General features: G+C 42.2%; 3 protein-coding genes and 1 long non-coding RNA gene across 7 annotated transcripts; 2 read left to right on the top strand and 2 right to left on the bottom strand.

Moving 5' to 3' along the window:
• Window positions 1–1,689: 1,689 nt before the first annotated feature.
• Tifa (TRAF interacting protein with forkhead associated domain) lies at window positions 1,690–10,698 on the top strand. The gene is made up of 3 exons (XM_059265006.1): window positions 1,690–1,877; window positions 2,735–2,788; window positions 8,714–10,698. Exon 3 carries the CDS (start codon window positions 8,727–8,729, stop codon window positions 9,282–9,284), a length of 558 nt encoding a protein of 185 aa, XP_059120989.1. The 5' UTR covers window positions 1,690–1,877; window positions 2,735–2,788; window positions 8,714–8,726; the 3' UTR covers window positions 9,285–10,698.
• Window positions 10,699–23,044: 12,346 nt separating this feature from the next.
• Ap1ar (adaptor related protein complex 1 associated regulatory protein) lies at window positions 23,045–55,752 on the bottom strand. 4 transcript variants are annotated; one of them, XM_059266218.1, is made up of 12 exons: window positions 55,454–55,535; window positions 53,023–53,047; window positions 46,739–46,744; window positions 41,983–42,031; window positions 41,047–41,073; window positions 38,109–38,134; window positions 33,336–33,432; window positions 31,988–32,086; window positions 29,919–29,974; window positions 28,798–28,871; window positions 28,479–28,607; window positions 23,045–24,770 (listed from the first exon to the last, which is right to left on the bottom strand). In XM_059266218.1, exons 1-12 carry the CDS (start codon window positions 55,533–55,535, stop codon window positions 24,508–24,510), a joined length of 933 nt encoding a protein of 310 aa, XP_059122201.1. In that variant the 3' UTR covers window positions 23,045–24,507. The 4 variants fall into 4 exon arrangements, with proteins under 4 accessions (XP_059122201.1, XP_059122203.1, XP_059122199.1 ...); XM_059266220.1 differs by lacking the exon at window positions 31,988–32,086; XM_059266216.1 differs by lacking the exons at window positions 46,739–46,744; window positions 53,023–53,047 and having other exon boundaries at window positions 55,454–55,741.
• Window positions 55,753–55,929: 177 nt separating this feature from the next.
• LOC131912699 (uncharacterized) lies at window positions 55,930–62,339 on the top strand. The gene is made up of 2 exons (XR_009379685.1): window positions 55,930–56,165; window positions 60,458–62,339. It is a non-coding gene; the product is annotated as an uncharacterized LOC131912699 (long non-coding RNA).
• A 20,547-nt stretch (window positions 62,340–82,886) lies between these two features.
• Fam241a (family with sequence similarity 241 member A) lies at window positions 82,887–110,121 on the bottom strand. Its single transcript, XM_059266221.1, has 2 exons — window positions 109,829–110,121; window positions 82,887–84,540 (listed from the first exon to the last, which is right to left on the bottom strand). The coding sequence occupies exons 1-2, from the start codon at window positions 109,970–109,972 to the stop codon at window positions 84,295–84,297; spliced, it is 390 nt and encodes a 129-aa protein (XP_059122204.1). The 5' UTR covers window positions 109,973–110,121; the 3' UTR covers window positions 82,887–84,294.
• Window positions 110,122–144,179: the final 34,058 nt, after the last annotated feature.

Here is a 144,179-nt window from a genome sequence, read left to right on the forward strand (position 1 = left end):
CTGAGTTATATGACAAAGCCTCGTCTAAAAATAAAACCAGTAACAACAAAAAGATTTAGAGATCAGAAATGCCGATTTTTACATTCGTTTATTGTGTGAGTTTACTGGGTACAATGAAATTGGCAATGTCTTATCTTCCACCTGCCTTGATATTGCTGAACTGGAAGAAGATACTGTGGTTGTCTCTCCAAGAAGAAATAATAAATGTTGATCATTAACAAACGAAATTACAGCCCTTACCGGAATCTGCCTCACTTAAATGCAGACTTCCTTGCCCACCCTTGGTTTCGAAACTGAATTTGGAAAAAAAAAAAAAAAAAGCCCTCCGGGAGACTGCCAACAGAGCGGAAGCCACAAGAGTCCACATCATTCTTAAGTGCCAGAGAAAAAGACTCACAAATAATGTACCTCCCCTGAAATTAAGGACAGAGTCCAGACAAATAAATGGCTTCCGCAGGATGACTGTGAGAATTGGCATGCGGGTTCCCAAGCCTGGAGGACGGCTAGAACATCCTCCGCTACATCTTCAGTCGCTCAGTGATCTCCCTCTCTTTTCCATCTCCTTTCCATCTCCACACCCGCCTTCTGTTTTTCCCACCCCACCCTCCTTGAACTTTGGAAATCAGAGTGTTCACTCTGCTATGAAGGACCCCCGCGAGGCTGCTCCCCCTCTCACCACCCAGGACTAGGTGTTGGGCGAAGAAAGGATGATCAGCCAGAAATGACAGGTGAGGAAGCTTCTGGACTGCTTGCGTGCGGGGGTGGCAACATCCCGAGACAGGTGTCAGTCCTGTTTGCTATGGCTGGACTCTTACCCACTCCCCTCGCCTCGGGTTCAGCATCCTCAGAGCGTAACCACGGCCCCCTGAGGCCGGAGAGCAGGCACACATCCTTACTCCCCGCGGGTCCTCCACCACCACCCCTCGGTCACCCTCAACCTGGAAGGGACCCAGTTCCCTTCTGCAAAGCCTAGCTCCCGGGTCACGTGTCGTCTAGGGCAGCCTCTTGTTGGAGAAGGTGCGGTCGCCTGGGGTGCCTTGCTCCTCAAACCCGGTCAGGAGACCTTAGAAAGGCGTCAGGGGGCAGGGCTTCCTGTGGAAAGGGCCGGGAGGACGCCGGTGGCCTCCTGGCTGCCTCTGCCGGCTTCCTGCCCGCCGAGGGCTTTGCCGAGGTCACCCGCTCAGGGTGCGCGCGTGGGAGGCTCCGCGGCGCGGGAGGATCGGCCACCGGCGGGTGCGGCGAGCTCGCCCGGCCGTGGCAGGGACGGTCCCCCCACGAGTCCGCGTCCTGCCACTTTCACCAGAGGCTCTTCAAGGCTCAGGGACCCTCATGTCCTCAGGTATCTGTTGGTTAGCAGTCTGGGGGTGAGGGTGAGATCTCTTGCTTTCTTTTTTTAAATCTCCTCCAAGAGGGCAGCTTTGTCCAAAAGTTTTCAGGGTGTTGTCGTCATCTACGGCCCCTCCACGGTTTGGTTTACAGGCAGACGTGCACTATATAATAAGGAAAAGTTTGAAAAATTATAGACAGCTCGATCCCAGCTTTATAAAATATGTGATCTTTATAAAGGGAGGAATCGAACGATACTGGGAGCGCTCGGGGGGTGTGTCTTTGTTTTTTCCTGTTCTTTGTAAACTTTTCATCTAGTCGGAAACCAGAAAAAAAAGAATGTCCTTTGTTCTTTCTAGCTCTCGAGCCGCCGTCCGGGTTCCCCGCCACCTTGCGCTGTCATTGAACTAGGGAGACTTTCCCGCCTACTCGAGGCTCCCCGGAGAGCCGGTCCCGGGTGCACCAGCTTCGTCCAGACCCACTTCCCGGCTGCAGCCGGGTCACAGGAAAGCCCTTCGTCGTCGTGGTCCGGGACTTTCCGAGGCTTTCGGGTCAGAAAGAACTTCCGGGTACTGGGGGAGGCTCCGCAGGGGGTCCGCAGCCACGGAGGTGGGTGGGTGGGGATTAGAACTGGCGGGTGAGCAGAAGGAGACCGAGGATCCGGGTCACTGGAAAGCGCTGAGCTTGCCCTTCCGCTCTCCACTCCTGGTGCTTGCTCCCCCTCACTCCCTCTGCAAGACTGGGAACTTACAAGATTGCTGCTGACTCTGCAGAGCAGGTCAGCTTTGGGGGAGAATTCGCGGACAGACGTCTTCTAAGCAGGGGGCCACGGCAACTGAGGGAATTGGGCAAGAGGATCGTTTTGCCTTTTGTTTCTTCCAAGTTTCTCTTCCCCCTTCTTCTACTATCTCAGTTTCTGGTGTTTGTCAGGGAGAAAAGCTTTTGTTAAAAATAGAAACGTCCTTCTTGCAATCATATTCTCTCCCAGAGACTAAACCGGAGCAGAGGGCAGTGATGGTAAACGTTTTAGAGGGTACCCTTCCTTAGCTCACCATTCAGAGGAACGTCTGTTTACAGCCAGCGTTGTTTCAAACAAAACAAATTCTCAACACGTGAGGAATCTCAATGGCACGCGTGACCACCCTCCCGGGGGAGCCGTGCAAACTTCCTGTTAAACTGTTGGTGCACCTGGTTCATTTTAGTAAAAACATTGCTCTGCATCTTCTCATCGGTGGCATTGGAAACCAATCAGCCTTCAGCGAAAGCAGAGCCTGGCAGTCCTTCACTGGTTTCTCAAGACATAGGGGTCAGAGAGCAGCAGCTTGCTTGGCCTGTGTGTGTGTGTGTAGTTGGGATGTTGAAGCGGCTTTGTACCTAACACATCTACTCATATCGCTCTTTTTCTCAGGAGAAGAGACAAGGCTCCAGATCTAGGGAGCTGTGGCCACTGGAAGGCTCTCAGGTGAGTGTGTGCCTCTTGGGATCCAGCATGAGAAAGGTTAGCACTGAGTCTGGGGTGCGGGTGGTGCCTTTGGCTCATGCCTGTTATCAGAACTTGTTTTTCATTCCACTTATCTCCTTACTGTTAGAAGGAACTTGTTTTTCATTCCACTTATCTCCTTACTGTGTAACAGTTTCTTTGTTAACATATGACCGTTGGCAGGACGTTAGTGTTTTACAGCTTTGTGATGACAGATAACAGTAATATACAGGGTAATGCACACATTACTGATGATACTTTACTATCGATAATTCTATTTCATTCCACAAAAAGCTGATGACCTGTGGTTTTTGTAAAGAAAAAAACTGCTAAATGTTTGATTAGGTCTTAGTGTACGTGGTGTCAAATTCCAAAGGTGCAGGGTGTGAGGTGAAAAGTCTCTCTCCTGCCCCCTGGCCTTTGGTTTCCCTTTCCTGAGACAAATGCTGCTACCACTGTACACCCTGTTGACCTTCTATGCTATTTGATAATTTAAAACTAGCAGAGTTCAAAAGCATTTTTGAGCCGCCTCCTCCTCCTCTTAAATTTGTTATTTTAATTGTTCATGTCTGTCTTTCTACTGAATACTGAACTGCTAAGGATTCAAGCCACCTTGTAGAGGGACCTTGTGCCCCTGGAAACTAACAAATAGATTAGTTTGTTCGTTGGCCTTTGTGACGCCCCTACCACAGCTGCACAGCTGCCAGTGAACGGCAGGCCTGTGCTCATATCCTCACATGCAGGCTCAAAGATGATTGACATTTGTGGAAAGCGATGTTTTGGACCACATCCTCTTATGAGGCAGAGCCAGCAGCAGCGCTTCCCTCCTGGATAGTGGTGTCTAGGTTGGTATCCCGCTGGTCTCAGCACACACGCTTCTGAGCCCCCCTTCTCTTAACTTCTACAGTTTGTGAAGTACAACGGTTAGCCCCAGCAGGGAGGCAGTTTGTGGCATGATAAGAGACAGTGCGCTGGAGTTTGGATCCCGGCTTTGACTCCTTGTTTTATACCTGCGCCCATTCTTTAAATTGCATGAAACTCCATCTCCCTCACCTGTAAAGGGCGATTCATAGGACTATTTTGAAGATAAGCCAAGATGGTCCAGGTGCAGGACACAGCATCCCGTCCCTAGCCTGTGAAAGGCATATCATAAGCAGAAGAAGCCTTTAACTGTCAGCTTGTCATCATTTCATCTTCCTGAGACAGGTGAATGCATCTGTCCTCTTAGGCTACCTTAGGGTGCAGTAACAGCCTCGAGAATCTCAGGGAAGAAGAATGGATTTCTTTTTTTTTTTTTTTTTTTGGTTTTTCGAGACAGGGTTTCTCTGTGTAGCTTTGCGCCTTTTCCTTGAACTCACTTGGTAGCCCAGGCTGGCCTCGAACTCACAGAGATCCACCTGGCTCTGCCTCCCGAGTGCAAGAATGGATTTCTTGCTCATATGACACATGCCTTATGTGTCCGTCTTTGGTCCTTCTCTCTGGCACTCAGCCTGAACTACTTCTTTAGGGGGCTGTGATGTTGTGGCAGGGGCATGAAGGAAGGTGAGACTACACGGTGGTGGCTTTTAAAACATCTTGGTGGTGGCACACACCTTTAATCCCGGCACTCGGGCGGCAGAAGCAGGGGTACCTCTGAGTTCGAAGACAGCCTGTTCTACAAAGCGAGTTCCAGGACAGCCAGGGCTACACAGAGAAACTTTGACTCGGGGGCACGGGGTGGGGGTTGGCGGGGGAGGGAGATCTGCTAGGAAGTAAGCTTCTGCATAGTTTCCATGCGGCGTGATGCGTGTTTCTATTTGTGTTGATGTCATTATCAGTCTAAAGCAGGGGAGCCTTCTCCAAAGGGCCCGCTGGGGAACAGCAGAGAGTGAGATGCAGCAAACACTTGACCTCTGTGTGTGCTGGAAGGATTCACAGTTGTGGACTCAGAGGTCCATCAAACCCTAAGAATGAATTCACACCAGGACTACCATGGGCCCCAGGTGCCAGCTTTCCCCTTACAGTGAGAGTCCCAGGTCTGAGAGCCTGTTTGCAGCAGACACTTTTGGCAAATGGATGCACTCAAAAGACAGAACTGCAAACTCACGGGTTATACAAAGCATCCAAAACAATATTTAGCTGTCATCAAAAACATTGTATTTGGGAAAACACCGGTTTTTGTTTTGTTTTTGTTTGTTTTTCGAGACAGGGTTTCTCTGTGTAACTTTTGGAGCCTGTCCTGGACCTTGCTCTGTAGACCAGGCTGGCCTGGAACTCACAGAGATCCGCCTGGCTCTGCCTCCCGAGTGCTGGGATTAAAGGCGTGCACCACCACTGCCTGGTGAAAAGACCGTTTTTTTAACATAGTTCTTTTGTGACTGTGAAAGCCCAGGGATGGGCTGGAGTTGAAGCACTCCCTGGACAAAAATGGAGATGGTTTCTGCTTTTCTTTTTTCTCAAGGTCTTTGCTTCTTATCAGAAAACCCTGCGTGCACACGTGTGTGTGTGTGTGTGTGTGTGTGTGTGTGTGTAAGATGTGTTGTGCGCACAGGTATGTGCATGCATGCAGAGGCCAGAGGCTACAGTCAGTGTTAGTCGTCAGTCATCTACTACCTTCTTTGAGACAAGGCCTCTCACTGGCCTACACTTTGCGAAATAGGCAATCCTAGCTGGCCAGGGAGCTGCAGGCACCTGCCTGTCACTGCCCCCTCTCTTACCAACACAGGGATTACAAGTAGGTGTGACATGCTCCTCAGTTTTTTATGTGAGTCCTGGAGATCTAGGCACACTCCTCACACTGGCAAGGCAAGTGCTTTATCAACCCTGGCAGCTTCCAAGTCCATTGTTTTCTTTGGTGTTTTTGACTTGCGGGTGTAATGCAGTTTTACTGTAGAAAACTTTTAAGCAAACAGGGAATACAGGTGGAAAGTGGATGTCACCCGAGAGTCACAGCAGTGAATTCTTTTTATCAATGCATACATTATTACATCACTGCATAACTCAGTGTAATTATTCTCATTCATGTTGTCTGCTTCTTAAATAATGAGACTTCATTATCATGAAGTATTTTGAAATGCTATCGTGAAGCAGTTTGATCAGTTCCACCCATTGATTGCATGTTAGCCACTTCTTGCTGGCTTCAGTTTCAATCATTTTTACATCCTTGGCCCAAGATTTTGAGGAGTCCTCTCACTGCTTTCCTTTTTTAACCTACACAGGATCTCTTACCTTGCTACGAAGTTGAGAATGCTGCAACAATGTCTAAGAGATAAGAATATGACATTAAGATTAAAGATTAATTTCTAAGTTAACAAAAGACATACTGCTCAGCTGTCATCTATGGAGTAAATGAGCAAAGCTTGATTGTAGCAGCATGACTTTGTAAAACAGAGAAAAATGATGCCTTAAAAGTAGACGGCACTGGGTATGATGGGAAGATTGGGAGGGGCTGTGTACTGAGACCCTGTCTTAGTTACGATGTTTCTGTTGCTGTGATACAGGACCATGACCAAGGCTTTCTTTTAGAAGAAAGAGTTTATTTGGGGATTACAGTATCAGAGGGCTAGAGTCCATGACCTTCATCGTGAGGACCATGGCAGCTGGGAAGCAGGCATGGTACAGCAACAGTAGCTGAGAACTCACATGGAAACACAAACGCCAGGCAGGGAGAATTAACTGGGAATGGTGTGAATTTTTGAAACCTCAAAGGCCACCGTCTCTATGCCTCCTCTAACAAGGCACACCTCCTAATCAGTCCTGAACAATTCTACCAACTGTGGACTAAATATTGAAATATATGAGTCTATGGGGCCATTCTCTTTCAAACCACCACAGATCCACTTAAGAAAAACAACACAGGAAAAGGCAAAGATAAAAGGGTAGTGAAAATAGTTTTCAAACAAGCATAGTTTTGATTCCAACATCTAAGATAGTAGTTTGGTACTAACCGATTTTTGCTTTGTTATAAACAAAATCGGGGCAACTATAAATTTCACTTAATTATAAAGTCTCATCGATGGGGCTGGAGAGATGGCTCAGGGGTTAAGATCACTGGCTGCTCTTTCAGAGGACCCAGGTTTAATTCCGAGTACCCAATGGCAGCTCACAACTGTCTGTAACTCTAGTTCTAGGGACTCTGACACCCTCACACAGACATATGCAGGCAAAACACCAATGCACACAAAATATAAATAAATAAATTTAAAAAACCTCATTGAAGACTACTGCTTCAAAAGCCCTAAATCAGCATAAGTAGATAAAAAACCCAACCACACAGACAAGCGAGAGTCATTCAGAGGCCACGGTGACCCCTCAGCAGCTGTTGGTAGCGGTGCCCTCAGTTCATTTGGTGGAAAGAGTGGTGTGGCTGTGGCAAAAAGTCACCCATATGCATGGCGCGACCAAACTCCAGAATTAAACATAATGGTTTCTATTTGTAGGAGAGAAATCATTCTCTGTGGAAAAACGTGCTTGCACGCATTTGTGTGTGTGTGTGTGTGTGTGTGTGTGAGAGAGAGAGAGAGAGAGAGAGAGCGCACACATATGTACATGCTCACATAATTATGCTTGTGTGAGAGCCTGTTTGTAAAGTTAAAGGCAACTTTTTAGTGGTTGGCTGTAGAACAGAAACTAAAAGATTGAGATTGAGTGAGAGCCTTGTTTCTAAGTGCTTTTTATTCTTTGAACTTTTAAGTCACATGTGTATGTAGTTTTAAAACTGTTAGGGTTTTTTTTAATGGTAGTTCTGTATCAAAATAGCTTCAGAAAATTTTAAGAAATGAATTTTCCTTTCCTGTTGTAAATATCCTGTAAATAACACCCCATCCCACCGGCACTGTAGTAGACCCGTGTACAGTGAGGTCTAGGTGGGGCACCTCAGGCCTTGGGCTCCAAGGATTCCAACAGTAGCTAGATGGAACTGCTGTGATTGATGACTGCTTTTCAAGACATTTACAAAAAAACATGGACACAAAGAACTCCAGTACCAGTGAAGGCTGTGGTATTGAGGCAGCCTCATGCCAAAAATGTAATGTCTAAATGATAGAATATAGGAATCATGTGAAGTATTTACTTTTTAATCATTAAACTATTAGAAATTTAAGATTTAATTTACTATAAATTGATTTAATTTAATTATATAAGGTGATAATATCGCAACTATTTATAATTTTAATGAAAATTTTTTTTACCTTATTTTTTGTGTATATGGGTGTTTTGCTTATATGTACATATGTGCACCAGGTACATGCAGTGCCTGAGGAGGCCAGAAGAGGGTATTGGATTCCCTGGAACTGAAGTAGCAGGAGGTTGTGAGCCACCATATAGGTGCTGGGTGTCTCACCAGGCTCCTTTGGAAGAGCAACCAGTGCCCTTAGCAGCTGCTGCATCTCTCCAGCCCCGTTTATAATCTTTAAGTTTTTTATTTAAAAAAGGTTTCACAATTTGTAGTAATCACGTAGAATTAATAGACTGTAGGTTTTCTTTGTGTATAGATTGTTGGAGGACATTAAAACACAAACCAATCGTTTTTGAGACAGCCTCAAAAATTAGGTAGCCCAGGCTGGGCTTGAACTCGTGATCTTTCTGCCTTAACGTCTCAGGAATTACAAGGGTGTGCCACCACGACACACCTGACTTTATTCTTAAAGTCCACCCGTCATATTTCTTCTAGGCGTGCCATTACTTAACGAAAAAGGAATTGAGGCTTCCCTCTGCTCCCCCTGAATCATGGCACTGTTAGTAGTCATCGTCATTATGAAAGTGGTCAAAGCAGAAATGAAACAAATTGGGAAAGGAGGGTTAGTATAGGAGTCACCTGTGTGTTGTTTTCTTCGTTTAGAATCCCCTACCACGCTTTGAGCACACTCTTAGGGAGGGCAGAACTAACTTAGTGTGGGCTGAACTAACCTGACGCTTTGACTGTTGCAGGCCAGGGGACGTCATGTCCTCCTTTGAAGATGCTGACACAGAAGAGACCGTGACGTGTCTCCAGATGACTGTTTATCATCCCGGGCAGCTGCAGAGTGGAATATTTAAGTCAATAAGGTTTTGCAACAAAGAGAAATTTCCTTCTATTGAAGTGGTGAAGTTCGGACGGAATTCCAACGTCTGCCGGTATACTTTTCAGGACAAACAGGTTTCCCGAGTTCAGTTTGCTTTACAGCCATTTAAACAGTTCAACAGCTCGGTTCTCTCGTTTGAGATTAAAAACATGAGTAAGAAGACCAGTTTGATGGTGGACAATCAGGAGCTCGGCTACCTCAATAAAATGGACCTGCCTTACAAGTGCATGCTCAGGTTTGGAGAGTATCAGTTCCTGTTGGAGAAGGAAGATGGAGAGTCGGTGGAATCTTTTGAGACTCAGTTTATCTTGTCTCCAAGACCACTCTTGCAAGAAAACAACTGGCCAGCACAGAGTCCTGTACCTGAGGATTCCGGGTACTCATCCTACTTCACCCACAGGACTTCTCCTACAGAAATGGATGAAAATGAATTGTGAAGAGAGCCCACGTAGAGAAACGTGAAGGATGGATGAGGACACATGGGTAGACCCTCGCGAGGCATCCTACTGCTTAAGAGTTGACGAGTGTAGTGTAGTACAGATATCTGCATGCTGACTTTGGATTTAGTAATAGCATCCGGAAGTCCATATATAGACTGTGTCTGTTGTCAGCTCAGTCAGCTGTTTGCATTCCGGATCTACAAAGAATTAAGTGTCCGTCTGTAAGGGTTAGTGTATGAAACATACCTGCTGTGTCATGCTATTCTTGGTCCTTTTTCTGCTTGATGACACTCCCATGCTTTGTTTTGGTAACAGCCAAGCTGGGTCACATCATTTCGTAGCAGCCTTTGGTTTTCAAGTTCAAAGCTCAGGCGGATTGTTCACTGGTGTCTGTGGCATGTTAATACTTGTAGAGCTGGAGTCCTGGAATGAGTTCTTGAGTCTCATCTGAGTCACTGTGGTTTCATGATGGAAAGATTTGAGAAAGAACACCTTGGTTTTCTTTCTATGAAATTACAATATTTATTCCTAAAATGGCAGTTTTGCTTTTTTGTATGTAGGACCTACAATTAACATTTAAAGAACATGGAGATTAAATTTTTTTTTTTTTACAAAATTGAAAATTGCCGGGTGGTGGTGACACACGCCTTTAATCCCAGCACTCAGGAGGCAGAGGCAGGGGGATCTCTGTGAGTTCAAGGCCAGCCTGGTCTACAGAGTGAGTTCCAGGACAGCCAGAGATACACAGAGAAGTACTGTCTCAAACAAAGTAACACAAAACCACCACCAAAAAACCCCCCCAGAAACTGAAAATGAATTTTATGTATCTTACACAATTTAAAAATTGCAGAAATCAAAACTTGTAACAGCCTCTTCTCTGAGACTTCCTAAAGAAGGAAAACGTTCATGCTCAGACTGCTCTAGAGAAGTAAATATATGTGAATATTTATAATAAGTGCTTTCATATTTCTAAACGTTCACTTTCACAACTTTTAGAAGTTGTATTTAAGAGATTCTCATTCAATTCCTTTTGGCTAGATGAAGATGAACGTTTGTGAGTGTTATGTGAAAGAGAATGACAACCATCAAGTTACGATAAATTCTAGCACTACCAGGAAGCAAGGCTCCCTGTGTAATTACCTTGGTAAATGAAATTCTGTGCTGTAACAGATGAGGTGGGGGGAACTACCCACACACACACACACACACACACACGTTTTTGAAACAACATCTTGCTTTGAAGCTCAGGCTGGCCTTGAACTCATGATCTTCCTGCATCAGCCACCTGAATGCTGTGCTTATAGGTGTGCACCACCCCCCTCCGTGCTTAGCTTAATGTAACTGTATTTCTGCAACAACCCTTCAAAACTATTTCTAATAAACTTTTCAGGCTAGTGCCATGGGAATGTCATGCGCAGTATGTCTCTTGATGTAGATTGCCAGTCACTCCTCGACTGTGAAACGGGGCCTCAGCTGCTGCCCCAGCCCCAGGCCTGTTGCTATGGAAACTGTTTTCTGTCTCTGTGCTAAGTGCCCAGATGACTGTTTCATTTCTTGGTTTTTCTGCTGACTTCTGTGTTAATATTCTGACCTGCCCCTTGGGGCCACCTTGTGATCTGACATAGAAGCCTGTTCTTAAGGGAAAACTCCACCCCTTCCTTCTCCCCCTTCCGCTTTCCTCCTATGAGGTGTACACCTCTCCAATCCCCTCGCCCTTCTCTCTCTCTCTCTCTCTCTCTCTCTCTCTGTCGTTCTCTTTCTCTCTCTGTCTCTCTGTCTGTCTCCCTCACTCTGTCTTTCTGCCTCTTCATCTCTCTATTATAATAAACTCTCCATGTGGATGCAGCGTCTGGAGTGTGTATCTCTCCACATGGCCTGCATCTCGTTGCATCTGCCCAACATGGCCCCCTGCACGCGCAGTATAACCTCGGGGAACCTTCCACATACAACATCATAACATTGGCGATATCATAACAGATGGGGGAGCAGAGTTACCGTGGGACTTAGAAAACACCTTCAGATGATCTCCATACTTCGGTGGGTGAAGGACGAAGTCTAATGTATCACAACACTGTGGTAAACAAAGAGTGGCATACAGGTGTCCGGGTGTCTCCGTGCTAACTGCCGGAACCTGTGAGTGTGCCATGACAAAGCAGAAACGAATGCTGTGGATAGAATTAAGGTTGCTCACTACCTGATCTCAAATTAAAAGAGGTCAGCCTGGATTATCCCAGATCCAGTTAATAACAGGGTTTTTAAAAGCAGGGGAGTTAGACAAAAGACACCAGAATGATGGAGTGTGACAAGGACGTGGCCTGCTGGGAAGGGTTTTGCACTTGGAGGAAGGGGGCCATGAACCGAGGAATGCAGCAACATCAAGAAGCCAGAGAATGTGCAGAGAGATCCACATGCTGGAAAAGGCAGAGAAACCTCAGCAAGAATTGAAATCCTGGGGACTCTTTAGTCCACAGACACCTGCCTTTGACTTCTGACCCATAGGACTTTAAGATGCTAGGTTTTTGTTGCAAATTACAGCAGCAAAGAGAAAATTACAGCAGCAAAGAGCAAACAGACCTACTCCTTCTGATGTAAGGTTACTGTTTTATTGCTGCTAAGAGACACGTGATCAAGGCTACTTATAAAAGGGGGCATTTAATAGGGGCTTGCTTACAGTTTCAGAGGTGAGTCCATGGCCATCATGGTGGGGAGTGTGGCAGCATGCAGGCAGGCGTGGCACTGGAGCAGCAGGTGAGAGTTTACATCCTGATCCAAAGGTAGAAGGTGGAGAGAGGGAGACGGCCTGGCTTCGGCTTTAGAAACCTCAAATCCAGTGACATCACCTTCTACAAGGCAACACCTCCTAATCCTTCTGAAACAGTCCACTAAATAAGAAGCAGACACTCAAAGAGTCCATGGAGGCCATTCTCATTCAAACCACTACTGGTATTTCTTGCCACTGTCATAATGGCCTTCATTATGCTACCTAGCTTTAGGATTACACCTTCTTGTTTGATGCAAATTTGTGAACTAGACCACCTCGCTCGTTAGAAGTGCTTATGGAGGAGGGGAGGGTGCAAGGGCAGAGGGTGGAAGCAAGGAGACCGGGAGATGAGTGGGATCATGATGTAGGATGTGAAGTCCACAAAGAATCAATAGCTAAGGAATGCAATAGGTGAGTATAATAGTGTTCTGATTGCAAATAACAAAACCTCTTCTGAGCTATTCTAGGACAGAGGGAGTGATTAAAGGGAAACTAAACCTGCTCCCAGAATGAAGGAAGACTGCAGGCTTGTGCTGAGATTGCACCGCCCAGCCTCATTCCTTAGTGTACGGTGGCCCCATTGCCTATGCACATGTCTGCCTATGGCCACCAGGAACTCCCAGGATTTGCCTACATTAATTGCTCAGAGAACCTGACCTCCCTAATTCAGTTCTTGGAAGGGGTAAGCTTGAGTGAGATGTCCAAGCCTCCACAATCAACTCTCTGAAGGTAACACAATCACGTTCTAAAAACAGCTGCCCCAGTGAGTGACCATGTAGAAAGAAAACACACTTTCTAACAACCACCACAACAAAATCACCATCGTTGAGTGGAAATGAGGATAAAAGGAAAGTGATGCACCAAACTGTGTAGCTCCGTGAAAATCTTCCACACAGGTCTGAAGGACTCTGCCTTTGGGAGTTGGTGTGGGGTTTTTAAAGGGGCATGTCGGCTGGTGGCAGTGTTACAGCATTCTTTCTTGGATCTGTAGCTTCATGACATGGCCAAGCAATCCACCGGGGAAGTAAACTCATATGGTATATGACTTTTAATCTATTTTTAAGAATTATGTGTGTAAGTTTGCCTGTGTGGGGGTATGTGCTAGAGTTACAGGCAGTTGTGAGCTGCCCATTGTGAGTGCTTGGAACCAAACTTGGGTCCTCTGCAAAGGCAGTAGTCAAGCCCGTCTTAACTACTGAGTCATCTCTCCAGGCCCTGGAACAGGGTTAAATTCTTTTTTTATTGGATTTATTTATGAGGGTGAAGAGTTACACACATGTATAGGTGGTGGAGGTCAAAGGATGACTTTTGAGAGTCAGTATCTCCTTCCACATACACTTTTTACAACTACTTTCTAGAAAGTTCTATTTCTATACCCAGTACCTTTACTGACAAGCAGAAGCTCTCACATGAATAAAAGTATGTATTTCAGTGGGTGTAGGATGGGGTGTGTATTAGAATTCCTAGCCACTCCCCCACCTACATGACCGTGAGTGTGCTGGCAAGATTCTTAGTCATCCCAGCGCCTGGTGTCCTACGTAATCCATTTGCTGCATGATCATGTAATTTGCGCACAGCGTGATCACATAATCTATGTGCATGCACATAGATTGGCGTAGCTACATAAGCCCATGTGCACATGTGAGGGGGAGGGGACCTATAAAAGCGGTTCCACTTATTCCTCCTCCCTCTTCCTGCACAGTCGTTCCATAGGTCTGCACATCTTTCCTATTCCCTTCCCTTAATAAACTCTTACAGTGGGTTTTGTTGTACCTCATGGCTTCTCTTGCACAGTAAACAGTGCTGCCTAATGAATAACACTGCACCACTTAATAACAGTGTGTTCACTGGAACTTTAAAAAATAATTTTTATATGTAGATAATATCTATGCATTAAGACAATTGGCCACAAGCTCACGGTCAGGAGATACTGTTCATAGTTTGAGTAGCTGTTAGACCCGAGAATCGTGAGGAGGAAAGACCACCTCCACAAATGTCCGATTAAAGCAAGCAGTATTTTGGGGTGCACCCAGGACTGGCCAGCTGGCTGTCCCACCCTAAGTCAGGATTTGAGAGAGCAGCTCCTGCCAGACTCTTGAGGTCCTTTTTATAGGAGAGAGAAGGTATTCACAGGGGCAAGAGAGCTGGCTGTTACACATTGTTAGGAAAATACAGGGAAAGGGAAGGAACAAGGGTCAGGATGCGCATCATGTGAGTGGGGTTGCAGATTTAGTGTAGGCTGAAAAACTCGTTTTACAGTTTACATCAGATCTAAGAAACAAGAACTTTTTTTCTTTTGTTTTTGGAGACAGGGTCCCTCTGTGTAGCCCTGGCTGTCCTGGAACTGGCTTTGTAGACCAGGCTGGCCTCGGACTCAGAGAGATTCACCTGCATTTGCCTCCTCCTCCCAACTGCTGGGATTAAAAGTGTGCGCCACGACGGCCCGGCTGGAATTTATTCTTAATTACAAATAGAAACCTTAACTTGCAAGGACTTTCAGCAGGACAAACAGGAACTTACTCAACTACAAACAGAAACCTTAACCTGCCCAGCGCAAATAGGAAATTAACTCCTAACTGTCTCAGCTGCAAAGGTGTATTGTTCCTGTTTTGGTCTCCTACTAACTTGCACGGTATAGTGTGTCTGCTTTGGTCTCACATAGCAGCTGCTTCTTTCTATGTTACCTAATGGCTCCTTGTTTGTTTTTCACTTGGTAGTCATACAGTTCCTTGATTGTCACTTGTTAATGTAATAGGCGTGGTTACCACTTTGTGGACTGTGACTGAGATGTCTGTCTCCATTGAAGGTGGCAACTAAGGAGAGCCATGGAAAGCATGGTTGGGGTTGAGAGGATGACAGGGTTGCAGCCATCTTAGAGAAGGGTCAGACCCGGGGCAGCAGGCCCTGGGAAACCCACCAGAGGATGTGCTGCCCCTAAACCCACACAATTAAGAGCCACATTAAAAAAAACGAGTTCCAGGCATTTCCTGCCATAACCTAAAGGATATGATAGATTATATACCATAGCTGCTGTGGATGATTGATTGATAAATAAAGTGTTGATTGGCCAGTAACCAGGCAGGAAGTATAGGCAGGACAAGGAGAAAAGAGAATTCTGGGAAGTGGAAGGCTGAGACGCCGCCAGCCACCGCCATAAAAAGCGAGATGTAAAGTACTGTAAGCCACAAGCCACGTGGCAACTTATAGACTAATAGATATGGGTTAATTTAAGATATAAGAACTAGATAGCTAGAAGCCTGAGCCATTAGGTCAAACTGTTTAAATAATATAAGCGTCTGTGTGTTTATTTTATAAGTGGGCTGCGGAACTGCGGGGGCTTGGCGGGACCCGGGGAGAAACTCTCCAGCTACACGTAGCTGTTAGAGGGAGCAAGTTTCCTACAGATAAGAAATGGGATGTCTAATTGAGAAAATGGGTCTGTGATGACATAACCTGCTAGAGGATATGGCAATTTCCTTGCAGCTGCAACTCTCCAATCAGTTCAAACCAAGCATCTCTAACCTGAAGTAAGCACCAATCCTGAGCTTGTGACTATACAGAATTGGAATTCTCCCCACATCTCCTACCCTAACCATTACAAAACCCTGCTTGATTTCTACTCAGGGTCTCTCCTGCTCAGCTGCTGTGTCAGATGGATGGGTTTAAACTCGTCAATAAAAAGACTCTTTGCCTTTGCATTTGGATGGGTCTCTTGGTGGTCTTTGGGGGACTCTGGGTACAACAGGATTCCTGGAGCTTCTAGTTGGTCTGCATTGCTCCGGAATCCAGTTCCTTATCCTTCGGCCACTCTTGTCTATAGGAATCTTTTTCTCTGCCTGAAGCTCACTTGTTAAGTATTGGCTTTAGGGTCAGGAGCTATGGGGAAGCGAATGGGAACAGTGGCTTCAGCTCTGTTGCTGGTTTCATTTTCTTCTAGATGGAAGGCCACCAAGGAACCAGAGGGAGTACTTGGCCTTGTCACCAGCACCAGGGAAGTCATTGCTCCAAAGTCCAAGTCACGGTAAAAACAGAAAACTTGTGGGGATAGACAATTAGAAACTGTGACAATGACCAAAATAGTTTTTGTTTGGTGACATCTGCTGCTCAAATCCCTTTACAGAGGAAGACATAAATAACATTTACCCCTCTTCCCGAAGTCCCAACCACAAAGCAAGGTGTGGTTCCAATGGAGTTCATTCTGGGAGGCTGGGGAGCTTATTGGGCTTACAGACAGGGCAGTGGGTGAGGGGTAATGGGCAGGAGGATGGCTGGCCTCAAAGAAGCCACACGAGGAGGAAGGTTTGCTGCACGTAGGGTGGATGATGACTCCTCCATGACCACGTAGATGGAGCCTCCTCCCCAGTCCTTCCTCATTTATGAAATCTAACTCTCTCCGAAGCCAAGTGCACTGAGGGCAGAATTACGTACAAGAGCTTTTGAAGAAGGGATGGCTATTTGAATTAGGGTCCCAAGACCCTCCTCCGGGGAAGGCAGTCACGAGTCAGCAAGCCCAGCTGTGATGATCTGTTGTAGGTGGGCACAGATGATCCGGAAAGGACAGCAGTTTGGCTCAGAGGTGTGGACACAAAAAACACAAATCTCAACTCAAAGGGGATAAGAAAGAGTTTTATTCTGGAGCCAAATACGAGTGACCATGGCCCAGAAACAGATTTAGGTTACACCACATTCCGTGCATTGACTTGGAAGCAGTTGCATGAAGTTTTTATAGTAATAGAACAAAGGAAGTCATAAATCAAGGTGCTTTTCAAATGCATTGGTGTAACGCTTGAGTGGGTGGTTACGGCACCGTGGAGAAATCTCTGCTGTAAGCCTGGGATGCGGTTTGATGACTCACAACCTTTTGGCTGGTGGGAAATTAAAGCATTGTTAATAGACTCCCAAAGGTTTTATCTATAATTGGGAGGTTAGGTTCTAACATAGAGGAGAGCCAGGAATGGCTATGTGGTGGGCTAAAAATAGCCCAAGATGAATTACAATTAGTCTCTGGACTTGCAACATTCTACAGTTATTGAGGTTCTCACAGATACAGCTTCTGTCCAGGAATTCTCATCCACAGGAGACAGCCCTGTACCAAAGCAATCACTGGGTTATCTTAAAACAGGTTTTAAATCCTCAGCTAAGTAAATAAAACAAAACAAACCCCAAACTTTCCAAGCACCCATAAACAATGTTGACCTAGTTTCTAGAGAAAGAAACATGATGTTCGATATGGGCTATTGTGAGAGCCAAAGTTACATTCTAGGTTTTAATTACTATGCCTAAGAGATCCACGAAACAAAAATGCCTCTGATCTGCAAACCCCTTGCTCAAGGACAGATAGTTCCTGAAAGGCTGGAAGCTATTGTTTATGGGAGATAATAAGCCACATGTTTTCACTCCCCTAAACAAGTTTGTTTGACTCATCTGCACCAATGTGCTTGGTCACATGTGGGCGGGAGGTTCACAGGATGGAGGTACATCAGGAGGTGTGCTTGCCCCTGAGTGGACCTGATGGGAAATGCAATGAGTTATGGGTTTTCTTTTTTAAGCCACTACAAACCGTGATTCTGGGCCTTTTCCCCAGGAAACTGGGTATGGACCTGGCCAGAGCCCATCCACCTGGCTAGTATTTAATTAAAGATTGCCTTAAGTTTGGCTTTAAACTGTGGTAGCGGTCTGATTCTCCATTGGTGGGATTAATACTCTGAATCACAGAGCCAGTGTTTCTCTTCATTTCCTGTGTATCCTGACACTTGTCTCTCTTTTCCTTTTGTGTAACTAAGGGTCAAGACAGTGCCCCCCACACAGGGCCTCTGTGAAGCCCAGCTGAGGTGTAGCACGCAGTCCCTCATCACAGTATGTTAGGAGGAGCACGAGCAACTGGTCCTTTTGTACCTAGTGTTCTCTCAATTAAAAGAGCTCTCAACTCCATGGAACCAAAAGAGGATAAGAGATAGTTTATTCTTGAGTCAAATTTGAGTAACCACATCCCAGGACTGCCCCAAAGGATGTTTCATAAATGTGGTTACATGCAATTTTTTTTTTATTAATCAAAGAATACATTGGTGGGGCTAGTAGACAGGTGGGGTATAGTCATATCTTCTAGACTGGTAAAACTATTCAGCTAAGAATACATTCAAAGGTTTTGATGGTCCTAAGACTGTTAGGTGGGACAGAAGGTGGGCAATGGAAGCTTCGAAGGGACTACAGATAGGTCAACATAATTTAGCTCTGAGTCTGCGACATTCTAACTCTCCCCAATCATTAAGTTTCAATTGGCCAGTCAGCCTTGTAGAATCCTCAACACTGGGCGGCTTGTATTTCCCTGGAGAACTGATTTAGAAAGGGCATTACTATGTCTAGGTGTCAGGGAAACGGTTTCCTTCAAAGACATTTGTGATTTTAACCAAATACTCATAATGATAATTTTCAAATTTCATCTCATTTCTTCTTTAATGTTTTCTAAGGATATTAAGTATCATTTTGGTGAAGCTGTTTCTTTCACAGAATTCCATTTTGCTCTCTACAATCAAAATACTAATAGGAGATACGAAATAAATGGAGATAGGAAAATATTGTGTTCAATATATCTTAGTAGACATCTGTTAATAGACTATGATTGGAGTAACTGTATCTAAAGTAAAATTCAAAGTCTGCCCTCTGCTAGAAAATATTTATACAACTTCTGAAAAAGGCCATGATTTCAAATTACATCATTTTAGAGGTAAACTGTAGACTCTTCAGTAAGACCCCTCACACGGTGCTTCATCCCCTCCAGCACTTCTCTGCCAGAAAAACGTTGCAAAGAAAGTATCTATGCTGACTCTTCCCTTCATTTGTCTACCACACATCATTCCATCAGTCTCGCTGTTCCCTAAGCTGGTCATCTTTTCAAACCATTGGATGCCAGGGACCCCACTCAAATTCCTTATCTGCATCAGATAGGTGCCTTTTTACACCCCCATGCCCCCTAAGAAGCTGGACTTCTCTGCCTACACATCCCTGGAGGAACTCAGCTAATATGACTTAAAATAGCATCCATTTACTGTGATGGTTAATGTCATTTTGACAGGATCTAGAGTCATCTAGGAGACACGCGTCGGGGTGTGCCTGTGAGGGATTATCTAGGAAGAGCCACCTTAACCATGAATGGTCCATTTGAAGGGATGGGGTCTTGGACTACATAGAAAGGAGAAAGCTAGCTGAGGACCCACATCATCACTCTCCGATTCCTGATTGTGGACACAGTGTGTCCATCTGCCTCAAATTTATGGTGCCAAGACTTCCCTGCTATGGATTGCACACCTGCCCTGCTATGGACTGCACACCTGCCCTGCTATGGACTGCACACCTGCCCTGCTATGGACTGCATACCTGACTTGCTGTGGACTGCATACCTGCCCTGCTGTGGACTGCACATCTGCCCTGCTATGGACTGCACACCTGCCCTGCTATGGACTGCAAACTTGACCTTGAGCCAGAACCAACCCTCTGCCCCTTGTGTTGCTTTCTCTTAGGTATTTAATGGCAGAAACCAGACAATTCACATATCTACCAATAATCCTCAAACTTACAGTGGCACTTCTTCCTTGAGCAGCAGACATACACAAACACCTTTTGATCTGCCCCGTGGAAACATCTCATTTAACTTGCCCAACAAAACTTTTCATTTCTCCCACTTCACTAAACCTGTTCTTTCCATTGCTCTGATTAAGTCAAGTCAGAAGCAAGAGGTTATTGTCAGGTAGGGTTGTAACTGCTAGGTTGGCTGTCAAAGATCCATAGATTTATCCAGAAGGGAAGCAATGAACCCAGACACATTATTTCCACAAGCAAACCAAAGGGGCATGGAGTCATCATTCTCAGGGATGCTCTTAAGATGTCACTGAGCCAAGGGGGCCAAATCACAGGTGACATAAGCAGAATCAGAGTAGTCTATGTTTATGTTGTTGAGGAGCCAGCTGTGAACGGGGGCCATCAAGTTTTGTGGATGTCTCTGTATCTGAACAGGTGACATCAGTTCTAGGTTTCACTGGAGTGACAGAGTTGGATGAGCACTGTCTCCTGGCAGAGAGGCAGATGATAATGGCCTGACAGTTCCTCTAAGGACTGACTACTTTCCCACATTCCAGGAGAGATCCCAAGGCTTTCAGCCAAGATCTGCACCAGTGTCGCATCCTTCCTGCCTGTGTGGACTGTACATATGGAACAGATGATCTGATTCAGCCCGTGCTTTTATCCCCATATTCAACCCAATGGGAATCCCTCGTGCTTCTCCCTCTAAAATTGACTCTTATCCTCTATGGCCATTGTGAACTTAAGCCACACTCCAGCTCGCTGGGAGTGCTATGTGTCTGTGCTTGCCTTTCTTGTGACCTATTCCCTATTTACCAACTTTCAGAAAGGCAAATCTGATCACTGTATGTCAGAAACATTCTATCACCCATCAATTTTTTCTCTTAACAATGGCCTGTAAAGCTTCCATGAATTGGCCCTACTCTCCTACCATCTCCTACAACTCTTCCGCTTACTCATGAGACTCACTTAGTCCCTGAGTCTTTTTCTTCTCAAAACATTTCTTTTCCTGCTTCATGAACTTTGCACATACTCTTCTCCTTGCCTACAACATTCTTTACCAGGCTCTCCCTCCTGCTCAGTTAAGACCCAGAACAAATGTCTCCTCCAACAAGAAGTCCCCCAACCTGTGGAAAGATCTCACTAGGCCTTGTTACCTTGCCCTATCACTTTATTTCCTAACTGGTTTGTGATTTTGTTTTTAACACGTTTGTGGTTTGGAGTAAGAATGGTTCACATACTTGGATACCTGGTCCCCAGTTGGTGGAACTGTATGTAGCCTTGGAGGATGTATGTCACTAGGGGTGGGTTTTGAAGTTTCCAAAGCCCATGCAATGTCTCAGCACTGTCTCTGCCTCATGCATGTGGATCAAATGTGAGATCTCAGCCACGGCTTCAGTGCCATGCCATGCCTGCCTGCCTGCCGCCATGCTTCCTGCCATGATGGACACGGACTCTAACCCCCTGGACCTGTGAGCCCCCAATACACTTTAAGTTACCTTAGTCATGGTCTCTTCACAGTAATAGAAAAGTAACTAAGACAGAAGTTGCTACCAGGGAGTAGGGTATTGCTAGGACAAGGTTGACCATGCTGCTTTTTGGAGGAATGTGGAGGGAGGACTTTGTATTAGGAAAGTGGTTGGATGCTGTAAATGAGGCCATCCTAGCAGGAGCTTGAAAAATGTGCTGAGGGCAGCACGGACTACAGAGGTTTCAGAGGGGACGGTATAAGCAACTGGGCTAGAGGCAGTTCTTGGAGTATTTTGGCAAAGAATGGAACTGGTTTTCACCCTTGTCCTGAAGAGTTCTGGACTAATTTTGTGGGCACAGGAGACAAGATAGTCTAATATTGACTGTTGTGTGGTTATCAGCGATCACCCTTACATAGGTCTACAGTGGAAAGGATCCAAGCAGAACAAAAGGACATACAAAATGGAGTTTGAAGAGAAAAAGAGCACCAGGAAGTTTAATGCTGAAGCCATGTCTTGTGATTAAAGAGACAGAAGTTTAAAGAAAGGTCTGGTATGAAATGGAATAATGGGAGTGGTACCCTTGGGGCAAGGCCCTACCCAGCTGTGCTTCCCACTTACAAAAGGAAGGGCCTAATGAATCTTCTAAAACAAAGAAAAGCTTATTCAATAAAGGAAGTACCAATAGACCAAAGCTTATTCAAATGTAATTTAAGGAGGGGGCAGGTTCTATTCCGAGGGGGTAGTCAAATTTGGCAACACTGGCCATGTGGTTCTAGCTTTAGTCGTAAGGATATGGGAGTCAAGGGATTGTGGAATCTCCAGTTGAGGAAAGCCTGAGGCCAGGTGTGGCCGGGGAATCCCTGCATGGAAACCGTTGAGCAAAGATGTGAAAATGAAGCCTAGACTGTGTTGGAGACCCCAGGCTGTTGGATACATCAGAGCCCTGGGATGTCTGCCAAGGAGAGCTGTACACAAGGAGCAGAGCCTGCCCTAGAAAGAGAAGTGTGCTGCAGTCAGCAAAGCTGGAGGGATGGGTCCATGTAAGCCCGCTGGCACTGGACACAGAGCTACAGGAGCTGGGGTTTGTTCTTTGTTTCTGTTTGCTTTGGTCCACTGTTTCCTCACTTTGCCATCATCCCTCCCTTTGGAATGGTAATGTATACTCTGCGCCACTGTATATTGGAAGTATGTAATTCGCTCTGCCACCTTACAAGAGGTTACCATTAAGAGATTGCCTGAGAGCCTCAGATGAGACTTTGGACTGAAACTATGTTGAGACCATGAAAGCCATGAAATTGGACTAAATGCATTGTATATTATGGTATGGCCACGGGCCTATGGGGAAGTAGAATTTGACGGCTTGAATGAGAATGGCTCCCAAAGGCTCAGACATCTGGATGCTCTTTGCACAGCTGGTGTCACGGGGAGTAGATGTGCTTTGAGGTTTTGAGTGCCCATGCCATTTCTCAGTTAGCTCTCCGCCGTGTGCTTGTGGACCAGATGTGAGCTCTCAGCTGCTGCTCCAGCACCAGGCCTCGCTGCCTGCTGCCATGCTCCCGGCCATGATGGTCATAGACTGACTAACCCTTTGGAACCATAAGCTCTCAACAGACCCTTGGTCATAGTGTTTTGTTTTGGCAAGAGGACAGTCACTAAGACAATGTTCATCAACGGCTCTCATCAGAACAGTAAGTCAGAGAGCAGAGACCCTCAGACTCTACCATACCCAATGTTTGCCAAACAGATGTTATTCTTAGCATTTTATAAACATAAAGCAAAAAAAAAAAAAAAAAAAAAAAAAAAAAACAACCCACTAGGATTCTTCTTGGTAATTAAAGCATATTTTTACATGTCGTTTCAGTCTTTTTATCTTCATATCTGGTTTAAGAAAATAAATATATGCCAAGAGTCACACTACCTATTATAAAGCAATACCGGCAATATGCAAATATCATTAAATGTAAAAATGTTTATTCACAATCCTTGAGAAGTTACCATTCCTTCAGAAAATTCTTCATGAACAAAAAGCCAAAAATTACAACAATAGCTTATGCCAAACCCAAAATATACATCTGATGTAATATAAACCTTAAAAAGCATTAACACAGGCAATGTGAATATAGAGTACTTTTAAATTATTTTCATGGCACAGCTACAATTTAAATTTTAAGACAGATATAAACAATAGCATAACCTAATGTATATTTACATATCAAAGTATATTTATTTCTATGAGATTAAAAATGACAAAACCACAGATGTCATTGTATAGCAGTTCAAATATTGAAAGGGCCACATCATTTTTCACGTACAGCGAGAACTTAACTACCTCTACCTGGACCTTCCTGTTCTGTTGAGAGCATGCACCATCACTGCCGACGAGAAGGAAACAGCAAGGGAGACAGAATACAGTGTGCTTGCCAAAGTGACTCAGTCCTCAGCCCAACCAAGGACTGCAGTTCGGGAGCATTTCACAGCCCTGGTCCCTTACGTGGATTCACACAGGTCGTCAATATACCGACACATTAGTTCCATCCCACAAAGCACCTTGTACTACAAGGCAAAGTAAAGGGCAATACAATCAATGGACCTTTCATATCAGAAAGGATTTTATTTACTTTGAAATACCCGTATTTTAATGTTTTCTTAAATCATTCACAGAATACGTTCTGTGTAAAATCTTTCAAAGATCATTCACTGGAAATATAGAATTTAAAAAGTGAAAGTAAAAACTTAAGATCTCAATTTAAAGCCAACATAGTAGCACGTAAAAGGAAGTAAAAAATTCAAATTTACATTGTTAAGTATTATTTTTGAATTTTTACCAACTCCAAGTGCTCAATCTCTGGAAGCTTCTTTAATCCTATTGCCTTTTATTCAGATTGAGTGAACATTGCGTTAGGATATGTGTATGTGATAGGTGTGCAAAGAAACCCACACATCAGCATGCTTTGGGGTCATCTCCGGTTAACTGCTAACTACTAAACAAGACTAAAGGAAATCATCCAAGGAAACGCTGCTGGAAAAGGGACCAGCCTTCCAAATGAATCCAACCATCCCGACTCAGGCTGCCTTTACATCTGCTGAGAATTAACAAAAAATACTTTCAGATTTCATTTCTATAATAAAATAGGCTTAGTAAAGCAAAGTAAAACAGTACAATTTAAGATGCAGAACTTGACGGGGTGAACAAGAATGCCATGAGTGTTTGATAGGTCAGATCACCGAGTCAGTCCTGGGACACAGAAGGCAGACGCTGAGACTCATTGCCAATGTTCAGCTGTCTCTCTACTCCTAAGAAAACAAGCACTTGTCACGTGGTTCCTATGCTGCCTTACAAAAAGGCTCAGCATCCATCTGTACATTCTAGTTAATTTTTAACATTTGGTAAATAAGGTCACACAATTTCATCCTACCGGATCTGTTGATCCGTGTCAGACTGCTTGATGGCAGAATCTGACAGTTCTAACACAGGATTCACAAACCCAGAGTACTCAGAATTGCCGTTATCATCCATCTCAGCACTGACGAAGTCATTCTCCCACTCCAACCCGTTGGAGTCATCCGAGGCGGACGTGGGGTTGCTGCCCTTCTTGCTGCTGTACTTCAGTGCTGCCCGAAGGATGTCTTCTTCTGTCTTTGAGCGCTCTCTCATTGGCAGCATCCTATTCATTCCTAGCATTTCGAGAACATTGAAAGAAATCTCACTAACAAAAGCTGCATTAAAAGACTTGCCAGCTAAGCCAGGGGTCATGTCGCACACCTTTAATCTCAGTACCCAGGAGGCAGAGGCAGGCAGACATGAGTTTGAGGCCAGCCTGGTCTCTAAAGTGAGTTCCGTTACAGAGAAACTCTGTCTCAAAAAACCAACTAACCAACCAACCAACCAACCAACCAACCAACGAACCCAGAATTGTCAGCTGAATAATAGGATTGTTCTTGTTTGACTCTGATTTGTGAATTAACCTATGGAGCCAGGCCTGTGGAAGCTTTCTTAAGAGAAGAATCTGGGGTGTGATATCTACACATCACATGTCTTTGATAAAAACGCCACACTGATCACCTGATAAGATTTCTGAAGGGCCACAAATCAAACACAAGAGAGACAGCGAGTCCATTGCTCTGTGTCTCATAAGGCCACTGAGTATCTTTGCCAAGGCCTTTTCCCACCCAATGACTGCTGCATTTCCTGGAGAAAGGCGAAGATTGCCCTGCCGTGATGACACAGGCTTTTCCTGTACCGCCCAGGTCCCTGCTAATACTGGTGCACTTCCAGCACATTAACCACCCCTGGGAAGTTACGTAGAGCACCAGCATCCACTCCATTTCAGAGTGAAGGAGACTGCAGCAGAGAGGTACATGTCCACAAGGTCACATAGCTATGTGGTGCAGGGATTGAAGTCCGGGGCTCTCTGCATGCTGGCCAGTCTAGCATGCTGTTGAGCTACATCCTAGCCAAGGCTGAATGTTAGTGTACCCAGTCTGGCTCCAAAGCCTGTTCTCATACTTTGATTCTTTACTACAATAGAGTGCAGATGTTTCATAGCTCTAGATTTAATTCTGAATACAAATTGTTAGTAACATGAATCTCAAAAATACTAAAGCAGGTGGAGGCGAGAAAGGACGGACATTTCTAAATCTTAATCAACACTGGGAAAAGAACTAAAACCTAGGGTGGGCAAAGAGTCTACAAGGAACGGGGGAGACACGATCGGCTTTAATTTGCGACCTTAAGGAATCAGACCTCACAGTAAAGAAAGGGAAGGAGTTTTAAATCTCTACCACAGCTGTCTGTTACTCCTGCAAAAAACCACAAAGACTCGACTCAATAGAGCAAGTTGTTACACTAGATGAGCCCATTACAAACAGTGAGCTAGGGTTGGGGAGACTCTCAGTTGGTAAACTGCTTGTCACACAAATAAAGAGAATCTCAGCATCCATGCAGAAGGCCAACCAGCCTAGCAGAATCAGTGAGCCCCAGTCCTAGAGACCATCTCAAAAAGCAAGATAGACAGCTCTCAAGGACACCTGAGGCTGACCCCTGCCTCCACACACATATGCGCGCGCGCGCGCCCATACACATACACACACACACACACACACAATGTGCATATAGACAGACACACATCTACATCCACAAAAAAAACTTTGTGGGCTGACAGCTCCTATGACTACAGATTTGTACCTTGGATTCAAATCTCTCTAAAGGAAGCTGTAATTGTGTACTGACCAAAAAGAAGGTTTTCAGTGGACTCTTTCCTCTGCCTACCCTCACTGAACAATTTTGCTAATAAGCTGAGTAATGACCAGGACAATCTTATCTATGAATACAATTAGCACATGTAGACAACAGAGTAATTATAAACGAACTGGTACCTGGGATCCAAACCTACAGGACTGATGATGGGGGTGGGGTGTGTGTGTGTGTGTGTGTGTGTGTGTGTGTGTGTGTGTGTGTGTGTGTGTGTGTGGTGTGTGTGTGTGTGTGTGTGTGTGTGTGACAATGGAAAGACTTAACAAGCTAATGCAGCCTGTCATAATGCTATTCTAGCTCTGCCTGTTGGTCTTTTAATTAACAAAACAAACTAGCATGATTGAAGGGTATCTAAGATCCATTCCATCTCAATATTCTATGAATTGTGTAAAGCTTACTATTTTTGAGTTCTATATTCTGTAATTCTTTCTTACGTTGCCTATTTTTTAACATGAAGATGAAAAGTTGGATCTTAATGAAGTTGTGTTGAAAACAAGTAAATACTTTAGCTATAATTCTGAGCATGTGTATGCACTATTTCCTATATTAAGTGTTTTACATATTTAATGTCTACATAGTCATTTCCCCCTAATATTTATTTTTTATTGTTTCTTTTTTGTCTTCTGAGGATCAAACCCAGGTCCTTGCACATGCTAGGCAAATACTCTACCTCTGAGCTACATTACCTTCCTTAGACAAATACTTTATTGTTTAGTAATACATTAGCACTTATAGAAAACATGGAAAAGTATCCTTTATTCTTCCTTTTTGAGGATGAACAATCATGGCTTAGAGAGATTAAATAACCTATGTAAGGTACTAGAGCTAAGACTAACTGGATAAAATTCAAATTTATATCTGAACCACAGCTTGTGTTCTACAAAAAAACCCTCAAGAATTAAATTGCTTGCTTACAGTGAATCAGACATTAACTGACTTCTGACTTTGAACTGCTCAGAAAGAGGCAGTAATCCTTCACATGGAAAACTTCCTGAGTTAGGTTAGAAACACTTTTTTTTTTGGTTTTTCGAGACAGGGTTTCTCTGCGCAGTTTTGGTGCATGTCCTAGATCTCACTCTGTAGACCAGGCTGGCCTTGAACTCACAGAGATCTGTCTGGCTCTGCTGGGATTAAAGTGCTGGGATTAAACCCCATGCTGGGATTAAAGGCATGAGCCATTGCCGAAACACTTAAAAAAAAAAAATTAAATCCCAAGAAACATTAAAAGTTAAGTAATTTTCTAAACAATTTATTAGATGATAATTGATGATAAATAATAGTCATGGGTTTGCAAAATGGCTGAGCTGGTAAAGGTGCTTGCTACCAAGCAGAATGGCCTGAGCTCAACCCCTAGGCCCCACCCACACGGTGGAAGGAGAGAACTAACTTCCCCCACAGTTGTTCTCTGACCTCCACACATGTTGTGGGGTGCACATGTGTGCTGTGGAATAATCTTTTTGAACACAGTGAAGATGTGTCACTCTGATTGGTTTAATAAAAAGCTGAATGGCCAATAGCTAGGCAGGATTTCCAGGCAGAGAGGATGCTGGAAAGAAGGGAGACACCGAGGAAGCAGCATGGGCAATACAGAGTAAAGGTAACTGAGCCACATAAAAGAACGTAGATGAAAAGATGTGTTAATTTAAGTTATAAGAGCTAGTTAGAAACAAGCCTAAGCTATCAGCCAAGCTTTCATAATTAATAATAAGTCTCCATGTCATGATTTGGGAGCTGGCTGGCAAGAGAGAGAAAGATTCAGTACACATGTGTATTCAAATACACACACACACACACACACACACACACACACACACACACACACACCCCACATATAATAAACATAAGAAACAAATAACAGTAATTGCCAGCCAGGTATTGTAGCTCCTGCCTTGAAGCCCAGTACCCAGCAGGCAGAGGTAGGTGGATCTCTCTGAGTTCAGGCCAGCTTGGTCTACAGCGACTTTCTAGTCAGCTAATACTACACAGTGAGACTCCATTAAAAAAAAAAAAGTCTGATTATGATTTTTATGGGCTTGAACATACTCATTTAAATACCACGAAACACAAGGTAGAAAACATCTTGCCCGACAAGGACCAGTGTGACTCTGAGGGACACTGAGGTAACAGACCTTCTTCGTCTTCCCACTCCAGGTCCAAGGAGGTGCTGTCGTCATTCCCGCTCGTTGACTTGGTTTTGGTCATTAAGTCACAGCTGCTTTCGGTATTTGGTGTCAACACTGTGGCGTCAGATGAGAGTCCTGGAACACACACCCAATGAACACACCGTCGCCTGTGCCCTGACCACAGCAGCCATCTTTCTTCCTTTCTTTGGTTTTCTTTCTTGGTAACGACTGTCTCTCTAAATCTTACTGTTCCTCCAAACTCCCACAAATACAATGTGGCAAAAAGTAAATTGAAATTGTTCAGAGAATATTTTAAAAGACTTACTACTACTTCGGAAAACTTCGTACTGTGACTTTATGTTTCTCAAACAAGATTCAAAGTCGTCTTCTGGTCCTGCACTGTAATAAAAGTGAATTTAAAAGACGCTTTTGGAATAAATGAAGCAGAATGAATACTTATGTGAATGATGGTATTTCTGGCTTCAAGCCTCTTCCCCAAAGTTGTAACTGCTGTACAATCAGAATACTCTGGTGAAAACAGGTCTGAATTTGTTTAATGCTACATGAAACTGAAAACTGACTGTGAAGGCCTGCTGTGGGATGGTCTGTATGTCAAATGTGTTGCTGATTGGTCAATAAATAAATCAGATTGGCCAGTGACCAGGCAGGAAGTATAGGCGGGACTAACAGAGAGGAGAATTGAGAGAACAGGAAGCTGGGTGAGAGAGACACTGCCAGCCACCACCATGACAAGCCACATATGAAGATCCCGGTAAGCCACGAGCCATGTGGCAAGGTATAGATTAATAGAAATGGATTAATTTAAGCTGTAAGAACAGTTAGCAAGAAGCCTGCCACGGCCATACAGTTTGTAACCAATATAAGTCTCTGTGCTTACTTGGTTGGGTCTGAGCGGCTGTGGGACTGGCGGGTGACAAAGATTTGTCCTGACTGTGGGCAAGGCAGGAAAACTCTAGCAACAAAGGCCAGTCCTCAAAGTAGATTTATAAGTAACTTTACAATAACAACAAGCATGCTCTAAGTGAGGAAAATAAACAACTAAGGTGACTACCAGCTTACTTGAGGAATCCAATTACCACATCCCTTTCTACATGAAGATGTTACTCTTACAAGTGCATTGAAGTCAATTTGAATAAACGATCACTTACAGCTTAAAAAAATGTTCTCAGTATTCACTAAGACAGTATCTTAGAGGAAGGTATATATGAATATATATATAAACAATATTATGTGTGTATGTGTATATCCACATATAAATTTTCGGAGGTGTTTTATACACACACAAGAGGGGGCTAAGGACTGAACCCAGGGCCTTGAGCATGTGACTGTATTTAGAAACATCTGGAGGAGAACAGTGCTCGTCTGTGTGGAAACGGCACTCTGTGCCGCAATCCGAGGAGAAAACACGCGCTGCTCTTTCTTTACCTTTGATAGTCTCCACCGCCGGGATGATAGCGCTGTGTAGCTCTCTGCTTTTCTTGCTTTGGAAACACAATGTAATAAAAAATCATTTTGATGTCAAGTCAACGTTTTTTAAAAAAATACCCATGCAATGCCAACATCGTCTGCCTAGTTTCTAAAAACAAAAGGTTAGTATTCTTCACTGAAGTCTTTTCCTCCATCATTACTTCCCATCCTCTTATTGAAGGACAGAATTATTCTTGGCTCATCAGTATGTGATGGTGCAGTACTGAGAACACTTAGTGTTATGAAGTGCACTGCTGCCTTTGACATTCTCAATACTCTTAAGAGCCTCCATGACTAGAAGGGGAAGGCAGGAAGCCAACTGTCAGGTCATGCTGTGGTCCTCTTTGGCATGGATGAAGGAGCAATGTAAGGGTTTGTAAGGCTGAGCTTACTTGGGTCCCTTAACAGCAGTGGATTAGTTGGGACTAGGCACAGGATTCTGCAGACCTGTCAGAGCTGTGCTTGGATAGTGGCTGCATATTCCTGGCACAGTGTACCTTCTGTTTCTTCATCTGTTAAATACAGATGGTTACTGTCCTGCCTCAGCAGACTCGGTTAATATGAAAAGCAATGGAGCAGCACATGTCTGTACAGTTGGGTCCACGTATGATATGCAGAGGAAGTACTCCCAGAACAAACATTCAGTCATGGAAGCAAGAACACAGAGAACCTACATTACCCAAACTGACACATGCGTCAATGGGATGCTTTAACCCAGTGGTTCTCAACCTTCCTAAGGGTGCGACCCTTTAATACAGTCTCTCATGTTGCGGTGACCCCTAACCATAAAATTATTTCATTGCTACTTCGTAACTATAATTTTGCTATTGTTATGAATCATAATGTAAATATCTGATATGCAACCCCTGTGAAAGGATCCTTTGACCCCTAAAGGGGTTAGGACCTACAGGTTGAGAACTGCTGCTTTAACTAGACCCGATAGACAGCTTATTATTGTAAAAAAAGAATGCCTATATTAAGAGCAACAATTAGTTTGATAGAAAGCGAAGTTAATTTTAATGTTTTCCAGTACTGGATGTACTAAAAAAAAAAAAGCACTTCCCCATAATGAATCTGTTGGAACCCACCCCCTCAAAGACAGAGAAAGAGACAGTTCACACAGAAATCACAACGACAGGATTTCTCAGTTTGTCTAAACTTCCACATGTGATTGGAGTTTGGAACTTCTGAACACCGTACCACAGCACTGCGGCAAATCCACACAGGCATTACGTACGGAGGGAGGCCATAAGCAGTGTACTAGCTAAGCACACTTGCTGGACTCTGGCTCTCCCGTGCCCCAGCCCTAAGACCTGTCCTTCAGCTTCCTGGTCGGTAAAGCAGGGGTTCAAATGCCCCTCTCCTAAGACTGCTGTGAGTTCTCCACTAAGAGCCTTCTTAGTAGTGTTCCTGACACTCCCTTCTATGAAAATCTGTCACTGACAGTTGTCAAGCAGTGTGTGATAATGCCCTATTCCCACGTCATGGTAAGAGATGGTAATCTGTATTTCCTAATATGCCAAAGATGTTCTCAAGACTCTACCTCTTAGTGTCTCAATTACATAAGAAATTGAGAATTAAACAATACCCCTAGTGAGTCATTAATCATACATCTTGTCTTATATTAAGTATAAGAATCTTACCATTTAAGAAATTGTTTTAAAAATCTTCATGAAAATACATTAAAATGCTTGAGAAATTATACTGAAGGCTAGTTTTGAAAGATTTGCCTTCTAAACACATTTTCCCCCCAAAGAATTTGAATTCAGAGCACTAGAATTCATCTTTAGGCTCAACAAGAATTAGCTCCTGCTAAAGCTACACAGCACACAGTATCAAGCTCACGTTTATGTTTCTTCTAGGAGGTAAAGATGGATGTTTGCCTTTGAGACTCCTAAGGACATGTGCGTAAGTACATCCTCTGCTAACCAAGGAGCTGTTGGTTCTAGCAGGACAGTCCCAACTTGGAAGAGTCAGAGTAAAGAAGGAGAGGTAACCCTGGTGTGCGCTGGGGTCGTCCCCCTCACCTCCAGGAGCTTTCGCTGCCTTGCTGCCCTGGCTGCTTCACGCTGGGCAGCGTATAAAGCTTCTTCTTCTAGTCTTAACTTCTCCTCTTGTAAGGCTAACTGTGCATGAACAAAACGGTAAGGATTAACAGAAACCAGAACCTGTCTAGCTGCTCTAAAGACCAGCTACTCCGACTATAAAACAAAACAGAAAGCACTGAAATTAACTGATATCTATGAAGCATATCAAGTTGGTATTTTTGTGGCTGCCCATTTCAAATTCTTTTACAAAATACCCCAGATGACATACAAGACATTATTGAACTCCTTAGAAAATGCTATGATCTTCATTTTCAATCACCATTTGAATACTCGTCACCCTGACTACAATGTTTTGGCCCTAAATCTCAGGCCAATCACACCTACGCGTTTCCCAGATTCCCGTCTTTCCACTTCATTGACATCCATACACATTCCTCAATTTTATTAGTATTCATTACTCAAAAACTACTTTCAAACTAAGTTTTTACCATTCACAATAGCACACAGAACCTTAGTGGTAAGTACTGCATATCAAACCTAAGTTAAAAAACAAGTATTAACCTCTTTTTCCTTTAGATACTATGAGCATCTCTTGTGTAGATTAAATTAATACATTTGTAAATCACCAATGGTACTAAACATACTGTTTTTTATTTTTACTTTAAAGAATTCCTTTCGGTACTGCAGACTGATCCCAGCACTTTGTACTCTATAGCTGGTCTAGATGAACCAAAGGTTAGTTTTGATACAGGGTCTCATTATATACAGTTCAGGCTGTCCTTGAACTTGCTATGTTCCTAAGGCTAGCCTCAAACTCACTCTCCTGCCTGTAACTCTCAAGTGCTGGGATTATAGGTACACACACCATGCCTAGCTCCAAAGACTGCTTTTAAATGTAGAATGGAATACAACTAATTCTCTTTAGTTCAGTGATAATGAAGCTCTGACTAGAGGCCACTTCCATAAATTTATGTAACAATGTGACTGGCAGGGGTACTTGGTTCACTGAGAACAAATAAACCCCAAACAAACAAAAACTTGACCATGGCTCATTAGGTCGACTGAGGCAAAGGTATTTGCTCTTGCTTGGCACTCCTATTAGTGAACTGAGAACTATCTTAAAGAGTGCTCTGCTGTTGACATGTGACATCACATGACCTCTTAACATGCAATCAATCTAGTTACAGTAAGCTGGAATAAGCTTCCACTGTCGAATCATTTTTCTCCGTATTTATGTAGACAGGTCAGTGACTGCCTGCAACACATCAGAAAGCACCCCCCACCAGCAGGCTTCACATGTATTTAAACAACAGGGCACACCACTTACCTCCCTCTGGATTTTCCTATCCACATCTCTCTGTTTTTCAGCAATTGAATCATAATGCCTCTCTTGTAGGTCTACAATTTCCTCCTCAGTAAGCGGCCTAGAGAAGACAGGGAAGCAGGGAAAGGAAAAACAAAACAAAACAAAAGCCCTTCTGATGAACCTGAGTCCAAATAAAACATTCCAAAAGCCAGGGGAATGCTGAAATTTTACTGCCAAAATTTGTATTAAAGCAACTGGCTACAGCTTCAACTGCTATGTGAAACTATAAATAGAAATACATAGTCCCCCATTCAGTTTAAGATGATAGGCTTTCTTTCACTCTATAGCTGCCTGTTAAGAAGTGTGGACTTTGCTGCTCTCTACACAGGCTCTACTTGACAGCTATCCTAGACTACACCCCAAATATCCCACCACAGAGCTTAACTTCAGTATGCTGTACTCCCTTCTCAGGGCTCACACAGTCAGAGCCTAACCCTCCCACCAATCACTCTGGGCTCCCCAGACCCTCATCCTTCCTCACACTGGTCCTTCCAGCCAGTAATCGCCTGGCCTCCACTTAGGACAATGGGGATCCCACAGCAGGTCTGAATTCCCTTTTTACCACACACTGTCCTGTTTCTACAGCCGTGGAACAATCCTCTGTACACTGGGATTGTGTATTACTCTCATTGGTCAATAAAGAAGCTGATTGGCCTACAGCAAGGCAGGATAAAGTTAGGTGGGACAATCAAACTGAGGATGCTGGAGTGAAGAAGGGTGGAGTCAGGGAGACACCGGCCAGCCGCCAAGGAAGCAGGACATGTAGAAAATGAGGCAACAAGCCATGAGCCATGTGGTGAGGCATAGATAAGAAGTATGGGTTAATTTAAGTGCAAGAGTTAGGTAGTAAAAAGCCTGAGCATTTATAAGTAACATCAAGCCTCTGAGTGGTTATCTAGGAACTGGTGGGCGGGAGAGAAACATCTGACTACATCCTATCATTACATCAATTACGCTGCTTACTCACTCTGGGCCCTGGATATTTTCCACTTTAGTCCTTTCTGCTGTGGGTTGCCAGGAAAAAAAATACATCAACAATTTAGCTCTCAGTCTCCAGCAACAGTCCTTTAACTTACTGAAGGTGACTGCCTACATAACTCCGTAACTTCCTTAAGTTTCTTACTCAAATTTTTCTTAAAGGTAACTTAATTTCACTTCTACTCTCGTGCTTAAAATATATCTTATTCTTCCTTCCCTTCCCTAAAGAGGCAGGGTTCTTAACCTACCTGCACTCATTACTATACTCATGATTCATTCAAGTCAATGGTTTGCACCTCCAGGACTTATAATGTGCCAGCTGCTCCCAACAACCACATGGAGTAGAGGCGGAGATTACAGAGAGGGAAATGAGATGGACGTAGATCAAGGATAAGCAGCTGCGGAGCCAGGACTTAAATGCAGGCGGTCTAGCACCTTACTCCTCATACGTCTCCTGTCTTCACATCCTTGCCTCCACTCATTCAGCAGTATACAGTCTTCAGCTTCCATCACTCCAGTAACGCTGGGAACCAATGGCTTCTACGTTGTTAAACAACTTAAGTCCTTCCTACTTAAGTTTCATGAACAGTCTGAGCATCCCCTCTATCCTGCCTGTGTCTGGACCTTCTCACTGATCTTTTGCCTCTCTAGGCTCTGATGGTTCTTTGTTTCTACCACTTCTCATTCATTCTCAAACTCATTCACTGTGTGTCTATTTAATCCTCACACCACTCTCCCTCATACACTAAGAACCCTAGTCCATCATCCTACCACACAGGTATGTGACCCCACCCCTCTGAGGTGGTGGGGAATGACCCCAGACTTGATAAAGGCTAGATAAATGCTCTGCCACTGAGCTGGTTACATCTAGGCATGGTGAAGAAGGCTAATGATACCAGCACTCAGAAGGATCCAAAGTTAAGGACCACTATGAACAACACAGAACTGGAGGCCAGTCTGGGCTGGGTAGAAAATTCCCAACAAACACATCCCAAAACAAAGCAAAGCACTAAGACCTTAGATCTATTTATTTAAAAGCTTATTTAAAAATTTTTCCTACAATGTATTTCAAACATATTCTTTCCCCTCCAGATCTTCCCCACCCCTCTCCTCAATTTCATGTTCTTTCTCTCTTCCCCTGCCTCAAAAAAGAACAATAAACAACATAAAACAAAAATGAAAATGGACAAACTAGAAAGAAAAAAAAAAAAAGATAATCAGTTAAAACCAAAAAAAAAAAAAAAAAAAAAAAAACAAAACAAAAGGCTTACAAAAAATGGAATCTGTTGTTTTGGCCAATCACTCCTGGGCTGAGGCCTGTCGTGGAGTGTGGTTGGTATACACAGTACACTCCACTGGAGAAAACTGATGCTCCTTTTCCCAGCAGGCGTCAACAGCTCCTTGGTTAGGGCTGGGACTCGGTGTGCACTGCTCCTTTTCAGTACTAGGATGCTGTCTGGTTTGAACCCGGGCAGAGACCCTAGACTTTTACTGTTTTCTTCACCACTTTCACTGAAAGCAAGGCACACATTTCCATCACTACATACAGTCCCCCAGTGAGTGCTTCCTTCTAATCAGTTATCTCACTCTGTATGTGCATTTTTTGACTATCCCTGAAGGTCTCCCCTGCCAGGCTAATAATGGCTAACTAAGTCTTTTGAGACCAAGCCAGACGTCATCTATTTAAAAGAAGCCCTTTTGGACACACCTCCCCACACACATTTTGGTAACAGGGATTCTCTAGGTTTACTAGTATGTTCTAGAGCAGCTGTTTTAATTGCTACCTCGTATTGAAGTGTTATCTTTTCTCTCAGTAGGATACACTTTCTTCTAAAGAGACAAACACATGGAGGGGGTGGGGGGGAGAGGGAGAGGGAGAGAGGGAGGGAGAGAGAGAGAGAGAGGGAGGGGGAGAGAGAGAGAGAGAGAGAGAGAGAGAGAGAGAGAGAGAGAGAGAAGAGAGAGAGGGAGAGAGGGAGAGAGAGGGAAAGAGAGAGAGAGGGAGAGAGAGGGAGAGAGAGGGAGAGGGGGAGACAGAGACAGACAGACAGACTGCCTGAGACTAGACTAACCAGGGCTTTGCACACGTGAGGCCCTGTGCATGCTACTCAAGCACTCCACCACCGAGCCCCATTCTCAGCCTTTGTTGTTGGTTTTTTCAGAGGGTCTCCTATCTTCCTGGGTGTGCTATCATAAGCCTGCTTCACCTGATTTTGTTCTCTAGTGTTGCCATCCCAGATCTGCACCGTCACACCAAGTCCACGCTTATCTTTCAATCCCACTGTCTAACATCGTACCTGGCCCAAAAAAGGTTTGCTAAACTAAGAAACGCAAGGACAAAATAACCAAAGTAGGAAACAATTCCCTTGACACTAGGAACTTAGTTTCTTCTTAAATATTTTAGGTGTATGGCTGTTCTGCCTGCATGTATGTATGTGTGTCTATGCACTGCTCACATGCCTGGTGCTCAGGGAGGCCAGAAGAAGGTATTAGAGTCCCTGGAACTGGAGTTATAGATGTGAGCCACGCTGTCGGTGCTGAAAATCAAACCTGAGTCCTGTGGACCAGCAGTCAGTGCTTTTAACCACTGGGCCACCTCTCCAGCTTAGGAACTTTCTTTTGGGTTAAAGACAGATGCTTCTTTTTCAAGCAGTCTATGCAATTTAATAGCAGGTAAAAAGGCTATATAAATGAATTATAGTACAAGGTTCTAGTTACTTCTGAAGTAGCAAAAGGGTTTTTGATTTGTAGAATGTTTTAGAGCTGTGCTTCTCAACCTTCCTAATGCTGCGACCCTTTAATGCAGTTCCTTGTGTTGTGATGACCCCCCCCATCATAAAATTATTTTGTTGCTACTTCATAACTGTAATTTTGCTACTGTTATGAACTGTAATGTAAATATCTAATATGCAACCCTGGAGAACAACTGTTTTAGAATGTCATAATGAAGAACAAGGGTGAAAAAGAATTATCAGTATTAAGTGGCTTTAAGAAAACTAAATGATTTATAATCTAGGCCTAATTAAAAAAAACTGAGAAACTGATATAAATCAATTTTTTTCATTATTCAAAATAGTGTTTGGGGAAATATATTATTTGTCTTACTTTTATGTAAAGAGAACATTTTGTTTCTGAAACAAAGTGTTCAGTGTCTCGAAGGCTATAAGAATCTCTCTGGAATTCGGACTTCAAGAGCTCACATACTGTTGTTTAAAAGTTTCCACTCCATCCTGCAAGGAATTGCTTAAGGTAAGCAACTCAAAATGGCTTCAGGAAGTCCCTAAAACTGATCAGATTCACTAGGCCCCTTCCTGCCAGAATAAGCAATAAAAGCTGTAAGTTCCTCTCAGATAAGCCAAGCTGCAAAGAAAATACAGACAAGCCAAGCTGCAAAGACAACTCTGAGACCAGACCAGTTGCCTACAAGAGGTTTAGACCAACCAAGGCACCTGCAAAGGACACTCCCCAACTCACTGAACTACTTGCAAACTACGCAGTAAGCTCTAGGTGCCCAGCTTTGTGAGCTGTCAATCGTGCTGGGGTGGCCTAGGTGATCCAGCTGTCCTGGAGTCATTTCTGCTCCTATAAGGAACTGCGATAGACTCACTGGTTCACCAAGGTGGACTCTGGTGGTGTCTGTACTTTGGTTTCTCACGGGCTCCCTAACTGGGGTGAGTAGAGACGGGTGTGTTGCATCTCCCCAGGAAAAGTTTTGTCATACAACACTTACACGTTTTGTTGTTTGAAAAGCCTTACCTATGGCTGCTTCCTGGGCTCTCCCCCTGCACAAAAATTAAACACGTAAAACAATTTTCACTAGTTGAACTCACTATTAAGGCAAGCCAAAGCAATTTTCATTTAATCAAAAATAGTTTTTACTTACCTATTTCTGTCACAGTAAGCAAATTTCATTATTAAAAGGATTTAAAACAAACAAACAAAAAAACCTTTACTATTTTTCAAAGGCAAAGCTCAGTTATAGAACAACCATTTGTTGGATAATTCTTAATTTTTCTAATATTTGTTATATAGCAAATGAACTCACAGTTAGACGTGCCAGAAAACACATTCAATATGCCTTCAACATTTGTGGCTGATCTCTGTTATTTAGATTTTAAAGTTTTAAAATTTACATACCTATTAAAAGTTTTTTGTAACCCTCCCCTGGAAGTCAATACCCTTTAGACCAGTTGTTTCCAACTGGTGAGTTGTGACCCCTTTTGGGTGGGTCACATATCATTCCTAACAGTAGCAAAGTTACAGTTATGGAGTAGCAACAAAAGTCACCACAACATGAGGAACTGTATTAAAGGGTCACAGTATTAGGAAGGCTGAGATCCACTACTCTAGACTTTCTGGCCACTTGAAAGCATGCAGAGTAGCACAGAACTAAGAGTTGGCCAAGGTCGTAAAGTACAATGGATGTCACTCTGCCCTCTTGTTACACTTCTCACACGGAAGGAGTGACTTTTGTCACACTGCCTGCATTTTGTGCTTTGTGGTTTCACTATTTAAAATAATTCCTAATAGAGAGATTCTGGCTTAAAATAAAACAAAATCCCCTAAACATGGTATCTAACTGCTACCTGGCATCCTAAGCACAAGAAGGTGTGATGTGTTTTGTACAGAGGATATGTAGGATAGGTAAGTTTCAATAAAGCATGGTGACAGTGAGCTCAAAGTCAGGGTTGGCATCTATGCTAAGGAAAGTATTTTCAATAGAAATACAGGAAATATGCCTACACATTTATCAGGTGATAAAATGCTATGACCAGAGGTTTCAGGAATCTTAGTACCCCTATGAGGAAGGATTTGCTGACAGCGTTCATGGGAACACTGAAACATTTTAACTACCATGTGAATTGGGGCTGGTGAAGTGGTTCAGTGGTTATGAGCAGTGCAGCTCTTGCAGAGTGATCTGAGTTTAGTTCCCAGCACCTACACGTGGTCCACAGCTGCCTGTGATTCCAGCTGCAGAGGAGCTGATCTACTGCCTTCTTTTGCTCTCTGAAAGTACCCGCACACATGGCATATACTCAGCAGAATAGATACATACATGAATAAAACAAAAAATAAATCTAAAAAGAAGAAAAAAACCTGACTGTCTCAGTTTGTTACAAAATAGTAAAATCCAATAGTTGCCCTTTCTTCTGCAAAGCAAGCCATAACTGTTTTGAAGACGAATTTGGGCTTCTGAGTATTTCTTACACATTTAAATTATTCCTATCTGTTAGCTAAGATATATTACTAAGTTGACAGTGGTGATCAACTTCTCAAAGGTCCACATTCATGTAGGAAGTAGCATCACAAACCAGGATGGCACGTAGCCACGGCTATCCCAAGTGGGGCAGAGGAGAGGTTGGTCAGCATCCCAAGAGGGGAAGAAGAGAGGCCAGTCAGCAGAGGAGGAACTAGTGAAAAAAAACCCCAGCCAACTACTCAAGAGTACCTTGGGGAAAGGTGCCAGCTCTTCTGAGAAGCAGGATGCTGCTAAGGTGACCAGGAAGCTGAGAGAAGTCTTATTTGGGAAGGAGGAGGCAGAGGCAACTGCTGGGAAGGGAGGAAGGAGGTTCCATGGAATGTAGATGCTGCTTCTCTAGGACAAGGAAGCTGGACAGTTCCCTGAACTATCTACTAGAGGATGTATATGCCTTGCTTTTGGAGGGTCTTTTTTGTTTTGTTTTGTTTTTCAAGACCGGAACTCACTCTATAGACCAGGCTGGCCTTGAACCCATAGATTTACCTGCTTCTGCCTCCCAAATGCTGGGATTAAAGGCGTGCTCCACCACTGCCTGGATCGAGTGGTCTTTCTATTAGATTACTTTGAAATGTTGAACTGGACAAGTTTAAACAACTTTAATAATTTAAAATTATATTTTAGTGTGTGTGTGTGTGTGTGTGTGTGTGCGCGCGTGCGCGCGCGCACGTGTGCGCTCAACTCCACACGTGTGTCATGGCAGGCATACAGAAGTCAGAGGACTTGTAGGAGTCAGTTCCCTCTTCCACCAGGTGGGTCCTGGGGGCTGAACTCAGGGCTGGTAACAAGTGCCTTTACCTGCTGAGTCATCTCACTGGCCCCAGGATGTAAATCTCAAAGGAAAGTTGGACACATTTTCCTCTCAGAGGACCCTAGGAAGGTGAGTAATCAGCTTATTCAAATTCACAGCTAACGTTGGACATCAGCATACAAACTCACGCTCTCCTAATGATGCCTCTGCATATTAAGATACAGCACAGTTCACTGATTCGAAATTACATCTTTTTCATATTTTAGCATTTCTACTCTTAGGTTCATCTTAAATGTGACTGAGCTTTTAATAAAATGAGATATAAAAAAATCAATATTAAGAACAACTGATGGGAGGTAACGGCTAAAGTGAGGAATTTTATAATCATACATACATTCTACCCTCGAAGATCCACAGAAAACAGGGGTTCTAGGTGGAAGTATTTTACTTATATAAGGGAAAGACATTAGAAATATCTTCTTTTTGAAGTTTCTTGGATTCTATAAATGGCAAAAAAAATCTATGTGCAGCATTAAATTCACGATACAGTAGAAAATTCTGAATTCTTACTAACATAAATTAATCAAAGAAGGAAACGATGAAGAATGAATGAGAAATAAAAGCAAGACAGACAATGGTATAACTTAGCAATTAGTAAGAACAAAAACAGTGAGTTAAATACTTACTTCATCACTCTCTACTAGATTCTCAAACTGAAAGGACAAAAAGGTAACCATTAGGAGGGACATTTGTCTAGTGTACACATCTCACAAGAAACCACCACTTTGTTAAACCTTAAAAATAATACAACTTTATAAGGTACCTAAGAAGTTGAGTGCCTTTTATAATCAGCATATTTGGTATAATCCAGTCCACAAAATGGCCAACCCAAGCTCATATATATATTTGTTTTTCTGTTCATCAGAATCTACAATACCGAGTCAGACCTGGTGGGACAGACTTGTAACCTCAGCTACTCTGAAGGCAAAGGCAGGAAGATGCAATGCTCAAGCCAGGTTTAGTGACAGCATGAGTTTAAGGCCAGCCTGTGCAAGTTAGTGAGACCTTGTCTCAAAACAAAAAGTGGAGTAAGAGGGATGAGGATGTGGCTCAGAGTGGTAACCAAGTACTCGAGACCCGCCTCCTAAATAATTGACATTATTGAAATAAACACTGGGTATATATAATAGACATTATAGTCCATACTAAATGTGCTTCTGATCCTTCTCCATTATCTTAAAGACCCAGGTTTGGTTCCCAGCAACTACAAGGTGCCTCACAAAAGTTTGTTAACTTGGCTGGGTAGTGGTGGCACAGGCCTTTAAATCCCAGTACTTGGAAGGCAGAGGAGGGAGATCTCTGTGAGTTCAAGGACAGCCTGGTCTACAGAGTGAGTTCCAGGACAGCCAGGGCTACACAGAGAAACCCTGTCTCAAAAAAAACCAGGGGGAAAAAAAAGTCTGTAACTCACTAGGAATCGGTTGCCCTCTTCTGGTCTCTGTGGGCACTGCATACACACGGTGCACTTACATGCAGGCAAAATCTCATACACATAAAACAAATCTTAAAATAAAACAAAATCTCTGGGCATTTTGGATCCTATCCAATGCTCAAGGACTCACCTCTATGGTCAAGTGTTCTCCTCTTGAGCATGTTCTAAAATACTTCGATCTGGGAAGAAAAACATAAAAATGTTAAAAATCACAACAAAGTCTAAAGTAGAATTAATATTATGGCATGAAAGTATTCATACAACAAACAACTATAAATTCTCTAATATAGAGCACCTTGTATTTCTAAAAACAAACCAAATTTACCTAAGACTTTATAGTTCAGATTTTTAAGTTTAGTTAACCAATCTTTTTATTGGCACTAATGTATATTAAGGCTGTAATAAGTTAATTTATACAAATATCATATAGAATAGAATATAGTGACATTTTAAATTTTATTTTATTTTACCATATTAAGTAAAATATCTTGTTAAAAATGGAGGTGAGGGGCTGGAGAGATGGCTCAGTGGTTAAGAGCACTGACTGCTCTTCCAAAAGACCTGGGTTCAAATCCCAGTACTCACAGCCATCCATAACTCAATCCTAGAGGATCCAACACCCTCCTCTGTGGGCACTGAACATACATGGTGCACAGTGACACAGACAGGCACAACATCCATGTACATGAAAATAAACTAATAAAATGGAGGTGAATATAATCAAATCACATTATGCATTGTATGAATCTTAATAAAATCTATTATTATGTATAATTAACATGTCAAAAAAACTAGAAAAAGCCCTTTAAAAATACACAAAAGATCATACTAAATCATATACAATGAGTATGCCCTTTACATTTTAGATGCAAAACAGTTCTAGAAGGATAATAATAGGCCAATGTGTGAGGAAAAATGGTTATCCTCAGCTGTGGGAGCTCCTGGCTATACTCCCATTGTTTAAAAGGCTGAGACAGGAGGGTTGCTGTGCGTCTGAATCCAGCTCAGGCTACATAACCAGGCCTCAAAACAAAACAAGCCTTTTAGATAATGGCCATATACTCATAGAAGGCTTTTTGTTCTTCTCTTATGCCTTCACAAAGGAAAAGGAAAAGAACTCATAAATGTCGAGTTACATATAAATAGGTCGGTACATCCACTTTTCGGGGGGTGGCACAAATACTTCCTTTCACTTTGATCATTCATTCTGCTCCTCTTGCTGAAACTTAGACACAACTAAGGAAGCACCATCTTCCCACGTCTGCTGCAGCAATGTCTGCACTCTACTGCGACACCAAGCCCATCTCAGACTCAGCCGACTCAAATTCCCTTGCTACTGCAAGCACCAGGCAACTCTGACTTTCACACACATGCAGTTCCTGCTACAGTTACCAAAATGAATCAAGTGAAGCCCCTGCATGGCGGCCACACTCACTCTTACAGTTCCTAGTTCGTCAGGTTCACTAGACAGAGAAGACCTCTTTCACAATGAGATTCCTGGGGTTAGGTCAGGTCTGATGCTTTGGATGTGTACATATGCATGGAGGGGGTTGGCAGGTAAGAAAATGACATATTATGGCCACTAAAGAATAAAAACAGCAAAGAAATTAGTTGCTATTTTCTCCCATGACAACATTTTGAAGCTGACAGATGTGATAGTTGATCTTCAATGTCAACTGACTGGGTTCCGAAGCACCTGGGATCTGTGACAGCATTTCCCTGAAGAATTAACTGAAGGGGAAACACTGTTTTAGTTTCATTTCCTGATGTTGTGACCAAACATTGTAATGAAAACAAGTTCAAGGAGACAGGGTCCCCGTGCAGGGACTTGACACAGCTGGTCACATCACATCCAGTCAAGGCAGAGAGCAATGAGTTTGCGGATGCAGCCTAGTGCCTTCTCCTCCTCCTGCCCCGGCCCAGCCATGAGACACATTCAGGGTGGGTCTTTCCACCTCAATCAACACAATTAAGAACAGCCCTCACAAGCACATCCACAGACCAACCTAATCTAGACAATTCCGTGGGACTCCCTTCCCAGGTGATTCTGGATTGTGTCAAGCTGACAAGGGAACCTTCACAGGCACCATTCCACAGGCCAGGATCCTGGACAGATAAAAGGGCCAAAGAAGAGCAGCAGAGCCTGGCTGCCATGAAGAATTAAACCCTCTGAAACTGTGAGCCAGGGTCTACCCTTTCTCCTGCTTTAATCTATGTACGCTGGATATTTTGGTCAAACAACCAACAGCAACGTAACACAGTTGTTTTGTGTCTTCCCTTCTCCCAGGTTATTAGTAAAATGTAGAGGATTCTGTCCTGTCTTTAAAAGGAGCTCACCGACTATTCTAGTGAACAAAGTATCTTTTATTCTCTAATTACCCAGGATCTCCACTCTTCAATTTTTCAAGCAAACCCAGAAATGAGCTGAATATTCCAGAAGCACTGTGTTCTAGCAGCAGGACTCCTGCTTCTGGTGTTAAGTTGTCTCTCTACGTGTGACGGTTACCCAGTTGCTTGAACAACCTGTCACAGATTAAACTGGTTAGGAAGTAAGTGGTGACATTAGGTTACATGACTACCACAATGTAAGTTTAGTAGAAGCCAAAGTGTCTCTGGCCTCTCTACCCACAACTGGTTAGAGTGAGAACAATCATATTCTTGCCTGACTGAATAGTCAAACTACACACCCCTAGACCTCATTTGATTGGCTCAGAGTTTTCTAGAAACCAAACATAGATAATATCCTCCTGAGATCTGTATGGCTTCACTTTCTAAAAAAATTATACTGAAACCATATTCACAAAGAACATATATTGACTCCTACAGTAATAAGAGCATATTGATTGGTTAAAGTAAATAAGCAATTTGGCAAACTCAGGCACTGTTTTTCTAAGAGAAGCTTTACTGTAGGGTTTTTCTAAAAACAAGTGGGTATCAGATTATACATATTTTAAAATGAATTATAGATGTCTTTATTTAAACACTGCTGGTGCCTGTACAGACCATCTACAGACATGTGCAGTATTAAACTTGTCAGTGATACTTGGCCAACTTTGAGCCATATTAAAACTTTAGCTGTCCTCAATTTTTCCACGTTTTCTGTATGGCAGATATTTTGAACATGGTTAGAGGGGCAACTGTTTCTAAGGACCACTTCAGTGACGCCGCTTCCTTAGTGCACAGGTAGTGTGTCAGTCCACGAAGGTCCTGCAGTAAACACGCCATCACTTAAGCACATGAAGGACACCAAGACTCAAGTCTCTCATACCACTGACTGCTAAGTCTAACAAATTTGGAACATATATTTTTAGTATCTCCTACAAAAAGCTATCTTGACTTTTTATTTTCTCCCTCCCAGTTCTGCTCCAGAGTGAAGGGTGAGCCTTTTGCCAATCACCCAAGATCCTAACCCATCCATTGTTAATGGACTGTATTAACCTTTTACCATGGTTATCAGCATCCATTAATAATCACTGCTGTTTCACTAGAATATTCAAGTCCATAATTTTTCAAATTCTTTACAGATTTTTTAGAAGCCCTCAGCTCTATTAAGATCTTCCCTAGGGGATTTTAGAGATGATTTGCTGCTGTAGAAGGCCAACGGGAAAGCCACTGAAGCAGCACAGAGAATGACTGGCCAGGATCACAGCGCTAACAGCAGCACTGAGGATGACGGGCCAGGATCACAGCGCTAACAGCAGCACTGAGGATGACCGGCCAGGATCACAGCACTAACAGCAGCACTGAGGATGACGGGCCAGGATCACAGCGCTAACAGCAGCACTGAGGATGACCAGCCAGGATCACAGCGCTAACAGCAGCACTGAGGATGATGGGCCAGGATCCCAGCGCTAACTAACAGCAGCACTGAGGATGACGGGCCAGGATCACAGTGCTAACAGCAGCACTAAGAAGCGCTGTGAGGACAAGACAGGCAGAATGCGCTAACAGAGGTTCGAATATGTACGGGGCAGAAATCAAGATGGAGCTGTCACGGATGAGGATGGTTAGAAATGGAACAAGTGTACAGCCTAGAGAGCAACGTCCATACAAAGCCAAGAGTCTGGGTGTCAACACAGTGAAGAGCGCAAGCTCCCACTTACAAACACACATGTGCCCAGAACTTTTCACATTTGTTCTATAGAAATTTCCTTTCCTCAGTACCCCTATGGCCACAGTTACCGACCCCAGAGCGATCTCCACTGTCCTGTATGACAGCCACTAGAGAGAAGTGCTATCAAGCACTTGAAATGTAACTGGTCTGGATTTGGAGGGCTATGAAATGTCAAATGGAGTGTTTTGACATTTGGATGTTAAAGACAGTGCAAAAGTAACTGAAACATTGACTTCGGTAACTAAGCTCTTCAGCATATTTGCAGGGTTAGATGTGAAAAACGTTCAGATCTTCTTTGATTCATCCTCTCTCAAGTTTAATCCATCAATTCTACAGCCGAAAACATCACCACACATGTTCAAGGACTAAGAGTGCAGCTTTGAGTCTAGCTGTGTTCATTTTACATGTAATGCCACCCACATTAATGCTTTCATACATAAGACACGGTTGCATTTTTCATAAAAAAGATTTTCACCAAACACTGGTAGTAAATAGCTGACAACATTCAAAAAGAGTTTGGTCTAATAATTTAAATCATACTATCTATAAATAAAGGAAAACAGTCATCCTACTTTTTAGAACTACTATTGTTAGCACATAAGTGGGTCAGATTGTACAAAAGTCCCTGAATTTACTTAAAAGAAAAAAAAAAAAAAAAGCAAGCCAGAATGGAAAATCTGATTTTTTTCCTATTGTGCTTAGAAGTGAAAACAGGAAGATAAAAACTTTATTCTTTGCCTTCTTCCTATTTGTACAGGGTGACTGAAGACACTGAAAGCTTTCGGAAGAAGAGCTGGAATATCTCTGATAGAGATTTCAAACACCAGAGTCAAGAGAAGACAAGACACACTTAAGAAAGTAGGTAAGGGCCAAGCTACTCAAGCTCAAACTGATTTCATTTATGGTAATACAACAATGTCACGAGACAACTCCCAAGTTCAGAGATTCCTGGAGGTACGGCTTTTTAGCAAGTAACAAGAGAAGATGGTACTAGTAAGTATGAGGAGGCCTGCTGTGGGATAATCCCTTTGTACACTGTGAAAATCTGTCGCTGTGATTGGTTTAATAAACAAGCTGATTGGCCAATAGCTGGACAGGATTAAGTTAGGTGGGGAAGCCACACTGAGAATGCTGGGAAGGAGAAGGCTGGAGTCAGAAGAGTCGGCAGCCAGACGGAGAACCAGTCAGACATACAAAATGGGATAGAGGTAAAAGCCAGGAGCCTCAGGGCAGCACACAGATTAATAGAAATGGGTTAAGTTGTAAGAGCTGGTTAGTAAGAAGCCTGAGCGACTGGCCGAGCATTTGTAATTAATATAAGCTTCACTGTGTTTGAGAGTAGCTGTGAGACAGGAAAACTCTGCCTACAGAGGCCCCCTAGGTCTACAGCAGAAATCAACAAAACAATGAGTTATTCCTGCCAGGACACTGCTGCCCACCTTGGGTAGTTGAGCTGGGAAAAGAAAAAAAGAGGAGAAGGAACATGAGGAAGAAAGAGTCTCTGAATTGGACAAATACATAAAATAACATTTTCTTTTTTAGTTCCATTGACTCCATTTCAGTGAAGCAGTCACTCTTCCAACTTGACAAGAGGCAGTCACCTTGTTATGAAGATGACTGTGTTTCACCTGCAGGTACTCTATTCTCTTTCCCTGTCTATCTTTGTGCCAATGCTTCCATTTTTTTGTTTGTTTTGTTTCTTCGAGACAGGATTTCCCTATGTAGTCCTGGTTGTCCTGGATCTTGCTCTGTAGACCAGGCTGACCTTGAACTCAGAGATCCACCTGCCTCTGCCTCCGAGTGCTGGGATTAAAGGTGTGTGCCACCACTGCCTGGCTACTGCTGTAGTTTTAAACATTTCCTATTATTTATTCCTAGTTTCTTATATTTATTTCCATTGCCATCATTAAGAGAATTTATGCACGTTCTATTTGCTACAGGCACACAGGGCTATAATGAAGTTCTTGTACAAATACTCGACATTTCACGTTAATGAGCTGGAAAAAAAATACCTTCTCAGTACTAAGAAAGTGGAACAATGGAAATCTCTTATTGGTAAAAGTATAAACTGGAAGATATTTTAATACTGATGAAGATGTGCATAAGCTAAGGACCTGTCCTGTCATTTCACTCCTGGGACTCCCTTGTACCGGTGCAGAAAGGGGTACCATTAGAATATTAATGGATGGTAACAGCAAAAACAAAGGAAAAAAAAACCCAATAGAGTGGATAAATCGTGGTATTTCAATATATAATATAATATAATGCTACACAGGAAGAGAAATGAGTGGGTGATTATGTATGAAAATGAGAGATTTGGACGAGCACTGTTCAAAGTCACTGAGAGCAAAGACAAACATAACTAATATTTACTGTATTTAAAGTAATTACAGAGGAACAAGACTATAATTCTTTCCTTAAATCTAGCTGGGTGAGCCAGCATAAGAAGCTTGCTTCAAGTGCCAGGAACCACAAGAGTCTGAGGGAGCTGAGTGGGGAGGATGCAGAGTGAGCGCATGAATAATACATATCATCAACTTGAGGGCAGGGAAGAAAGCAATGATCACTTGGACTAGGGTGGTGTCAGTGAGAGAAGCAGACAAACAAATACTTAGCAGATAAAAAAACCTGATCTAGGGGAAGGATCAGACAATGAGAGCTGATGGGAAGTAGTGTCGGAACCCTAATGGGTTACAATGGGCAAGCAGCAAAAGGCAAGAATGGGCAGAGCAAACAAGTCAGCAGGGCAAGTCAAAGAAGCAAGACTTCCAGCAGTGAAAGGAGAGAAACAGTGATGTGGGAAGCCAGGAGAGGCCTCAGGAAAAAGGCAGGGTCACACAGAGCTGAGCTGCGAAGAAAACGATAAGTCACACGTGTACACTTAACTTTCATCAACTCAACATACGCTCAGGAGGAAAGGGAGGTAAAAAATAACCCACCAGGGTGGCCGTACAGTGATTAAAGAAAACACGTGTATTTTCTCTTAGTCTGGAGCTCTCCGCAGTTCAGAGTCATCCACGAAAGACTTATAGACAGATACTCTCTATGGCTCCAGAGGTGTCTCAACACGAGACAGCGTCCTGCACAGTCATTCCACTACTGAAACGTGAATGTGGGCTCAGCACGTAAAGAGCAGCAGAGAAGCGAAAGAGGCTGTGGTTGGTACATGGGGTGTTAATAAAAAGAAGTTAGCTAGCTTGGAAGTAAAAAAAACAAAAACAAAAACGGAGATTCCTGCAAACTTACTACCTTATTATCAAGATAGATACTAAGATAAACTGAAATCTTCTTGAAAACAGGCTGAAAATGTAGTTTTTAGTGCTTTTCTGTTATGCTGCATGGTGGGTTAAAAAAAACTCTAAAACTCAAAATTACACATTGGTGGAACAACTTTTCAACTCATTTTATATCCTACCTGGTGGAATACAGTAAGACAATCCTTTGTATTTTGTTGAAGATTATAAATAAATGATGAGCAACCAAGGTAAATGGTTCCAAAGTCTACTAAAAATTAAAAGCCTCCCAAGCCATCCCTCACCCCCAAACAAAAGACTGGGCAGGCTATAAATCATATTCCTGGCAAAACCTATTACAAAGACGATGATGGGCACTGTATTCCAGCTGACATCAAATATTTCAGCCGAGGTTTAACTCCTTGAATCTGAACGGATAAGAATTGACAGATGTCTCAGGGAGGGATATCAACACAAGTATGTCATGCCTACGGTCACAGGTCTAATTCTCTGCCTCACTGCTTGAGCTGACACCCTGGCTGTCTTCTACCCAGGTACTGGGACTCAAATAATTGGCTTTCCTGGGTCACTAGCCTGCACACAGCTGACAGTGACAGTTTGCACTGGAGCCAATTCCTCCTAACAAATGTCATTTTATATCTACAATTGCAGCTACTGGTAGATACATGGTGTTCTTCTAGTGGTTATGTACCTACGGAGGCCCTTACAGAACTGGTAATCGTAAAGTCAAAATAGTCACTATTAATAGTGCCTCCGAATGATGAACTTCAGAACGGATATTCAGAAAATTATCTTTATGCCTTGCAAGGCCAGTGGAGATAGGTCTTCCCTTTGTGCACGGCAATCAGAAAACATAGGCTAAAAACAAACAACCCAAACAGCCACTGCCTCTAGAGAAGAGTGTGCTCTAGAGGAAACTAGTAACAAACAGGGAGCTCAGGCCTCCAGCTTCCATGCTGTCTGCAGCACCTGAAAATCACCCATCATCTGCTTTCGGAAAGCGAGTTATGTGACTTCATATCACGTGTGACACTGAGTCTTCTCTTTTTCTTCCTTCCCAAAGTTACTGACAGGCAAAGCAATGTATTAATATTTAGAACATGAAAATCAATAAAAAGTAATCTTACAAGTCAAATGGGGTATATGTGAAGGTAAATTACAACCCAGGTTGTGTTTTAGTCACCCTGAAGAGGAGGAATCAGCACATTCCCAGATATGGGATAGGGTGTTTCAGAAGTATCAGAGATCAAAAGGTAGGGGTACAGTGACCTATTTAAGAAACTGTATCCACAGAGTCAACAAGTCTTAACATCTACTATGGACTAGGAACTTAACTGGGAGCCAGGTATTTAACAGGAAGCCAAGATCAGCTCGGACACAGCCTGGCCTGAGATGCATGTACTCAGAAGGCTACGTAGGAAAGTGGAGCTCAGACGAACAGACTGTTCAGCAGTGCTGTGAGCTCTTATTTCCAGAGGGCTGGTGATGCTTCGAGAAAACGCTGGAAAAGAATTCTCGAACTGCCAGTGAAAAGATGAGTAAGCAGGTGTTATCCAAGTGAGAAGGGAAGAAATGGATTCAAGGAAGACTGTAACACAGAGACAGGAAAAGAAAAACTAGGCAAGAAATAATGCAGAATCTGGAAAGACACATTAAAGGTTTTCCAGATTTTAGCCTTCATCCTAGAATTAGGGTAAGCACTAAACGAGGAATCTACAAGCCAATGTGATAGAGTAAATTCCTCAACTGAGATTCCCTCTTCTGAGGGAAGGTCTAGGTTTGTGTCATGTTGACAACAAAACAAACCAACAACAAAGCAAACACAACTAACCAGCAGAGACGCAGAGGTTGGAAGACACAGGTGACGCGGAGGGGAAGAAGGGGTCTCACGGTCCTCAGGTTCACGGCTACGGTGACTAGAGTGGTCTTCTACAGAGAAGGTAGGAAACAAGAATGGAAATGACTAGAGTTGTAGAAACTGGAGGAAGAAAGGACTGGAAGGAAGGACGAGTGCAACGCTGCAGGATGGGTTTAAAGTTGTATCTGATAGCAACGGGAAGTGAGCAATTAGAGGATTTCAGAATGCAGAAGGAGCAGACTGACTCAACGGGACACAGGAGTAGATAAAGCCATGGGTTTCACAGTACTACCCAAAAGTACACTGGGAAAAAATGGTGTTTTCTTGTCTGTTTTGTTTTGTTTTTCGAGATAGGGTTTCTCGGTGTAGCTTTGGTGCCTGTCCTGGATCTCGCTCTATAGACCAGGCTGACCTTGAACTCAGAGATCTGCCTGGCCCTGCCTCCCAAGTGTTGGGATTAAAGGCATGCACCACCACCGCCCAGCTTTCTTGTCTATTTTTATTGATGTGTTTTGCTGAGTACAAAGTGAAGTTACAGATACTCAAACACAGAAATGCACACAATAAAATGGATATATGACGAGCATCAGTTCCACAAAACTCATCAGGCTGCCACAGGAGAAAAACAAGACCTAGAAATTTAGCTTTAGGAAACAGAAAGCAGCAGAAGTCATTAGACAAGGAAATAACATGATATAGTGTAGTTTTAGAAAGCCCAACTACTATGACATGCACATAGTACAAGGAGAACAATTACAAGCCACTAGTTGGGTGACGAGAAAGCCAACACTTAAGAAAAACACAGAACAGAGTCCATGTGTGTAAAGGGAGGCTAAAACAAAATCTAGACAAGAGCATGTCTTCTGTATGAAGGTCCATGACGTGTTAGAGGCTGAAGCAACTGGAAAGGCTGAACTTTCCTTGGGATAAGCAGTATACATGTAAAGGTAATTAAGTGAGGTAAAGACACCAGAAGAGTCCATTATGACAGCTAGAAAGAGTAAGACTAGCCAGGAAAAAAAAAAGGAGAAGACGGAGGTGATGGCGCAGAGATGAGTCACAGCTTCAAGAAGCTTATCACACAAGACAGGGTCAAGCTGTTGAGCTATCCCTAAGTTCTTCACCAGCAGCAGCCAGGATAATTCACAGACACACAGGGTAACCAAACGTTATCTGTAGAATAAAAAGTTACAAGCTATTACCAGTTAGAGATAAGGGCTCTGGTTCCAGAGGGACTTTGACTGCAATTACAGCTCTGTTATCTTAGGCAAGTTCAATTCTCTAAGCTTTGGTTTTCAGCCTATAATACAAGTACAAGTTGAGTAGCATTAACCTAAAAGTTCAAAATCCAAAACATTCCAGGCTCTAAAACCTTTTGTGGGCCAACATGAGGCCACAACGTGGAAATTCCACACCTGACTTCACATGACAGGAAGATGGTCAAACTGCAGGAGAGTTTGAGGCCAGCCTGGGTAACACAGTAAGACAATGTGCTGTCTAAAGCACACAGTGCAAAACCACAGGCAGACTAAAAATACCATGAAATCACTTTCAAGTGTAAAAGGTGTGTATGAACTACAACGTGGGTCCCATGTCTAAGAGTGTTGTGTATAGAAATATTCTAAAGTCCTATTAAAAAAGAAGAAATTGGTCTCAAGCATTTTGGATAGAGTACACAATTTTCAATAACACTTACCACTTGACAGGAGTGTGCAAAAGAATGAATGAGATAACATGTAGTATTTAGAATACTGCCTGGCACACACGAAGTAGCTAAATATTGAGAGACACTAAAGTCCTTTTCACTGGGAGAGGAAAAGCAAATCACTGTACAGTACTTCCTCGAAGCAAGTGTGCTGCTGGAATCCAAGGGGCTGACACCTGTTAAACAGAGCACCCCAAACATGATCACGCCTTTGCATAAGTCATACAACTTAAGTGGACCAAGTGTGGGCAATTTCACAGTGACCTAAAGACGAGAATTAAAACACAACACAACAAAGCACGACTAGGCTCCTAAGGACCCATCTAAGAACTAGTAACGTGGAGGCTGGGGATGTAGCTCAGTTGGATTGAAGCCCAGCACTGCATGAACCAGGCATGGGAGCACACACCTCTAATCCCAGAATCTGGGAGTTGGAGGCAGAACAATTAGAAGTTCAAGATCACTTTAGAAAGGGGCATGTTAAAAGACACACACACACACACACACACACACACACACACACACACACACTTCTAACATCATCCAGAGAAACAGAACAGGCCAGCACATGGCGTTCTCCAAATTGTGCTGGTAGGCTAACCCTCAAAATGAAGAAGGCTAACTCCTTAGGATATCAATATTCTGTTTCTTGGCAGTAAGGTCTCCAAATTGCCTTAGTACTTGGTATTTTGACTAGTCAACAGTTATCTTACCATATAAAATATGAAAGCACATTCTAGTATAGTTGGTAATTATAGTGTTGAGATTGCGTAGTGTAGAGTAAGTGATCTCATTTCGAGAGACTCCTGGGAAATCTGCAAAGCTAAGAAATCAGGCCTCAAATGACAAAGCACCCCTGTGGAGTCCAGCCTAAATGAGCCTAACAAAGCCCAGGATGTCCTATTTTTTTCCCTAGCCATGATAAGTACAGTAATATAAAATCAAGGTAAACTTTTGTGATCACCCAAATTTTTTCACCTTTAGAAGTAACCATCAATTATCCAGATGCATGTAAAAAAAAAAAAAAGACTAATATCATAGCAACTAAACTGAAAGGCAGTTTAATCTTACTGTGTTTAAGCAACTGCATGATTCCAGATGCTGCTAAGAATTAATATTAAATAGTAAGTTTACCAGAAGATTCAAGGAAGGGGAATTGTTGAAACCTATGCTTACAGATGAAAAGACACACGATTGGTATGCTCCTATGGTCTTCGATGTCAGCATCCATAGCACATAGACTTACCCAAGGTGTCTACCAAAAGCGAAGAGCAGATTCACGGCCATGTATTATGACCTATCTACAGACAATGTACACATGACTCACTCATTTCCTTCTGTTACTCCTACCCTATGCTGCCAAGCCCGTGCTCAACTAGTAGAATCCACAATTTTAATAAACAGCATATATAAAATGTAGTTTGTAAAATCACTGGGGTGGGTGGGTGGGGGGGGGACAAGGTGCTTACAGAACCCAGGTAACGTACTCCAAAGTCAAATATGTTGTCTACCACAGAATTCAAAACACTCCTTCCCAGAGTTAGAACATTACACCTTCCAAGGCAATAACACTTAATAATAAAGCCAAAGATGATGTACGTCAGTTCTTTGTGAGCCTATTTGCATAGCTTAATGAAAGGGTTCATCCTCATAAAACTTGGAAGTAGCATGATTTTGGATCACAATATTAAACAGCTGTCACTTCCCTGTGACAGTAACAGTATAGAAATCAGGAAAATCAAAATACCAAACTAAGCAGGAATCTTTTAAGTCCATTCACTCCGATTCTAGGGATTGCATAGTGTAAAGACCTAGTCATTTTGTATCATAGGGCATATACTGCCTGGTTAGTGAATCATATTTATAATGTCTCCATGACCCAAAGATTCTATTTACAAATCCCTTGGTTTCAGTATGTATGCCGAAAGCTTCATGAAACAATGCTATCGGCTGAAAACTTGGCAATATGCTTAAGAAAGTACAAAAATAAACTTGTTCTTTCCATGAAGTGGCTGGCTTAAAATTTCAATTCTAGGTTTAACTGCCTGGGGGAATACTCATTAACAATAAAATCAGCATCAATGCTATGTGCTGTGTGCTCCCGCCCCCCAGTACTCTAGGAAATAAAAGGCGTAACAATGAAATAATCATAAACATTTTGCTATTGGGTGGTGTGGAGAGAAAAATCTTAAGCATATCCCACTTCGACACAAGAGAAGCGATGTTCGGTGATACTTGGACTCGATTACCAAGCACGCGAGTAGCAATCACGGCATGCTATCCTTTCCAAATTTCTAAGTACTACTATGAAAAGAATCCCATACTGCCGCACCAATTACTTAAATGCCCAGAGTGCACTGTGATCCGGCAGCTCTTTACCTAACAAGAGTTCATCAGAGAGCCTGTAGCAGAAGTGACTTCTACTTAAAATTCACCTGAGGCATCAAACCTCGGGGCCAGATTTTCACCTGCTCTGTTAAGGCCCAAAGGAAGATCAAAAACAGAAGACAGAAGCGTTGACATTAAACAAACTCAAAAGCAGGGTGTGTCCAGGAGGGAACGCCGGGTGCATACAGGAGACGCAGCCTCCCGAGGCGGGTTCTCGGGGGCGGCAGGCACCATCACCGCCAATCCCCGGCCGGGCCTCCCACGGCCTGCGCTGCCGCTTACCCTCCGCCGGCTCGCTGCAGCCGACCCGCTTCCCGGCGGAGCAGCCCGAAGCACTGCGTCCAGCAGCAGTTCCCCATCGCATGCCGCCCGGCGCCCGCCGCTCCTCCCCCAGCCCCGAGCGCGAGCCCAGGCGGAGCAGCTGCATCCGCGCCGGCCGGAGCGCGGCAGGCGGCGACCCAGGGAACAAAGGCCGCCGCTAGGCACGCGGGCTCCGGGCTACCGCGGCGGCGCGAGGGACGAGCGCAGGGCCGTGGGCTCCCGGGTCGCCAGCCGTCCGCATGGCCTACTCGCCACCCGCCCGCGCCGGTCACCGCCCCGGCAGCCGCGGAACGCCCGTGCCGCCACGCCCCCCTGCCGCTCCTGGGCTCCCATTGGACACGCTTCCTGCGGCCCCGCTTCCGGCGGCCGGCGCGTGCGTCATTTCCTCCAGCTTCCGGGTTGGCTGCGTCAGCCTGGCAGGAGGCGCTTGGGGCTGTGTGTGTGTGTGTGTGTGTACTGTGTGTTGAACCCTGATCCTAGAGGGCGAATTGCCTTCTCTCGGTGGCGTTTCTGGCTTCTTCGTCGCTGTCGAGCGGGGAGGATCCCGCGGGGAGCCTCGAACGCAAGCCCAGCCTTCGAACTTTGTGCCTAAAGCGTGCGAGCCTCCCGCCTGCAGCAGCGGGTCGGATGTCACCCAGCGAGTGGGGGTTCCAGACCTGCACCGTAGCTGGAGGTAGAGGCTATGGATGGACTCATTGCCATTACTTAGACGACCCGAAGAGGGTTTTCTTCAAATATTCCCGTTTGCGTGGCAGTCTTTATACTGCCAGCGTGGTGGAGAGACATTAATGGTGCACTACTAGCCAGTTTTGTTTGTTTGTTTAAAAAACCGAAAAGTTCCAGGCTGGGGATGTAGCTCAGTTAGTTAAAATGTCTTGGAAAATCTGCAGTCTCAGTACTTGGGAGGTGGAAGCAGAATCCTAAGTTCAGGGTTATCCTCAGATAAACGTTAAGTTGGAGGTCATCCTGGGCTGCCTGAGACCCTGCCTTTAAAAAAAAAAAAATTAAAAGTTCAAGTAATTTCAGGTTGGGAAGTTGAGATCAGAGGAAATCAGCGAAAGGGCTTGGGTTTTTCAGGAGCACTACTACATTGCCAATTCAAACATACTGCCCCAAAGTGGAGCAAGGTTAAGGGAAAAATCCATGTCCTCAATTGCTGCTTTAAAACCCAGTTTTCGACACCAGGTCGCCTTAAAAGCAGAAGGCAGGAGTTGGAGGCCAGCCTGGTCTACAGAGCCAGAACCTGGCCAGCTAGGACTGTGTAATGAAAGCCTGTCCTTGCCCCATTGGATATAAGGTATAGTTTCATAAATAGGCATTTATGAAACTTCATTGCTTCAATGCTTCATTGCCAACCAGATCTTACTATCTTAACCTGCTTTATTGAGAGTGAAATAGTTACATTAAAAATAGTACTACTAATAAAACGTTTTTCAACGGGTCATTTTGTTGGTTCTTGTCATCAGGACCAACCAGGATTTCAGTTCTAGCACTTAAACTAATGAACTTGACGCTATGGTATCGAAATACACTAACTGGCTTAGGGAATGCCGATGAAAAGACTTAATGGTTTGAAACCTAAATTGTTACTGCATTTTCCTTCTCTCTTCCAGTACCTGAAATCAATATTAATAAAGTAGTCTTTGAAATTGAGCTATAAATGTTTAAGGAAGCTGGTACGTGAATCCTATGGATATTGCCCATAATGTTGATCAACATACCTTGAGAGAATGAGTCTGCAGAAAATTATGCCAAATTAAAAACTAATTAGCATGTTTACGTATTGCATAATTATACTAACAGGAACTTCTAAAAAAAGACAGAGTGATGCAAAGGCAAACACAGTAAAGGGCTCCTGGGGCAGATAATGAGAAGTGGATCCATGATAGGAAGTCTGCATTTTGGCTCTATGGATGCCAGCACACTCTTGTTTGTGCTGCACTGTACGTTTGTAAGACACTCCTGTTGAGGGGAAGTAGCTTAAGATACGATAGTGACAATAATAAATAATACTGTGTGTTATTTCTTTTTAAGATGTGTGTGTGTGTGTGTGTGTGTGTGTGTGTGTGTGCCACGTGCATACATATGCCCATGGAGACCAGAAATGAACTGCATGGATGCTTTTCAAAGAAAGTAAGCACACGGAAGTGTGTTTAAAGACACAAAGGGTAATTATGTAACTGAATCACTAGCAGCTTGTTGTCTGCCTTTTGGGTGTGTGGTAAATTAGTGTAGTTGCTCAACATCATTCAGTACAAGACACTAGGTGATTTGCTTCCCTCTTTGCTCGCCAAACATTTCCATTTTACAAGAGAGGCATTCACACAAATGATTATGTAAGTGGCATACTGCATTTATTGGGCAGAGTTTGTCTCAAATCTCTTCATGCTAAGCCAGAAACCACATTACTAATGAGAACAGGGAGAATTTAGCACAGGGAATCACTGTGCTAAAGAGGAGGAGTTGAGACCAAACACTGTAAAGCCAGAGCATTCACAAGATTTCATCATCTCCCACCACCAGTGTCCTGTCCTACAATGCAATTTTATCAGTTTTCCCATTGAATGGTACAGTCCATGATCCTTCCCTCCTATCTAATTAAGCTTCGGATAGTGGCAGAAATATCTGTTATCTGGCAGTTATCTCTGAGACTAAAAAAAAAATGACAAAGCTTCTGTGTAGTCTTGGGGCAGGATAGAAAGATGGGGGACTTATGGGAATATGAGAGAAGAGAACCTGTAGCTGGAGAATTTTTCTCCAGCTCCCGCCACCAAGTCCCGCCAGTCCCAGAGCCCACTTATAAAATTCATGCTTCTGAAAATGGTCTGTCAGATGCTTTAGGCCTGTAGCCAATTTGAATGCACCAACAATGCTGAGAAACATTAGGTGATTGTCCAGGCTGCCAGCTGTCTCGGTCTACTCTCGCAAGATTCCCGAAAGTTGCTTGCATCCATCTACCATTTCTCAGGTACCATTATATTCCTTCTCAGGTCTTTGATGGGATTGAAGACTGGCAGTTATAGTTACAACTTAGTAGATAGAACATATTAAGTATTAGATTCAGGTTCTTTAGGGTAGGACACCTTTTGGAATGATCTTTGTAACATGCCATTTATCTATGCTCTATACTTCTCTGGATTTTAATATGTGTTTCTTGCTTGATATTGTTTGCATTGGTTGTAGTTCCATCTTATCTAGGTCATTATCCCTCATTATTCCTGGACAATATTTGATAACCATTCCTTTGTATATAGTCTTGTATTAGGTTAGAACTTTCTTATTTAGACAAAAAGGGGGAGATGTAGTGGGTAGCCATTCCAGCTTTGTTCTGGAAGTTCCAACCCCCATTGAGACTTCGGCAACTGTCACGCCTACAAGGCGGGGCCAAGAGAGGCGCCTGGGGACCCGAGATCCGGATCGGCGAACACTCGCTTGGTTCCAGGACCCTGGATGGTTGAGGTAGACCAAGCAGAGCTCCAGAGAACACCGCTGGACTGTGATACACCTTCCCCAGACCCCGCGACCTACCTATCCCTTAATTTGTAAGTTACGCCATTAAATAAATCTCCTTTTAACTACGTGGAGTGGCCTAAATAAGTTCACCAATAAGAACCCTTCACTCCAAAGTGGAAGTTGGAAGCCTTTTGCCAGCTGAAAACAATTAACACTTGATCTGGAGGTTGACTACCTAAAGACAATATTCCTTTCATATAGAAGTGTTCCAAATAAGAATGTCAAAATAGCAATTAACCACGCTGTCTTAGGGTTTTATTGACACACCATGACCATGGCAACATCTATAAAGGAAAACAGTTCATTGGGGCTGGCTTGCAGTTCAAAGGTTAGTCCCTTATCATGGTGAGAAGCATAGCAGCATGCAGGCAGACATGGTGCTAGAGAAGGAGCTCAGAGTTCTACATTTTGATCTGCAGGCAGCAGAAATGAGCCGCACGGGGCATAGCTCAAGCATATATCACCTCAAAGCCTGCCCCCACAGTGACACACTTCCTCCAACAAGGCCGCACCTACTAATAATGCCACTCCAAGCATGTGAACACATGAGTCTGTGTGCTATTCCTATTCAAACCACCAGACATACCTAAGGCCTGAGCATGTATTACCTTCAAGTATGATCTTGTTCCTTTTCTGGCAATTTTCTGGGAACTCACGAACAGGACCATAAACCTTATTTACAGTAATAATACGTCTTAGCTCCCTTGTGCAATCCTGTGACCTATCAGCTATAATCCTATCCTGAGCACCTCAGGGATACCCTATCTTCTCATTTAAATTCCTTAATAACTCTTTGAAAGTAACTTCAGAAGCCTCCAAAGACGTGTACTTGGCTGCTGTAAAGATAGTTAAGTGCAACTCTGAGAAGCCCAGGCCCACATTTGGGTGTATCTTACCTTTTCCCCAGCACCTCCTTTCCTATTAGCCCTGGAGCTTAAATCCATCTTAGAATCTGGCTTGATTAACTCCAGCTCTGTTTATACTACTGACTCATCCTGAAATTCTTTCCTATGGCAAACGCCAGGATTTCCAGCTTCACCTGCCTCTCAGAGATCTTCAGGTTCCTGTAGGTGGCAGTGTGGCGCAGCCTCCAGCTGGTGCCCCACTCATCACATAACTGGCACTCATGACTTTGCAAACCGGATTTCAGGCCACAGAATGGGGAGCAGTCTTAGGAAAGTGTTTTGGATCACGTCTATCAACAGTGCCAGTCAGCACACCGGTGATCAGAGCTGCTCCTGGCCATGGGGTCATAGCCAGTCTGATTCATGCAATCCCTGGTCATAGTTAAACATTTCTTCTTATTTCAAATACTACTGTTTGATTTCAGTTCAAGTTCTTTTCATTTTCAGATTTAGACCTACAAAATCTGGGGTCATGTGTAATAATGCATGAGGTAAGTAGAATGCTCTGAAGATTTGAAAATAAAACCCTTCTTTTCCCACACACCAGTCCCAGCATCGTCAGGAAAGCAAGAGTGGAAGATTGGTCGGGAAGTAGATGAGACACACGTTCTTCATATCCCCATAGCACTTGGATTCTTGGACCCAGGGACCGAACGTGGCCGTGAGTCAAAACTGTGTGAAACTGTAACCCCCTCCTCTGAGCTGTAAAATCAAAACAAAATGAAAAACACCAAACAAACACTCCAAGGATGCAGCATTTGTTGGAGTATTAGGGAAATTACAGGTGAATTAAAGCTTAAAGAAATGTGGCTTGCGTCTGTTCAACATGAACGTAGTGAGAACTGGAATAATTGCCTTCAGATCAAAGGAGAAAAAAAAAACCTTACTCCTTAGGAACGATAGAGAAAACAAGACAAAATTACACTTCATCACTTTAATGTGGCTTTTTAGACATTGGCAATTGAACTTTTTTAAATGGGCACAATTAAACTTTTTTAAATGGGCACAAGAGTAAGTGGAAAGGAAGAGAAAACATAGACAGTGAAGGTGTCCTTTGAGACATAGACCTTGTTACAAGACTATGGAAGAGGTTGGCAGAGCTGGTCACAGCCCCGTGAACCCACATGGGCAGAGTAGGTTAAGATACATTATATTTGAGGAGAGAAATAGAAACGCCACAAAGCGAGCAAGTTGAGAATTAAGAATTGATTCTGTTTTTCTTCTAAAAATGCAAAGAACATATCAGTTGAGCTTCCCAGCAGATCGAAGAGTGAAAATGTAAAGGCGTAATTAACCTGATAGCAGTTCACTGCAAATGGAGAGAACACAGGAGTAGAGAAATGATGGTATGGACGCAGCCAGGAAGGCTGCGTCAGAGGACGCTGAACCCATGCGTCACCTCCAGAAGAGGAAGAGAGTTGGCGAGGAAAAATGATTTGAAAATCATGGTAAAGAATTTGGGGTTTGTTTTACTTTTGCTTTTGTCTCTTTCCCTAGTCAGGGGCTTGTGGAAGCAGTTGGGTCTTGAGCTCCATCTGCAGAAGAAGCTGCCTTTGAACTCTTGATTCTCCTGCCTTTCCCCCCAAGTGCAGGGACTGCAGGTGTGCACCCCCACATCCAGTGCAAACGAATCATTGATATTTGATAAAACGCCAAGCCACAGATTTAAGAGCCCTCAATGTACTCTAACAGGATAAATGTAAAGTCTATGCACCATGTAACAGTAAATCCGTTTAAAAAAGAGAGAAAGAAAAGTTAACAGCAAAATCAAAACGCCCAAAATAACAAAAAACACATACAGAGACAAAGAAAAACCCACAACACAGGAGGAAAAAAATCCACTGTAGGAGAAACAGCGTTAAGAACGGCATCTGAGGGTGGGCAATTTGACTTCAGAGAAGGGCGCTTGACAGCATGCTTCCTGGCTGGATCCTGACCCAGGACCACAAAACAAAACAAAACAAAACTACTCCCAACCAAGGAAAGCAGTATCTCTAAAGGGCTGCAGTCATTCGAAGGGCGGGAAGAGGAGACCGGTGGACTTCGTCAACTAGACTGATGGACTCTGTCAGCTAGACTGATGGACTCTGTCAGCTAGATGGAGGGGACAGAGCTTTGACAAACGAAGGCAAGCACACTTTCCAGTAAACACACGCTGAGAGTTCAATGCAACAGAGCTTTACTACAACAAAACAAAACCCAAACCAAACCAAATGCTACAGGGAGCACACCAGCCTACAGGAAACAACAGCAGACAGACCCCCAGATTCCAGGAAAGGACGAATGAAGAGCACTGAAAGTGGTGTGTACAAGCCACTGTTGTTCACCTTAAGAGGGGAGTTGACCTGATTATTAGAAAACAACAGTATAATTTAGAAATTGTAGAATGTTGAGCAAAATAGATCAATAAAGGAGGTGCTCACTGGAAACATGAAATTCACGTTGTGAGTTTTTTTTTCTAGTAGTAAAAATGTGGTTTAATGTAATTTCAATGTAATCTGGTAACTTTAGGATGTATATTTTAGTCCCTAGCACAGGGCATCTTGATCTCAGCCTTAGTGTTTGGATCAAATGATCCTTTGTCAGCGGGGCTGTCTTGTACACTGAGGGGTGGTTAGTAGCATCCTTGGTCTCTCTCTACTCAAGAGATGACAGCTACACATACCTTCCCCTGTGAAAACCCAAACTTTCTTCAGATAGTCATTTTGTGTCCCCTGGAGATCAATATTGTCCCTTGTCGAAAAATCATCAAAGACATCTAGTAAAGGAAATACATGCTCATCCTCCCTGCAAATATTCCTAGGAATGAATGGGTTTAACTTAACTAAATATGAAATGCCAGTAAAAGCTAATGGTCTCTATGTAAATAATTTGGCAATAATTTGAGGATTGGAAAAATTTAACAAGGTCAATTTTTTTTTTCTTTTACAGAATTGAAGTTTAACCCAGGGGCTCTCACATACTAGGCAAGTCCTCTGCCACTAAGCCAAATACACCCCTAGGCCACAAGTCACCTGACTACTATTGAATTGATGGGGAATTTATTAACCCTTCCCTGAATCAAATCTTGACTAAGAGAGAAGAATCATTAGAGTAGGGACATCTGTGTCAAACAAAGGATTGCAGTGACAAGATATCAAAGTCTGCAAAGGATTGGAAGTCACTAGAGTGTTGATGAATGATGTCTACATTACAGATTGCATGTCTAGCAAATAGCTTTATAATAACTTATTTAAATCATAATACAAAATGCATTTTAAGTCTTCAAATCTGTACACTGATTTCTATATTAACTTAGATTATCTTATCAATTATAAAATACTTTAATGCCATCTTGGAGACTCTGGAAGTCCAATTAGACTGGTCATGGTGGTGCACACCTTTAACCCCAGCACTCAAGAGGCAGAGGCAGGTGGATCTCTGTGAGTTTGAGGGCAGCCTGGCCTACAGAGTGAGTTCAGAGACAGCCAGGGCTCTGTTACAAAGAAACCCTGTCTCAAAACAACAGCATCAGCAACAACAAACCAAAAACCAACCAAACAAAAAAAGGCCAGTCAGTACTGAAATCTACCTTTACAATACTGATCGGTCTAGTCTGATCTCCGTGGGGAGTTTTGTAAGTTTCCCAGGAGGTGTTAGTGTTCTCAGGTTTGAGAATCACTGTCTGATGACAGAAATCGACAAACTACAGCCACGTCTTCCTGTTTTGTAAATAATGTTGTACTGGAACATAGCCGTGTTCATTAATTAATGTATGCAAGAACTTAAAATATTTTCTGACTAGCACTTTACAGAAAGCGTCTTTCAACCCTTTCTATGTAGCAAGAAGAAGGAATGAAACAGTACTATCATGTTTTAAAACCTCCAATAAAATTCTAGTAAAAAAAAAATCAGTCAGTAGAATGATGTATATGTATCACCCAAACTCTGGTCAGCAGTAGTTACTCCCTAAACAGGAACACTACATCATGTTTATGACATGAACACCCTCCTGGATTGGCGTGGCGTGATATCACCGTGTTGAGTAATAATGGCAATACTGTGTACGGTGCAATATTCTTTATATGAAATTCTATCATTTGCAATACTCTTACACTAGTACTAGGCTGGCAAGATGACTCAGGTGGCAAGGGCGCTTGCTACCTAGCCTGGTGACCTGAATTTGACCCCAGATCCCACATGGTGGAAGGAGAAAGCTGCTTTCTACAAGCTCTCCTTCCGACAAGCTCTCTTCCTTCAAGCTCTCCTTCCGACAAGCTCTCCTTCCGACAAGCTCTCTTCCTTCAAGCTCTCCGTGCAATGCTGTGGTGTGTGTGTGCCTCCTGCACCTCCCCCCATCCCCCCAAAAATTAATTTTACAAAAAGGAATGACTAAGCATTGAGATTTTACTGAGATATAATTGACACAAAATAAGATACTCACTTTTTAAAAGTTTTTGACGGTTTCATACAAGCATATATATGATGCACTATAATCAGTATATGGTATGTGCAAAAAGTATTGCAATCACGTTCACTCCCCATTTCCCTCTCTTATTCCTTTCCCTCTCCTGCTGACCTCCCTTCTTTCCTTACTCACTCATCTCCCTCCCACTTTTCTGTCATTTTCTATTGGACCCGCTAAGTTTAATTAGGGTTGCTCATATGTGCATAAATGGGGCGTTATTCAACTGGAGCATAACAACTTATGAGTGGCTGGATCACTAAAAATGATATCCTCCCCTTTGGCAACTATTAAGTTCCTTAGAGAAGGGTGGGGCCTCATGAGCTCCTCCTCCATCCACAATGATATGCTGATGGGCCCAATCTTGGGTAGGTATCCACAGCTCCTATGCGTTCATGATTGCAATGATCCTGTTATATCCAGAAGGCAGCATTTCATAGCACCCCAGCCTCTAGCTCTTATAGTTTTACCTCTGTCTTCTGCAGTGCTCACTGGGCCCTGGAGAGGGTGGTGTAGATATTCTCTTTCAAGCTGAGCATTCAACAGTAAGTAACTTATTCTCAGCACTTTGACCACTTAGGAATCTCTACATTAATACACTGTGAAAAAAAGCTTCTCGGCCCAAGGCTGAGACCAGCCTTACTCTCTGAGTAGCTACTCATGTTTAAGGCACACAATTTTTTAAGCTTTATACATGTAGACATGTGCAAAAATTTCGCTACAATAAAGCAAAGCTTTATGTAACCTTATTTTCTACAGATCTCAAAGCCTCTAGGAGTATTTTTTCTTCTTGTTGGAGTATTCCAGGAATGTTTCCCAGAGGGTGTGTATGTGGTAGGTGTCATGATGTCCTCATACACTGGGGGTCTATCTTTATTTCTGTCACACACCACATATAGAAATATAACCAACAACTGGGAATATGTAGTTATGAAGCATAGTCTCTTCATACTATGGAGAGGATGCATACTGCTCAGACTAGTGTGGAGAGATCAATGCTTATGCTCCACCCAAGCACCTGCAATCTAGAAAGGCTGTCAGCAACATCTTTCCCTGTAGTGAAGACGGGCCTTAGTTGATAGTTTCAACCTGTGTAAAACTTTACAAAGAAGGGTCTGTCTGTTCTTCGAAGGGATTGCTTCATAATACTTTGCCACACAGTTTTATCTTCTATCTTTATGTGAGAATTGGACTAATACCACAATGCAGTCTGGGAGAAACACAGGCAAGATGTTGAACCCAGGGCCCCGTGCAGCCACAGCAATGTAAACAACGTGCAAACAATGCAGTCTGGTTATTTTTGCTTGTTATTGTGACAGTGTATTCAGAGGAGAGCACAACACTTCCTTAGTGACATTGATGGCATTTAGAATGAGGCGAGACTAGGAACACAGTTGAGATAATGTCTCAATGGCCTTCACCACCAACCAGAAATGTTTGTATCCGTCTGGTAAATAATAGAGTCAGACAAAGCTTTACAGTTTTACAGTGACATATTGGAGGAGCATTTTAGGACTTGTGCTACAAGCCATGCTGGATACATGGAAGAAAGAAACCAAAGGCAGGGCCACGGCAACAGTGCGGGCTGGAAACCAAAGGTCTCAGCTCAGATGCTGGAGATGAGGACTGAAAGCAAAGACATTCTCAGAACAAGGCAGAACTTGATGAAGGTCCCGAGTTAGAGTACCATGAGTTCCGATTGTCAGGCCTGGAGACTGGGAGATGATGTACCATGAACAGAAATAGTGGTTTTCGACAGGAAGACAGATGGCCTGGATGAGACATATGCTAGGAGTTAGTTGTAAAGGGCTTTGGTTTAAGGTGCTTCGGGATCTTCACAGCAGGATGAATTGGAGACTACTGAAAATGTGGCTGGAACTCAGGCTGTATGTCCAAATGGGAGATACAGACTCAAGCAAGCTGGCCAGCTCTGGTCCTTGGCTATCTAGCTCACTACCCACTTTGCATAGCTCAAAAACTAAGGCTCATTTTTGCCCAAAAAGAAATATACTAATTATTAAGATTCAGTAAAATGTAATGGCTTTCAATTTCAATGTTCAGAGATGGTTCTGTTGGAGTGTGACAGTAGTCATCTTTTCCATCTTGGGATGATTTTGTGCTTTATTCGAAGATTTAAGAAGCTACACCAGAGGTCACGGGGTCTGTGAAGCCTGAGATGTTAATTGTCTGGTCCTTCACCGAGAGAGCTCACTCTCCTATGTTTATTGCTGAATTAGCAAGGGCTGCTCTGTCTTCTGAGGCAACTTCCCTAGAATGGAGGGCAGCAAATGGCAGCAGCTACAGAAATCAATCAACAGCTTTCTTCTCCCTCAGACAAATTCTGTCAAGTTGTTTTAACATTTACATATGAAAATTTACATTTTATAGCAAATGTGTTGGGAACTGTGTGATGCTTCAGCTGGTAAACTGTTTATTGTGTAGGCCTAGTGACCCCAGTTTAATCCCCAGAACACACAGGTAAGAGTGGAAGGGGGAAACTGACGTCACAAAGTTGTCCTCTGACTTCCAACACACATACCATAGCAAAAGCCCCACCCCCACCCCGGTGGCATAAACTCCCCACATCAGACTAATAATGAATAATAGTAATAAAAATTTATAATAATAAAGACAATTTTTAACGTTTCAGTTAAAACCCTCTAAATACTTCAGGCAAAACCAAATCATTTGCATTTTAAATGAAGACTAAAATTCTAGGCCTATTATAAAAAATTAGAGCGCATCATTACACAAAGGCTAACAATGGGATGCGGTGGAAGCAAGACCAGCTGCTTTCTGTTCGGCCAAAAGGGGGAGCCATGTCGCCTCGGAGGATCCGAGTTCAGTTTTGCAGTTATCCCGAAATTGACTTTTGGGCACAATTCTTTTTCTTTCTTTCTTTCTTTCTTTCTTTCTTTCTTTCTTTCTTTCTTTCTTTCTTTCTTTCTTTCTTTCTTTTTTTTTTTCATTTTACATACCAACCACAGTCCCCCCCCCCCCTCCTACCTCTCCTCCTGCTCCCCCCTCCGTAGCTCCCCTTGGGCACAATTCTTCCCAACAAGAAGGACTTCTCAGTGTTTTAAAAGATTGCATAGGAAGAGCGAAGAGCGGCAGTACTCAGTGAGGCTGGAGGTGGTGGTGAGTAAACTAGGAAAGCCTTGAGCTGGAGGTGTAGCTGAGAGGCAGAGCACTTGCTGCGCCTGCACAGGGTCCTGGGTTCAGTATCTTGTCTGTGTTCTCCCACAGAAATTTCAGAGTTACAGGTTTTGTATTAAGGTCTTTGGTACACTGTGAATTGATTTTTGCCTCGTGTAGGGTAAGAGAGGGATAAAGCTTCTTTCTGTTCAAAGCCCGTGGAGCTCCATCTAGTGTTAACAGCTCCATTTGTTGAAGATACTGTGGGGTTTTTTTTTGTTTGTTTTTTGTTTGTTTTTTTTTTTCTCATGCAGTTTTTGACACCTCTGTCAAAGATTAGGTGCCTGTGGTGAGGCAGCTGACTGCAGTGTGGAGATTGGAGACCGAGACAGGGTTGAATTCCCGCTGCCTGCCGTAATGTAGTAAGACCCCTTCCCTTGCTAGAGGCAGAAGTCTTGTGCACAGGGACCTCAGTCTCTGGTGAGTCTGTCCCTGGAGTCCTGAAGGCAGTCATCTACTCCTCTTCCTTTTCCTCCTCCTCTCAGGTATCCTTAAGTGCCCTGCATTCCAAAGTCCAAATTTATAGGGTACCAGTTGGCCTCGACCGGCTGAATATTTTCTTTCTGTTGTTATACCCCCTTTTGTCTCTAATGTTATTAATCTGGATCTTCTCTCCATCTTTTAGTTAACTTGACAAAGGATTTATCAATCTTACTGATTTTTCTTAAAGAACCAACCTTTGTTTCATTGATTTTTTTATTTCTAGTTTATTGAGTTCAGCCCTGAGTTTGATTAGTTCTTGCTGTCTACTCCTTTTGGGTGCAAGTTCTTCTTTTTGTTCTAGAGCTTTCTGGTGTGCTGTTAAGTTACTAATATGTGATGTCTCCAATATATTTATGTAGCTATTTAGTGTTAAGAACTTGCCTCTCAGAACCACTTTCATTGTGTTCCACAGGTTTGGGGGATGTTGCGTTTTCATTTTCATTCAATTCTAAAGCATTAACATTTCTTTCTTCATTTCTTGACCCATTTTTCATTCAGTAGAGAGTTGTTGAGTTTCCATGAGTTTGTAGGATTCCTGTTGTTTCTGTTATTGTTGATATCCAGCTTTAATTTATGGTAGACAGATAGGATACGGGGTGTTGTTTCAATTTTCTTATATCTGTTGAGACTTGTTTTGTGTACCTGTATGATGTCAGCTTTGGAGAAGGTTCTATGAGGTGCTGAGAAGTTGTATCCTTTTGTGTTTGGGTGAAATATTATATAAACATCTGCTTGGTCCATTTGATTTATGACATCATTTAAGTCCAGCATTTCTCTGTTTAGTTTTGTCTGGATGACCTGTCTATTGGATGGTGGTCTTCTACTGGAGCATGGTTTACTTACCAGAGGCTACACTCTTAGAGAAACTGTCTTTCCCTGTCCCAGCAGCTAACAATTGTCAACAGCTCCATGGCTTTTTCTTTTTTCTTTTTTTACCATGTTTTAACAAATAACTGAATAATTCAAGAGAACACCAGACTAAGTAGCCATTTTCACTGGAATATAGCAACAATAGACTTAAAAATCAACAAGTTACTGCAATATCTCAACATTCAAAAGGGATCCTTACTTTAAAATCAGTCATAATAGCTGGGTAGCTATTATATAAATTTATTATATATAATAGATGGGTGGCTCATCCTGTAATCTCAGCATCAGAGTCACAAGGACTAGCTTGTGACTAGTGAAACCTTGTCTCAGTCACAATAATGTTTGCTTTATAGTAATTAAAATATAGAATGTACAATCGATGTGTAAAACAAGAAGCATGCTGCTATGATTCTAACTTGATATTTGGGGCATATTATCAGTTTTCACTATATGTTAATTCAAATTCAATGATAAAAATGTTTAAATAACCAGGTTCATGATCCTATTACAATGAAAGTATCTATCTATCTGTCTCTTATCTATCTGTCTGTCTATCATCTATCTATCTCTTTCATCTATTTATCAACCAATTTATCTCTCTCATCTATTTATCTATCAATCTATCACCTATCTATCTATCTATCTATCTATCTATCTATCTATCTATCTATCTATCTATCTATCTATCTATCTATCTATAAAATTCCAGAAAGTCATTTTCTCTTTATCTATTTGTCTGTATATCTATATGTCTGTCTGTCTGTAAATTTCCAAGGAGAACAAGTCCTAATGGGAGCCCCTATCAGTTTCCTCCAGTCTTCAAAGTTTTTCCCTTTGGACCACCCTGGGAACACAGATGGTCGCATGCTGCTGGTGTTGCTATGGGAACAGAAGGCTCTGGACAGAGATTTGCTTGCCTCTTTAAGATTGGACATGGAGGCACTCAGGAGACACGTGTTTTGTGGGAAGCTCCAATCTACCTAAGGCCATCATCTGTGGCTAAGCTCTCCTCTGAGTCTGTCCTAGAAGACCTTGACCATTATTTCCAGTGCTCCCCTCCTTCCACCTTGAACTCTGGGAGGGATCACCTTTTCAGTGGTCCGTTGCCACCTGGAGGTGGGGGCTGCAGAGATGCTGTCTGTGCAAGTGACAGAGTGGAGATGGCCAGAGTAGCTCCCACTGAACTTCTTTCCTGTGGTTCTTTATCTTAAGCTATTGCACCCAACTCCTAAACTACCCAGGATATAGCAAGGATCATCTGAGCAGGCCAGCAAAGCATTTTGAAATATAGAAGGAGGTATTAAATGTAAGAAATGAGTGTTGGTCAGTTGTTCATTTAGTCAAATTAAGACAGGCGTTATTAACAACTTGAAGGAAAAACATAAGGGTGCTAAACAGACACCCCAAAGGGCTTCTCGAGAAGCTCCTCTTGGCCCCCACTTGGGCCTATTGCCCATTTCCTGGCATTCTGCTTTGGTAATGGAAGAGAAGCAGAGGCAGAGAACTTTCTGGAAAATGTGTTCGGGGCTTCCAGAATTTAAGCTTTCATCACTCACCCCCGCCCCCAATTGCAAACAGTTGTGCAAATAATTGTTTCAAAATTAAGTTAAAGGATAAGTAGTAGTGAGTTTCCACTTTCATGATCTTCAGCGTCACGCCTGACTTTTGTTGGCGTTGAACTTGCTCTCCCAGTAGTCAGTGAGGACACAGCCTCTGGACGCCCACAGACCAAGCGTAGCCTGAAGGAAACAGCTTCACATCTGGGCCTTGTAACTCTCTGTCCTCATCCAGGCGTCACCTGCTGCCACCTCTGTGTTCAGGCCTGACCACTCATGTGGTTTTTATCGTGGCAAGTGAAAATACTTTGGAAATTTCCATCTTGAAGGCCAGACCCTCATGGAAAACTTTGAGAAGAATTCTATTTACTAAAAGAAACCCGGTTAATGTATTTTTTGTGACACTTAAAAAAATAATATAGACCATTCTTTAGAAGAAAAGAAAGAAAACCTATTTCCTTGTGGCAAATAACAGACAAGAGGTAGAGAATCTTATGCACTAAGTCCATGAACTATCACACACGAAAAACTATACTTCAGGCATTATCCAGCACTATTTTACCTCTTGGAAAGCTACTTGTTGGTATTTACAAGTAGGGAAACAGAGAGACAATGTCATTTCTAGAGCAGCCTGGGTGTGCTGTTCCGTTTGCTTCGTTACTTTACATGTTCATTGCGCACATGTTCACAGTCATCACTGGAGACCCAGGCAGCTGAATGACAGTGAGCCGAGTGGAGAAACGGGCTCCCGTGACCGGGAGGATCTCCTAATGAGAGGAAACAGGTGGTGCTGTCAGAAAGGGTTGTCAGACCGTGGAAAACCTTATCCTCCAGAGGGGACTCAGCACCTGCTACTTCCCGCCAAGGAGGGACTCTCGGGATATGCTGATATATCGAAGATGCACCATGGCTGGCATGAATAAAAGGGGAGGTTGCCAGGCTGCCATCCTTCCAGGCTTCCTCTCCGGGTCCTTCAAGGCTTTGCTGCTTGGATTGTAGCAGCCAGTTGGTTATTGAGAGCTCTTTCAATTGTCTCTTCAATCTACTCCCTACTCGGTGTGTGTGTGTGTGTGTGTGTGTGTGTGTGTGTGTGTGTGAGAGAGAGAGAGAGAGAGAGAGAGAGAGAGAGAGAGAGAGAGAGAGAGAGAGAGAGAGAGAGAGGAGAGAGAGAAAGGATCGGGAGAGTGAGAGAGATGAGCTGAAAGAGTTTCAAGTGGCCCTGGCACTTCTCGATCACTGGAAGATATTCCAGGCTTATGCTGTGTGCTCCCTGCCCAGCCCTGGAACCAGCCATTTCTCCAGGGACTCTGGGATCCTTTTATAGGAGGACCGTATTAGAAACAGACTTGCTTCTGGTTTCTTGGTTGCTTTTGGGACGCTGCTGCTTCCAGGCACTCTAAGCTTGGAAAAGGAGTATAGACTAACGTCTTCTCTTAGCTTCTTTCCCATTGCCGTCACCCAGACGAAAGCAACTGAAGAGGAGTAAGGGTATATTTCAGCTGACAATTCAGAAGGATGCAGCCCACCATGGCGGTGAAGACATGGCAACAAGGCATGACAAGTGTGCTCGACAGGAGCAGAAGGCTGGCTGCACTTGTCACTCAGGAAGCAGAGAGTGAACAGAAAATGTACCTAGTTATCGAACCTCATGGCCTGTGATCCACTTCCTACAGGAAGGTTCCACCTCCAAAAGGGCTCACAACCTTCCCCCAAAGTGTCACCAGTTGAGGACCAAGTGTTCAAACATTTGAGCCTACATGGAGGGTGGGGGGTGAGAATGGCCCCCATAGGCTCGTATGTTTGAATACTTACTCACCAGTTAGTGGAACTGTTTGGGAAGGATTAGGAGGTGCGACCTTGTTGGAGTAGGTGCGGCCTTGTTGGAAGAGGTTTGTCAAGGGGTGGGCTTTCAGGTTTCAAAAACCCAGGCCAGGCCCAGTCTCCTCTCTGTCTGTTGCCTGAGTTCAGGATGTGAAGCTCTCAGCTGCTGCTCCAGCACTATGCCTGTCTGCTTCCCACCATGACAATCATGGACTAACCTTCTAAAACTGCAAACAAGCCCCTAAATAAATGGCTTCTTGTATAAGAATTGCCTTGGTCATGATGTCTCTTCATACAATAGAACAGTAGATAAGACAGAAGTTTAAAGTCAATGGAAACTACAACAACCCAATCCAGGATGACAAAGGGAACAGACCCTTCAGTAATAAAAGTACGGGTCACTCCTCCAGGAAAAGAATCAAGACCTGCCAAGGAGCTTGCAGAGAGTAGAAGAAATACAGAATGAGTAATAGAGGAAGGTAGTTATAAATACTGGCTTGTCAGTTGCAAAAACGAGGATTATAACTGACATGAGTGTTTCTGTCATATTTTGTTAAGAATATGTTTGTGCAGGGTCTGGAGAGATGGCTCAGAGGTTAAGAGCACAGGCTACCCTTCCAGAGGTCCTAAGTTCAATTCCCAGCAACCACATGATGGTTCACAACCATCTATAATGAGACCTGGTGCCCTCTTCTGGTGTGTAGACATCCATGCAGGCAGAACACTGCATACCTAATAAATACATAAATCTTAAAAAAAGAACATGTTTGTGCAGAAATTTGTATTTTATTTTCTTGCTTTATCATGTAATGTAACATCAACTGAGAGAATACCAGTACTTGTTGTATTTAAGTTTGAGATTCTAAAAGAATGTTTCTTAAGGGACAGTGCCACCTATTCTAAAATATATAATGTGTTTGTCGTAGTACATGGGATCATTATATCATGTTAGGCATATTTATGACTTGGTAATTGTTTTCATTTGGAAACTAACCATGGTATAAGGAGATATAATTGTGTATCAAGTTGGCAAGGGGTGGACTTATGATAGCTATTCTTGACTGCATCTGGAATTGACTAAAACCCAAGCAGTTGGGTACACCTGTGAGGGATTTTTTCTTAATTAAATCATTCAAAGTGTGTAGTGGGTAGCTGTTCCAGCTTCAACCTGGAAGTACTACCCCCAGTGAGGCTTCCGGTAACTGTCATGCCTAACTATGACCAGCCCCTGAGGTGGGGCCGAGATGGGAGCCCTTAAGACCCGAGATCCAGATGTGCTGGCTCTCTTGGTTCCCAGTGATCCTGGATGCTGGATGGTAGACCAAGTGGAGTTCTCCAGAGAACCCAGCTGAACTGCACCTCACCTCTCCCGGATCCTGTAATCAACCCCTTTACTAGCTGTAAGTTACCCCCCAAAATAAAACTCCTTTTTAACTACATGGAGTTGCCTTAATAAATCCTCCAATAGAAGTGAGAACACCCATCTTTAATACAGATCCTTTGAGGTGGGTAGGTCTACCTTAAATCTGGACCACACCTATATAAAGGACATGAAAGGAGGAAGCGTTTGTTCTTTGCCTGCTTGTCTTCGCTCTCACTGGCAAGTTTAATCCTTCACTGGCATCAGAGCCTACTTCTTCAAGACTCCAGCATCTACTGACCACTGGCTGAGACATCCAGCCTCATGGACTGAACAAGTGCTGGATTCTTGGACTTTCTGCTGGAGATTGCCATTGTTGGACTAGTTGGACCACAGTCTGTAAGCCACTCTAATAACTCACATATCTATGAACACCCTAATACAGGGGGCATTTTACATTTAAACCACAACACCTTTAGTATACGTACTCACTTCTGAGCTTATTTCTATATTTATTTACCTGCATCTATATTAAACCACAGATGAGTTCATAGTGATGTCCTTTGCTATGTATTTAAAGGCAAAAAAAATGGCAGCAGATGGTGTCTCACAGTAAATTCTATTCCAGTTTTGCTATGATTGCATGCTCAAACTACTCAAAAATCAACATTTTAAATCTTTTCTCTAGGCCACCTCTAAAAATCAGATTGTAGTAAAATCATAGTTCTGGGAACAGGGCCCTGCCTAGACTTCACGAGACAAGACAAGCTCGTCATGAGGTACATTCATACTGCTCTCTGACTAGCAGAGGTGACAGGCCATATGAAGTGAGATACTCTGAGGATTCAACAGTCCCATGTTTCTGGTATGAGTGTTCTGCATTCACAGACAGAGATGGGATTCATTTGGTGAAGAACAGTGGTTTCAGGAGCTCTTTGTCTCACTTGATTGTCAGAGACCATAGAGCACCACCCAGCATCGGGAAATGATGCTAGGAAAGCCCCTGTAATCATAAACAAGACAAAGTCCAGGTCTTCCTTTCCCCCTAGGTATTTATGCCATTTAAAATATGTCTTCTGCTGGGTTGTGGTGGCTCATGCCTTTAATCCCAGCACTCGTGAGGCAGAGCCAGGTGAATCTCTATGAGTTCGAGGCCAGCCTGGTCTACAGAGTGAGATCCAGGAGAGGCACCAAAACTACACAATGAAACCCTGTCTCGAAAAACCAAAACCAACCAACCAAACAAACAAACAAAAAACAAAAACCAAAAACCAAAAACAACCCCCCCCAAAAAAAAACAAAAAAAAATGTCTTCTGATGGAGGAGTGGATTGGGGGGTGGGAGAGACTGGGAGGAGAGGAGGGAGGGGAAACTGTGGCCAGGATGTAAAACAAACAAACAAATAAATTTATTCAAAAAATGTCTTCTGATACCCTAAGGCTTTTGCCAACCAGGTTGGCAGGAGAAAGCCTTGCCTGGGTGTCAGCAATATGGTATGGCAGGGAAGACGCAGTGTTTCCATTCAGAGGCAATTGTGATCAATTGGCCCAGCACAGAGCTCCCAAGAAACATCTCTTACAGTTTGCAAATGAAATGCCTGAGGAGCACTCTACTTGGCCAAGCCCAGCTCTATCTGAACATCTCATAAATGTCCCTGCAAGCATAACCTGACAGTGAAGAAAATGTGGGAGAACCAGTTTTGAAGTGCTGTGAGATGGAATAATGATCGGTCACAGATGTTCATAAAAGTTCATATCCATGAACATCTAACGCAAGAAACTACTGTTCAGGCATGGAGAATTGTGTGTGCAGAAAGGAAGTATGAAGGGGTGGGCCAGATTAAAAATATTAATGGGTGGGTCAAGATAGGACACTTTTAATGGCAGAGTTGGCTTGATCAAAACAAAATCAAAGAAATAGCACATTATAAATGCAACATGCTTTCATAGACCAAAAGGGTAAGATTTATGAAAACAATACTACCCATTTATCACATTGCTTGGCTTCTACTTGTATACAGACTGCATCCATGGACATTGGCATGGGTTGGATTTTTTTTTTTAATGTGAGAATACTATTTTGAGTGCGAATTATACCCAGTGCAATCATGTTTAACTGGTGAAGCATCTCAATCAGTGCATGAAAAATATAACCTATGCTAGTGGATTAGCTTTTAACTTTTACTTTGATGACAAAGTGTTATATGTTCTCTCTGATTCTGTAAACATACCCATAATTCTCTTGGCGTACGTTACACAGAAGTTAGAAGTGTTCTCAGGATTGCTTTCATTTTGTAAATGTTCAAATTCACAGCAGAATTGTGGGTACCCTACTGAGTGTGGTTTTCCATCTGAGTGCTAAGAAAAGGGGGCAACAGACACTGTGTGGGACTGTGGTTAAGTGTTTCAAGCAAACAAAGCTAAAGTTACACAGGTCACTGTATCCTGCTCATCAACTCTGGGGGCTTCACTATTCTACTTCATGAAGCAGTATCAGTTCACAAAGATTTAAATTGTGAAGACTTGGAAACAAATTTTCTTTTGTAAAATTATATTTACTTTTCTTCCACCAACAATAGAATAAGCTTTAATGGCTCTCAATGCATGAGCTTTAAAGAAAATGCCATGCCTTTGATACCAACATTTATATTTAATAATGGTAACACTGGAAGTTTTCTATATGTAAATCACTTTATTTGGTTATATTAATTTCACAATTTCACAGGTAGGTATTTGAAGTTTAAAAAGATGTAGATAAGATTTTTACAAATCCTACAGTTAGCAAACAGCAGAGCCAACTCTTAAATTCAAATCTGACATGAAGAAATCTTTTGATCTGAAAGTTTGTTTGAACATAGTTCTCATATTTTCCTATAAGCAAAGGGAAAAGTTATGGCTAAACACTGTTATAGTTTTGGTATATAACTGGCTTTGGGTCGTTGTCTTACTTGAGCTTGTTATATGACTACAACTCCAGGGATTAAAAAAAGAAGCTAAAAGTACTTGTAAGGGCTCCACAATATTCTGGACTGAGACTGGAGAAAGCTTTCTGTGTGTGTGTGCCTGCTGAACTACCAAATCTGGATGCAAGGATCCTTTGTGCTAAAAATAAGTAGGAAAATCATGATTAAAGCCAAGTCATAAATAGGCTGGGACTCTATGCTAGGGTGGTGGTGGGGGCATAGGACATGGTTTCTTTATAAATGAGTTCTTCTCTGACATTGAATATCTTATTTTCAAACATGCTCTGAAAGTCTGAAAGTCTTCTTCCTTTTTTTTTTTTTTTTTTTTTTAAATTCAAACTACTTTGAGAACTGGAACAGAGCCAAAAAGCTCAAACCAGAGTTTTGGAAACACCTCTATCTACTCTTGAACCCTCCAGCTCAAAGCCAAGCTTTGAAGATGATTTGCCACATGAGGCCTTGGGTGAGCTAGTAATCAAGCAGTTTATGTGCACAAAATGGATGTCCTATGACTTTCAATGGTGGCATTTTATGTACCTTTTCACCATTCCTAATACTGTCAGGAGGTCTTTGTTGGACATATTGTTTATAGTCCATAAAAACTTTACTGCAATTCATTATCTGACTTGCTAGAGAAACTAGGCAACACAACTAAATCCCCATGTAGTCATTTACATAGCACTCCGAAGAACAGGTGGCCTCGGACTCAGAGATCTGCCTGCCTTTGCCTCCTGAGAGCTGGGGTTAAAGAGGTACACTGCTACACCCAACTAGAAACAGGGCTTTGGGAAGGGCTCAGGCACCATGGGAAGGGAGGAAAGAATGGAATCTAGAGTAGATGCTGTTATTGTGTGGCTCTGATCTCCCCTCAAGACTGAAGGCTTTACGTTGATATCTGCTAGCTGACCCCCTCCATCCCTCAGACATATTTGAAGATTGTTTTGGGCCAAAGAGCACTGCCTTGTGCCAGTGCTGAAGGGCCCCGATGGTTCTGGGGCACTGCGTGGTGCTACCTAGGCCTGTTCTATGGGCTTGGCTCTCTGCAGAGCTGGCTTCTTTTATTGCTCTCACGTGCTGATCCCAGGGCCTCCCTGATGTTCCCTGCGTGCTCATTTATTCTGAGTCAACGTCCCAGGGAACCTGACCTAGAGTAAATACCACAGCAGCCTGACTCTTATGCTTTATTTGCACAAAATATCCCGAATGAACATGGTTTGATTGACTCATTTTTAACTTTATAATGGCGTGAAAGTAAAACCATTTGGTGTAGACTGTACTTTGAAATTCGGTTTTGATCAGTTCCCAGGCTAGTGATGTGCAGGAAGGCAGTCTTGTGAGATATGGCAATGAGCCACAGTTCTCAAATCATTCAGAGGATCATGGGTGTAAATAATTAACACTCTCCTGCACCAACTTGCTAAACTATGATATTCTTGTGGGTTAAGGTTAAATGTATTTCTGACCCATGAAAGATACTTTCAACTCATGTTAGAATTAACAGAACACAACCACAGTTTCAGAAGCCTCTGTATATGGAATACTCATGTAGGATTTTAGTGAAAGCAAATCAAACTGGTTTCACACTTAAATATTTTTACCTAATAAGGAAAATTATCTCCATGGTTTTATATGCAAGACTAATTTATTGTTCATCTTTGTGGTGGTTTGAAAGAAAATGGCTCCCAAAGGGAGTGGCAATATTAAGAGATGTGGCCTCCCTGTTGGAGTAGGTGTGGTCTTGTTGGAGGAAGTGTCACCATGGAGGCAGGCTTTGCAGTCTCATATATGCTCAAGCCACGCCCAGTGAGACAAACCACTTCCTGTTGCCTGTTAGTCAATACGTAAGAACTCTGAGCTCCTTCTCCATGTCTGCCTACATGCTGCCATGATGATAATGGATTAAACCTCTGAACTCCAAGTGAGCCCCAGTTAAATGTTTTTCTTTATAAGAGTTGGCTGTGGTCATGGTGTCTCTTCACAGCAATAGAAACCCTAAGGGAGAACTGTTCCTTTTTCCTTCTGAGCCTTTGTTTTCATATTGTACTTATTACACATATGCTTGCGCCTTAGAACAGAAAGTATGCTAGCTAATAGAATGCATCATGACTATTTTTAATGTTACATACCTAAAACCAAGAAACCTCATTAACAAGTGACTGCAACAAACCAGAGAAGGGCTTTCAGTACATGATGTATGTTCTCAAGCAAGGGTGGTGTTTTTACATATTACTCTAAGGAAGAATAATTACATCTTTTTCTTAAGTCAACTTATAGTATTAATAATTCGTGTATATAGACTTTTCATTTCTTCATCAAAAAAGTCATTTTAAATTTCATGATCATAACATGGGGGTACAGAATTATACAATAATAATACAATTTCCCAGAACATCTAATGTTCTGGGAAATTTGAAAGAGAACTTACAACAATTAAAGGTTAAATTAAGCAAAGACAGCTCAGATTGACTAAGCATATGAATGCCTGTTCTGGATCTCACCGGGCTTCTTCCAGAATTCTAATTTATACAGCAGCCAAATCAACAAAAAGAACACACACCGCGTGGAGGCAGAGGGGGGTCTTGACCTCAGTTTCCTGCTTCTCTACTGTCTTTTATGTGCCACACACATAAAAGGCAGGCGCTGGCTTTCTGCTCCAGCTGCAGGGATGAGTAGGTGCATTTTACTCTGCCTCAGGTGTGCTGTTACTCTGGCAATTTCAAACTTGATGAGGTAGCAATTACCTACGGAGTAGCACACAGTGCAGGGAGACAGAGGAGATGCTGGGAATGCGGGGTTGGAAAAGAACATTGTTTATTAGAAAGATTAGCAAAGTACTTCATATGCTTGTTATTTAACATAGAACATTTGGGCTGTTGGGCTCAGTGGAATGGTGAACTTGTTCTGGAGCCCTAAAATATCAAGATCAGATATCTGAAAATTCTTGCTTTAAGGTTCTTTGAAAAAAAAATTAAATTTAGCAGATAAGACCTAAGTGAAAAATATTGGTAGAATGAAATTTTAGTACCATCAGTAACATATCTATTATAAAACATTCTTTCTTGAGAAATAGTTACTCAACCAAACATGGCATCAACAATGCATTTTTCCCTAAAAATGTGAATGTATGGTAGGAATGCTGTATATGTACACAAACAGCAACAGTACTCAAGTGAAAAAATGTTATTAGAATATACACACCCAACCACTCTTTATGAACAATTACTATTTTTAAAAAAGATGTATTGACTATTATGTATACAGTATTATGTATTTATTATTATATATGTATATTATTATAATTTACTTATTATGTATGTATTATATATTTATTATTATGTATACAGTGTTCTTCTGCATGCCAGAAGAAGGCACCAGATCGCATTATAGATGGTTGTGAGCCACCATGGTTACTGGGAATTGAACTCAGGACTTCTGGAAGAGCAGCCATAACCTCTAACGGCTGAGCTTATCTCTCTAGCCCCCAACAATTACTATTTTGGGGATTCTGATGTGCAACCAACTCTAGATCTTCTTCCTTCCTCCTTCCTTTTCTTCTTAGTGCTGGGGAAGAAGCCAGGGCTTTAAGCATGCAAGGCAAGCACACTGCCATAGAGCCACAAGCCATCATTGCCAGCCTTGTTAATAGACAACAGAGAGAATGTGAATAAAGGAGGTTGATTTACTCATTTGGCAATTACTTTGAGAACCTATTACATGCCAGGTGTCCTGGTAGGCACTGGCAATGTACCTATAGACACAGACTTGTTCTCTGCCCATGAGAAACCTACTATCTAATGGAAGAAACTGACAAATAGGCTGTATAGCATGAGTACTGTTGATCGATTTCTACAGAAAAGGGGAACCAAGCACACAAGGTGCCCAAACTGGACTTAAAGTGGAAGTTAAACAGTGTTTAAGTTGAGTACTCTGTGCAGTTGTTGGCCAGTTGGGTTGGGGGTTGGGGCTAACGAGAGTAAAGCACGTATGAAGTTCTGGAAGAAAGGGTGTCTCTTTCAAGAAGCTGATAAAAGCATGTAGTGTAGTTGAGTCTTGAAAGGATAGTGACATGGAAAGATGAGGTGTGGAAGAATAGTTCATGAAAGGCGACATAACTATTATAGAGAATAGGTTTTGCCATAACAGCAACAAGAAGCCATTAAAAACACTGACATCAAGGAGATCAAAGCCATAGTTTAGAAATATTGCTTAACTACAGAGTGGGCAATGAAGGTAGGGAAACCGATTGGGATTCTCAGAGGTGAGAATTCTCCCAGGTGAGAAGATGGCTGCATGGACTGTGAGTGATGCTGGGAATGAAGAGAAGTGGAAAGATAAACGACATCAGAAACAAAACAGACAGGACTTAGGAATTGTTATATGTGGGCAGTATGGGAGAGACAGGAGCTAGAGAGAGGCTGGCTGTGCCAATGCTGAAGGGGAGGGGAACGCAAAGACAAGACTTTGGAGAAAGATGGTGAGGTCTTCTGAATGTGCTGAGTTTGAGGAATTTTGTAAGCAAGCAGCCAGCCCTTAAACTGAGGGATCTTCTAGTCTGCCCAGTGCTCTGACCTGGAGATGCAGATGGAGGAGCAGCTAGTACACATAGCAACAAACAGGAGGTGTGTGGAGTAATGAGACATCAGGCTGCTGGTCTGACCTCCAGGAACATCAACATCTGGGATAGAGAAACAGGAGTTATAAAAGATTAAATCCGCCAATAATGCCCAAAGTCTTGGCTTGTGTATTCTTCTTTAATTTGTATGTTCGTCCTGGCCAAGTATTTACTAGAGTTTTAGCAGATCTGAAAGTATAATTTGATTTTTTTCTTTTGTTCACTTTGTAAGGCAAACGCAGTTTCAATAATCTGTAATCAAGAAACATTTGTGAAACAATTTAAATAGAAGCTATAAACTAAAGACCTCTGGATTTCTCACTGCCTTGATTTGACTATTTTTAAGATTTTAAATTAAAACTGGTCTTTAACTTAAGCCAAAACTTGTGGTGCCTTAAGTCTTGTCTCTCCTCTGCTGATCTCCTGGCTTGTCCTTTGTCGGTCTGCAGCTCACTGACAGCCCAGAGAGATTTTCTCTCATCACAGTGTTCAATCAGACACACACTTCAAAGATAACCATGGTCCAGCCTCCCATGGAAAAGACAGAGCAGTGGTTCTGGATGGGTATGTGGGGACACACTGCATGTGCTTCTCTTGTCTCATAACCTTGTTGTCTGCTTTTCTTTGTAGACTGTGGTAGCCATGGAAATGTGGCCTCCAGGGTGGCTGATTGAGAATATGCTGAGATTTTTTAACAACTGGCTCTCTAGAAAAGAAAAGTCCTCCTTTGTAATGCTTGCCAAATTTTATGATGTAAATATTTTCACCAGAACCAATTTAATCTACCAACTTGATGTCACCAAAGGCAGGAAAACATACAGTATAGGCTCTTTTTAGCCAGTGCGAGCAGCTCTGGGTACAAATGCACTCTGTTCTGATTAGAATGGCAGCCTGACATAAGAAATGAGTTGTACAAAATACTGTTCAGTTCAAAGAGGTTGGTCTACAGGTGAGCGGTCAGTTGGTGTTAGCTCCTGACTTTTCCTTCGAACACAAGGCTCAAAGTATGGGTGCCATTCACACCAGCAATTTGAGGACCTTAGCACTTAACTACTATTTCTTGGTTTATAAGGAGTCTTTCTATAACTTACATTTAAAACTGAAATAATTGAGAATCACTTTGAATCTATTTGTTTAATACCATGAACCAAAGAAATTTTGTTACACTGCAGGACAGCAGTTCAATCGGTACTCTACCATGTTGAATAAGAGAACATATTTTATATGAAGTTTTTTCAATACTAAGCAAAAACTTTGATGGCATATACATTAATCCATAATGTATGTGGAGGTGATAGCAAATGACCCTATTTCTTCATAAAATATACCCATTAACACCAGCATGCACAAGCATAGTGTTGACAGGGTATTATGTAATAAACCCTAGGTCTTCTTTTAAAGCATTTACAACAAGAAGCACTGGTAGAACCAGAGCTGCTATTATGTACACTGCATCTTTTATTTTGCATTCCAAAAGGAAATTAGCCTTCCTGGTAGCACTAGGGAAGAATGTACTCATTAGCATTTTGTGCACACATGCAAAATCTCATGGCTTCTTTTAGAACCTTGCAATCCTACTGTACACAAAGGGGACCTTTTTCCAAACACCCTGCACTGATACTCAACTCAGAAAGGTGGTTACAAAAATAATCACAAACACAATAAAAACACAATGTAGTACAAACTTTTGTTTTTCAAAAGCCAAATTTTAGAGGCCTATGTTTATACACAATACACAGATGCACAATACACGTTAGTCCTCCTGTTTTCATAATTTTCTGTTTCAGAATTTCTTACAGAATAATGTTTAAGACTGCATGAGTAAGAACTTTACAAAGCAGCCTAGTAAACACCCTATTGCTTTAGTTAAGGCCCTGCCAAACAAAAATACCTCGCTGTCCCATTTTTGTATTTAAATTTCTTTGTTCAAATAGATGACTCTTAGACAAAATGGTAAAGATTTCAGGTACTTTAACAAAACCAAAAGTATCAAAGTCATTTTTCATTTTCAAAGTATATTTAAAGAAATGATTGTTTCAATATAAAACCCCATAGTACACAGTAAAAACATGGCTAGCCAATTGGCTTTAATCCTAGAATATTACAAGTGGCCACCGAGTTCTCAATTTAAGCATGTGATTTTATTCTGTATTTTTGTACTCTTCAATATAGATATCAAAGAAAAATGATCTGTTTTTTTGTCTATTATATGATAGAAATCATTCTTTGAGGGTGGGCACCATGCTGTGACAGGAAAGGCATTGTGTTAAACCTTAGAATAGTTGTTAGAAAAGAACTATAAAATTATAAACTTTTGGAAACAAATGCACTGAAAACATCTCTAGGAAAAACATGCAACTGGCTAGGTACAAATTACAGGCACTGCCAGGCGTGCGGCCTTAAAACTCACAAGGAGAAATGAGCACCAGAGTCGTCTCTAACTTTACAAACAATGTAATGAAGGCCCAAGGATAACACATAAAAAACTTACATTACACCCCAAAACTTCGCCAACGATAATAAATATATTATTTTCAGTCTTTTGGAAACAGCTAGCGTTACTCATTTTCACAGCACTACGGCGGTATGTGGCAGTTATCCTTTACTTTGTTTTGGACTACGCAGAAATGACAAAGAGACAAATTATCTTCCCCAAATGGGATTTTTCAGTGGAGGTGGAGGTGGAACAGTTTCCTAATTAAAACTTATTCTTAGCTACTTTTCCCTTCTTCTTCCAAAAGGTTTCACTGGAACTTTACAAGATCTACATCGCTTCACTGCAGCTCCATGCCATGCTATTTCCCATCACTGTTGGGTCATGTTCAGATGTGGCATGGGAAGAAGATGTCTCAAGGTAGGTACAGATCACAGGAGTGAAAAAGAGTTTGAATAAGCTAATATATAGTCAAAAATATATATATTCATCCTTGTTATAACAAAGAGTTGCATTTTAAAGAAATTCATTTATAATTTTAATTACAAAACAGTACACAATATGAGATATGTCAAACAATTTTGGCTTTCAAAAGCCCAAGTGTATAGCTCTACAGTTACATACATGGCTACCAAATGTCCAGTGTTTCACTGCTGTACATAAATAATGACAAGGCAAAGAACAGCAACCAGTCCAAGGGCTTGTAGGCCGAGGAACCATAGCATAAGCCAGAAGAAAATGACTACTACTGGTTCCACAATTCGTTCTCCAAAATACATCCTTGTGAAGCCCATGTTGAGGAGGTTTTTGTTCAGTTCACCAAAAAGTGTTCCCATCTTCTTGTAGTCATCTCCAATGGGTTCGCCAGTGTGGTTTTGTGATTCTTCAACATCCTTAAAAACAGACAAACCAAGATATGAACATAAGAAACATGTAAATACCTTTAATAAAATATATCTTCTCCAAGTAACTAGGCACACACTTCTGGTAATCATTTAGTAATTTAGTAAATACTTATTATGAAGACGTCCACAACTTCTGAATGCATAACTTCACATGGCAGAGGTAGTCTCCAGATGAAAGTAGGGCCCTGGTGCTGAGAAGGGGGCCATCCTGAACTCCCTCATGGACTGATCTAACCACAAGAACCTTTACAGTAGGGAGTTCGTACAAAGCATAATAAGATGCTATGTTCCTGGTTGGAAGATGGAGGGAGGAGCCATGAGTGGTGAATATAGGCAGACTGTGAAGCTGGAGGAGAAAAAGGACAGATCTTTGAAGACCTCTGAAAGGAGCACATCCTTGCTGATCTAGACTCCTGATCTCCAAGAATATAAAAAAATAAATTTGTGTTGTAGAACAAAGTACTTGTTCAGACAATGGAAATATTCCTTTGGATTGACATATTATCTATCCTATTAATAGAGAAAGCACTTACTGATTTTTGTAGACTTAGCACCACTAAATCCCCCACTAGACCACTGATTTGTAAGACAAGGGTACAGTTCATTCACCCTCATGCACTCTCCAGATGCTTGGAATTGCACCAAGGTGCCTATGGAGATGAACACTGGTGCTTTGATTTCTCTTCTGAGAGCCTGGTTGCACAGCCACCTCTCTGCCTGTCTCCGTTAGTTGAAAGAGGGCTCCTGGCCCCTCTGTCTTGGTGAAGACATGCCAGCAAACTAAGATTTGAACAGTTCCAGCTTAGCTGACTGGAGGATGACTAGTTACTGGGGTAGTCCTCAGCCATTGCTGTTGTGAGCTTTCATTTGAAGCCTCAGCTAGCTAGGCAGGCTTACCTGGAGCCCTTGCATAGCTTCCTGTCAAAACACTACTGAGACTGTAAATGCTTCCTGTTAATCTCAACAGGGGGAACAAGGTTTTGAAATAGGATTCATTTTACACAAGGCAGAAAGCCCACTGAGAAGTTGGCGCCCCAGTAAACCTCCATGTATACCCACCGTATCTTCTAAGAGTACTGATTTTTGTTATTGCCCAGTCTTACTACAATTCAGAACACCACGCTGGTTCTTAATGTTTCCAACCCACTCCTGTGGTTTTGATATTTGTTTCTTCAGAAGTTTATGTGTTGAGGGCTTGGTATGACAGGAGGTGAAAGCTTTATTAGGTGGGCTTAGTGGTTGGTTATGACAAATGGGAGTTCTAAAAAACGATTATCAATTCTTTCAAGAGGATTGTTAGGAAAGGCTTAGGCCTTGTTCCAGCCAAGCTTTTGTTTGGATTCCTGTTCCACCATATAGTGATGGCTCCTAAGACTGCAGTCTACCTTGAGGTGAGGCAGCCAAGATAGCTTTTTAGAATCTAAAACCGTTTGCTAAATAAAACATGTTTTCTGTATAAATTAGCTTGTCTCTGGTATTTCATGACAGTAATGAAATAGAGCCAAGAGAACAGTCCTTTGGAATTTTGCAAACATTTCTGGTTCCATTAGGCTCTGCCCATAGAAGGACCAGAAAGACACCACACTGAGGAAAAGAGAAAGTAATTTGCATGGATTAATCTTATGTTTATTAGCGTCTAAAACTTTTATGTGTTACATGACACCATACTACATTAAAACCTGCACATTTGTCCTTGTCTTTTAAGGCTATTAAGCCATTCCCCTCCATAGCAGCACTTGAAGAATCTTTGATTTAGTTGGCAATTGTTCTGGGTCCACATCCTGATTTCTCTAGTGTTTAGTAATGTTGATAGTGTTTTTTTTTGTTTCTTTTTAAAGGGCTTAAAAAACCCTCTTTATAATCAATTGTTATCTATGAACTCATTGTACTTCAGTTTTTTTTAGCAGTTCTTGAAGGTTTCTAAGATTTTTTTTAGTGTTTTTCTAGTTTTAGTATGAACTAAGTTCCCAGACCAAACATAATAGGTATTTACTTTAATGTCCTTGTAAAATGAATTAAGTCTGCAAATGTGCCTCAGGTTTTCAGGGGAAGAGGTAGGTGTTACAATACTTGACTCCAGCAGGGACTTAGTTAACTCTGCGGTCCAGGTGTAATGACAGCAAGGATCCTGTAGGAGTTGGTGGACTGATATGGCAAGGGAGAAGGTAAATTTGGGCAAGCTGTAGTTATTGCAGCCTGCTTCTATTCTATTGTACATAGAATAGAAGGGAGGACATGGGCAGTGCTGGTAAATCAGCAAGGTCTAGTGAACCTCAGTGCTGTGCTTTCTGTGTCTACAGAGAAGTCTTGGGGTCCTTGTATGCTTTGTAAGAGGTTTGTTACTTCCAGGGTAACTGTGATATTGGTAGTGCTAGTGATGAGGTAGCCGAAGTGCTGACACTGAGCACCTACTATGCACCAGGCACAGCACTGTCTTGATCGATTTCCCCAGCAGTCTCTATTTATATATATACAGGTAAGGAAGTTGCCAGCGTTGACTTATACTCGGCAGTGGCCAGGTCTGTGAGGATCCACCCCTTATCCCCATACATTGCTAGTACCTAGTAAGTGGTGAATACCTCAGTTTTTAGATACAGTTTATATATTTCACCTCTGGGTGGAAAAGGCTTTGATAACGTTTTGTTTAACCCATTAAGAGAGCAAACTGAATGTCAGTATGAGTCTTGCTTTACATCCTTTCAAACAGCTTTAAAGTAAGTTTATCAAACAGGAAAACTGTTCCAACTTCTATTTTCATCTTGTGTAAAAATTTAAATGAGGTAAAGCTATTTGTAGACTAGTACATTTTCATAGCTTATAAAGTAGTGACTAGAATTAACATTAAAACGTCAAAAAGAAGACAGCAAAGAAATACACCTAGCATAACTGCAGTAAGAAAATCTACTTCACATGAACAGTAAACTGAAGCAGAGATGCAGATGGAGCTTTCCCTGCTCTGACATTAATCATCCATGTTCCTGCCAGACTTTCTTCTTTGTGTGTGAGGCTCCAGTAAAGACCATTTGTCAAATGGACGGCTCCTTTTAGGGTTACACAGGATGACTAGAGAGTGTTCTCAGTGAGGCACTGACAGCCCTTGTTTGTCCATGATTGAAGACATACACAAAAACACAAGAGTGGCCCAACTTATTCAAAATCCTTTTAAAAAATGTTCTGGTTTTATTACTATTGTTGCATGCAAGTGTCTGATGTTTGCATGGATATACACAGCATACACATCATCATCAGACAAAGATTTTGTGTAGTAGTCCTCTCCTTCCACATTTACATACGTTCTGGGGCCTGAACTCATGTTGCCAGGCTTGTGCAGCAAGCAGCTTTACCAGCTGAGCCATCTTGCTGGCCCTCAAAATCCTTCTTAATGGTAGCAAATTAAAGGTAAGACTTTTTTGAGAAGAATCCTTAAAATAACTACATCAGTCTCATATTTTAGAAGCCACACCTAAAGAGGTCAGGTTCCATAAGCCTAGTAACAAAAAATAGGCATAGTTTTAAAATAGTGCATACAAATATATAGATAAACCATTATTGTAAGTATTCAGAGGATACAAATGAATACAGTAAAAACTGAGATTGGATTTATCTTCGGTAATATGAACCCATGAAAGTCAAAATAAGGAAGGTAAATTTACTGCAGTACACATGCCAAGATGTATAACAAATAACAATGTTTTTTTGGACAGAACTGGTGACTAGTTTGTGAACTGCGCTTTACTAATAGAGGGATAGATAAATGGCAGCTCAAAGCTTGCTGGATTTTCTCAACTTGTTTATCCAACTGCTTCTGTCGACGGTTTTTCAGCTTCAATGACATTCTGGTCTACTGGCCTCTGCTCTCTCTCAACCAATCTATTTTCTTGACAATTTCTGATAAGTCAGTTGTTAGTTTCCCCAAGTTCTCTTGTATGTGATAAATTGTTTTTCCAGCATGTCCAGCTTGGTGTAGTTTTAAAACAATGATCACAGTTGCTTGTTTCTTTTGTCTGCCCCTTTATGAATTATATTCCCTTATCAGTGGAAGCTGGCTGAAGAGGTACAGGCCTTTCCCACTGGCCATGCCTCCACAGAAAAGAGCTCCACACAGGGAGCTGGAAGTGAAGGGAAGAGGTGAGAGACACTGAAGACCACCTTTCAGGTGAAGTTCTAGCTCTAGATCAGAGATAGGTATGGAAATTCCAATGCAGCACCATGAGGGGCAACGATGATGGAGTGGGGTGTGGTGGTATTGTATTCCCCAAAATATTGTGCACCCTAATAAACTTATCTGGGGTCAAAGACAGAACAGCCACTAGATACAAAGGCTAGAAAACGGTGGCACTCACACCTTTAATCCTAGCACTCCAAAGGTAGAAATCCCTCTGGATCTCTGTGAGTTCAAGGCCACATTGGAAATGGCCAGGCATGGTGACACACGCCTTTAATCCCAGGAAGTGAGCCTTTAATCCCAGGGAGTGGTGGTAGAAAGCAGAAAGGTATATAAGGCGTGAGGACCAGAAACTAGAAGCATTTGGCCTGGTTAAGCGTTCAGGCTTCTAGCAGCAGTTCAGCTGAGACCCATTCTGGATGAGGACTCAGAGGCCTCCAGTCTGAGGAAACAAGATTAGCCGAGAAGTTGGCCAGGTGAGGTTAGCTGTGGTTTGTTCTGTCCCTCTGATCTTCCAGTATTCACCCCAATAAGTCACCTCAGGTTTGATTTTATTAATAAGACTCTTTAAGATTCATGCTACAGTGGGGTGTCACTCAAATGCCACAAGCACCGTCCTTAGGAAGACACAGTAGATTTGCCTGAATAAATGTTTCTGTATTTGCTGTCTCCCTTGAAAATGTCTCCAGACACTTTAAACTATTGCTGTATTTAGTATCTCACCAGTTAACTATTCCTTTGCGGGAAGAGTCTGCTGAATTCCTTATTGTTCCAGAAGCCTAATACTGGTTATCTGTGGATGTTAGTTATTTTTGATGGCAAATTGAAGGCCAATTTCTATAAGGCTGAATGAGAGGATTTTTAGATGGTGAACATTAGCGCTCTGAAATGAGTCTGGAATTTTAAGCAATCTGAGTGTTTATTATTTTTAATATCCTATAATGGTCAAATTCTGGGTATAAAAGTTTGGCTTTTGATAATCTAGTCAGATAGTTCTCAGTCCTAAAGGCTCCTCTTTCTCCTTCTTCATTATCTCTCACATAGACTATTAAACAGGCAACTTCCCTTTTGTGCTCTGCAGATTTGATCATGTTCTTTAGCTAGTAATTGATTCAGTTTTCATTCAGCCCAAGGAAAGCTAATGGGAATCTAATCTCTAAACGGTCCTTTCTCCCTTAGTTATGTCTAACAGATCAAATTTCATACACAAATTTGTTTGTTAAAACATTTTAGTATAACTAAAGTATCCTCTTTCAATAACATATATATGTAAGAGCTCCAGAAAACTAAGAAATTCAGGTGTCAGAATTAAACAAAGAATGTTCTGTGTCAAAATGATCTCCTTTTCATTCCTACAGGACATTATACACATTAAAACAAGTAAAAGCAAGGCTGCCTTAAGCTTTCACTTACATTCAACACATTTGTCATCTTATTGCTTTCAAAAATATGTTTATTCAATAAAATCAATTCAACAAACACTTTTCCTGGTGTCAATAATGCATTAAATAAATGACTGTACCTTAACTTCAAAAGGCTAGCAATCTAGTATAGAAGGCAGTATTAAGTAAGCATATTTTTTGTGGAAATGTGATATTTTAAAAATTACAAAACGTTTTTGTATTTTGGCTTAACCTGAATAAAAATATTTAGAAGAGAGCTGGCAAAAAATCTGAATATTCAAATATTTAGTTTTCTGTTTTAAAAAACGAGGTGTTTAACTGCCTTCTATTATAGCACAACCTATTCTGTGGCTGAAAAAAGAAACTAACAAGAAACAAACAAATCAAAAACCCTCCCTGAAAGGACTTTAGAACAACTTGCTATTTCAGTTTACCAGATGGTGTGGAATTGTACCACAGGTTTCTTTCGAAAAACCTAATGTTGTCCCGTCAAAGAGAGACTGTCATCCTATCCACCCCTTCTACAGGGCTGGTCAACTGATTTGTAGCATAGAAACAACATGATCGTCTCTGCCACGTAATCTTGTTTAAGATAATCAAATTCTCTGTGGCCTAGCTCCTTCACTTAGTTTGAGAACATTAGTTTTCTTTGGAGAAGAAAATAAAAAGCCATCCATTGACAGACAAACAAGAAAACCCTTTACTTCAATATTTAATTACTTGCAAGGATTAATTTCTTTTATTTTATTTCTCTTTATCTTGAAAATGAAATATGATGTTAACCTTGAAAATGGACAGACAATGTTGAAACAAAGTTTTCAACTGATTTTATTTTTTTATTTTATTTTTATTTTTATTTATTTTTTAAATTTTATTCTGTAAACGGTGTTCTTTCTGAAAGTTTTGCCGTACGCCAGAAGAGGGCATCAGATCTCATTATAGATGGTTGTAAGCCACCATGTGGTTGCTGGGAATTGAACTCAGGACCTCTAGAAGAGCAGACAGCGCTCTTAACCTCTGAGCCATCTCTCCAGCCCTCAACTGATTTTATAACAATCATTAATTTATTAACTATCTAGGGCTCATGGGTCACAGTTTGAACTATATTGCTATTCAATGTATAAAGAGACTGAAGAGGAGGGATCTGTATCTTCGTCACAGCCATCTTATCCCTGGTGGAGGAGATGCGTTTGGCAGCAAGGCTCCAAGGATCATGTTTCTAAGGCCCTGTGCTAATCGGCACACGCCTTCTTATCAATATAAAAATCAACCGTGTCATCACTCATATTCTAATGGCCTTAATATATCAGTTTTGACAGCAGTTTAAATAGCTACACATATCCATTTTATCTAGTAAAAAAAAAAATAATCTAAAATGGCCTAATACCAGGCTGGCTATCATATTGCACCTGCATTCAACTGTGATATTTATGATTTGGTTAGGATTTAAAGTTTTCTAAAAAAAAAAAAAAAAAAAAAAAAAAAAAAAAAGCGAAATCCAAATCATTCTCTAACATTAGCCCTATCCTTGTCTGTCAGATAAAAACAAAGGCAAGAGCAGTGGCAAAAAAGACCAAGCATGTAACCAGGAGCATTGGCACGGGTCTGAAATCCCAGCTACTTGAGGATGCGTCAGGAGGATCTCAAGTTCTAAGGTCAAGTTCTAAGCAGTGATAGAGTTCACCAAAGTACCCTAAATTCACTCCCGACTGCCACAAAAAATAAAAATCAACAGAAAAAAACTAGAAACGTAAGAAACCTCATAGACGTAATTTTTCTAGTCTTCTAACTATATACAGTAAAGAGAGAAATGTATTTCAGTCAACCAGAGCTAACTACCATCCCTCCCCCACAAAATTCTTCTTGACTTTGTAGCAATGTACTTAGGACTATCTCAGAGCAAAGGACTGCAGAGTGAGCTCCAATGATTATGGTGAGGCTGCCTACAGACATCAGAACTTTTTTAAAAAAATCCATTATATTTACAGAGAGTTAAAAAGTAAGAAAAATGAGAAAAAGAAATTGGGAGTAACTAAGGACTTTTATATTGAAGTCTTCTCCTTCTTCCACTTAATCCAAATCTACTCCATTATCCCACTCAACCTCTCAAAAGAAAGGTTGCTTTGAAAACTGCCTTGTTACCTTCTTGGGAAGAGACTTGCATGCAAAGCAGCAGTAGGACATAGCATTATACGCAAGGGGACGATGAGCATGACTATCTTTCTAAGGAGTTAAGAATTTTGAAAGCCTCTGAATTACTTATACATTTAGCTCTTTTGGCTCGTATTTTCTCCTTGCAGCTTAGAACCTTAGTTTATCATGACAATTATGCGTTTATAGACACTGTTCTTCATTCCTCCTGAAGGGCCTCCAATCTCTCCTCTCCTTTTGCTAGGCTGCTAAGTGTTGTTGGTAAACATTGTGTTCAGATGCCTGTTATAAGAGGATCATGTCTCATGGTTTCTAGTACTTTTCCCACATTCCCAAATCCTTTCAGTCACCTCTCAGTAACTGTTCACCCAGTTTCTCATGTGAATTGACCCAAATCTTTTTCACTCTTATGTTCTCCTTCTTTAATATACTACTATTTCTGTTTAAGATGAAATGTATAATCCTGTCTTCCTATTTTCATATTCATGTTTTGCTGTGTGTCTGTGCATGTGTGTATCAATAGTGCATGAGTGCACGCCATGAATATGGGGGTCAGAGGGTCACTTCAAGTCTCCACCCTTGCTTGTGTGAGACAGGGTGTCTCTTGTTATTCTCTGCTGCACACATCATGCTAACTGGCCCACAGTTTTCTGGCAATTCTCCTGTCTCAGCTGCCCATCTCCCAGTGGGGCAGGATAGGATAGCAGTAGTATACGCTACTGTGTCTGCTTTTTTAGAATGTGGGTTTCGAGGATCCACAGGTTATCAGGCTTGCACAGTGAACGCTCTGCCCAGTAAGACATTTCTCCAGGCCCACTCATGGATTTGTGCTATAACATATACTTTGTATTCCTACAGTAAAGAAGGAAAAAAAGATCTTGAGTCAAACAAAAACAGAGTAATTTTAGGCAAGTTACACCTCCCTTTAGAGAAAAACCGTGCGAGGATATTGCAGAATCAGAAGCTCTGGACAGAACATTGCCCAGACGAGGGCTGGCTCCCCAGAGCACTGATGCTGCTATTTGAGCTGTCTGAACAGAAGATATTGAAAAGGATTTTAAAAAATTTGTGGTTTGTAAATTCTCTTCTGTTAAAGTTTAGAACAGCATTTTCCAGTTTGTACCCAGGCCAAGGAAGTACAGCTTTATAGATGTTTATAAGCTCTGTTGTTCTTGTTTTAGAATATGCTGGGATGTTTATAAGAAATACTCAAATATATGAAAGGTTGTTGCTAGAAACAAGTTTCTTTAAAATTCATTTCTCATTAATTTCCAAGGCCTATAGTAGGATTTGTTTCATCAAAGTCAGTAGTATTTATGAGTCTGACAATTCTTCAAAAACTTACACCAATACTATTCACTCAGCGAGGCTTGGGAGTTGCTCATTACATCCTGCTCAAGAGCAGCTTCTTGTTTGTGTACTGATCTTTCTGTCAAGTCTAGTGACGTGGTTGATTCTTTTGTTTGCTGTTCTGAAATAACTACTGTGCAATTCTTATTAAGTGAAGTGTCTAAGTTATCAATCATTGGACTAAGTGGGGGAAAACGGTTTTAATAGCTTTCATTATTTACAGCACTAACGAACCTGCAGGGAATCTACCCTTGTAGATAAAGAAAAGTATATGATGAATGAATGAAGGAAGGGTTTGTGTGTGAGACAGCAGGCTAGAGTTGCCTCTCTGTGAGCTGATGAAGCAGAGTCAGAATATGAAAAAACAGACTGTATCCCAAGGAGAGAAATAAAGGAAGAGCTCGGGAAACCCACCAAGGGAATGAAAAGGTACCAGAACAGATCAGAACAACAGGATGGGCAATGCAGTGAAACTGAACTCCGTCTCTTCCATGCTCTTCCTTGGCCATGGGAGGGAAGCAAAAGCCTCTAAAAGGGAAGCCAGATAAAAGCTGGGCAGCCCCACCCCCAGGACAAGTCCATAGCTTTCATGAGCCTCAGATTCCCCTGCGGGTTTTGGTGAGACAGTAATTTCTTTGGCGTATGGGTCAGTAATGGAGAGAAATCCGATTTTGTCATGTTCTATGATTTATAGGGCCTGGAGCCATCTTGAGAGAGGAACTACTGCTAAAAACTGACCCCACAGGCCTCAGACCAAGTCAGGGAGATATTAATTTGGCCTGGCACAACTCCTGGGTAAGAAGAGGCCCAGAGAGAGTTAGAAGAGCAAGAGTCAGGCACTGACAGTTGAAGGGTGTAGCTGGGAGGACACTGGCTCAGGCAGGGAAGGACCTAGAAAGAGGCTGGCAACAGATCCCATCATCTGAGAGAAACCCTGGTGTCTGAGGCCCATGGGCACATCACACTCTGGAGCCACCTTATCTGTCGTTCACTGCTGTGGAACTTGAGCACTCAGAAGTTCCTGGAGTATACTCGACACCGAAGGCTGTAGCACTCCAGTGGAGAGCTGAACATTTCAAGGTATGAAGATAGGTCCTATGCCTGTACAGCCTCACTGCCGGGATTGCTTCCCCCATCCCTCATGCACTTGGAAGACATCCTCCAGCTAAAACATTAGCCACACCAGGGCGTCTGTACAGAGGCTCCTGGTATGCAAAGAAAGAAAGAAAGAAAGCTACTGTGAGACAGCCTGGTGGATATCCAACACTTGTCTAGTATAATCACAGGAAAGAATCTACATGTTCTACTGCCCTTCCCCCTCCATGCTTTAAACTGACTTCTTCCATATCTCCTGGATATCTTTTTTTGGCTCTTAGATTGCTGTCCCCACTTTTTACTCAGCGTGTAAGAGGATTTTAACATTAATATACTACATTTAAAAATTTTGCATTTCCCTTCATGCATTTATTGAACATTATTTACACATTTATGAGGCACGATCTTTTCCTTAGCCCCCTCACTTTTTTCAACCTTTATGCTCCATGATTCCTCCTCTATCTTCCTCAACAAGCAGTAGTGTTTTGACTTTACTTTTTATTTTTTTTAAGAAAATACTCTTATGCTTTAACTTTTGCTCTCTCTTTTTTTTTTTTACATGTATCTATTTTTGTTTCTGGACACTTTCATTATTGAGATGTCTTGTTTTTGCTTTTCTCTCTCTCCCCTAATCTCTTACTGTTTTTCCCTTCCTGTCCCTAACACTTTATTCTTTTTCCTCAGTTATTTAACTTTGCTTCTCTGCTTCTTGCTTCTCCACGTCATCTTTCTTTCTCTCATTCATTTACTTCCAGATGTCTTACAGTCACTGGTGACGTACTGGTGACTGAGACGGGTGTTAAGTGTGTTTCTACCTCTTGCATTGGCAGATGTTGCTGATACAGCAGCTCATTATCTCCTTGTGGCCAGCACTGGGGATTGAGACTGCCCAGCAAGATCCCATGCCAAAATGCCAGAAGGATAGATGAACAAGGAAATGTTCAATGCAGAAGTCAAGAAATACAAGAAAAGACTCTCCTAGATCACAACTCCCAACTCAAATACTGAAATATGTAAAATGCTTGATGAAAATTTCAATCATTTTCTGATAAAAAAAATTGATCAATGATCTCAAAGAGGATACAAAAAAGCAAACATATTTAACTCAACCCCTGGAGAGGAAAGCCAGCAACAGAGAGGGAAAAGTCAACAAAACAGATGAAAAGTTACCTACAGGAAAGAAAAATTCAGCAAGGATATTGAGACTTTAGAAAGAAAACAACAACAAACCTATTCTCCCAGAAACCAAGCAAACCAAAACTACCAAATAGAAATGTTGGGAAAGAAACAAATGAATCAAATAAAAACACAGTGAAAAGCATCACCAACACACTTGGCCCAGTGAATGAAAGAATACATGAGGAAAAAGTCTGGGATGGAGAACAAGGTTGAACAGCACGTTCAAACATCAACAGGGAAAAGCATGCCTGACTGAAGTAATTAAACACTCTGGGACATGATCAGACCTAAGCACACACAGGAAGGAGGTGAGAGAAACACTATAGACATAGTGAATCTATTTAAGATTAGAGCAGGAAACCTCCCAAAGTTAGAGGAAGATACAACATTCAAACACATGAAACATGCAGAACCCCAAAGACATAAGACCAAGTTAAAATTTCTCCATACCATGTTAATAGTCAGGACATCAGACTGACTCTTAGATTATAAGAATCTGGGGCCGAGAGATGGCTCAGTGGTTAAAAGGGCTTACTGTTTTCCAGGGGACTCCAGTTCAGTTCCCAGCACTCACATCAAGGTGGTTCCCAGCTGTTTGCTACCCAGCTCCAGGGTATCTGATGCCCTTTTCTGGCCTGCACAGGAAATACCCCAGACACATATACACTCACAAATACACACACACACACACACACACACACACACACACACACACACACACTGAATCTAAAACACAATCCAAGACATATTTTGAAAACTGTAAGAAAAAAAAAGTCACACACAGAGGCAGAAACATCAGAATAATATCAGATGTCTTGCCAGCAATTCTAAAAGCCAGAAAAGCCTGTAATTATTATATTTCAAGCCTAGAAAGCAAATAACTGCCAACCAAGATTGCTGTTTCCAGCAAGGCTATCCCTTCAAATGGACAGACTAATAACACATCAAGGCAAGCGGAGGGAAGGCAATTCTATAGCCATCACTGAGAAAATACATAAAGGAACAGCACACAGAAAAGGAAGAAAGATTCTCAGAAGAGCGCGCTTCACAAGAGGAACGGAGGAATTCATGAGAGCTAGGAAGGAAACCATCACGTCTAACACGGTAAAGCAGCTAACTCCTAATGCTAACAGAGGAGAGAGGAAAGAACACTCTAACAAGAAAAACACCCAGAAAATTACAGGAATTAGTAAATGTCTCCCAAGAAAAAAATTAAATGTTAATGGCATGCCTCAATTCACCAACAGATGCAGACTAGCTGATTGAACTTAAAAAAAAAATTCAGCTATCTGTTGTCTCCAAGGAACACCCACACACAGAATTAAAGGATAAAAAACAAGCTGTGAAGTGAATGGAAACCCCAAACATGCTGACATAGTTATTCTGATACCTGGTAAGTAGATATCAAAATTCCTAAGAGAAGCTAAGGGAGGTTACTGCATATTAGTAAGGAGAACAATCCCTTGAGAATATATAACAATAGTAAATATACACACTCAATGCTGGGTTTCCAATTCCATAAAACAAAGAACTAAGGGACATAATGGACACAAAGGTCAAATGGATCTAGGTAACAAAAGCAGTGGGTGACTCCAACAAAAGCAGTGGGTGACTCCAATATGCCACTCATACCTCTAGTGAGGCCACTAAAACTGAAAAACAACAAGGAAATATCAGTTGGATTACAACAAATCAAATGGAACAGATATTTTCAGAATAAACCACCCAACAGATATAGTATACACATTTTTCTCAGTAACCTTGGACTGCTTCTTCTTCAAAACAGAACATAGTCTAGGTCAAAAAGCAAGCTTTAACACATCTAAGATAATTCAAATAATTTCTTATCAGATCACAGTGGAACAAAAGTAGAAACCTTTAGGAAGAGCAACCACAGAAAGGCTGGGAAGCTGGCCCATTTGGTAAAGAGCTTGCTGTGCATGAGGACTCAAGTTTGGCCCCCTGCACCCACATAAAAAGCCAGGTGTAGCTGGCTTACCTCTAACTCCAGCATTGGAGAAGTAGAGAGAGGTGGTTCCCTGGGGACTTTCTGGCCAACCAGCCTCGCCTGATTGGTGAGCTCCAAGTCCAAGTGAGAGACCTCATCTCACACACAAGGTGAATCACTGTCCTGAGGGGAACACCCAATGTGGACCTCTAGCCTCCACACTTGTGAATGCATACCCCTACACATGTACACACACACACACACACACACACACACACACACACAGACACACATACACACACACACACACACACACACACACACACACACACACACACACACGGGACCACAGAAACCGTACAAATCTTAGATACAAACGAAACATTCTTGAATGACCAAAGGGTCATTGAAGAAATAAGGGAGGCAATTTAAAAACTCATAGAATCAACTGGGAATAAAAGCACACTTACCAGAACTTTTAGAATGAAGTAAAGAAAATTCTAAGAGAAAGTTCATAGCCAGTACCAGGCTGTTTCAGCTACCATGACGCTAAATAAAATTTGTTAAGGAGGAAAAAAATCTTGCCCGGTTACTCATCAGACGGGATTAATACAAGGGCATAAGAAGAACTGTAAAAATTAAATGCCCAACCCAAGTATCAGTCAACAAATGGGAAAATGAACTGGACAGTTTTTTAAACAGGAAAAAAACGCATATAGCAAAAAAAAAATACTTGAAGTATTCAATATCCTTAGCCATAGGAAAATGCAAATGAAATCTGACATTTATAGGAAATAGCTGGAACTGGAAACCATTACGTGAAGGGAAGTAAGTCAGACTTTATATGTGAAAGGTAGATTTAAAACTGTGTACATGTTTATGTGTGTGCATGTGTGAGTCTCAAAACCAGAAAGTGGATCCTGACGTGGAGGAAGAACTCTGAAGAGACGTAGGAAAGAGGACAATGAAAAAGGTGGAAGTGGAGACTAGCAGGGAGAGGGAAGAGAGCAGCTGCAGGGTAGAGGGCAGTGAGAGGGAGGGACAATTGGAACCAAGCATAATGATATACATGTGAGAGCAGGCCATGGGGAAACTCATTACTTCGTATGTTAATGTAAATAATTACTAGAATAACTAAGAAAACAATATGGGTTTATTGCATGTCTTATAAAAAGATCTTTGAAAAATAGCACATATAAATAAAGTCAACTGGCTTCATCAGAGTCTATCTGTTGTGTTAGGTGAATGATGCTGCTGTTCACAACAAGTTTTCTGTTTAGACCCACAGTCTACAGTTACATTCCAAACCTAAAAACATTTCCTCGTGGCAAGTTTCGCACCGGTATTTTACGCCCCGCTTGCGGCAAACAAGCCTGCACAGACTTGATGAATTTGCTAGACTGACTGACAGCTGCTTTCTTTCAGGAAACCACACTCTGGGTCTTGGCGTACCTGAGTACCACCTAACTTTGATTGCTAAGCTTTAACTCTGATGAGTCACAATCCTTGATTCATGTAAGGTTGACAACAAACAGACCCTTCAGTCAGTTTGCTCCAGGTTAACAAATGATTGACTACATATCACAAGCAAGGCAGGTGCTGTGTGGTCTGCAAAGTAACTCTCTGTCACCAACATGCGTAGTGTGAAAGGTAGGCATACAGATCCTCACATTTAAACACAGCTTCCCCTGCCTTCCTATGCACAAGAGACAGTTCAGAGCACTGTTTCTGAGCCCATGCAGCTCTTCAGATTTCTAGAGTGACATAATCATTCAACATTTCCTAGCAGAGTCCTGAAACCCCAAAGTCGACATGTTCAGTACCAAACTGAATCATTCAGTCTCAAGTTGTTTTTTCCCAGGACAGCCTGCTTCAGTGAACAGCATTGTCTGAAGTGTAACTGAAAGTCTGCTGCTCTTTCTCCACGTCTTCCTCTTTCATCCTTTGCTCTACTTTCGCCAAGTCATTTCCTCCTGATAGATAAGCTAGAGCTCCTATCATTTACTTGTCGGTGATCTTAGTTTCTTTATACTCTCTCTAGGTAGAGGTTACATCTACTTTAATGCTTATTAATATAATTAATATTATTAATGCTTATATAGTTTATAGGATGAAGATGTTTTCTTTGAGACCGGGACTTATTTATTAGCCCAGGGTGGTGTCAAATTTGCTATGTGGCCGAGGATGACCTTGAACTCCTCCGAATCCTTCTGCCTCCATCCCCTCCAAGTGTTGGGATTACAGGCATGCACCACCTCACAGTTAAAATGATTCGTTTTTTAAGTCATATCACAGTCAAGAGAAAATTATTGGTTAAATTTTCATCTCTTCAGAAAAAAAGTTCTTGTCATTTAAATCTGATCTGTGTCACTTAGTTTTCACTGCCTTTCTTTCTTTGTTAGCTATTTGTTCGATAAACTTCTTCAGTACTTATATCTCAGACACTTGTCATCACAAAGATGCTATACCAAGCCGTGTGCTCTTAGACTCTTGAGGCCTAACACACACTGCAGGACTTCCCAAGTACCAGCCAGCCAGGACTGACACACACAGGAGCATTCTGATAGCAAGTTCTGAATCAGTCCAACAAATAGTGCCACAGTGTTTTGAAAGATATTGTGTGGGGAGTTATTTTTTAATGTGCTTTACTCAAGATAACGTATCTTCTTTCTCACCCTCACCCCTTCTCAACAAGGAATCAAACCTTTAAATCCCTTACTACCAAATTATAACCACACATTAAAACAAAACAAAAATGTTAACAAATGCATTATGAGATATGGTTATAATTCTCAAGAAAGGATTTAAAATATATTTATTATGTGTATTTGTTTACACCTAAATGTGTGTGTACCACATGTGTACAGGTGCCCACCAAGGCCAGGAAAGGGCATCAGATTCCTGAAACTAAAGTTACAGGTAGTTGTGAGTCACTGATGTGATATGCTAGTGTGACCAGACCAAACCAAATTCAGCAGCAAAGTCTCTCTCTCTCTTTTTTTTTTTTTTTTTTTTTTCGAGACAGGGTTTCTCTGTGTAGCTTTGCACCTTTCCTGGATCTCACTCTGTAGTCCAGGCTGGCCTCAAACTCACAGAGATCCGCTTGGCTCTGCCTCCCAAGTGCTGGGATTAAAGGCGTGCGCCACCACCGCCCAGCATCAGCAGCAAACTCTCTTAACACTAAGCCATCTTCCCAGCCCTCAAGAAATACATAAATACATACATACATACATACATACATACATACATACATACGGAGGGAGGGAGGGAGGGAGGAAGGGAGGGAGGGAGGGAGGGAGGAAGACAAGTCCAGGGGCCAGGGAGATGACTCAAAGGGTAAAAGTGCTTGCCACACAAGCCAGACAGTATGAGCTTAATCCAGAACCCACACAAAGCTGATAGGACAGAACTGACTCCAGAGTAGTTCCCTGACCTTCACTGTGGCACACTCATACCCCTGCATATAATGATGATCATAATAATAATAAAAACAGGTCCATAATTGACTTATCCTTTGGTCTTTAAAAAAGGATTTGAACTTGCTACGGTAGAAATGAGTAAAACAGTAATAAAATATAGAGAATCAAAAGGATGGGTGGGAAAAAATTAAAATTGAGAACCTAGATTGGGAAGGTATGTTAGCACAACTGCTAAAAGGGAGCCTCGGATTGGCTCTGCCCTACTAGGGAGTTGAAGCAAAGTACAGCTGAGCAGGCCTCTGAGCAGGTCCACCATCACCTCAGTGGACCCTTCTGTGATGACACCTGTCATCCCTAGCCGTCTCCTCCACTTTTATCTCTTCACAGTACCCATAATCCACTGACTGACTGGTTCCTTATGCGTGGTCTCCCGTCACCCCATGAATAGTGCCAGATTAGTTAGAGGAGAATTCTGAACATATTTTTATTTGTATACCAGCCTACAGCAGGACCCGGAAAATAGTAGATGACTCTACTCTGAATTTTTGATTGAACAGATGAAAAGTCATCAAGAGAACATATCCAAGCAAAACCAAAAACGAACAACGAACAGAACGCAGAAAACTTTCTGTAGTACAACCATTTCTAAAGTAATTAACGTTCGATATGATATAAGTGGATAGGAAAAGCCCACTTTTAGTATATGGCCAGGTTGTTAGAGCAGTAATCAAATGTAGAGTGCCTAAAGACTTAGATTCTATGAGATTGCAGAAACATCCAGAATTGTCACAGTTGTTATACCATTTTCATTACATTGTTAAATGCACTAGAACATAACTGATCAATAAAATAAAAAAGGGGATGGGGCCAGCCGGCCGGGCAGTGGTGCACACCTTTAATCCCAGCACTAGAGAGGCAGAGGCAGGTCGATCTCTGTGAGTTCGAGGCCAGCCTGGTCTACAGAGTGAGTTCCAGGACAGCCAGGGCTACACAGAGAAACTCTGTCTCAAAAAATCAAAATAAATAAAAAGTATGTGTGTAGGAAGAGGACACATCACTAAACATAAAATGTATTTATGATTTATAATATACCTTATAAACCTTGGCTAAGGATAAATGAACATACTTTATTTTCTGTATACTTGAGTTGTGACTGTATTGTGTTCCTTCAGGTCAGGTGTGGAATTTACCACTGTGGCATCTCATTGGATTTGGATTTTGGAGGACTTCAGGTTTCAGTTGAGAGGCACTCGGCCTATTTTGTACATCATGATTTCCTGTAACTTTCTTGTGATGTGCTAGTGCATCTTATAGTTTGGACAGTAACAGTGAAACAGATTTCCCACCAAAAGACTGAACTCACTTGTGCCTATTTGAGAATATTCCTTTTTGGACTTTATAAACTCACATCACTCATTTTTTTTCTTTAATAACTTTAGGGGAAAAGTCACTTTTAAGTGTTTTAATTTTTTATTTCTTTTTATGTTTTTATTTATTCTTAGGGAATTTCAAATAATATATTTTGATCATATTCTTTTCCTTCCCCCTAACTCCTCTGACATCCTCTCCCACCTCCCTATCCACCCAACTTCCAAGTTCTTTTATTTATAATAGGACTGGATATGCTTCACGTTTACTGGACATCACATCATATCCTACAAATGTAAAAATGACATATATTTATAATTACTAACTTTATAAAGCTTTACCTAATCATAGCATTTCATGTTATATAGCTTACCAGCAGATTTATAGTTTGCTTGTCATTTATCACCACATGGAAAGTTACAGTATTCTTTTATACGTATCTCCCTCTAGACTAGATGGAGCTAATAAAGGTAAATGTACTATTTGAGGAATTGATAAAATCACTGGTTCTATTAGCTAGATCTTAAGCAGTCTTTGAAATTACTATAAACTGAAAAAAACTAGCATTTTTATTTATTTTTAATTTTAGCTAATTGTAGTCAATGACTTTAAAATCATAATTCATAGTTGTAAACATGAAATAACATGATATTCAAAACTATGCTCAGTTTCACTGACAGCTACCGAAGATAGTAAAACAGCTGTAGTAGAAGGGGATGGTTATATGATAAAAAACAAATTAATTACGTAAATAAGACAAGACTTTGTATGAACTAATGATAGACAGTAGTGTATACAGTGAGCTAGAAGTCACCACAAAGGAACTAGCCAAAGACAAACACTTTTCCTATAATTTAACTTTCCCTCTCAATTCTCAGTTTGTAGCAGTATAAGATTATTTTCTGATATATGAAAACTACCTCTGAAAACTACGGAATGAGAAATTCTGAGTTAGGAAATTTGTAATACACAAGACCTTTGATTTTAGTTCTCTACCTCTGTAGACAGTCTGCATAAACGTAGCTAAAAATAAGAACAAAGAGGTTAAAATAATTTTTACTAATTGGAAGAATGAAAAATATTCCCTAGAACTGGTATTACAGAGAAATAGACCAAAGGAAATGTAACAAAACTTTAATTACAATTATGTTACAATAGTAGATATTAAAGATTTGTTCTTCATTTTTCCAGAGCTCAAAGCACTTGCACTGTGCTTTCCTTTGGATCAGAACTCTGATAAGCTGCAGTTGCTGCCGTAGGAAAACAGGCACAAACAAGGAGGCCATTTTCTCTTCCTAGGCCAAGACTAGACACAGATGCCAAAGATGTTAAGTGAAAGAAGAAAAGCCCTGTAGTTACAAGAAAAAGTTAGATCGCAGAGTGGAAAATGTATTTTGTATCAAGTTCATTGAAAATCCAATTAAGCTCATTTTCAAATGTCTTATCAACTCCCTTACACAGGCCGGTATGCACACACCATAAGTAATATGTTTTTGCAGATACATGGCTGCTATTGAAGATAAGACTGTGAGCCCAGAGAGGACAAAAACTGCAGATAGTAGACTAAGGGGTAAAGGTACAGACAAAGGTAAGGTTTCTACTTATGCTCCCTGAGGCAACCTGACAGTCATGGTGTCTTTAGTTGTCCCTTTAATCTTGCTTTATCGTTTCTCTCAAGTAGGAAAGGGAGAAAGTCTTCCATGGGGTTATTCTCTCCCTTGTCAAAGATTAGTGATATACAAAGGGGAAAAATCAACTTAAGATCTTTATAAAAAAACAAAACAAAACAAATTTAAGTTGGTCAGTTCTTTTTCTTAGAGAATTATAAAACAATTTATCTAATTTTTAGATTAGAAAATTATAATACTTCTTCAATAGATAACATTAGTTCCATAAAGTAGAGAGCAACATTTGGTAAAATGCAGTTCTATGATGTGATTAGTTGAGGCGAATAAGAACGGAACCAGAGGGATAGGTGAAAAAGAGGAAACACGAAGTAGAAATAAGGAGCTAATACTTACTGAAGGCCTACTGCGTGCTGGGCATTTGTGTAAGAATATCTCACTTAAGACGGCACTATACCTATTACAAATGAGGAAACTGGCCACCAGGTTCAGGTTAATAAAGCAGTAAAGCCAGGGTTCAAACTTAGAACTATCATGCTATAAAAGCTTCGCTGTTTCAGAATAATGTCCACAAAGAAGAGGAGGAAGATATGGAAAAAGAGAGAATGAACAATAGGAAATATGCAGAAAAGAATGTGGAGGGGAGAAAAAGCAAGGTAGTTAGAGGTGCTGGAAGATACACGGAAATAAGTAGTCAACTGGGACTATCTGTTGGAAATACAGACTTCAAGCCAAGATAGAAGCTATTTTTACTTCTCTTTTGGGGATAGAGACTAGCAGGGTAATTTCTACAATTCACAGCCCTGTACCCTCCTCGAATTTTTGAGTAGGGTTTGGCATGCATGACATTCTAAGCCAGATAATACTTTTGCGGTGGTATTGGTTCCTTTCCATCACTCTGACCAAAGTGCTTGACCTAGGTAGTAAGGATTCATTTTGGCGCATGGATTCAGAGTTAGGGTGTAGTGCATGGCAAAGAACACTTCACATCAGGCAGCCAGAAGCAGAAAAAGAGGCATACAGGAAGGGTTTCATCAGATGAATCCACTGTAGGAGTAATCCATTCACTAGATGAGAGCTTTATGATCTAACTGTCTTTAACCTTTTGTGACCTTGCAGACTACCCAGAGGTGTGTATGACTAATCTTCTAGGCATTCCCCCTTCCCTAGACAGTCTCACTCACTACAGTCTAAGCTGACCTTGAACTCACTGTGTAGCCCCGGCTAGGGTTACAAGTGTGCACTACAGCACCTGGTTTACTCTTTCATAACTAGTCACCCCAAGAGGACTGTTTTCTACATCACAGGCTTGTTAGCCATATTCCTGGCCACTTTTATTGGATACCTGGTAGCACCTACTGCTCCATGTATCGACAACCAAAAATGTCAACACACTGTCACATGGATCCTAAGGTAAAACTGTCTTCAGTTGAGAACTACTGATCATCTAAACTCAGTATCAGCACAGTTTTGTTTGCAAGCTGCTTTTAAAAGATGTGAAATGATGTGGATATAAACAAACACCCAGTTTTGAGCTACATAATCTAAGGGAAAGCAGCAGAGCTATCAGAGATGGTTCTCCGTGAACGGTGGGTGACTCCGTGTGTAGGATAAGAGAACTGGCTTTGGAGCTTAGAGACCCCGGTTCTCGGCTCTGGTACAGACTACTAGGACCAAGAGCAAATTTCTTGCCTTGCCGGCCTACCTTGCCTTTGAACTCTGCCTGATCAAGAGTTCAAATACACACTTCAGGGAAAATCTGTTAAATAACTTCCTTACATGCATCATTACTGATACTATTGCTGAAGGGCAATTACAGTGAATACTGTGGATTGGTGTGCTTATACTTCCCCCATTTCCTTGCCAAAGTGTGGTCTGTGGTCATGGCACCGGCACCACCTGAGAATCTGTTAAGAGAGGCCAAGTGTGAGACCTCACTTCAGATTAGCTGCACTGAAGTCCTTCCTAGCAAAGGATGATACTTAATGCGCACATTCCAGGGTACTGCTCCAGGGCACCCTCAGCCCAGGCTCCCTGTTAGCCGTAGATATGGAAAATCTTACAAACTGCTCGTCCGATTTCTTTCCGGTTCTGGTTTATTTGACCAGTAGGTCTCAGAGCTAACACTTGTGTGTAGCTAACGTACTAGGGACCGCTCTAAGAGTACTTTTCATACATTACTAACTCGTGTGACCCTCCCCACCCTCCTATGAGGCTGACGTCATTCTCATTATACAAATGAAGAAACGGAAGCCCACAGAGGAGGGTTAATTTATTCCCCCAGAGCTTCAGTTGTAAGTACAACCTATGCACTCTGGATCCAGAATCCATAGCGAATCAATCCTACCTCCAGTGATAAGATCAAAAAGGACAGACAGGCTACTCCACTATTTTTCCAGATCATCCGTGGAAAACTTTGATAAACACTGTCATGAAAGTCCCTGTTATTTACTTAAATGTCTAAGCCAGTATCATCCTTTGTAAAATTCTAGGCATTGCAAAAGGCAAAAAACAGAAGTGAAGCATCATTATTTTAAAGGGAGCAGGGGGATCTCTCTCTAAGCTCCAGGCCAGTGTGTTTTGCATAGTGAGTTCCAGGCCAGCCAGAACTGCACAGCGAAACCTTGTCTCAAAAAAACAAAAGGCAAAACAACAATAACAAAAAGGTGGGACACTTGTTTAATGCATTCTTTGGGCTGCTCCAGGCCACTTCCAGAAGTTTGACTCTCTGACCTATTTTTTCCACTTCTAGGAATCTCTTTCAACAAAGAAGTGTTACGATTAGTAGTGGGGGATTGTTTATACAGCATTATTTATGAAAGAAAGTTTGAAGCCACTTAAGTGTACGCTATTAGGAGAACAGACTATTAGGGAGCTCTAAAAACCATTCTTTCACAGGGCTTTTCTGACATGGGGAATAATGCTAACTTCTACATATGTTCAATCAGATAGAAAACTTCATTAAAGCACATGATGGATCGGTATGCCAAAACACAGAGATACAGTAACACCAAGTGCTTGATTTCAAGGTATTGGACTAATTCCTTACAAGTTCTATTTTCTCCACACGCATTTTTACAATTTCTGAAGTATACATTACTTTTACAATAATAAAGACCTTAAAATTAACAGCTTCCTGTAAATACAGCTGTCTCGGGTTATTGTGAATAGCAATCTATGTTGTAATAAAGCAAATACCACTGACATTACAGACACAGAATAAAACCCAGAGACCTTTAGTTTTCCAGCTATCAAGCAGGGCATTTGTCTTCCATAAAACCACCACATAGTCACTGTTATCAGGATACGTGGATCCTCTCTCACGAACACAATTATCAACATTGTGGAATAGCTATGCCCAGGCTCTTCAGTTGCCTGGAGAGCAGCATAATTACTCTTTCCCCTTGCTTATCTCTGAGAGGCTTGACTTGTACTTCTAATTAGACAGTTACCTTTTTCTCAAGGCTTCCTTCTTAAGAGTACTTGATTTTTAACTGGACCTCTTTTGTCAATCATCCTGCCTGCAAAGATTCAGGCCAGAATACTACTTAGCTTTTCTTCAAACAGGGTATGAGTTAAGGACAAACTGTAAACGATGGGAGAGATGTCTGTGGAGATTACAGGTTGGGAAGGAACCTGGGGAGGGACCTGCTTCTTATCAGAAAAGGAAACAGAAACAGAGCAAGATATAACACACAAAGTTAGGAACTGTAAAAGCTGCGAAGCTCACATGAGGTGATTCTGGAACGTACCACATTGGCCCCACCCAACATTAAGAAAGCATTTCAGAGGGCTGTGGCCTTCAGTTCCCTCTCAACATCTAGAGGCTGAGACTCCGAACTTCAGACTAGCTGAGCACACAAGCAGAAAGACAGCAGGAAAATGGCCCCTGCCTCATTTCAAGCTAGTCTGGTTTCCATTTTGGTTTCTATCTTTGATTTTTATAGAAAATTTCAGTGTAAACTTTAACATAGGAAGTAGTTTTCCAGAATTATCCCATTTATAATTTGGAGTCCTGGTATCCTTAAAACCAAGCAAAAAAAAAAAATGAACAAGAGAATATCTCCATAATAAAAAATTAAAATGAATAAATAAATAAATAAAAATAAAAGGTTTTATAGTTGTCAACTATAATTCTCCTTCAGAAACTGTGTATGTAAAAACAGCTCTATCTATGTGGCATTGCATAGATTTTAAAATTTCATTTGCAGGTTGTAAAAAAAAACCCTAGAAAACAGGCTTTTGTGATACTGTTGCCAAAATATGATGGATCACAGAAGTTCGCTTTCTGCATCAGTGGGTTGGTCTGTACCAATTCTGACTTCCTGATAAGAGGTTCCCAGGTACTGATATGGTAAGATTCCACGTGTGTTTTCTTCATGATTGTCAGAGTTTAGAGTATACAGGTAAACAATGTAGCAAAAATAAAACGACAGATACAAGTAACACGTGTAAGGAGTGCAGGAAAATGAAATTTCATGACACCATGGAGGAAGCAGGTATGTGATAGGGTATCTCTTTTCTAGAATGTATATTTAATTTTGTGTTTCATCCTTTTTCTTAGTTCTATTAACAGTTTCAGTAAGACTAGAGTTCCTGGTGCTGTCCATGTCATCATATTGGTAAAGTCCAGAGACATTCAAGGGAAGTATTTCCCATATGCCACGACAACCATTTGTACATTTACTTTTGGAAAAGGGTTTTGATGGCTGTCTTGTCCGGTCAAGCAATTAAGGTAAGAGGAAATCAAGACCTTACCTACTGAGTCAAGCATGGTACAGTTAAATAGGAATGCCACCAGAAAGGGAGCCAGCAAGATCTCCTAGCTACCAATTCTGTCACATATGGTCACATAGATGAACAATAACTCTTCACATGGTGAACAAGTCCAAGGCCACATAGCATATTTGTTTCCTAAGTAACATGTTAAAATGTTTTTATGTTAGTAATGCATTTAGTTATTAATTTAGTTAATGATACTAGAGTTTTCGAAATGTTAGAAAAAGGGACAAGTGGGGAGTGATGACAAGAGACGGGTATTAACTGATTATTCCAGTAGTATAGGCTTACTTATGTGATTTCTAAAGGTCTGCGTCTCCGGAGGATTTCTGAGTAGCCAATTACTGTAAAAATTGTCCCACGTAGAATTCAATTTTTACACTCAAACTGAGATCCAATTCGGAGAACTTAAAAAGTACCCGGCTTCTCTCTCTATTATGTCTGGCCTCTTAGTAAAGCTTCCTTCGCTTTGGTGCTCACAGAAAGCACTGCTCTTTTTTCACTTCTAAAATGAAGTTGAGCTCTGCTCGGCGGTGCTGTGAAACTTGCTCTGGGAGAGTCCCAGTGTCACCGGGGCGCCGACACATGCTTCTCCACCCGCGGCGCCGGCCGCCCGGCCGCCTACACCGTCCAGGGCGCGTGCTGCGCTCCGAATCCCGGCGGAGGGCCCCCGTAGCCCAAGTTGCCGGGTGTTTTCAGGTGAGGCACCGGAGGGCATTTCCACGGAGGCCGGCCCCGCCCGTCAACCGCTCGCCGCCTGCCCAGCTGCCTGCCTGCCCGCGGCCCGCGCTCACCTGCTCGCCCTCGTCCGGCCGCCGCCTGCGCCGCGGGCTCGCCCGGGGCTCCCGCTCCTCCGCCCGCTCTGCCGGCGCCGCCCCGTCCTCGTCGCGCTCCCCGCCGCCGGCGCCGCCCCGCAGCAGCTCCCCGGCCGAGCACATCCCGCCGCCGACACCGCCCGCCCGCACGGTCGCCGCTTGCCACACCGGGACGCTGCTCGAGAGCCCGGCACAGACGTGAACCCCAGCAGCGCGCCCACCGGCCTGGGCGCCAGAAGTGCCGGAGCCGCCCGCCCCTCCTGTCAGCCGCTCGCCCCGCCCCCAACCCGGGGGCGGAGCCCTACGGGGGCGGGGCCACCGAGGGAGGGGTGGGGCCGAGGCTGGACGCTGCCCAATGGAGGAGGGACTTGGTAGGGTGGGCCGGACTCTGGGCGGGGCGGAGCCAGGGAGGGGCGGAACCAAGGGGTGGTGTAGCCTTATCACTGTAAGAAACTGCATGAGAGAGACTGTGAAAGAAGCCATAGGTGCTTATGGGAGATAAGCACCTATGTGTGTCTGACAGCCTATTAATGTATGTGAGAGCTGCTGTGTAATTGTGTCTGTAACTATCTGTACACAACAGACAGATATTCTGGGTGGTGGTGATGTGTGTGTGTGTGTGTGTGTGTGCATGTGTGTGAAAGAGAGACAGACACACAGAAAGAGATGAGAGAGTCAGGTGAGGAAGCTGTTTGTAAGAAACACTGTAACAGACTGTAACCGACTGCCTGATGGAGATTTTATATATGAAAGAGGCCATAGGTGCATGTAGGAGGTTGTATCTGACTGGCTATTAATGTATAGGAAAGCCCCTGTGTAATTGTGTGTCTGCGAGTATCTCTTTTTCTGTGTGTGTAGAGAGAGAGAGGGAGAGAGAGAGTCAGAAAAGAGGACATGTGTTGTGAGAAAGTGTGTATGAGAAACATTGTAACAGACTGTAACAGTCTGCATGGAGGAGATTATATGAAAGAGGCCATTAGATGCCTGAGATTGTGTCTGGCAGAATATTATGAAAGCCTGTGTATAATTGTGTGCCTGTAAGAGACTTATCTCTACACAACAGACTGCAGAAGACTGTGTATACCAAACTCTATTGTGACAAGATAATAAAAAAAACTTTATATGCACGTATAAAAATGCCATGATGAATCCCATTATCTTGCATAATTAACAAAAATGGAGAAAAAAATGTCACCTCAAGAACTCTATGGTGAGTGTCATTCCTTCTGTCTAATGGCAACATTTCAGTTCATTTTTGAAATTTTGTTTTGGCTATTGTTTCTTATAAAGAAACACTATTTTATTTAGCATTTAAATCTTATTGAAAAAAAAAAAACAGCAACTCTAGCATCATATGTAGTAGCACAGAGAACATTAGCCTTTACTGCCAAACCTGTCTGTGAACGTGAGACATTGTGTCTCTCCTTGGCATGCACCGGTTAATTGGCATGCATCAGTTCATGCAGCAAGTCCAGCAGCTACGCACTGGTCAGATAGGTACAGAATGAGCAGAAACTGCTTGTAGGTGTGAGGACTCAAAAGGCGCAGAATGCTTACAGATGGGTTAGTGAAAACATGCAGAGCGTAGCTTGTTCAGTGTATGAGTCCTTTAGAACACAGTCTGGTTTTCTATTAACGCTGATTTCTCCTCCTCTTCCTCCTCATTTTTCGAGACAAGGTCTTGCTTGTGAAACTGCAAGGAGCTGGCCTTCAACTCAAGTCTGCCCTGCCTCTACCTCCAGAAGGCTGCAACTGCAGGTATTTGCTACCATGCCTGACTTGGGCTCCTTGGTTCTTTGAGAAGGGCTGCCATTTAGTGTTTCCATAGGTTGTTATTGAAGGCTAGGAGGCACAGAGCCTACTAGCAGCCCTACTCTCAGGAAACTACTATTTTAAACACCCCATTCTAGTATGCTTCTCTTGGCCAAAGTAAAAAAATAAAATAAAAAACTTTTTACCAAGGCATGGGCATGAGTCCTATAGCAGTAGTCCTTTACTACCGTATGCACTTGGGGTTTTTTGAAATGATACGCTTTTGTTCCCAAGAGCCTGTTTTTCCTAGAGACCCAGGGAATTACATCTTCCTACAAATGTAATATTAGTAGCTACACAAGACAGCATTCAAATGTAGACCATACATTTTCAAGTGCGTTTTATGGGAAGAGTGAGCTATTTTTACTCTGCGCATATGAGTAACATCTAAAGAAAGCTATCAGCCACTTGCCCATGGGAAATATAAGAATGGTATTACCTAGGCAACTACAGCATGTCAGATTGCAATTTTATTAGTCTATTTACCTGTTTCCCCAGGAATTAAGTGGCACTGTGTGCTCGTGTAAGGAGTGTCCTGTGTGGCACTGCGTGGCCCCTGCAGTTCCTCTAAGAATGGCAAGAATGGCTTTAATATCACACTGCCACCCCTTTCGTGCTTTACTTTGAATACTCCTTCATTCATTCCGTTTGCTCATGTTTCCAGGGGGGAAGAAGGAACAGTTGCCATGGTCCATATTTACTTGACTTTGGGAAGAAATGCAGTTAGTCCAGACTTCAGTGCTTCTCTTTGATTGCTGGCACACTCTGGTGTTATCTTCTTACACTTTTCAGTATCTTCTCTTTGCTCTTCACATGATGGGCATCTGCTTGCTTCTCCTTTGTCAGACCCTTCAGAATGAGGGTTCATTTTTGAAATGTTTGAAATTGTAAGTAAACGTTCAAGATCCCCTAGTTTTTCATCGATATATGTGAATCTAAAGGGAAAGGGACCTACCTATCTGTAAATTCTCACATTGTTTTGGGTTCCTGTGGATAAAGGCAAGTGGGTGTCAGAGTTAGCTCTTGTCAACTTGACACAATCTACACATTCCTGAGAAGAGAGAGTTGAGATTTGAGAATTCCTCGGGTCTCTGCTTTAGCTCCTGCCTTGAATTCCTGCCTGATCTCCCTCAATGATGGACTCAGTCCTCTAAGGTCAAATAAACCCTTTCCTCCACAAGTTGCTCTTGGTCATGCTCTTCATCACGCCACCAGAAAACAAAGGAGAACAGTAGGACAGGGTTGCAGATTAGCTATCCAAAGAGAGAGTCAGTTGTTTGGGGAGAAAATTTGCCCTTCCTCTTGGAATTCACATCCTCTCTTCTCTTTCTTTTCTCTGGTGTGTTGCCTCTGTCTCTGTACCCTGTTGATTTCTTTCCATGCAGTAAGAATGTTGTCATCATGGGGGGGTGGGGGCGGAGTGGGGGGTGACATGAGAAAGCTATCAAACTCACTCGCAGAGAGAGACAGAGAGAGGAGAAGAAGAAAAAGGAAAAGGAACCAATTACAAGCTACCATTCACATCTGTCCGCTGTCGTTAAAATACAGATAGTGCTTTAAGGAGATAGTTCTGCAAACCGATGACATTCTTAGGACAGTACACACGCATCTCTAAAGATATCTGTACCCTGTTGCTCGTTAAGCCCAGGTAGGAACTAATTCAAAAGGGTGTGTCCTGGACAAAAGGGAGGTCATTCAAAGGGAACAAAGTTGTCATTAGATAGGAGGAGTAAGTTTTCCGCTTGTACAGTGTGGTGACAGTAGTTAATTTCACTCAATTACATACTTCAAAGTATGAACACAGACATTTAAAAGGTTCTAGTTATAAAAAATGTTAAGCAGTTGAGGCTTTGGATACATTGATTAGATTGATATAATAATTCTATGATACCATATGTCAAAATGTCACATTGCCTTGGGACTACATATAATTATTATTTATCAAAAAGTTTAAATGCTTTAAAGTTGTTTGTATAAAGATGTTCAAGTAGAACTATAGTCTAAGATGATTTTTTTTGGTGAACAATTTAAAAATATAAGGTAAGGAGAAGACTGTTGGGTTTGGGGGAATGTGCCTGTAATCCCAGCACTTAGATGGGTGACGGAAGCAGGAAGATGGAGGGTTCCAGGCCAGCTTGGCCTATCCAGTGAGCCTGAGACCAGTCTTGGCTACCATACATATTGAGAACATTTCTCAACAACAACGAAGAGAAACCAAAACAAATGAACAAGAGAAGTCACTTCAGACTGAGAGTGGAGGAGAGACTCTGTTATCTTGCATCCCAGCAGGAAGGCAGAAAACAACAGTAAAGGACTCAGCTTTGCTCAGGTGGTGTATTAAAATTCTTCCAATGTGAAATTCTGTGGACAAGTAGATCAAGATTTAAATAGAATGTTTTTTTTCTTCTTCAGAGAATGTGACTACGGATGATGCTTTCTGATAAAAATTAATTGTAACATTTTGATTTAAAAAATATATTATTGTCTAAGACCTATATCTATTTTCCTTGTAAAGCAGGATTGGTATCACCCAAAGCCTAGTTGACTCAGCTTCATAGCTGAAAGTTCTATTACTGTTTGTTGAATAATTTAGCTCATGAATGAGCTTGGATCTTTTATTCATGCTAGTCTCAATAATTTAGAATCAGAGCTGGAAAGGAATTTAAGAGGCAGCTTTAAGCACATCTCCACCCGGTGTTGAAGTCCTTCTTTGACACTCCTGACAGCTGGTCAACCTCACCCTACTTGAAGGCTTCTGTGATAGTTTTTTTTGTCAGCTTGACATAAACTAGAATCACCCAGAAAGAGGGAACCGCAATTGAAAATACTGCCACTGTCAGATTGGCCCGTGGGCATTTTTTGATGTAGTAATGGATGTAGGCAGGCCAAGCCATTATGGGCAGTGCCATGACTGGGCTGGTCGTCCTGACCTGTATAAGAAAGCAAGCTGAGCAAACCATGGAGAGTAAGCCAGTCTGCAGTGCTCCTCCATGACCTCTGCTTCAGTTCCTGCCTCCAGGTTCCTGCCTTGAACTCCTGCCCTGAATTCCCTTGGTGTCGGATTGTGACCCAGGAACTGCAAGATGTAATAAATCCTTTCCTCCCCCATGTTGGTTTTGGTCAGTGTTTTATCACGGCAACAGAAAGCAGAGTGGGACCGCTGCCAGTGGTGGCAAACACACTGTTTCCTGATCCCATCTGTCAATCACTGGAGAACTCTTAACTGCTAGCAAGTTGTTTCCACCAATTGACTTGAGTTTATTTTTTAGACTTACATTTATTTGTTTGCTTGTTTATGGGGGGAGGTTCCTAAATGCAGTCACAGAGGTCAGAGGACAACTTGCAAGAGTTGCTAGTCTCCTTACACCGTGTGGGTCCTTGGGATTAAATTCAGTCTTCAGGTTTGACAACAAATTCCTTTACCTGCTGAGACATCTTGCTGGCATCGTCCATCTACTAACTTTAATTTGTATCCTTGTTTCCTCCGCCTGTTGACCCAATTTAATTCCTAAAGCACAAGAGAACAAATCAATCTTTTCTCCCCTCAAGACAAGAGTTCGAAAACTTAAAAATACTTAGTTATTAATTTTTTTCCGCATGCGTGCGTGCGTGCGTGCGTGCGTGCGTGCGTGCGTGCGTGCGTGTGTGTGTGTGTGTGTGTGTGTGTGTGTGAACATGCATTCCACAGCCTGCATGTGTAGGTCTAAGGACAATTTGTGCGGTTGGTCCTTTTCTTCATATAGGTTCCGAGGACTGAACTCAGGTTATAGGCTTGCTGAGCCATCTTGCTGCCCCTTTTTGGTTTTTTTTTTTTTCCTAATCTTTATTCTTTCAGTTGTTATTCATAGATAGATGTTGGATTTGCTGTGCTATCTGAAGTTGTTTCCTTTTAAGGCAATGCATATTTGTCACTACCAGGGAGCGGGATGCACCTACTTCTTTTATTAAGAATACTCCAATTGTTAAAAACTTATTCTGTCTAGCGGGCAGTGCTGACACATACCCTTAATCCCACCACTAGGGAGGCAGACAGGTGGATCTCTGAGTTCAAAGCCAGCCTGGTCTACAAAGTAAGTTCCAGGACAGCCAGGGCTACATAGAGAAACCCTGTCTGGAAACAAACAAACAAAACAAAAAGTTCTCCCTTTTGCCGGTGCTCGGTCTGTGACTTCAGTGTCAGTGAATCTACTCGTGGCTCAGCATGGGAGACTATGATATCGACTAAAAATTCAAATGTGTTTCACCCTTCCTCACCTCCAATGGCCACACCACCCAGCTCAGGCCAGTCAGGACCGATGAAATTCCACTCCGGGACTTTGGTTTGTACACAGGAAAAACAACATATTGTCCAGAGGGACTGATGTGCGGTGATATGCAGAAGACTACAGGAAAAACATCTCCGAACATCCAAGACTGGAGTCAACCCCACAGAATTTACAGCTGACTGGTGAATTTGGTACATCAGCTGTTGACTTTTCATCAAGTACTAGAAGAGTCAGAATGACAGGCTCTGGGATATAGGAGAAAGAATAGTTCTTTTGTGATCAGGCTGCAGAAGTTTGGGCAGTTGATCTAGAATGTCTTCTGGCTCTCATCATTAGAAAAAAATGAGCAGGTTGAAGTAGATATTTCAAAAAGCATATTCCTGCTTTTCTACTTTCTTGACTTCTGTATGGCTTTGCTTCTAGATCAGCCACCTGAGTGTCTTGGCTACTGTTAACCAAATTTATTGTAATAAGTATTAAATTGCTCTTATTGGATTGGTTAATTCATAAAAGTCAAAGAACAGAAGTAATTTTCTCACAGTACATCTTCCTTTGTCACCAGTAATTAAACCACCTAAAGTTGCTTTTCCCAACCTTCCTCACTGCAAAAATTATCTTTTAAAATATCTTGATGTGTATATATATCTCATCCTATTGTAGGACACCTATAATTTCAAGACTGTAATTTTTGTTCAGCCAATAGTAGGTCTCATGCTCTTTTACCCCGGTATTAAAAAAAAAATTACAGCTCCAGGAAAGTTGCAAGAGTCACAGAATGAGTAGTCATAGAGCTAAACTCACATGGCCTTAGTTGATGTTTTTCTGTTTGCTTTCCTGGGTATGAGTTTCCTGAGTGAATCTTCTGCTCTCAGTGTACACATGAAGAAAACTATAGACCTCTAAGAGTGCTACCCTTTCCAGGGAGCATTTAGAAGTACCTGGAAGAGTAGAGGTGGTATAGTGTAAGGGGTTAGAAAATTTAAGTCTTGACTGTGTCTGAATTTCTGGCTCTCTGAGCTTTTATTTTCATATTTACAAAGCATTGAACATTACTGACATCTAAGTTTATATTCAAACTGACATCTAGGTTTATATTCAAACCATATTAGTCAGCATTAATATTATAACAGTGGAACTGATAACATGAGGTGAGACTTGTTTTTTTTTTTTAACTGTGAAAGGGAAATCTTAAGTTATATCTGCTCTGCAAATGGGGCTGGACTTGAGTTTCCTTACATAGGCAATACATTTGTGGGTGGATTGTAAAGGAACTTGAAACACTGCAAAGGGATTTATGGAATTAGTATTTTAACTGGGCAAGAAAGCAGACTGTAAACAGCATGTGCTGGTGTGGTTCCACTGGATGTGAGCCTAGGTCCAGGGAGGCCAAATGGGTTTCATACAGTGTATTGATTATTGGTAGAGGCTACCTGGCATGCTGCATAAGAAGGCTGTGAGAACTTCCTGGGGAAGAAAGACTGGATGGCATGAGAAATATGAGTGGTGGTCCAGTGTTGCTATAGTCTCAGATGTTCCCTACAACTGACATGTTGAAACTTGATGAGCAATATAATACTGTCACAAGATGAGGCCTATAAGAGATAAGAGCAGCACCTTCATGGATGGGATTGAAATGTGTGGATCAGATATAGCCCTCAAAAACTCACAGCTAAGCAAGGTCAAAATCATTCAGGATGTGACTTTAACTTGCTTCTTTGTGTGATTTAATTATCAGAGAAGACAGTGTAATCGGAAGAGTAGACATATAGCTCAACGTTATTCCTGTAAGGGGCTGGAGAGATGGCTCCATGATTAAGAGCACTTCTTGCTCTTGAAGAGGACCTGGGTTACAATCTCAGTATCTACAAAGTGGCTCCCAAACATCTGTAACTCCAGTTCCAGAGGATCTGGCACCACTTTCTGACCTCCATGGGCACAAAGCACAGCACACACATGGTACACATACATACATGCAGGCCAGACACTCTTACACATAAAATCAAGCAAAAATAAATCTAAAAAACAATACAAACATTACTTCTATAGGATTATTTACAGAGTTTTACAGGTTTTTAGTTCTCTGAGAAGAGGCACATTTGACTGAGGCATAAATAAAGATATGCAAATACATGAAAGAAAAACAGAGAAGGCAGGACCATAGTATTGACACTCACTTGCTCTTTTGCCTCCATGTACTGAGGTCAATCATAAAATATGACATCACCTCTCAGGTGGATCTCTGTATCAACCACTTGTGGCCACAACCATGCCTTCATATCACATCTTTTGGTCAGTTACCTCAGCTAAAGCCAAATCTCAGGTGCTCTACTTACAATGAGTCAACAACTCTTGGCTTATTGGACAGTATAATGGGTTGAGTAAAAATAGCCCCCATAGGCTCATAAATTTGAATGCTTACACCAGGGAGTAGAACTCTTTGATAGGATTAGAAGGATTGGGAGATGTGTCCTTGTGGGAAGAAGTGTGACACTGGGGGTGGGCTTTAATGTTTTCAGAAGCCCACCCCCAGCCCAGTTTCTCTCTTTCTGTCTCTGTCTCTGTCTCTGTGTCTGTCTCTGTCTGTCTGTCTGTCTCTCTCTCTCTCTCTCTCTCTGTATGTGTGTGTGTATGTGTGTGTGTGTGTATGTGTGTGTGCCTACAGACCAGGATGTAGCTCTCAACTATTGTTTCTGTACCTGCCTGCATGCCTCTATTCGCCCTACTATGGTAATAATGAACTAAACCTCTGGAACTGTAAGCCACTCCAATTAAATGCTTTATTTTGTAAGAAAAAAAAATCAGAGAAGGCAGTTATGTTTATTTTCTTGTATAGCTGCCTCTTTTTATCAAATTAGATGAGGTATCTTCAGTGTTTCCTTCTTATCTTGCTCTTCTATATCTCCAAACCTTAATAACCTAGAGCACAGTTAAGAACAAGGAAGTGCGCAAAGGCCTTCTAAATGACTCTAGAGCCTCCTGAGTATTAATTAGTTCATCCACTTAGAAATATGTTCTTCTTAGGTCCTCAGAGGGAGTCTACTTACTCATAAACCACATCTGTAATAGAGTGCACAAAGATGCCAGGTGATATTTGTACTGTATGTGCAAGGCACCATAGGGGTGATTTATGTGAAGAGGCACAAAGCCTATTAAGGAATCCTTCTTGTTCTCAGTTTTTAAACTCTGATGGAGCTTATAAAGCATTTGGGTATCAGAGAGTACAGCCCAATGTGAGTTTCACGGGGACTTGCGAATGGAGTGCCACATAGTTCAAAAGCAGGGCGACAGCTCACACCTACAGCACACAGCTGAAATGGCAGTGCTAGAAGGCAAGTGGGGGGACTGCTTTCGGCAGGATATCGTCTTGTCAGCAGTGGCAGTTATGTTTCTCAAGTTAGCACAGAGTGGAAATGTAAAGGTACTTTATGATAGTACCTGAACTGAAGTCCAGGAGCCACTTACCATAGGGACAAATGTTGAAAGACTTTGAGGCCATCACTGGATAACACAATAACCAGTACTCTAATGCTTCATAGCTTTTGCAATCAGAAGTTCCCTTGGAGGCCAGTTGGGCTCCAAATTGGTGAAGAACACTTAGGAAGGATAAGTGACTACCAGATAAGAAGGGCTGTGCCATACCTGAGACACACCTTTTTCCTTACCTTTTCCACCCTTCTTTTGTTTTTCTTCTCTCTCTCTCTCTCTCTCTCTCTCTCTCTCTCTCTCTCTCTCTCTCATCTATCATCTATCTATCTATCTATCTATCTATCTATCTATCTATCTATCTATCTATTATCTATCTATCTATCTATTATCTATCTATCTATCTATCTATCTATCTATCTATCGTTCTATCTATCTATCGTTCTATTGTTCTATCATCCTATCTATCATTCTATATATGTTTATATATTTATCTGACTTTTTTGAGACAAAGGAAAGCAGGGCTGGGGATGTCATGAGGCTTTTTGTGTTGTTGAACAGGAAGCTGAGCTCTTTCCCACCCTTCTTGCCTCACATTCTCTTCTAGTCAGTCATTCTTCCTGTCCTGCCTTTATATCAGATCTGCTTGCTTCAAGTCCTTCCATGATTCATATGTTTCCTTCCATTTATTAAATCTCCATTCCAAGATGAGTATGGTCATGCACACCTGTAATCCTAGCACTTGGGAGAGTATGGTATGGAATTCAAATTCAGGTAATCTTGAGATCCATAGTGAGATCCTATCTTAAAAGCAGACAAACAAAACCACCACCATCATGACCACCATGACCACCACCACAACCACCATGACCACCATGACTACCACCGTGACCACCACCAACACCATGACCACCACAACCACCACCACCACCACAACCATGACTACCACCAGCACCACCATGACAACCACCACCACCACCACCACAACCATGACTACCACCATGACCACCGTGACCACCACCACTACCACCATGACCACCATGACTACCACCACCACCACCACCACCATGACCACCACCACCACCACCATGACTACCACCAGCACCCAAACACATTCCACTTACCAGAAAGTCATCTTGCAAGTCTGACAGTGGTAACTTTGTATGCCTATAATTTTTCACTGACTGTGAGATAAATCTGGAAGTATGGCTATCTTTTTTCTCACCTTCTACCATCCAACTCCTAATTCCATCATTCCTTCTCCAACTTCACTTGGCTGACACCTCAGTGTAGCTAGAGTTTTCCTGCCTGGCCCACAGTCAGGACAAATCTCTATCACCTGCTAGTCCCACAGCCTCAGACCCGACCAAGTAAACACAGAGACTTATATTGGTTACAAACTGTATGGCCATGGCAGGCTTCTTGCTAACTGTTCTTACAGCTTAAATTAATCCATTTCCATTAATCTATACCTTGCCACATGGCTCGTGGCTTACCGGCATCTTCACATGCTGTTTGTCATCGTGGCGGCTGGCAGTGTCTCTCTGACTCAGCCTTCCACTTCCCAGCTTTATTCTCCTCCTTGTCCCGCCTACACTTCCTGCCTAGCCAATGGCCAATCAGTGTTTTATTTATTGACTAATCAGCAACACATTTGCCATACAGAACATCCCACAGCACCTCAGCACTTAGGAGTGTCCCCTGGATATCATCACCTCAAGAAGCCCAGGCTAAGTTAGAAGCCCTTTCCCTATTCCTCTTGTTAGACTTACCTCATTGTATTCTAATTGTGTACTTACGTCTCCTCTCTTGCCGAATGGGAATTCTTTGATAATTATGTTTTCTTCATCTTTGTCAGAGTGCATATTAGGAGTTTACTTCAGACTGAATGTTTATGCGCACACCCTCCCAAATTCCTGTGTTGAAATGTAATCTATAATATGATGGTCTTTAGGAGCAGAGATATCAAAACTTATCCTTATAAGGTAGACAGCAGAGAATTCCTTTTCCCTTTCTGCCATATGAAGAGACAGAAAGATGGCTGCCCATGAATCAAAACGGGATCTCATCAGGCATTGAATTTGATGATGCTTTTCTTTCTATTTTTAGTTTGTACGTATGGGTTTTGCTTGCATGTCTGTCTGTGCGTGTGGAGCCCAAAGAACCCAGAACTGCAACTGTAATTGGAGTCAGAGATGGTTGTGAGCAACCAAATGAGTGCTGGGAACTGAACCCAGGTTCTCTGGAAGAACAGCCAGCGCTCCTAACCACTGTATTTCTCCAGGCCCAAATTCCTATTATTTATTTGCCACTTAGTGTGTGGCATTTGATTAAGCCAGCCTAAATGAAATAAAACCATACTCAATATTAGGACATATTATATTCTCAATGAGTAAATGTGGAACGCATGCACAGGTACCTGAAATAACAGAGCCTGAGCACAGACGACCAGGCAAATATTTTACTATACTCTCGCTTCGTGCAATGAGCTATGGATCCAAATTGTCTGAGAAGGTTTTTTGTTTGTTTTTTTTTAAAGCACAAAATTCTTGCACTCACCCTTTCTCACAAACATCAGATTTCTTCTCTGTATTTTTATTTTCTCACTGAATTCTAATAAGTGAACTGAGCATGTGTCTTCAGGTTGGCATTTGTGTCAAATCAATGCCCAGTGTTTTTTCCCTCCTTCCCTCCTTCCCTCCTTCCCTCCCTCCCTCCTTCCCTCCCTCCCTCCCTCCCTCCCTCCCTCCCTCCCTCCCTCCCTCCCTCCCTCCCTCCTTTCCTCATTTCCTTTCTTCCTTTCCTTTTTTCTTGTTGTTGTTGGTTGATTTTTCAAGGCAGGGTTTCTCTGTGTATCTCTGGCTTACCTGGAACTCATTCTGTAGACCAGACTGGCCTTACACTCAGAGATCCTCCTGCCTCTACCTCCTGAGTGCTGGCATTAAAAAAATGTGCACCACCACTTCCCAGTTAGTGTTTTCTTTCACGTTTTTAAGAATAACCATGTTGATGAAATCAAAGCAATGTGCAATAGGCTTTAGAAAGGTTTGCATTCAAGATGATTAAATTTGTTTAAATGTGTATTAAAGGATAAGCCCTCTCTAGAAAACAGCACATCATAATAACATTCACTAATGATTATGGGCAGATAAGGCTCAATTTCGCTTCCTAATGCTCAATTATTTAGTTTTTACTTTTCTAACTCTTCCGAAATAGGTTTCATTTGTCACATTCATTTTTTTTTTCTCTGCAATTGTTTCTTAACGTCTTATGCTCATTTCCCCATTTATTCTTAAGGAACTCCCATTTTTTTCTACCCCAAGTTTCCTTTTCTGATGCAATGCCTGTTTTCAGCTCTTGCATTGTGATATTCATGGTTCTCTTAGACTGCCTGGCTGCATCTCTGCAAAGTAGTGGAAGGGTTTTCGTTCACAAGGGGCTTCTTCTGCCATCATGTTGAGCCTGTTGGTTTCTGTGGATTGTCAGGGCTCTGGGGACAGATGCTGCCGTGGGTGGGAATTTGGCTGGCTTCACAGTTTTCCATGGACGTCACGTGCTCCTTGGGCTTGGGCAGGAAGCCTGTTTCCACAGGCCATCCTGGAGCAGGAAGACAGCCCCTGTGTAGGTGGTTTTGAAGAAACCTCCTTCTGGCTTTCCTGTTCCCAGCTGGCTGTAGGTTTCCAGGTCTTGGTGCTGAGACAGCCTCTGAGCTTTGGCCCCGATGGAGCAGAATCATGCTTCATGTGTTTGCAAGACAATTCATGTACAGCTTTGGTTTGAATTAGACACATTACATGACTGCTGATTGTTAGTTCTGAGCTTGTCATTTGATTCAACTCTAATGACGTCCTAGTGGATGTTTATGCTATTTTCATCCTACTTGGAGAGAAAAAACGAACATGTAATTCTTATTAGTGTTATGACTTGTTATATTCTAGATAAACAAAAAAGACAAGTTTTTTCTAAGTTCTTTCCTGAAGTTTGTTGTTTTCAAGTCACCAAGAATAGACTAATTAGCTACCACAGACTATTTAGTGCTTATATATTTTATTTATTATTATTATTTTGTTAGCTAGTAATGCATATTGATTTCAGATTAAGTCCTTGTCCCTAATTGCTTAAAATCTAGTAAGAAATAAAAGGCGCTTACCCAACTCAGAACACACATTGTGGAGTTAAGAAAATGTCAAGATGAGTAAGGAAACATATCTGGGGTTTTCAAAGATCTCTGTTCTGAAAGAGAATTTTCACTCTGTCTTGACGCAGGCTTATATTTGCTGATTCATATAAGAATAGAGGACAATCCAAATGGATGACCTATAATTATTTGTATTTGTTAACTGATTACTCTAATGACCTGAGCATGTAGTTGGCATAGGCTCCAACTGATGTTACAGAGGGTGATGAAATGGGTCACATTGGCTATTTAATGAAATATCTCTTAGCATATTTTATTTGACTTTTCCAAATATGCATCTCTAGGAAAATCTACATTATAATAATCTTGGATGCGGGCTTAGAATGTTAGGTTTCAAAGTTGAAACATAAAAACCTTTTATTATTTAGGTTTAAAAATCCATAAAGGCCTACATCTTTCTCCAAGGTAGAATTTAGGGCTGGGAGTACATGGCATAGTTAGAGAACCACCTAATAAGTCCCTGGGTTCAAGCTGTAGCACCAAAAATAAGTATTTTTCATTGATAAAAGGTGGTGTCTCTTAGAAATCCAGGGTCCTTCGATTGTGCTGCAGGGCCAATGTGGTGTCTTTTAAAGTGTTGGTATCAGTAGCCATTTCTTGTCTTTTTGTTTTGTTTGTTTGGTTTGGTTTTTTGAGACAGTGTTTCTCTGTGTATCCATGGCTGTCCTGGAACTCACTTTATAAACCAGGCTGGCCTCAAACTCAGAGATCCACCTGCCTCTGCCTCCTGAGTGCTGAGATTAAGGGCGTGCACCACCACTGCCTGGCAACCATTTCTTAATGTTGAAAACAGTTGAAAATTTTACATTATAGTTTTATATAATACTTAAATTGAATTTTAAGGGGGTTAGGGAGATGGCTCAGCTGGTAATGTGCATGTCATAGAAACGTGAGAACCTAAGTTTAATACCCAGTATCCATCCTAAAGTCAGGCAGGGAAGCGTGCTCCAGTAGTCCCAGTGCTGAGGAGACAGAGGTGGGGAGATCCCTGGGGCTCCCTGGCTGGCCTAGCCAAATTGTCAAGTTCCAAGATCAGTGAGAGACCATGTCTCAAAAAATAGGGTAGAGAGCTATTGAGGAAGACCTTTGACATCAACCTCTGGCCCTATGTGCATATGACCACACATGCCCACATAACCTATACACACATGCACACCAATACATACATGCCCACACAAATTATTGTTTAGGGCTTTATTTTAAAAACCTTGATAGCAGGTGGGGGTTGGAAATGCACAGGGTGGTTTTTAGATTATTTAAAGAATTCTTTTAGCTGCCTTTCTGCCTATTTACAGCTATTTCATATTCAAAGACACCGTCCTTTATGAACTGTTTCTTAAAAAATGGGTCTCAGAAGACTTGAAGTTTTTAATTTTACTAATGAGCTCTGAAAATACTGTTTGCTTGTCTAAACCATCATGGTTATTATCAGTCAGTGTGTTAATAAGCATCTAAGTGATTTGCAAGAGGTATTTGATATGCTCTCTAGGGAATAGGTGTTTGGGGCTATGCCAGAGTTACAGGTAAGTTCAAAGTAGAAAAAGTACTTGGTAAATGCATGAACTTGGACATGGAGGAGCCCAGTATCTGTAGTCAGAGTAGATTTGGACTCCAGGCCTATAATTCACTAGTACTGCCAACTCTGTCAAATTCTGCTTCCTCATCTGGAGAATGGGACTCAGGTACCATTTATGACAGTAATTAAATGAGAGGAATACATGATGAACTTATCACAGCTAAAAGCATACTCTAGAAATCACAGACCGATGGTTTATATCACAGATCATAAGTTTGATTATAAGCTATAAGAAATTTTGAGCAATTAAATTTATTTACTTTTACAAAAACATTGTAATTATAAGTCTTCCCGATTCCCCATACGGGAGGCCTAGAAACTGTTTCACTTAGACATTTGAGCTAAAAAAAAAAAAAAACAAAAAACAAAAAAAAACTTTGTTTTTCAGATTAGCTTTATATGAGTCTAGAGTTTGAAATAAACCTTAAAAAAGCATCTATTCCCTGGTAGGATGCTGAGCCCTGCAGAATTTATCTTACTAGAAAGCGAAGTCTATGCAGAAGAAAAAATATTGAAATGTGACCACATCTATGGTGGCAGAAAGCAGGGAAATAGGACAGCTTTTTGGACTATAAAGGTCTGACGCCTTTTAAAAGTGAACTGACTAGGGCTGGCAAGACAGCTCAGAGGATAAAGGTGCTTGCTGCCAAGGCTGACAACCTGAGTTTGAGCCCTGGAACCCACGTGGCAGAGGAGAGAACTGGCTCTTTCGAGTTAGCCTTTCGCCTACACACACACACACACACACACACACACACACACACACACACATACACACACACACACATACACACACACACACACACACACACACACACACACACACGCACGCACGCACCAGGGGTGGGGGCATGGCAAATGCATGTAAGCACATGCGCACAAAATAGAGGTAAAAAATTTAATGAGCTGTCAAAATAGTTCGTGGTATTTTCCTTCTGTGGACTATAAACCTGTTTGCTGGCTTGATGTAGTTGTGACTGCTCCTTTCCCTTTTAAAAACGTCTTGGTTGAGATAATATATGATGTGCTTCTCTTGTTTAATCGCATCATACAAAGAATAGCCACTGGTAGTACAATTGTGGATAGTAAGACTTGTGCTAGACATGTGGCGTGTTTTCTAGGAAATACACATATTTTCCTTCCTTTTCGTTTTTCTGGGTGATTTGTTTGCTGTTATGAGACAGAGTCCTTTTCTTTTTCTGGTACTGGGCATTGAACTCAGCCTTGTACATGCTAGGCAAGCGATCTCCCACTGAGCTACACCCCAGCTCCAAATCTCCCCTTGACTTCCTAAAAGACAATGAGCAGTTGCTCGTTCCGAGCCCCTGTTGCCCTGTGATGCAGAGTAAATGACTTCATAGAACGATAAGAAATAATTACAAAATCCCTTAGAGTCAAGGCGGTTGATAGGAGAACCTGGGGTGTGTGTGTGTGTGTGTGGGGGGGGTGATTAGAAATGGTGCCAGGCGGTGGTGGCCAGGGCTACATAGAGAAAACCTGTCTTGAAAAGATGATTAAAAAAAGAAAAAGAAAAAAAGAAAGAAAGAAAAGAAGAAAAGAAATCTTGCCAGTGTTTGACCCGAGGAAACGACCACTTTAATCAGTTACGTAATCACTGTCCAGAGGACTGTTCGAAGAATAAGTGTTGCTTCCGTTTTAGAATTTAGAGAGAAGGAGACAGACATTTAAGTAGCCAATCAATATGCAGCATGCTCCAGAGTTCATTGGGAGCTTGGATGCTCAGAGCAAAGGCAAGGTTTGCTTGGAGCAAGGGGCAGCAACAGGCTCTGCCCTTGTGGAGAGCCCTGGGGGGAAAACACACAATTGATTTGAGTTTTTCTTACTCATGATCTTTCCTTCCTGCTTTTAATCAACAACTTATTTCTTCTCTGTGATTCCTCATGGCTTCCCCTTCACCCCACTCCCTCCCCCCACCACTAAATGGCAAGCGGGAAAAAGATGTCTTAAAATGACTAACAGAAGAACACATGTTCTGCCTACAACCCTCGGACTCCCTAGGATAGTCTAAATATAGACCACAATCTAAATACAGACCACAGAGTTCCGACTGTGTTTAAAGGCAGCATTCTGACCAGCCGAGGGCAGCTTTTGCATTATTCTGTGCTGTTTCTTTAAAGAGAAATGGCGTGAGTTTTTTGAAATGATAACCACCAGCAGAAAAGACACTGCAATTGCTCAATTTGAAGTAATTGCCTAACTAGGGAGCAGAGAGTCCCAGGAGAGGGCTGACAGAAATAGCTGATGCTTTTTTTAGCTGCCAGTATTTTAACTATATACAGAGAAAAATGAAATCTATGTAATTAAAGTACAAGCATGCACACCATTAGAAGTTCAAAGCGGTTAAATAGGAAAAGAATGCATTCGAACGATGTCAAACACTCAGATGTAAGGATAATTTATACACACATAGCTAGAATCCTGTACTTGAACCCAGTGAAAAGGAGGTACATGCTTCCTCAGAATGGAGAGAAAAGCGTACAGTACAGTTTCACTCGTGTTTATAAAGACATTTTTCCAGGCGTCACTTGAATTATTTATTTATTTATTTAATCATGATAGGTCTCTGAGAATTTTGTTTGAAAACTGATTTTTGGTGTGGACAGTGATGGAAACATGATGATACTACTCTAATTTCTCAGGTTCTCTGCAGTGCACACGGGAAGCCCCAGGAGCGTTGGTTTAAGCATCCTGTGCTCCACTCGTATTCCACCCTCTGGCTTCCCCATGGTCCCACTGTTTTCATGATCTGTCAAGTTCATGACAACAAATCACTGTAGTTAGGAATTCTAATAAGAATATGTCAGACTTGAGGTCAGAGATTGTTACACTCCATTTTTTTTCTGTTTTCTTCCTTCCTTCCTTCCTTCCTTTCTTTTTTTTTTAACACAAGTTTTTTGTATGTAACTATTAAGAAAGCCAGGGGGGAAAGGGCAGTAAATTTCAAAATATGAGATCAATTTTTCCACTAACAGCTTTATACAGCTGTACTTTAGATGCCCTAAGGACCGCTTGAAAGCACACAGCTCGATGACGTTGAGTACGCTACGCACACACTCTTACTTACCATCCTTCAGTAGCTTTGTTTCTCCTCTCCCCAAACCCATACTCATCATTTCTATTCTCCCATTCCCCAAAGTCCCTGGCAGCCACTCATCTTTGTCTTTATGGATTTGCATGTTTGGGGGAATTTATGTCAACGAAATCATACAGTATGCAGACTTTGTTGTATGGCTTATTTCGTGTACAGTAATGTTTATTCATGTTCTAGCATGTATCGGTACTTAGGGTACAGGACTTTCCTTCAAGTCAAACTGTGGCCATCTTCAAGAGCTCTGCTAGGCTTGCTTGTAAAGATCACCATGTCTGGGCTTGACTATTTTCCTTCCTTTGTAGAAGGAGCTGATGAGGAAGGTCATAAGGCGCTCACCTGAGTAGCCAGCCAGCCAGCCCTTCCAGTTGTATTGAATTTTTCCTTAGTGGCATATGGCCTTACCGTCTTATGGGATGAAATGGTATAGATGGGAAAGACTGAGGGGAGGGGCTTCATCTACGTTGCCGCCATCCCTGCTAGGTGCAGACCTTCCAGCGTGGCTGCTTCTGCCTGTAATTCCTCCCTGATGCTCTATATGTAAGCTTAATTCAACTCACTGATTCTCCTGGGTGACCTTTTGTGGAATCATACTTCAGTTTGTTGTTGGAACCTTTGCAGGACGGGTAGATGTTTCTGTTAGCACAGGGAAGGGATTTTAGCAACAGTACTTTATTTTTTTAATAGTCTTAATTGTTCAGTTGCTCCTTTTTGTCTGTGAGCGATTGGTTTCAGGAGCCCCCTAAGTTCTGTGTATAAAACGCATGGTGAGAACTGGGTGTGGTGGTGAACACCTGTAACCCTAATACTCAGGAGGTTAAGGCACGAAGGTGGCAAGTTTGGGACTAGCCTGGGCTATGTGGTAAGACTGTCTCAAAAAAAAAAAAAAATAATGAACAAAAACCTAACCAAATGAATAAATAAATAGAAATGCCTTAGCATTTTCCCATGTATAATCTAGGCCCCTCCTCCTTAAAAGATCTATTTTTTTAAATATTTAATGCAATGTAAATAATATGTTAATAACTACACTATTTAGGGAATAGTGACAAGAAAAAAAGCTGTCATGTTCAGTGCAGATGCATTTTTTTTTGAAATGTTTTTGATCTACTGTTTGTTGCTTGAGGCCATGGATGCAGAGCCATATGAATATACAATGTTTTGTCTAGTTTCATAGATTGATGGATATTTGAGTCATTTTGTCTGTGGTAAATAGTGTTGCTAACGAAATTACATTTAAGTACTTTCTTTGTATGTGTATTTTTAATTATCTTGCTGTGTAAACTTAGGAATGGAATTGATGGGTTGTATGTTAAAGTTTGGAAAAGTTAGCAGGCTCTTTTCCAAAGTAGCTTACCATTTTATGTTTTCCTCAGCCTCCTTGAAGGGTTCAAAATACTTCAAAAGTGTTCTAACTCTGAGACACATCCCAAGCTCTGCCTATTCTTAAGACTAGAGTTTTGATTGTTCCTTTGTGAAAGTTCCTTGTATTTCCTGGATGCACATCCTTTATCAGACATATAAGTATTTTCTCTTATTTGTGGGCTGTCTTTTTACAATCTTTTTTGCTTAATTCACATTTAAATTAACATTAAAAATATTTATTTAGCCCATATAATACACCATTAAAGAGTTCTTTAAAACCAGTTAAAAGAGCATTTAAAACATAGACATTTTGAATGTTGATGTTCAGTTTATCTATTTTTTATTTTGTCATTTGTAACTTTTATGTAATATCTAAGAAACCACTTCCTTGTTTGTGGAAGTTTCTGTCCTGCTCCCAAATAAACACTCTTATATTAACCATAAATGCTCAGGCAATAGCTCAGGGTTGTTACTACCTAACTCTTACATTTAATTTAACTCATATTTCTTATCTATGCTTTGCCATGTGCCTTGGTACTGTTTCTCAGTACAGCATGCCCATTTGCTTCTCTCTGCATCTGATGGTGACCCCTGTGACTCTGCCCTTCTTCATCCCAGTATCCCCAGTTTGGTTGTCCTGCCTATATGCTTCCTGCCTGGCACTAGCTGGTCAGCTTTTTATTAAACCAAATCAAGTGACAAATCTTTACAATATATAAAAGCATGTGCTAATGCAAAGTCACAAAGATTTACAGCTATCTCTTCTTTTCTTCTAAGAATTTTGTACTTTTTGTGCAAACCCATTAGAGAGTTCTTCGTGTGTGGTGTGAGGTATGAGTCTAGAGTCATTCTTTTGCATGTGAGCATTGCATTGTCTCAGCATTACTTATTGAGAAAAGATAATCTTCCACCAAACAATATTGGCACATATGTTAGAAATCAGTTCACTATAAACTTAATAAATAATTTTTGTACTATTCTGGTTATCTGTATTTTGTTCTTAATGCCAGTACCACATTATTTTAAGCAAGTGTTGTACCACTGGCCCACTATTTTGGCTTAAATAAGAAATATTGCTGAGTGGTGGTGGTGCACACCTTTAATCCCAGCACTAGAGAGGCAGATCTCTGTGAGTTCAAGGCCAGAATGGTTTACAGAGCAAGTTTCAGAACAGCCAAGGCTACATAGAAAAACTCTGTCTTGAAAAACAAACAAACAAACAAAGAAACAAAGAAACAAACAAACAAATAAATGAGAAATATCCCTCATAGTCAGGCACTTGGTTCCCAGTTAGTGGTGCCATTTCAGGAGGTTTAGGAGGTGTGGCCTTGCTGGAGGAGGTGTGTTTTAGGAGTAGGTTTTAAGAGTTTAGAGCCTTTCCCCACTTCCAGTTAGCTCCCTCAGCTTGTGTTTGTGGTTGAGGATGTGAGCTTGAAGCTCCCTGCTCTGGACACTGTGCCTCTGTCTACTGCCATAACTCCCTACTGTGATGGACTCTTTCCCTCTGGAATCCTAAGCCAGAATAAACCTTTCTTCCATAAGTCACTTCTAGTGATGATGTTTTATCTCAGAAACAGAAAAGTAACTAATACACTCACATGCTTAACTATACCACCTTATATGGTCACTGTAGCTCTATAGTAAGTTTTGAAATCAGCATGGGTGAGCCTTTACATTGTCATTTTAAAAACTGGCTGGCTATTCTGAACCCTCCCCATTTCCATATGAGTTTAGGACAGCTTGTTAGTTTCTTCAATTATATGTAAAAGAAGCCCAGTAGTGGTGGGGCACCCCTTTAATCCCAGCACTCAGGAGGCAAAGGCAGGTGGATTTCTGTGAGTTCAAGGTCAACCTGGTCTATAGAGCAAGTTATAGGACAGCTAAGGCTACAAATAGAAACCTTGTCTCAAAAAACCAAAATAATAATAATAATAATAATAATAATAATAATAATAATAATACAATAGTTTTAGAGTTCTCAGTAGTCACTGAGGAATAGTTTATTACAATAACTCACAGAGACTCGAAAAGAAACTCCATCCTCTTTGTTTTTGTTTGTTTGTTTGTTTTTTTGAGACAGGGTTTTCCTAGGTAGCCCAGGTGCTCTCTATGTAGACCATGCAGGCTTCTAACTCACAGAGATCCCCCTTGTAGTGGGTGGCTGTTTGTGCCATGCCCTGAAGCACCACCCCTAGTGAGTTAGCTGTAACTGTCACACCTGCCTATGACCTTGAGGTATGTGCACCTGGAGCATGGCCACTGGGAGACCCTTAAGACCTGGGATGCACATATTCTCACTCTCTTGGCTACCTCGTGGTTTGGATGCTGAGATCTTGGACTAAGCAGATCAGCATGGCACATAGCTCAGCTTTCCCAGACCCTACAGTAGATCTTCTGTGGTTGTGAGTTAGCCCCCAAATAAATTCCTTTGATCATTAAGCTGACTCCATGAATTGCTAGCGATTTAATCCCAGTAACTGGTGCCCAATGTGGGGCACAAACACATGACCCTGAGATTAAGAGTCTCATGCTCTACCAACTGAGCTAGCGTAGTGGGTGGCTATTTGAGCCATGCCCTGAAGCACCATCGCTAGTGAGGTAGCACCTCCAGCCTCTGCCTCCTAAGCATTGGGGTTAAAGGTGTATGAAATTACACCAAGCCCCACCATTCTTAATCTTAAAAGGACAAATCTACAAACATGTCAGTTTTCAGTTTATTTTCTCTCAACTCCAGATCCTCTGTTTAGTATGCTCTTGGGTGACTGACAGGGTTTTAACCATCTCCTTTGGCCATGCCCTCAATGCCAAGCTTTTCCAGCAGCATCTGGTAGAATCACGTCTGCTGCTATTCCTGACAGCCACTGGCTGCATGGTGAGTTGAAAATGTGAGTTGGAGGATATCTTGGGAAACTCTGCTTCGGTGACATACCTGGAATGTGTAGGCACTGGGTGGTCTTCTAATACAAAGCTAGCCTAGCAAAAAGCTTTATATAGGCTCCCTGTCATAGAAACTGGAGCCCCAAAGGCTTCTTGCCCACATACATTCATATTTGCATGAGGCTTGCCAGTACAAGGCTCTACTGAAACATTAAATCTCTCTCCAGGCTCTATGGCTTGCCTGTTCCCTGGGCTCCACACCCAGTGCTTGTCTGCACTGCTGGTAGTTGGATCAGCTGGCACTGTAGCAGGGCCCCCAGACTTTAGGACAACTGACTCCATGATGGAAGTACCACTCACACCATAAAATTCAGCATGTAGACAACATCACCTGCCATGGTGAAAACAAAGACCTAATCCATCAAAGTCTAGAGCTCTGGGAAAGTCTCTAAAATGTACTGACTTTGCTTTTTGGCCTCTGTGGTTCCACTTCTGGCTAACTGTCCTTAAATGAAGTATGTCAACCCAGGAAAATTTTTTGTGTGCTTAAAAGCTCATCCTGAGAAAGGCTTGGTGCTACACTGGGATCCTGAATACCCAGTGTAGTTGCTGGCTGGCTAATAAATATTTTCTATTGGCTTAAACCCATCCCTGAGTAGTCTTGTCTGGTGGGTGCTCCACAACAGCACCACCTGCCCTCTGTGGGGAAGCTTCCTGTTTTCCCAATGACACCAGATCAGTCCTGGCCAGGACAAACATGTGAACATTTCTGTTTCCATAATGAAACTAAACTATACCTTCTCCATTGAGGTCTGACGGACTGACACTGCCCTTCCTTGGCCATTGTTCATCCTTGGCCACCTCTCAGGTCTAGCTTTCTTTTATCTGTTTATGTTTACTTTCTATGAGAGTTTCTTCATTAAATTTCTCTTGCTTCACCTACTTTGCAATCAGAATTACTATAATCCAAGAAATATTATTTATAAGTTATAGTACAGTAGATAGTACGTTAAGAAAGCCAAGAGGAAGAGGAAGATTTGGGGCTCTCAGTTTAATGAAGGGGTACGAAATGACTTAATGAACAATATAACGTGAACCTTGGAGGTTCGAAAAGGATTGTCTTTGAACTTGCTTATATTTTTAAGATGACTGCCTCTGCTTCTCTTTAAGGGTAAAGACATTTACAAACCAAATTGCTCTGTTTGTCCCAAATAGATGTCCTTTACTTATATAACTGAAAAATCTCGACTTGAGTTTTGTTACTAGGTTGGTAGGAGTTGATGAAGAAGGCACTGGAGATAGCAGGAGAGATATTCCATCTGTACTACTAGTTTCCCCTCCAAATGTTTTTATATGGTTGTGTAGAAGTTGCCTGCTTCAGAAGGATTCCTTCCCTTTGAAGTAGTCACTACACTATTTTATTTCATTTCCTAGATGAATGCCAAGTGCACGTTACTTTTTCTTTTCCTTTTTGCTTGTCAAAGCCTGTTAATTTTCCATCATCTCTTCACAGATATCTAATAAATAATTCTGATTTATGGAGCTATTCAAAGCATGGCCTTTGGACCAGAAGAATTGGCATCACTTGGGACCTTATTAGAGAAGCAAATTCTTGGCCTTTTGCCTTGGACTGTCTGCTTCCAAATCCCTGGTGTGTGCCATCCTGGTCATATGCAGTAGATCTTTTCTCCAGGAGATTCCTATGCAAGCCAAAATTTGGGGAGCATCAGTTAAGATCTTACTGTTCAGTTGGAACTTGCAACTCCACCCTCCATTGTCTGGAAAGCTCCATTCCTCTCTCTCTCTCTCTCTCTCTCTCTCTCTCTCTCTCTCTCTCTCTCTCTCTCTCTTCAAACCCTGCCCTCTCTGAGAATCTGACAAAGAAAAGGGACCACAAAGCCCAGTTCTGCTTTCCTGTCGACTATTGTAACTTCCTCCCCTCTTGCCCCCAGCAGCCCAAGTCCCTGCCTAAGCATTCCAGCTTTTGACCACAGTTGGACACAAACCCAGCTTGTGATGGACATATCATCACCCCTTGTCTATATAATCTCCCTGCTTTAGTTCAGTGTGGGGCTTCTCCAGGCTCCATCTCTGGGACTGGAGAAGACACCTGGGAGTTGCTTTGCTCCTATAAACCTGTTCTACTATTTCAGTTTGGCTTGATCTGGCTTACTGCATTGGTGGAGGAACCTATTATCGGGGTACAGAAAACCTATTGCTTACTGATTACGTGTCACTTGAGGCACACTCTAGAATTTAAAAGACATGAGCTTGTGAAAACTGTTTGATCAATTCTGACTAAGAGTCTGTGTCTTCAATGCCCCAGCATCTAACTGTCGATAGCGTTTGTTTAGTGGTGGGAGCTCATGGTTTCACAAGTCAGCCTGTCTTATTTGGAACAATTCTAATTCTTGGAAACATGTTTTCTGGTGCCTTTAACCCAAACTGGCTTCATTGCTCTTTTTTACCCATTACTCCCAATCCTCCCCAGGAGGAGCATAAAACAAAGCTGATTCTGACAGTCCAGACAGTGAGATATTTAAAGCTGGTGTTGGCTCTGAGAATCCTCTTCCTGAGAAAGTCCTTTGACTTCTCCACCTGGAAATGCCTTTTGGATCTCCCACTCTTAGGATGTGTTTTTTCATCCATGCTCTTTTTAAAATGTGACCTCCACAGTTACCAGTGGAGCACTCCATGGGTAGTCCAATGGGTACTGTCATGGGACTGCTCAATTTGGTCCTCGAAATCACCAAACATGCTTAGACTTTATGAAATTCGGTTCCAAGCATGGTTTTATCACTCTGGATTTGGGTAGAACACTCACTTTCTCTGCACTTAACAGTGGGGTTCTTGTTTGGCTCTTCAGCCCTAGGAAATGCTCGTGTGTAGGGAGTAAGCACGGCCAGTGGCACTTTTGAAAAAAGCAGGGAGGGGATGGAATTTTCGAGAAAACGGAACAAGCAATAGAGAGCACTTCCAGTATTCCCTGACTCCCTTTCTTGACAGGCGAGTCCCCGAGCAGAATAGCTCACTGTCACCTGGGCAGGACTCCAAGGCAGGTGTCTCTTACCCCAGGTGTCAAAGCTTCCCCGGGGAGTCAGTGTGCAGTGATCAAGTGTGGTGATCTGTTAGTGTGCAGGGTTAGAGTGAGGACAAGCAGTCTAAATCTGGGTCACACAGCTCTCTCTGCGAGGATAACTTGCTGGTGAAAATCAAGAGAGGAGCCAGGATTCACAGCGATGAGCTACCGTTCCACAGACACACTGGGTGGCTTTACAGATCAAGGAAAACAAACGGATAAGGCTCAGGAACACAAAATTTGGAAAGTGTCAAATAATCAAGAGAAATGAAAACGGGGCTGGAGTGACAGATAGCTCAGCAGTTGGGAGCACGTACTGCTGTGCAGAGGACTTGGGTTTGGTTCCTAGCACCCAAATCTGGCTTCTCACAACTGCCTGTAACTCCAGCTCCAGGGGAACCCATGCCTCTTCCAGCTTCTCTGGGTTCTTGCACTTGTAGCGCACTTAAACTCACTCAGGCACACATACATGTGCTCCAAACAAACAAACAAACAAACAAACAAATAAATAAATAATTTTTTTAAAGAGAAAAGTTAAAGCAAAGCCATACCCACCAAAAGTACAATTGTAAATTAAACTCAATAAAATGATTTCAATACAGTAAAACGCTAAATTTAAATTGGCTCAAGGAAAGGGGTTTGCTTACATTTTTAAAAAGTGAAGAAGTAGGGCCTTCTTCAAGACTGGCTTCTTCTGAGTTTGGGATCTTTCTCTGGCTACCCAGGCTTTGCCATACTCCTCATGTTAGATTGAGCCTCAGATTGACTTTTCTCATGGCCACGAGGAATTAGTCGGTCACCTCACTGGGAAGTGAGTGTTCAGCTTCTCGAGTTAGCTGCCTGATGAAAGTCTGGAGCCTTGCATTGACTGGAGTGCTTCGGGTTAATCACCACAGCTAGGCAGAGCATCTTACCTTGAACTAGCAGACAGGACACTTAGGAAATTTGACTCTTTTTGTTTATTTGTTTGTTTGTTTTGACACAGGGTTTCTCCGTGTAGCCCTGGCTGTCCCGAAAACTAACTCTGTAGACCAGGCGGGCCTCGATCTCAGGGATTTACCTGCCTCTGCCTCTCTAGTGCTGGGATTAAAGGCGTGCACCACCACTGCCTGGCTGACAGTTAATATTTTCAACCCTTCTCAAATGCCATAGCTGCTAAGCAGTATGAGAAAAGTGATTTGTCACTTGGGAAATCTGATTTCCACCTCCACTTCATCGTCTTGTCCGAGAGATGCTTCTGTCTTGCTCCTGCCAGCACACGACCCAGAGAAGTTTCTGGAAAGAGACAGTTTCATTTACTCTTTCCAAATTGAGAGGAATATAGACGTAAGGTGTACAGTTCACGGACTGAGGAGACCACAGGTGTGTTGCTTCTGGAAGGGAATGGGAAGAGCCAGGCCATCGGTCCACATGGGAGGAACTTCCCCAGCATCGACACAGCTCCTTTGCCTGGCTTGCTGGGTTCTGGGTAAGGCTTTCTGCTGTTATAATAGTGTCTTATTTTCTGCTCTGATAATGATTGATATTCTTTTAACCTTCATCTTTTGAAGGGCTTTCTATTTATGTAGTTTTATAGTCCATTGAGTTAGATTTTTAAAACTATATCTCTCTTTTACTTTTATGGGAAGGATCAGCAACTTCCTTATTGTTAATCTGCAAATTAATCCCTCCAATGTAGTTTCTAAGTTTTTTAATTTTATAATATACTTCTGTTGAAGACTTACTATCAGTTCATTCATGGGCATAAAGGACATTCATAACAGTGTGATCAAGCTGGCTCTTTAGGCATTCTAAAGTTTATGGGCAAATATTCAGCTGGTTGTGAAGTCATCAGCCTCTTAAATTTGTCCAGGGGTGAATATTTACACACTGGGATTAGAAACAGTGAGAGTGAACCAGTATTTCCTAGCTGCCTTCAAGTTACCTATAAACCACTAGCATGCATTTTATTTCTTCTCAAAAGAATGAAGCGGGACAAAATGTATTCAAAATAGATAAAAGATCTAAACATAACTGCTAAAAATATAAAAGTTCAAGAAGGTCCCATAAAGATGTGTATTCAGAAGCAGGGTCTTTAGGAGGTAACCACAATCAATCTTGATGGTAGTGGCTTCATGAATGGGATTAATATCTTTCCAAAGATCCCCGAGACCTCCATCACCTGATCTCCGTTTGAGGATACAGTGAGACAACAGTAGCGGGTGAAACAGGAAGCAGTTCCTTGCAGGTTACTACATCTGTCAGCGTCTTGATCACAGACTTCCCCAGGACTGTGAGACAACCTTCTGCTGTCTAAGAGTTACCCTGTGTTTGGTATTTTGTTATAGTAACCTAAACACACATAGACAGGGGCAGGGGCTTTTAGAAGATGTGTTAAGTCAGGTTGCATTGATCTTTAGGCATGTGTTAATCAGGGCTCTCTACAGAACAGAACTGAACAAACGAATATGTATTGCAAAGGAAATTTACTGATTAGCTGGCACAATATGGGCTGGGTAGTCCAGCAGTGGCTGTCTGAGACCCTGGTGTCTGCGCAGTACACACAGGTACTGTCTCTTAGCAGTCCCAATATGGTGCCCAAGGCCTGGAGGATTCCTGGAGCGACACTGGTCTTTAGTCGGTGTTGAAAGACTGGATTCCTCTGCCAGTGAAGGATGGTAGTTGCGGCACCAACAACAGAGTTGATGCACTCACTAGCAAGGTAGAAAGGCAAGCAGGCAAAGAGCAATAGTGCTTTCCCTCAGACCTGTTTATATCTGGGCCACTGCCAGAAGGTGGTTCTCACTCTGGGGGAGTCTCACCCCCTCCTGCAATCCTCCCAGGAAACATCCTCACAGACCTATCCAGCAATGTGTCTCTCACCTGGTTCCATATCCAATCAACCTGACAACTGAGGTTATCCACCACAGTCAGCAAGGCCACTATGAAAACTAAAGTCTGTATGAAAGGGATAAGACCAAAATGTATCTGTGTGTATAGAACAGACTGTCAGTTCTCTATTGGTAGGACCAGAGGGAGGACTGAAGAGGGGAAGTAACATAGCGCATTGTCTTTCACGGACTGAAAGCTTGAAGCTAAGGATTAGAGAGACTGTCCCTAGAAAGTCACTCATTAAGATCTGTTTTCACAGGCTTATTGAAGTTAAAGGATATTTTCGATCTTTAAATCACTACTTTTATATTAAAGTATGCTTCTGGGGTTGTAGAGATGACTCATAGGTTAAGAGTGAGCCCTAATGTTGTGTACAACCAAGTTTGATTCCCAGTACTTATGTTGGGCAGCTTACAATTACCCTGTAACTCCAGGATACAACACCCTCTTCTGACATCCATAGACAACTGTGCCTTTGTGTGCATACCTCTTCCCCATACACATAATTTAAAATAAAATCTTAAAAAAAGTTATTACGAAAGCCTTTTCCTATAATATGGTTCATTCTCCAGAGAACAAACTTCACTTCTACCTTTGGAATTTTGTCTGTATTTCTTAGACACTGGTATTATTTGTAATTGAGAATTTAAAGAAAAGGCCGAGGACAAATATATACCGGGCAGTTATTTTATTTATTTATTTTTTTTGGTTTTTCGAGACAGGGTTTCTCTGTGTAGCTTTGCGCCTTTCCTGGAACTCACTTGGTAGACCAGGCTGGCCTCGAACTCACAGAGATCCGCCTGGCTCTGCCTCTCGAGTGCTGGGATTAAAGGCGTGCGCCACCACCGCCCGGCTATACCGGGGAGTTATTAAAGTCTCAGGCAGTGTTAGGGGTTATGGGAAACTGGAAAGCCACTCTGGACTGGTGCTGACCTGATACAGTGTGTCTTCCAACCTCTGAGTTTGCCTTATCCCTGGAAAGCCACCAAGAAGACTGATTTGTTCAAAGACACTGTGAGGTGCCTGACTTGGCCTCCAGGAGATACCTGAGAAGGCTGTGGTCCTGACCTGGGTCTCATCCCCTGGGGTGGAGCACTGAGGGGCACATGGGGTAGGAGCTGTTCCTCTGGAGGGCCCTGGAGCTCCTCCTTGTACAAGTGTGGGGCAAGAGGAAGGAGGCTGGCAGAGTCTGCTCCAGGCTGGGCCTTCTATTTCCCGATCCCCCTCCTCCAACCTCACCATACAGAGAGAGAGAGAGAGAGAGAGAGAGAGAGAGAGAGAGAGAGAGAGAGAGAGAGAGAGAGACAGAGACAGAGAGAGACAGAGAGAGACAGAGAGAGACAGAGAGAGAGACAGAGAGGATTTTATTTTCAGGATAGTTTGAAGTTTCTTTGCCTAGTCTTACATGTCTTACATATGTATTCTATCCAGGGGCTTGGCTATTTTTCTTTTCATAATGTTTTCAAACGTGGCATGTTCTAATTTCCTCTTGGCATTAACTTCAATTTTTCAATTGTACTCATAACCAGGAAGTTATTCCTCAGGCCCTTTTGAGTTAAGGCCTCTCTCCTTACAGCTTATCTAGGGTCACTTGCTGCCAAGACTGAACGTCTGACCAGAACTCGAGGGAGGACGGGTTCATGGTGCTTCAGTCTGAGGAGACAGCGTCTGCCTCAGAGGGAAGGCAGGGTGACAGGGGTCTCGAAGCCGGCAGGAGTGCAGCTGGGCTGCTCGTCTGCTCAAGCCCTGGCATAACAGGAAGCCGAGAGCAGACAGAAGAGGAGAGTTGGGCTGTAAAATCCACAAAGTCCACCCCCATGCACCCACTACCCCTCCCTCCATGGAGGCACCAACCCCCAGTGCCACCATCTGGAGCCCGAGAGTTCGAACACATAAATCCATGGTGGACTGTCCATATTCAAATGGCGATTCTGTTCTGAAAAATGTGCTGTCACCGACTAGTGCTCATATCGAAGTCTCCACTGGCTCTCTGTATGCTGGAGGGCCACAGAGAGATTTGAATAAGAAGTCTGGAGTGACCTCGACGCTTCTCTATAAGAAAATATGATTGTATCTTTCTTCCTTCCCAAACATAGCGTAACTGGAATCTGGTCCATGATACCTGTTCCTTTGGAAGGTGATAACAGAGGTGGGAATTGAATGTTCAAACTGCTTTATTCAGAGTACCAGAAATCTGAGAAGGCAGTGGACTACCCCCCTAAAATGCATTATACACATCATCCTCAGCCAGCAGATCACATAGGTAGCAGGGGGCGGGGTAGGGGAAGGCAATCGGAACTCAGCCTTGCTCTTGTGGTCAGGTGGTCAGCCATGTCTTCAAGACTTGTGATGTCTGTGTTTTTTTTTTTAACCCTCCCCATGTATGTATGTGTGTTCACGTGTGTGAGTGAGGGTGTATATATATATATATATATCATAGTAGACGTGTAGGCCAGAGAACAATGGCACTGTCAGGCTTTGCCTTCCACCTCACTGGAGACAGTGCCTCTTTGTTGTTCTCTGCTGTATACACCAGGCTAGCTGGCTCACAAGCTTCTGGGGTCCCCCCTGCTCCCTATTTTGCAGTAGAAAGCTGGGATTACAAATGCACAGTATTGTATCCAGCTTGACAAGGGTTGTGGGGATTTGAACTCAGGTCCTTAAACTTGCACAATAAGCACGTTACCCATGGAACCATCTGCCCAGCCCTGCCTGTGCCCTACTCATTATCGTTCCTTATATTCCTCAGTTCTGAGTCAAGTTAGAGTCTGCTAGTATGAACCTTGAACTCTAACTTCTGGGCTGGAGAAGGGGGAGTTCACTCAGAACGGACAGACCATTAGCAGTGTGCACATGCCAAGACATTACAACACGTCTGTGTGGATTCTTTTCTTTGTAAAGGACCGTGAAAGTGCTCCTGTCTGTCCCTTCTGTCCCCTATGAGGATCAGAGCCCAAGAGAGGGATGACCTAGAGGTCTCAGTAGCATGACAAGAGGCCAAGTTGTGAGAAAGACCTCAGGGCTCGCTAAGAGGAAGAATTTAAAACGAAACCTTTTAGATGTTTCGATTACTCCAAAGTCAACCCCGTCTACCTCCCCAAAACTTCAGCAATAGCGGTCTCTCTGAAAAGCTTGTGTGGAAAGTATGTGCGTTAGTATTTTGGGTGTGAGACTTGGAATAAATGGGGACAGGAAAGGGAGAACAAGACGCTGAGCTCCTGGTGTGAATTTCTCAGACCAACGGCAGCAGATGGAGGCTCATGCAGTAGATGCAGAATCCAAAGTGATCACAGAGATAGAGTGTCCTGAAAACGGCTGGAAGCGCATGGACCAGCGTGGGAAAGCGGGAAAACATTCTGCCTGTGTGAACACATGCTGGTATTTATACTGTTTTTAGAGGTCAATGAAAAAATGTATGACCAGACACCCGGTGACACCCTGGCCAACAGAAGAATCGATGTATATGCCTATGTTGAAAGCAACCCCATGGTATATTGTCACTAATCTTAAAGCAGTACTAAATGAATGAGGTCAGATCCACATTATGCTTTGAGGCTGCGGGAGGAAAGGTTTGGTAGCCACACTCACTGGCACCTATTCCTAAGCCTGCCCTATAAGACTGACTGCACTCCCCTGGCTCAGCTCCCTGGTTGTTCTGGATTTAGAAATAATGGCTCATTCTGCTATTTTTCAAAGTCAGCTGAGAGTTAGTTTTCCTTTGGTATCAGTCTGTGTTCGATGCATGGGATTATATCCTTTCTAGGGACTCAACACAGGGAAGCAGGAGATTAGCAAATGGTTGGGGTAGGGCAGGAGGGCAGGAATTGAACAAGCACAAAGGCACTTTGGAACTGTTGGGTTCAGTGGCACCTCAGCAGTGTGGCGCAGAGGTCAAGGTGTTGCTCTCAGCTCTGCAAAGGCCCAGGCCTAGCGCAGAAGTGATAGACATTGGAACGTGCAAGGTCACTCCCTGCAAACATTCTTACCAACTCAACACCTTGATTGCCAGCAGACACAGCCACAAGCGGTTTCCTCACTTCCGTTTTCCAAATCCTGAGTGCATGTTGGGACAGAACTTAAATTCCCTCCAGAGCTGTAGAAGCAAGGGATTCGGGGAAATGCAGTTAGGTTGGTTTCCTATGGACATTAAGGAGGTGAGACTTACAAAGGCCGGTGATTGATTGCACATTCTAACACTTCCCTTTCCCTTACTTCGGAACACAGCCAGGGTCATTTCTGGCTAAGTCAACAGTCCGGGTTTGCATTACTGTGACTATGCAGAGACCTTTGGCTCTGTGGGTGTGCCCCACACAACCTCTCGTGAGTAGTATTTCTTTTGTACTTGGTAAGTCTATCATGTCACGTGCCAGCTTTGCTGAGATCTTTGTGCTGATGTTTCTAGTTGTTAAAAACATCTCTGTCGGGTTGCTGTTCTGAGGGCTGAGTAGAAAAGAGAGTTTCGGAGTTTGGGCTTTCAGCACACCCAGCCTTCCTTCTATCCCTGTCCTACCTTTTATCCTATGCCCTCCCCTCCCCTCTGCTGTGACTGCAGAAGTCTGGTGATTCTCTGAGTCCACTTCTGGTCTTGGATGGGTGAGGGAAGAGGAGAAGGGACCTGGGCTTCCGGCTGCTTCATGACATGGTCCTAGTCCTGATTTCAACTTGCGCTTCACCTCCCCTTACTATGGGAACTCCTGTGGGTATAACCGGGCCTGGGCCCTGTAGATGCCATTCTTTTTTCGAGTACCTCTCAGTGGACATTGATGCTATGTCACCATGCCACTTAATCATTCCTACTTCGCCTTCTGTCCCTCTAAACTCGTATAGGCATATCTCATGGGCTCTTGTCATTCTTTTCTATTCTTAAAAATTAAATTTCTAAGTAAGCCCATAAGGCTTCAGTTATGGCATGTTTATACATATGCATCATTATATTTTGTTCTAATTTATCCTCCCCCCTCCAGTCACACCCACACCCCTTTCTCCCTCTAGCAGACTCCTCCCCTTCCTCCAGACATCCCCACTTTTGCTTCACGCCCACACACTCTGTTGCCTTCTCTTTGTTCTCTTCTTCGCTTCCATCTCTCCTCTCCCTCTCCTGACCCCCTTTCCCATTTGTGGTCCACCCTTCACACATTACACACACTCAATTTTAAATCTTGGCTCCCTATATGAGAGAAAAAAAGCATGTGATAGTTGTCTTTCTGGCTTATTTTGCTTAACATGATGATTTCCAGATCCATCAACTTTCCTGCAAACATCATGTTTTCATTTGTTTGGTTGTTTTTTATTGCTGAAGAAAATCTCATTGTATATACTTAAACATATATACATTTGCATGATCAAATTTTATCTGCTCTTCTTATATATAATTTCCTTTTAATTCTTTCATTTCCCATCTCCCTCTATTGCTGGGGAATTTGAGAAGACAGAAGTGGAAGCTTGTCAAATGTGACATCTGATGCAAATCTATATCCTTCTCCTCTCAGCTTGTATTTTCTCAATAAGGCTTAGCTGATTTTTCCTGGAAAATTCCAGAAAGTTTAGAAATGTTTTAATGTGCTTTCACATATAAAGTAAATGAGGCTCAGAAGGATGAAGTAATGTATTCATGGCCAGGCTTGGAGGCCCATGCCTATAATCCTAACACTCAGAAGGCAGAGACAAGAGGATTGTGAAGTAGCCTGAGCTGGAGAGCTAGTTCTAGGCCAGCCTAATAAATAAATAAAGTATTCAAGATCAAATAGTAAGGGGC

Source organism: Peromyscus eremicus, chromosome 6 (genome assembly GCF_949786415.1).
Source record: "Peromyscus eremicus chromosome 6, PerEre_H2_v1, whole genome shotgun sequence".
Classification (NCBI taxonomy): domain Eukaryota; kingdom Metazoa; phylum Chordata; class Mammalia; order Rodentia; family Cricetidae; genus Peromyscus; species Peromyscus eremicus.

Coding starts and splice junctions, on each gene's coding strand:
- Tifa (XM_059265006.1), top strand. CDS start 8,727: ATGTCCTCCTTTGAAGATGCTGACACAGAAGAGACCGTGACGTGTCTC.
- Ap1ar (XM_059266218.1), bottom strand. CDS start 55,535: ATGCGATGGGGAACTGCTGCTGGACGCAGTGCTTCGGGCTGCTCCGCC. Junction 53,048..55,453: donor CTGCAGCGAGCCGGCGGAGG/GTAAGCGGCAGC, acceptor TCTCGTCTTTAG/GTCACTGTGAAATTGCCCAC. Junction 33,433..38,108: donor AGCCCAGGAAGCAGCCATAG/GTAAGGCTTTTC, acceptor TGTCTTCTCTAG/GCCGCTTACTGAGGAGGAAA.
- Fam241a (XM_059266221.1), bottom strand. CDS start 109,972: ATGTGCTCGGCCGGGGAGCTGCTGCGGGGCGGCGCCGGCGGCGGGGAG. Junction 84,541..109,828: donor GGCCGGACGAGGGCGAGCAG/GTGAGCGCGGGC, acceptor TCTGTTTTTAAG/GATGTTGAAGAATCACAAAA.